Here is a 144,179-nt window from a genome sequence, read left to right as displayed (position 1 = left end):
TGGGGCTGAAACAGGGAGTCTCCAGGACTCACCATCCCTGAAGTTCACAGGTGGGGGCTTAGCTCTGCGGCCTCATTTCAAACTGAATTCCCCATCAGAGGGTGGTGGGTGACCTGTCAAGCCACCTGGCAACTCAGAGGGAAAGAGGCAAAACCAAACACAATGTGGGTGCTGCCAGGCCAGAGCCTAAGGTGACTACGACTGCAGGGTCCACAAAGCCCAAACTCCTGAAGCAGGGCGATGGAGCAGGCCACTGTGTGGTAGAGAGCCTGTGGGCTTGTGAAAGGGGCGGACTCCTGGCTCGTCAGAAAACCCAGGGAATGCCATTTCTTCCTTCTCCCGTGACCCTGATGAGAAGTGCTTTGCTTAGCGATATAGATATAGACGTTGAGATTGCATATGCAAAGCACCCAGCGTGGAGTCCGGCAGATATTAGGGATTCAATAAATATTAGTTCCCATCTCTATTAAAAGTAACACCCGCTACAATGTTTATGCCATCCGCTCGCCTTGATTACCACAGAGCACAGTAAGGAGTATGTGCATAATTAAATATGGACCACTATGGTAATTCTGTTTTTAAATTTTATTGATAACGTCATTATGCGCTTTATGTAAGCTCCGGGTTTTTCTGCTTATGCAGCATGCTTATCTGTGCCCAACTTTCCAAAAAAATCCACAGGAACATGAGAGGGAAAGGTGAAAACGCTGAACATCCTCTGGCCTGCCGTGTGAGCGTTCCCTGCCTTCACTGCCCTGCCTGTCCACACATGGCTGAACCCCTCACCCTGGGACTCCCTGAGAACCAGACACATGACACGGAGGGTTCGCCCCCTTGGTTGTGGTTCTTACCTGCCCCATGGCTTTACTGTTGTCGTTCATAGAGACTCGGTGCAGGCAGGGCACGCATCATAGTGTTAGATCCACAGGGCTTCCACTGGCTGAAGTTCAGAAATAGCTCACCAGACCTTTCTTCCTAGTCCAACTTACTCTGGAAGCCCTGCTGAAACATGTTCAGTGTGAGCACAACACACAAGCCACCGCTAACAGATGAATGGCAGCTGCACTGAGGTGCACTGGCCATGAGGTGCACTGGCCAGGGATCAAACCTGGATGTCCTGCATAAAAAATATTAAAAATAACTAAACTTACTGCCATTGACTTAATGCTGCTCATAGTCACCCTGTAGGACAGGGTAGAACTGCCACTGTGAGTTTCGGACACTGTAATTCCTGACAGGAGTACCAAGTAGTATCTTTCTCCCACACAGTGGGCTGGTGGTCTTGAACTGCTGACTTTGCCATCGACAGCTAATGGCTCCCCACTATGCTACCAGGGCTCCTGGAGGAAGGTGAGCAGTCTCCCACTGAACCACCCTGGGCCTCCCAGGTCCTTCCCTCATTGTGTGCTCTCAAGTCAATTCCCAATGACTGTGACCTGGAGGCCAGAGCTGCCCTGCCAATGGTTAAAGACTGAGTCTTCATAGAAGCGATTCTGTTCATACTCAGAGTGGCTGGTAGGTTGGAACCCCAATCTTTCATTAGCAGCCAAGTGCTTAACCATTGAGCCGCCAGGATTCCTTTGTTTGCTTATCCCTATTTAAAACTCAAAACGGAAAGTTCCACTTGTCACTGGCAGCTTTGCAGGAAGATGATCTTCCATCGGTTTTCTGGAAGCTTTGATTCACTTGGCTGTTCCGCCTTGCCTGGTAGGGTAGAGCACGTCACAGGAGCTGGCAATGTTTGCCAGAGCTGTGCTCACCAGACAGACCCCTCACCAGAACACGGGCTCTGATGGGAAGCAGCCCCACCCACATACCTGGCACTCCGAGGGAGTGTTCGCCTCAGACAGCTAAGAACAAGCCCAGGACTGAGGCTGGTGTCAAGGCGTGTTGAACACAATGGGAACCTTACAACATGGTCTGGATAAAAATGATTTTTTAAATAGAAGTCATTCTTCCCCCATCACCCCCAAAAATCTATGAAGCCCTTAGCATATTTAGAAAATCCTCAAAAGTATCTATCACTGCATGACGATGATCTTGATTCATACCAAACTTCAAGAACTGGCACTATCCATCAGAATGCATGTGATCAATCATTTAGTCGTCTGAACAACTTCAGCCCCCAAGTAAATCCTAAGGATCATGTTCGAGGTGCTCATCCCAGTTGGCCTGGTTTCCCAAGAGCATGCCCTGATAGTATTTAAAATGTTTAATAAAATAGGGTGCTGCTGAGCACGTGGCTGATATGCATGGCTGTGCACCTGGGTACACTGTGGCTCCCTGTAACCGTTAAGACCCAAGTTATATCAGAAGCAAATGACAGCACCTTAGCTATGAAGGGGATTTAAACAGGGCCATGGAAAAAATGGAATGGAAAGATCATGGAATTTTCCCACCAACTTTTTGAAGCCTTCTTCTGGCAACGCCAGCCATGCCCCACCCTTGGGCCACTTTCCACCATCCTCTTGTATCAGTTAGTTCCTCTGCCTTGTCTTACAATGAATGATCCTATCCGTGTCTTCTGGCTGGGTGAACTTTTTGCTGAGAGGACACAAGCCGTCACACTGACAAACATAAAACAGGAAGGGCAAAGGGACTCCAGGATTTGGTCATAATTTCCAGACTTGCAAACATGAATAACATTGGAGTTCCAGCACCCTTCCAAATGTTAACCTTTTGGAAAGAAAATGATTCTTAACTTTCACAAAGAACCATGTGGGCTAGGAATCTGTTATCAACCTAGGTGAATATTAAGAGCTCATTTTAGACATTGGCATTGAAATGAAACAAGAAGGTTGAACAGCAGGTGGGTAGAAAGGAGATTGAAGGGGGCAGTTGTGAGTACAAACCAATAGCATGAATCTGCCCTAAGAGGCAGTTTGGTAGAGTGGCCCCACAAACAATATAAAGCTTCTCACTGCCATCGAGTCGATTCTGACTTACAATGACCCTCTCGGACAGAGAAGAACTGTCCTGTGGGTTGCTGACACTATAATTCTTTCAGAATATTCTCAAATGGAGTAGCTGGTGGTTTCAAGTTGCTGGTCTTGTGGTCAGCAGCCGCCCAATGCGTTGTCACCCATGACGCCACCAGGGCTCCTTCATGTAGAGCATGTTCCCCAGAAAACAGCTGTTTCTATTCGCCGTGTGAAGCACAAGCCATTACTTTTTAAAAAATAGAGACAAATAAAATATCTATGAAAAGTAGTTATGAGAGGGAATCTCTGACCACCTGAAAAAAAATTCTTTATCTCCTAAGCACTCACCCTTATGTCCAGACACTCAGAAGACAAGCCGTTTCATTTACAGGGTGTGTTCTATTGTGTCTCCTTCCACGTTAGTATTACAAAATTCATCTCTGAATTTAGTTTCTAAGCCAGGCAGAGTTACAACACAGGCAGCTCATGATGTCACTGCCCTGTCTTCGAAAGTCCTGCTGTGTCAACTGGACCACCTGCAGCGCACCTGTTTAGTCACCAAAGCAAACTCAACCCACGACTGCCACCAAGTCCATTTCAACTCATAGCAACCACCCCTATGGTGTTTCCAAGACTAAATCTTCACAGGAGCAGACAGCCTCATCTTATTCCTCAGGATGAGCTGGGTGGATTTGAATCACCAACCTTGGGGCTAGCAGCGACACCAGGGCTCCTCACCTTATTAATAAAGGTGTTCAAAACTTTCCCAGAGCAGGGTGGGAAATGGGGGTTGACTCAGATAACATCTTGAAGTCATATCTCCCCATCTGCAGACCTTCAGGCCAGTTCCTCATGACATAGGTGCGATTGCCGCTGCTGCCGCCGCTGCTGTTGATAGGTGTACTTAATCTGTTCTGACTCATAGCAACCTTCTGTACAACAGACTACGATGGTGCCCGGTCCTGCACCATCCTCGAAATTGTTCTGATGTCCGAGCCCATTGTTGCAGGCACTGGGTTAATTCATCTCATTGAGAGCCTTCTTCTTTGCTGCCCCTCTACTTCCCCAAGTATGACTTCCTTTCCAGCGACTAACTGCTTCTGACAACACGTCCAAAGCATGTGAGCCTTGATCTCGCCCTCCTTGCCTCTAAGGAGCATCCTGTGTGTTCTTCTTCCAAGACCAATCTGTGTGTTCTTTTGGCAGTCCGGGTACTTTCAATACTCTTCACCAGCACGGAGGTGTGCCGAGATGGCAGATCCAATCACCATAGCAGTGAACTCCTGAGGTCTGCCGAGGACAGCCCATGCTTCATCCCAATGCCGAGGGGCACCTGGAGACAACTGACTGGACAGCAGCTAGCACCACCTCTCAGGTTTCCATCTGAGGAAACCAGCATTCCCTCAAGCTGACTTTAAGGAAGAAAGGGAAATTAGCATGTCACTAAAAAAATCACTGGCAGGAGGTTGAGTTCTGTCTCTTGAGGCTCCTCCTCTTTCCCGGCCCACCTGCCCCTCTTTTCCTTTGACTTCTGCACCCACCTCTGCAATCCCCAGCTTCACTGTGCAAGGAGCCTTCACCTTGAATCCGTGTCCACCCCATTCCATCCAAACAACTCTGACCTGAGAAAGGAGAGTCCTTTGTTATGAAGGGAGCTATGGGGGTGGAGGTCTCCCCTGAGGAGAAGGGAGCTATTATCCTACAAGGCAATGATCTGACCCTGATCTGACCCTCACCCTACTCCATGTCTGGCAGAGCACCCACAGAGAATCTACTTACGTCATGGTGTGTCTGCTGTGGCGGAGACATACTGCTCCCATAGCCACTGAGTTTTTCCTTGCCATCTACCACAAAGCATTATATTATTGGCAATTTTATTTGTATTCTTTCCGTAGAGCCCTGGTAGCATGGTGGGTTAAGAGTTGGGCTGTTACCAGAAAGGTCGGCAGTTCAAAACCATCAGCCATTCAGTGGGAGAAAGATAAGGCTTTCTGCTCCCCTAAAGAGTTATAGTCTTGGAAACCCACAGAGGCAGATCTACAATGTCTTAAAGGTTGCTATGCATCGAATCAACTCAACAACAGTCAAGTTTCTGGTGTGTGTGTGTGTGTGTGTGTGTGTGTGTGTGTGTGTGTGTACAGTCAAGTCAAGTTTTGGTGTGTGTGTGTGTGTATGTGTGTGTGTTTCAGCCGGGTTGACTAGAGAAATGAATGCAGGGATACTCATATGTATAAGGACAAGTTTTATATCAAAGAGTGATTGTAAATTAAGAAAACATCCCAACCCAGTCCAGATCAAGTCCATAAGTCCCATATTTGCTCAAAAGTTCAATACTAGTCCAAAAATCCTTCTTCAGACTCACACAGCACATGTAATGATGTAAAATTGCAAAGAGATCACAGGCCAGTGGGGACAAAAGCTTGTGGATCCCGTGGTGGTGGAAGCACCTCCAGGATTCTCACAGGTCTCAGCATGGCTCCATGTGGCTTGTCAACCAGAAGGAGAAAGTGGGGGAACAGGCTGGGGGTGGGGGCCTCCAGCAAGCCATTTATCTTGGTGGCCCCCCAATCATGCTGTGACCTCATCGACAGGCTAAACTCCACCCCTTCACTCTTAATACCTTCAACTTGAACCAAAATGATGTAACTACCACAGTTTTTAATTCTTTAAGTATACGGGGAAATTTGTCAGATAAAATTTTCCTTCCTCTCCTTTGGCAAACATGACACTTTCTGAACAGTCACAATGAAGAAGCATGTTCATGGTCTTCCCCTGGCCCACATGGAACTTCACAGCACATTACTAGCAGACTTCCATTTCCCACTGTCCACCAGTCATCGTGGGAAAACCACCCTGCTGGCCAAGGACTGACGTGAATACCTCAAGTAGTCAGAAAGATCCATTCCCCCAAAATATGAAGGAAAAGCCCCAAACAGTGACCATGGGTGGCTGACAGTGTAGATTTTTCACTGTAGGAAAGCCGTCGCTCCCACTTTGAGAAAGAGTGCAATTTGATGAAGCACCCGTGGGACCCAATGGTCCAGCTTCACACGCTGCACAGGTGAGCTGATCACATCCCTAGAGTAACACTGTCACTTCTGTGCATTGAAACAAAATCTCTGTGAGCATCAGAAGTGTCTGATGATTTGCCAATGAATACATGAATGGAGTCCACGCCTGCTTCTTCCCAAATCCAGGGCCTGGATTATTTCTCCTCCAGGAGCCCTGGTGACATGCACTGAGCTGCTAACCCTAAGGGCCAGGGTTCGATCCCACCAGCTGCTCCATAGGAGAAAGATGAGGCTGTCTGTCTACTCCCACAAGGATTTAAAATCTCAGAAACCCACAGGGGCAGTTTTATCCTGTCCTGCAGGATCACTCTGAGTCGGTGAGTTTGAGATTTTGAGTACTGATCAAAGCAAGATCTCAAGTAGATTCCAAATCACGGCACCTCCGTGTGCAGCAGACAACAACGAAGAGTTTTTCACGGCTGATGTTTTTAGAATCAAGGTTCCAGGTCTGTGTTCCGAGGCACTTCTGGTGGACTTGAGCCACTAACTGCTTGGTTTGCAGCCAAGCACATCAGTGGCTTGCATCAACAAGGGTGTCTGCACTAGAACTAACAGCTAATGTCTATGGAGTATGCACGGTGCTGCTCCCAGAGCCTCCCAGGAGTGTATGTGACTTGGAAAATAGATACTTGCAACCAGGTTCTGTTCTCTCCCCATCACAGATGGGAAAACAGAAGCCCAGGGGGTGAAGCACACCCCAGGTTCACACAGCCTGCAGGCCTCATGAGGTGAAACTGAGATTCGAACCCAGGCACCCAGATGAATGCCAACTGGTGCTTCTGTAGACCAGTGTCCCTTCTCAGGGATGACTCCCATGGCTGCGTTAATATGCCTCAACCGTATCTGTGAATGCAACCACGATTCCATCACAGATGGGGGTGTATGTCCTCCGTGCCTGGCTGGCCTTTTCTTTTCACGTGGTGAGCACAGAAAGGACCACTTGAGTAGCTAAAGTTCTCAAATCACTATCTCGTCTGAAAGTAGCTCTTTTGCCTTCCAGCACCTGCGTGGGGACTGGGCACGGAGGGTGCAGGGTGAGAGAGTGTCAACTCGCCTTCCCAAACTGTCTTCCGCTTCCTGCCCTCTCCTGCCAGTAGAGCTACTGGAGGCTGAGCTGTAATGGGCCCTACTATCTTTCTTCCCTGAATTCGAAGTTAAAAGACTTACCATTTCTAATCAGTGCGCCGCAACCAGCTGAGATAACGAACCGTCACCCACACCTCATACATCGTGTCCTAGGGGGCCACTTTCCTGTAAGCGGGCTTCAATTGCAGCAAGCTGGCCGTTGTCCACGACCCGTGGCAGCCCTGGTGGCCACTTATCATAAACTGTAGCTTGTGGGTGACGCTAATAAAGTTCCTCAAGAAGCCACTCTGCTGACTGCTGTGTCCCCTTAGAAATGTCTAAGACTGGCCTCTGTGTGCTTTATGAATCATCTGTCCCCCTGATTTCCGCAGGAGGTAACCCACTACCACTCACCCCACTGCCATGTACCGCTCTGTGACAGGGCACACCCAAACACACACACTCCACAGAGGCCACATACTGCTTCTGTGGTGACTGCTGCAGATTCACGGCTTCACATACAAACTGGTTAGGACAGCCACCAAGTTGGCCAAGCCTCCCTACAGCACCGCACTCTGGAAAGCAGGAGTCAATGTTTGTATCTGGTTCTCCAGAGGAAATGCCGTGATGGTTTCAAGTCAGGGGCAGGGGTGGCCAAGGTGACAGCCATTGGCCTGGCTGTGCTCCTCTGACAAGGCAGAGGCAGACGAGAAGCCTGCCCATGCCTGACTTAGCCCCTTGTCCTCCTTCAGTGGCTTGGGAAATAGATGAGCAAAACCCAACCCCCATGGATGAGAACAAGGATGCAAGTGCACACTTCACAATGTGTACACAATTATATTATTAATAAAATCGATGAGGCTGTCGCACGGCAGGTGGTCTGGCTGCTAGAGCAGCTGGAAGACAGCGAGTGAAAGCCCATCTCCTCTCCCCACCAAGCAGCTAGCATGGCCTAATGACACAGAGCTTGGTCTTGGATGTCACTCATGTGACCCCAGTGCCTAGCCCAGGTGTTTCCCTTTTAGAATCAAGCTCAGGAGGATGAATGCATGGGTGTGTATATTTTTCTTCCCAGTTGTCCTCAGGTCAGTCCTGACTCACCCCGCCTGTCTCAAACAGAAACTGGGCTCCTCAGAGTTTTCAATGGCTGATTTTTCTGAAGTAAATAGCCAGGCCTTTCTCCCCAATGCTTCTAGGACTAGGTAGACTTAAACTTCCAGCTTCCAGTTCATGGAAAAATTGAATGAAAGATAAAAGGACAAGTGCAGCATGAGTCCCCTGAGGAAAGGGAGAGAGGGACCAGAGTTCATCTGGGTGTGTCACACCTAGAGGGCAGCATGCCCGCACGGAGCAGCAAACTAACAGAGAAGACTGTAGGACTGGCCCCGATCCCAACTGTGTCGACCCCTCCCCCAGAAGATTGCAGTACAGAGGACAGCACTGAAGATACAGCCTGGAGAGAGGGGCAGGTCTGCCCAGACCATCACACAGGAGCAAACAGAGAGAGAGAGAGAGAGAGAGAGAGAGAGAGAGAGAGAGAGAGAGAGAGAGAGAGAGAGAGAGAGAGAGAGAGAGAGAGAGAGAGAGAGAGAACCACATCCTGGCCCACTAAGCCTCAAGGACATTTCTGCTTGGGGCAGTCAATGTACAGAGAGGACCATAGGGCCGGCCCCACCATGAGACATAGAATCCTCCGACTGACCCACAGCACTAGAGGGGATAGCTCTGGAGACAGTGCAGGAATTACACCTGGTCTGAAACCATCACTACCTCACCCACACATCCACACACACACAAAGGGGCGAAAACAAAGGGAGCGCAATAGAGCAGCAAGGGGAACAATGAAGTCTCTAGGGAATCGTTAAAACAGCACCTCAGCAGACCCAATCGGAAAACATGCCTAAGAGTCAGCACCCACAAAGCATACAAAATTCCTCTCGTTTTCAATGCTTCCTCTCCCCCACTATCATGACTCCAGTTCTACCTTACAAATATGACTAGACCAGAGCAAGTACACTGGTACAGATAAAAGCTTTAGACACATGGATGGAATCCAGAACAGATAAACCCCTCAGGAACAATAATGGGAATAGAGACACAGTGAGGGTAGGGGGACGAACAACAGAAACATGGGTGAATGGAGACAGTGGACAGTGTAAGATATGAAAATAATAATAACATAATTTACCAAGGGCTCAAGCAGAAAGAAAATACTTAGAAAATGATGATGGCAACATGTGTAATAATGTGCTTGATACAATTGGTTTACAGATTGATAGAAGAGCTATAAGAGCCCCCCAATGAAATGATTTATATTTTTTAAAGGGGGGGAATAATAGAACTTTCCCATGAATGTTTCAAAGTCCCCTTTATGGCTCCCAGCTCCCTGCATCCTTGTAAACTTAGTGAATCAAAGCCAGCAGCTCCTTATAGACACCTGTACCAGAAGTCTGTGCCAATCACAGAAGGGGGGTGGAGTGAAGATGCCCCAGGCTCATAGGCCTGTCCAGAACTGACTGATAAACCCTCTCATGGAGATGCCTGCAGGGAAACGTGCCACCGCATTTCCAAAGGAGTCGCTCTCACCTCGCCTCAGCGTGCTTGCCAAAGGTAGTCTTGGTCTTGGCTGCAGCCTACTGAAAACAATGTGATTACGTCCTTGGCTGCTCTTTACCAGCTCCAAGGAGAGCCCAGCGCTGGCCTGTCTCACCTGTCCATCCTCCCCTCAACCCCAAGGGCTGTCCATGCAGAGGTTCCAGTAGTGCCCCCGCCTAGAACCATGCAGACCGTACACCCCAGAATGGTCAGAGGCTGGGGGGAGGGAGCTTGACCTGGCAGGCGTGGGCATGATGAGGTCTCGTCTTATTCCCATGGACTCCATGACTGTCGTCTGCAATGCTGTATCGAATCTTACTTCCACACTATGTTGTCATTGGCCCCGAATGGTCTTGCTCCCCCATGCTCTCTGTTTCCCTTTTGGAGAGCAAAAAGGGAACAAGCAGCCTGAGCTGCATTTGTCCTGGCAACTGCTACCAAGCTCCCACTGAGGAGGCCCTGCCTGTGGGTGCGGAAGGGCGCACAGTCAGCCAGGGCTCGGACACAAGGGGGCGCTATCTTTTTCCGGGGCTAGTTGGCCATGTCTGGACATACTGGTGGAGATGCTGGCCCATTCATGTCTTCGTGGGAGAAAGAGAGAGAAAAGTCCCAGGAAAGAAGGGGAGAGTGGAGGGAGATCTAGTGGCACTGCACAGGCAGAGAAGGGGTGGAAACAGATGGGGCAGAGGAAGCAAGCTCTTGGGTCACAGGAACGTTGGACAGTCTGCTGATGATGGCACACTGATAGATCCAAGGGGGCCTTCAAACTTATCTTCCTGCCCATTTTCCCATGAACTTTTTAAAGCCCCTTCGTATGCAACAGGACTATGAAGTTAAAAGGTTACTGCCATGATTCTGAAATGGGACGCTGAGGAAAGTTCTGCTCAGTAGTTGGACTACATCAGGAGTCTCTCTCTCTCTCTCTCTCTCTCTCTCTCTCTCTCTCTCTCTCTCTCTCTCTCTCTCTCTCTTTTTCTTTCTCTCTCATTTCTCTAAGGCACAGCTGGCCATTCTCTCAGGCAAATGCAACTGTTAAGATGAAATACCACCGAGTAGCATTCTACAGCGTAATCCCCCAGAAACAAGTCTATAACTTTATTTAAAAACCAAAGCCCCAGTCAGAAGGTGAGAAGTGAATTCCATTAGTGAAAAAGAAGAAGCCATTTGTGAAAAGCCGCTGAGACAGCACTTCTCCTTGAAATGGGATGTGGGGGCTTTGAGAACAGTGGAAGGGGGTGTGGTGGGGACGGTAGCTTTTTCTTAATATTTGTCTTTATTCTCTGCTCATGAATGGGAGAAAAATATTGGTCCGTAAGGTCACGTTCAACTCCAGGGCAAAGCACATGGTTGTCCCTGCAGCTGGCAGCCTTCACCCGCCCCCAGCTCAGAGGTCTCTGCTGACCCTGGCTCAGCCCCCCCAGCACTGTCTATTAGGAGACAGAGTTTGGTCGGTGGCATACCAGCAAGGTCACTTCCTTTGGAGGATAAGTAATGTGGGCACGTTGACTTAAAATCTGGATTCCTTACTTCTCCTTGTCTGAAAGGGAAAGGGGGGGGGGCGGTTTAGGAATGACAGCTCCAGTAACAACATGTGTTCCCACCCCCTTCCATTATGGAGAGACCAACTCATTCAGTGGTGGGCCAAGAGGGAATGATCCCTTCTAGCCCTGTGACACTCCAGGTCCGGTGAAAAAAGGAAAAGTTGAAGATATACAATGTACTTGACAACTCTGCAGGGGTGGGGAGAGTGAGTTACTGTCCCCAGTGAAATTACCTCTTGTGGCAATTAAGAGTCCTCTGCTGGAGCGTGAGCGGCCTCCGGCAAGCTCCACACACCCCTCCCTGGCTGCCCGTGATGACAGATTTCTTAGGGAGTATTATTTAATTAACAGTCATTTGAGAGTGCAGCTCAACGGAGTGCCTGCTTTCTCTTACTGGAAGCGCAGCACACTGCGATTGGAAAGAGGCACACAGTTTCTCAGTCTGGATCTTGGGTTCTTGAAACACACAAGTAGCTAGTGGGGATTTGCCTCTCAACTCTTCCAGGTGGAGACTCACCTGTCTGAAGAACGTTAGCTCTTTCTGTACAAAGCTGCCAATGGTCCTTCTCAGTAGGCGTCTGTTATGAAATCCCCTGGGACCTCATATGTTTAAAGACAGAGTCCTTTGTCCTCCATGAGACAAGGGCAACAACGGCCAGCCCCCTTTCCTTGCATGCACCAGGCTCCCTCCCACGCTCATACATCATTGGCCACTAATCACCTCAACTTCAGTGAGGCCCTTTGTTCTCCCTGATTTCCCAAGTAGCCATTAGGTTGCATCAGCAACTCAGGGCTGGCTGGGTCCCACCTCCTCTGAGAGACGCCAGGCACTTGGAGGGAGAAAGAGCTGGGCCCAGGCTGATTTATCCCCTGTAAGTTATTGAATCAAATTCCACCCAGTGAAAGGCCGCTTTGGGAGTCGATTATAATTTAAAGTCCCCGTCCCAAGCTGGTAAAAGAAGCACCCCTTTCTGGTGTGTGACATGCAATGGGTACAGGCAGCGTGATGTGACCCTCGTGAAGCTAGAGAGAAAAAAGTAAGTTACACAACTGCTCATGCCAACTGTTCTTCCTGGGGCTGGATGTCCCCGGAGCATTTGAGATGGGTGCGTGGCCTTGAGAGGGGATCTTGGGAAAGGAGCTGTCCATTTGGTTCCTGTGGGAACCAGATGAACCTATCTGCGATGGAGATTTCAGATCCTCATGGGAGGGCTGCTAATTGCTGGCCGCAGTATTCATTAGAACCCCTGCCTTGGTTGACGAGGAGCTGCTGAGTGAACAGTCAAAATGTGGGACTTGGTGAAGAATTGAGTCAAATTTCAGTCTGTAGCTTCTGAAGAGGCTCATCTGAAATCCCAGCCATCTGGCCCATGTTTATAATTTGGGAGTAGATTATGATGGGGGTTGTATAAAACACTGGTTTCTGCAGCAGATTAAGATGGATTGCAGGCGCAAGTGATTGCTGTCTGTGATGCTTTTGAGTCCAAAGTAGCTTTCGATCAAATAATATCAAAGCGTCTGGTTAAACACAACTCCCAGCAGGATTTGCACGGGCAGGCTCTATTATATGTAATCAGATTAATATAATGTGGCATCAGTCCGTGGATGTCCTGTTTGAACCAACTTGTGGGCTTGATCTTTTATAGCTTTCTCTACTTCTAACTTGATGCTATAAACCAATTCTGTCATTTAAATTGGCTATGAAGACGGGGATCCGTCTGATTCCTCAGAATGCATTTCCCATTATTCAGCCTCTCTTTTTACCCTCTCTCTTCCACCTTCACTGACTTTGCTTACTCTGAAGGGAAATATTTGCAATCTCTGTTTCCTTAGCATGAGTCAAAGCATGTGGATTGGTTCCTGCTCCACGGTTCTCAGCCTTCAAGTCAAGAACGAAAATGTATATGGTTGCTATAGATTGTGCCCTTTACTATATAGGAAAGATGAAAAGGTTTGTAGAAGAGATAATAAATTTTGTAAAAGGTCCATGTGAGCCTATGTCACTCTGTGGCGAGACAGCATGTCTTGGCCACCATAGAAAGGAACAATCATGACTTTGAACTGCTAATGCTGTGTCCATCAGTAACACTTGGCCATCTTCATTGGTACCATGAAATGGCGTGTAAGTAGAAGGAAGGAAGAACAGGAGAGAGGAGGGGAGCAAGGGAGAGTGGAGGGGGGACAGGAGGAAATAAAAATGGGGGGTTGTTACAGCATCAAAACAGGGGAACCAGACAGCAATTCCCATACAGAAACCACTTTATTCCAGACAGAAGCGTTAACATTCCTGGTTTGCCACAAGTATTACCGGAGTTCAGTCAATAAGACATTAGAGAGAGAGAGAGAGAGAGAGAGAGAGAGAGAGAGAGAGAGAGAGAGAGAGAGAGAGAGATAGAAGAGAGACAGAGAGAGATTACTTTGGTGGACTGAAACTGTACAGAGCAGGGACAATGAATTATGAAAAGTAGGGAGACACCCGACCAGAAAACCTTCGTGCCAAGTCAAGGAGTTCTATTTCCCCAGCTAAGAAGCCACTGGAGCACTTGAAGTGGCTGAGTGGCCTGGTGTGATAAGAGCACTCTGGCAGATGGGAACTAGGACCAGAATGAGGACCACTGGTGACATAAGGGTTATGTATTGGGCTGTGGTCCCCAAAGTCAGCACCAGACCACCACAAACACTGCACGGGGGCAAGATGAGGCTTGCTACTCTTGTAAACAGTTACAATCTCACAAATCCATAGGGGCACTTCTATGCCCTCCTAGAGGGTGACTAAGAGTCGGAAAGGATTCAATGGCTGTGAGTTTCGTTTGGGTTGCGTGATACAGGGATGAAGTTTAAAAAGCCGAAACTGGGCGGAATCAATGGTTACCCTGCTGGACTGCTGACCAAAGTGCTGAACATTTGCGTCTATCCGGTGGTGCCTTGGCAGAAAGAGTGGGTCGTCTACTTCCCAGAAAAGCAGTCAATGGAAACGGTATGGAGCACTGTTCCTTTGGGATAATCAGGGGAAAGGAACAACTGGGCACCAACAGGTAACTGGTAAATCCAGGGAAGCAGGGATGAAGAGGGAAGATAGATTTGAGGAAGACTTTAAAGGTAGAATTAGTAGAACATGACAGATCAAAGTGAGCAAATATTAGAGGTAGAGAGCCAGACAGAATCTGACTTCTGGATTTTCTAGTTGATGGTGACAAGTGCCATTTTATCAGACTAGAGTAAGCCAGGCCAAGAGTTCACAAAGAGAAAATATTTTAAAAGGCAGGAGGCGGGGCAGGGGATCAGTCTGGGAGGAAGTGATATACACTATAACCCCTACTTCTCTCTTTGTCCAATGAGTTTCTCAATCCCAGATGTTACTAGATCCCACTTTATGTGTCGCCGCTTTGTTTGCTTCCCCTGTATCCAATTCATCAGCACCCAATGCCTAAAGCTAAGCAGTATGTTTCCCTCATGTAGCTGCTCCATGCCCCACTCACATAGACATTCAAGACTACTCATGACTGTAGAGAGTATCGGAATTAGGAATGAGTACATGCTGTCTCCAGAACTTACTCCCAGGTGATAGTTCTTGCACTAAAGTTGACACTTATCCACTGATAAGAGTTCCCAGTCACTCAGCAGGGAACAGGCAAAGCCGAACTTTCTCATTTGTTAAAAGCATCCTAGCACTCATATCAAAATGCTAGCGTGCAGAGATTACTACAACTGCCCTTCTCCCCCTGGCTTTAGAGGCACTGATCTCAGTCATGAAGTAAATGGAAATTAGATCAGTCTGACAAAACCAGTTCTGAATATGTCTCTTTCGATGAAAGAATACTTGCTTCACACCATCCCTTTCTAAATATAAGAAACTGCTTTTTCTCTGGGGACAGGAGCTGGCCCTTTGTTAGGGTGAGATTATAAAGGTACTCTGGCATTGGGTTGACCACCCTGGAAGTCCAGGTGAGGATTAGCTGGCTCCCTCTCCCCCCATGCCTCTCTAGGCCCTTCCCACCCTGCGGTCAGGAGATGGACTCTAGTTTCTTCCCCTGTGAGCGCGGGAGGCCATGGCACTTGGTCATGAGCTACAGAATGCTGCAGGAATCGTGCTACGGGGATTCTGAGGCCAGGGAGTGAACGGTGATGTGGCCTCTGTCCTGAGATGTACTAGAGCACTCTGGTACGGCCCCGAGCTGGCTGTCAGCATCCACTGCACTCCCAAAAGCCATCCTGCTGTAAAGAAGCCCAAAGGGATTGAATACAAGCATGGAACACAGAATGTCTGCTCAGCCAACATCAATAATCCATGGACCCACAAGGTTATAACAGAGCTCAGAAATCTCCCTCAAGAATTAGATATAATGAACTTCATAGCTTCCCACAAGCAACATGAGTATGCCCTGTCTCTTGTACACAACTCGATTACACTTTCAGGGTATCATGGTACAGCATACGTATAATGTAAAGGCATGTGTCCTGACAGTCATAGTGAATGCCTGTGTGGCTGGCTTAGACATGGACTGGACTGTGTCTTCTACCCAAAAGCTAACCAAACTTGTAGGTAGCAGCCTCCAATCTCATGTATCGGCTGTCTCATGAGAGTGGTCATATTATCTCTGTTTAATTTTCTTTCATAAATATTACTATGAAAGGCATCATGCTTCCCAAGTTTAGCAACACCAGTGCTTATGAGAGCAGCAGAAATGAGCCAAGAAGTGTCGATTTGGAAGGGAAACAAAGCTTCTCAAACAACGTGAAGGTGGTAAGTCAGCAAGGGTAAACCAGTGGATGCTATTGCATGATTTAGGCATGCCACACTTGACAACCACAAGGGTCCTCAAACACAAAGAAAAAACTCCCCCAGCTGTCAAAGGACCAGTGAGAAAATCACAGAATGTCTTACTCACAGAATGTCTGGTGGACCTTAAGTGAGGCATGACTGTAGATGAAGAAAGAGAGAGAGAGAGAGAGAGAGAGAGAGAGAGAGAGAGAGAGAGAGAGAGAGGCCCAGGCAGCCCCAGCTGTGTGCACAGACTCATGTTATTCTAACTCTAGTCACCATCTGTATTAGTCTGGGAACTTTAGAGAAACAAGCCCACAGGAACTCAGATATAAGGGAGAGTTTCATATAAAGGGTAAGTGCACATCAAGAAAACATCCCAACCCAGTGATGCCCAAGCCCACAAGTCCAACATGAACCCATATGACCGACACCAATCCACAAAGTTCTCCTCCATCTCACAAAACACACACTATGACGCCGACTGCAGGAGGAAAGCTGAATCAATGAATGTGTAAGCAGCTCAGCAATGGCAGGTGTCTCCACACGGCTGCTCCAGCACCCAGGGCTGCATCAGGGTAGGTCAATGTGGCTTCTCCTCAGGGATGTCTTGCAGGAAGTGAGCCTTGCCAGCGGAAGCAGGGAACTGTCTAAGGCAGCTGCACCCTGGTCCAACCATCACAAGAGAATTGAAAACTAGAAAGGTGAGGCTCACCAAGCCATGTATCCCTCCGCCCTTCAATTAACCCCACATGTGTTTATCGGCCAGGGTGGCACAATAAACTAACTACCTCACCATCTGATTGCAAATGCCTGAGCAGCCCAAGCCTGAACCACCCAGCCAAGATGCCTCAGAAGGCCTGGCCCACAGAAGCCAGGAGCTATCGTTAAATGATTGCGGCCTTAAGCTGCTGACTCTTGCGGTGATGTCTTCAATAGCAACAGACAGCCAGAGAAGTAGAGGGTAGGCCAAAATGACCCAGTAGTAGCTCAAGTGGGGAAGGAACTGCTGGTTGCATCAGCCACCCTTCACTGAGTAAAGTACGCTTTTGTCGCTGGATTCAGACCTCAGTCCACTTTGCGGCTTGATGTCAAAACCAAAGAGATCCTCAGGAGCCCAGGGACTGAGAAAGTGGACTCAGAACGGTTCTCATTCCTCAGGTGCACTGCTCACTACTGGGACCCAGGACAGTGCCACTTCATTGGAAGCATCTGGTTTGGGGTCATATTGTCTTGACAATTTGGGACACCTTTTCCCTCCCTGCACCCCCACCCCCAAATCCCTGTGCATAGAGTAGAACACCCCAAAGAAGAATGAAAACTAAAATATATGGTCCACAATTCTAAACCAAAACCCAAACTCATGACTGATACGTGAATTTCAACTCATGGCCTTACACAACAGAGAACTGCCCTCTGTGATTTTCAAGGCTATGAAGCAGACTGCCCCGACTTCCTCTTGAGGAGCAGCTGTTGGGGTTGAACCGCTGACCTTTTAGTGACAGCTGATCCCACCAGCATTCATTGGACAAAACAACTTTTTTTTTTAAGGACTGTGAGTAGAGATAGACTCTGTAATGCATCCAGAGCCCCAACAAAGATCCTCTTGCACATTGACTTGAAAGTTGCTTCCAGCTATTGAACTAAAGAATTGTACAGAAGAGCTATCTGATCATAAAAACAGCCTGGAAACAGACATTTATCCAAGGCTTGCCCCATGGAGATTATTGTGGGTAACTGCCACAAAGTCAGATCCAACTTGTGGTGAACCCCATGCACATGGCATGAAGCACTGCTGATGACCGAAGCTAACTCAGTCTGCAGCCTCTTCACCACCACTGCTCTGCTGGAGCCCCTTGTGGCAGCGACTATATGTGCTGGGTGTCTTCCAAACCAGTGCCTCATCCCCAGCTCTGCATCAGGCAGGGTTTGGTTGTGATCCACACGGTTTCCATTGGCTTATGTTCAGGAGTCCACCAGCAGGCCTGTCCTCCCAGTATGTCTGAGCCTTTAAGGAGCCACTGAAACCTGTCCACCAAAGAGTACCTGGCTGATATTTGAAATACTGGGACCAAAGCTTCCAGCTTCACAGCCACATGCCAGTCCCTCAGTATGACATGCTGACAGGAAGGCAGTGGTAAGGACAGAGCCGAGCAGTTACACAGTAGACCTTGAGAGCTTTAGGAATTCTAGATCTTAGAATTCTAGAACTTAGATGACCATAGCTCTATACCCAAACATCTCTATTTCCTTAACACTATACAATCACCACTGAAAAACATGCTAAGGTTATCTGAAATGTATATGTTAGAGGAAAATTCATACCCATAAGTCTTCTTATCCAGGATCATGGTAGTTCTTTTCTTATATTCAACTAAGACTTGACAGCTTGTGATTACACTCCAAAACACTCTGAACAACATAAAAGATGATTTGTGACTTGTGGCTGAATTTCAAAAAGCCAGGAAAGATTGATTTTAAAAAAATCATTTTATTGGGGGCTAATACAACTCCGATCAATATATACATCATCATTTGTATAAAGCGCATTTGTATAAAGCACATTTGTACATTCATCGCCCTCTTCATTCTCAAAACATTTGCTCTCCATGTAAGACCCTGGCATCAGCTCCTCACTGTTCCCCTCCCTCCCCACTTCCCCCTCCTTTATGAACCCTTGATAATTTGTAAGTTATTATTTTGTCATATCTTACAATGTCCAATGTCTCCTTTCACCCATTTTTATGTTTTCCGTCCCCCAGGGAGGAGGGTATATGTAGATCCTTGCAATAGGTTCGCCCTTTCTACCCCACCCTCCCTCTACCCTCCTGGTATCACCACTCTCACCACTGGTCCTGAAGGGATCATCTGTCCCGGATTCCTTGTGTTTCCAGTTCCTATCTGTACCAGTGTACATCTGGTCTAGCCAGATTTGTAAGGTAGAATTGGGATCATGATAGTGGGTAGGGAGGAAGCATTTATGAACTAGAGGAAAGTTACATGTTTCATCATTGATACACTGCACTCTGATTGCCTCATCTCTTCCCTGAGACCCTTCCATAAGGGGATGTCACTTACCTACAAATGGGCTTTGGGTCCCCACTTTGCACTCACCCTCATTCACAATGATATGATTTTTTGTTCTCTGATGCCTGATACCTGATTCCTTCAACACCTAGTGATCACACAGGCTGGTGTGCTTCTTCCATGTGGGCTTTGTTGCTTCTGAGCTAGATGGTCACTTGTTTATCTTCAAGTTTTAAGACCCCAGACGCTGTTTTTGATAGCAGGGCACCATTAACTTTCTTCACCACATTTGCTTATGCACTCATTTGTCTTCAGTGATCATATCGGGAGGTGAGCACACAATGATATGATTTTTTATTCTTTGATTCCTGATAACTGATCCCTTCAGCACCTTGTGATCACGCAGGCTGGTGTGTTTCTTCCATGTGGGCTTTGTTGTTTCTCAGATAGATGTCAGCTTGTTTACCTTCAAGCCTTTAAGACCCCAGATGCTGTATCTTTGGATAGCTGGGCTCCATCAGCTTTCTTCACCACATTTGCTTATGTACCTGCTTTGTCTTCGGTGATCGGGTCAGGAAGGTGAGCATCATGGAATGCCAGTTTAATAGAACAAAGTATTCTTGCATTGAAGGAGTACTTGAGTGGAGACCCAACCTATCTATCTATCTATCTATCTATCTATCTATCTATCTATCTCTCTACATAGATCTATTTCCCCATCCTCATATAAATATGTTTACATATTACATGCCTTTATTTAGACCTCTATAAAAGCCCTTTGTCTAAAGCCCTTTGTCTAGCTCTTTCCTCTATTACCTTTTACTTTCCTCTTATTTCACTATCATGCTCAGTCTTCATTTGGGTTACAGTAATTCCTCTTGGTTACATTACCCTGGATCATGCTCTCCCAGGCCTCCTACACCCTCCTCACCACTGATTTGGATTACTTATTGTTCCCTTCTCCCTGGGTTTGTTAACACCACTTCCTTTCCCCCATATCCCATTCTCCCATGTCCCCCTGGAACTGTCCGTCCATTGTTTTCTCCTCCAGATTGTTCATTTAGCCTATCTTATTTAGACAGACCTGCAGAGATAATAACGTGCACAAAAACAAGACAGAGCAAATCCAAGCAACAAAATAAAACAAATCAACAACAACAAAAAGTCAATCACAAAGCACAACACAACAACAATCAAAAAAGAAAAGCTCGTAGTTAGTTCTAGAACTGTTTGTTGGCCTTTAGGAGTACTTTCCGGTCGATTCTGATGGGTGCCAAGCCCTGGCCCCAAAGTTTATTTTTGCTATTTCCTGGGGACTTTGTTGCTCTGTTCCCCTTGCGGTTCTGTTACACACCCTTAGTGTTTTGCCTCGGTGTGGTGAGATCAGATCAGGCGGAATTCCCACACTATGTCTCCAGTGTTGTCCCCTGTAGGGCTATGGGTCAGTGAGGGATGTCCTGTCTCATAGTGGGACCGGCCATATGGTCTTCTCTGTGGATTGGCTGTTCTAAGCAGGAATATCGTCCTCAAGGCTTAGTGGGCCAGGATGTGTGCTCCACTCTCTCTTCCTCCCTCTTCATCTGCTCCCCTGTTCTCTAATCAGACATGTCCCTCTACCTGAGCTGCTGCTTCAGTGCTGTCCTCTGAAATAAATTCTTTTGGGGGGCGGGGCAGCTGTCCACATAGTTGGGATTGTGGGCGGCCCCTCAGACTGAAAGATTGCTTTTGAGAAATATTTAAACTTCTTTTTCCCCACCCCTTTAATTCAATTAGATCAAGCATCATTGTACAATTGCTCAACCATCATTTTCAAAATATTCCCTTTCTTCTTGAACTCTTTGATATCAGCTCCCCTTTATCCCCTCCCTCCCCCACCCTACCCACCAGAAACCCTTATTATATATTATTCCTTTTATAAAATTTTTTTCAGTGTCTTACCCCATCCAATGTTATCTGTTCACCTACAAATCGGTTATTTGTTCCCCTCGAGTGGGATTATACAGTCACCATTGCTATTGGTTACCCCACCCCTCTCTTCCCTTACACTCAGGGAATCCTTACTCCCATTCGTATTTCTGAAGGGTTTAGCTATCTTGGATTTCATGCATCAAACTATCTTAATTATACAACGTACGCATGTATGCAGGTCTATGAGGTAAAACGAAGACCATAATAGTCAGGGGACGAAATATTAAAGACCTAGAGGCTAGCTATGTGTTCTATCTGTGCTATTCTGAGCTCTGGATATATCATCCCTTCCATGAGGCCCTTCTGTGGGTAATGTCCAATTATCTTACAGGTCAGTTTGGGGTCTCCACTTTGTCCACACTCCACATCAATTTTATTGCTTATTTTTGGGATACCGATTCCTTCAAAATCACACAGGTTTGTGGGCTTTGTCCATGTGGGCTTTGTTGCTTCCCTGCTAGATGACCATTGTTTAACTACAAGCCTTGAAGACCCCAGACACTATATCCTTTAATAGCTGGGCACCATCAGCTTTTTTCACCATATTTGCTTATGTACCCCTTTTGTCTTCAGCAAATATGTCTAATGGGTGAGTATCTTACATTGCCACATTATTAGAACAAGCCATTCTTGTACTGAGGTAAGATTTAAGTAGAGGTCCAAAGTCCATCTGCTTCCTTGTTGTATTTAGTGGTATAAATATTATATATCATATATATAATTTTTACTATATATAACTATATACATAATTTTTACTTACTTCTACTTTCCTCTTTTTCTTTTTTCTTTCCTCCTGCTTCAGTATCATGTTTACCAATCATTCACCTTTCAGTAATTCCTCTCAAATAAATTTCAGGTGTTCAAACACAACCAGGAACGCTACACTCTCCTCACCATCAATTATAGATCCCTTGCTATTCCCCTGTCCCTGTTGTTTTGGGGTCATCGCTCCCCTCCCCCAACCTCCTCTTCACCCATACCACCCCAGAACTGTCTATCGTATTGCTGTCTCCTTAGGATTATTTATCCTGCCTATCTTGTATACATAGACAACAAAAGGAAAAAAGACAGACAGACAGAGAGAGAGAGAGAGAGAGACCACATAAGTGGTTCCAAGTCTAACTGCTGTCCTGATCCAGAGTAGATGATTATCCCTCTGTTAATAGCAAGCAGGCCCTCTTATAAACTATCAGTCCAATCCCCTTTTCTTTCAGGGATCCATAACCCAGGTCCCACTTACTGAATAGCACTTACAGCCTTTTAGTCCTCAGATTTTGTGTCTGAGGGGCACACCTTTTACAAGACCCCATTGCTGTTCCTTCCATCAAGGATGGAGTGGTCTAGTGCCCCACCACCCACCAGGTTACATCTGTAGAATTTCAGTGCGGCCCCTTGTGAATATGCCCCAACCAGTTCAGAGGAGGTGCCAAGCGCTGCCCCCTGAGTCAGAAGTCTCCAATCAGGATTCCTCAGGGACTTCCTGGCCTTGTTCTCATTACTGGTCTGTGGCACTCTCCTCTTGGTTTGCCCCATGTGAGCAGGTCAAACAGGCCTCATGCCAGAACTGTATCTTCAGTGCTGTCCTCTATAGCACTCTCGCCTAGGAGAGGATGTCCTGTCTCAGGCTGGGGCTGGCCCTGCAGACCTCTCTGTAAATGAGCTGCTCCGAGCAGGAACATTGCCCACAAGGCTTGGCACATTGGAATGAGATCTACTCTCTCTCTCCCTTTCCTGTGGCGATATAACCAACACCCTCGCCTTGGGTGGATCAGTGCCCTGCCCCTCTATTGCCATCATTTTACTTTCTTCCCCCACCCTTCTGTGGACCTTACAGACATAGGAGCGGGGAGAGGGGGACACGGGGAAGATGTCTTTCCACACAGGTGCTCTCTGCATCTTTTTTATATTTTTATTTTTGATGATGCATGCATCATAGGGTTTGGTCTGACTCCTGCCAGAGTATCTGGTCCTCAGCCCAGGAACTGTGCGTATGTACATTGGCCCCTATACCCATGCTGCTGTTTGAACTTCCCCCAGTGCACACATATTGTACTCATGCTTTTATGCTTGGCTAACTTTGCTCAGCATAATGTCCTCCAACAACTTCCATGAGACGAGGTGCTTCATCATTTTTTCACTGTTTTTTAGGGATGTGTAGTACTCCATTGTATGCATAGACCAGAGTTTCTAATCTAGTCATCTTTTGATGGAAATGTAGGCTGTTTCCAATTTTTTGCAATTGTGAAATATGCAGTGATGAACACTGGAGCACAGATGTCTGGTCATGGCCTCTTACTTCGTTTGGGTATATGCAGAGTAGTGGAATTGCTAGGTTATAAGGTAACTCAATTGCCATCTATGTTAGGTATCACCAAATCTCTTTCCACAGTGACTATCTGTATCTACAAGACCACCAGCAGTGAATGAGAGTTCCTATCTCCCCACCCCCTCCAACATTTGTTGCTTTCTGTTTTTTTGAATCGGGCTATCCTTGTGGGTGTCAGGTGGAATCTCATTATTGTTTTGATTTGCATTTCCCAGATGGCTAATGATTGGGGACATTTTCTTATATGTTTATGGGGCCATTCAGGTGTCCTCTTTTGTGAATCTTCTGTTCAAGATATTTGCCCACTTCCTCAGTGGGTTATTCATTTTTTTTTCTTATTTGAATGTTACAGAGTTCTTTAGATTTTAGTGATAAAACCTTTGTCTGATATGTCAGTAGTACTAAATATCTTTTCCCAGTCTGTGGGCTGTCTCAATACTCTGATGAAATCCTTCAATGCATGAGACTGTAACTCTTTATGGAAGTAGAAAGCCTGATGTTTGTCCCACGAGTACCTAGTAGTTATAACTGTTGTCCTTGCAGTTAGCATCTCAACATATAACCCACTATGCACTCAGGGACAGGAACCAGAAAAAAAGATATTCGCTTCCCCTCATGGGCCCTCGTCTTTCCTCATCCCTCCATCTCTTGCCTTGGCTTTGGAATGCATAGTATTTTTCTGAAACAATCCTTGGCTTCATCTCCTATAGGAGGACTTTCCTGACTCTATCCTCACCCATATTCTGGTCCAGGTGCCCCTCCTGGGTTCTTCATGGACTTACTGTTTAATCTTCCTTCCACTCAATGCAGTTGGGTGGTTACTAGTCCATCTCCCCCAAAGGACTATGAACTCGGGGAGGGCAATTAGTCCATTTTACTCCCAAAGGCATCATCATAATGCTGATCATCTATAATAATGCCCAGTAAAGTGTTTTTCAAAGGAACTAGTGAGTGAGTAAATGAATGAATGGATGAGAAACACAGGCAGGACCTCATGGGGAAGGAGAAGTTAAAGAAGGATATAGACCATAGTAAAAGCAGCCATCAGTATAATCAGATGGTGAAGTCTGAACAAATCAAGAAGCTGTAGGTTCAAGAATAAGGAGGTTGTCAAAGGAATGAATTCACAGAAAATACAACAATAGAAAGCAGGTGGGACTAACTTTGAAAAAAAATTAGAGAAAAGAGATAGTCTGATGTCAGCCCTTAAATGAAGGAGGTAGACATCTAAGCAATCTGATTGGCAGAGCCTTGTAACTAAGCAACTGAAAGAAATCTCCTAAGCTTAAACCACCGTAATGTTTCGAATCCCAATGTCCTCTTAAGGACTCCCAGCACTCCCGCCAAGAATTCTATGATTCTGCAATAGGCAAAGCCACAGGTCTCGAGTGTGTGTGACAGTCTAGGGTTTATTACACTTGCTATCCAAGAACAAAACAATTGTTCATTGAAAACTCACTGGTGTGTGTGCGTGCTGCTTTTACTTTCATGAACTTTATACTGACTTTTATTATATAGGCCTCTTAATATTATTTCTAATGTGCTGCTGGTAAGAACACATATTGAGGTTGGTATTGAAGAAATATTAATTAAATCAAATTAAAAGATTAAAGATAATAAAAATAATAACAGGCTTTTAAGTATCTTATAGGCTAAAAATAAAATGGCACTCAGTTAAAATTCACTCATTTGAAGTTCTTGGTGACCTAGTCCGTGTGCATAAGCTACTGGGACTTTCAAGTCTGTTCTTGTAAGGCACACAACATCCTTCATAGATCACACCAGAGGGCTCGATGTGGAAACCCTCTAATGGGCTCGACCGCAAACTCACTTGCAGCCTTTGCACTTAAGGCCAAAACCCTCTACTATATGAAGAAGAATCGCTAGCCTAAGGGCTTAGAACTGGGGAACATAGACTTTCCTCCTAATCTCGTGCCTTTGAGGATGTCCGATGACTGGTGTCCCAGAACTACCACACCCTTACTGCTTTAATGCCCTCCCTGCTTCCATATGACCAACAGCCATCTGCTCGGCATGGCTCTGCCATCATGAATGAACATTAATAAAAATGTTGCCCAAACTCCAACCCCCAATGTTTCATCTGTTACAAGTCAGCAACTCATGTATTGTGGTTCATCGCTGGCCTATATTTATATAATTTCCTTTTCTCAATCATGTTTTAAATTCTATACTATTTAGCTAAACTAATGACACTATCATGTGTAGTGGGCTGCTAAACACAAGATGAGCAGTTCAAAACCGCCAGCAGCTGTGAAGGAAAAAGACGGGTCTTTCTGCTCCTATAAATATGAACAGTCTCCGAAATTTGCAGGAGCAGCCCTCCTCTGTCCAGTAGGACCACTATGAGTCACCACTGACTTGATGGATGCCCCAGGCAAATGGTTGATAATGTTCTCTAAATAAATGACAGCAATGTCACAAAAACGAACCAGAGAGATATATGAGACATAGGTGCATTATCACATTTAAAGCTTGCACTTAATTCTAGCCCCAATCAAGGAATAATTGTTCTTATGACGTGGCTCTGCTTGATGCTTATCCTTAGGCAGAGATCGCTGAAGATCTACATAGATCCTATAGAAAAGTGTGGTGAAGAAACTCGATAATGTCTGGTTATTCTCTAGCCAGACAGAATAGTATCTAAGTGAGGCATCAACTAATAGTGTCTAAGTGAAGCATCAACTAAATAGTATCTAAGTGAGGCATCAACTAAATCCACGTGAAAGGAGAACACCAGTCTCTGTAACCCTAGAATTGTAAATAATAAAATTCCCATCTGAAGGAAGGAATGGTAACAGAGGTTAAGTAGTGAACACCTGGTTTGCAGAAAGCTACGGATGTCCGTGGACACCCAAAATCCATTTGCAGGGTCCCCACACGTATTATGCCTCAAGTGAATCCCCCTCGCCCTCCCCCACCACTCCCCCGATCATAGTTGAGGGATGTGAAGACCTTTTTACCAGACAGATGGCACTGTGAGGTTGATGGAAGCAGATGTAGCTAGGTTAAAATATCACTTAATATCACTTCAGCTCCTTTTTGACCCATTTTACAGTGGCTTCCATTTTGTTTTGTTCTTAAGGGTTAAAGGGGAACTCCACATGGGTGACGCCTCTGTCGAATCCCTTGGGGCCACGGACTGGGGTGTGAGGCCGTGACACCATGCACACTGCCCTGGGAAGTGGCTGATGGCAGATGCAGTGAGATTAAAATTCAACACCTTCTCATCTGTTCTCCCTTTAGATCCATTTTAAATTTGTTCTAGTTTTTGATATTTCCTGCTTTCTTTCCTTTGAGGTTTTCCTGTTTCACTTTGCTATTGTCGTTGGCTGTTGTGTTTCTATGGTTTTCTATACCTGACATCCAGGAGAGGGAAATCTATAGCAACAGTAACTGTGCTACTGATTCCTTGAGGTGATGGCGGGGAGGTGGGGTGGAAAGGGATAACTAATAACACTGTGTACAGGATGAAGACCATGCTCTCAACCAGACTGGGGAACTGCTTGCACAGCTTCTCTTGATGTGGCTCAGCTCTTGAATTGTGTGATATGTGAATTATACGCCAACAAAACTCTTTACGAATCCATTAAGCACCTTAGCAGGTGGCAAATAAAAAGGCCTGATTCAGAAGGGTAGTGGTTTGAACACACCTAGTGGATTCTCAGGGGAAAGGCATGGCCATCTGCTCCCATGGAGACGACAGCCTGGAAAATTCTCTCTGCAGATGCAGCCCAACAACAGAGTAGCTACTAAAATAAAGAATATCAGCCACAGGGTGGGGGGTAGGATCTTATTGGAAATCGGACTTAATTTAGAAATCAGATTTACTAGCACATTGACACTGGAGGAAACCTGAATGTATTGCTTAGAAACAAATTTTAAACCCTAAATAGCCCATGACGTCACCTTTACACTACACATACAACAAAACAAAACCTGCCATTGAGTCGCTGCCGACTTGCCACATCCCTCTAAGACAGGGGAGAACTTCCTCTGGGGTTTCTGAGACTAATTCTTTACCGGAGCAGAAAGCCTCGTCCAGGATCATTTGTAAATGGATTCTTTAAAGAAGGAATCTACCCCCACCCACCACACTTTTTTAATCATTTTATTGGGGGCTCATATAACTCTTATCATAATCCATACATACATCCATTGTATAAAGCACATTTGTACATTTGTTACCCCCTCGTCATTCTCAAAACATTTGCTCTCCACGTAAGCCCCTGGCATCAGCTCATCATTTTCCCCTCTCTCTGCTGCCCCCTCCCTCATGAACCCTTGATAATTTATAAATTATTACTTTGTCATATCTTACATGGTTCGACGTCTCCCTTCGCCCACTTTTCTGTTGTCCGTCGCCCAGGGAGGAGGTTATATGTAGATCCTGTAATCAGGTCCCCCTCTCTACCCCACCTTCCCTCCACCCTCCTGGTATCGCCACTCTCACCACTGGTCCTGAAGGGATCATCCGCCCTGGATTCCCTGTGTTTCCAATGCCTATCTGTACCAGTGTCCATCCTCTGGTCTAGCCAGAAGTGTAAAGTAGAATTGGGATCATGATAGTGGTGGGGAGGAACCATGTAGGAATCTACCCTTTTGAAGTTCAAAGGGGTTAAGTGAACAACCTGGAGTGGCAAGGCTAGAAGTGGTTTGAAACCAAAGCTTCCAATAGAAGGGGAGTTTGTCTTTACCTTCAACAGGGTGAATGATAAACACCCATGAGAGGTTTGTTTTGATTCACCATGGAATTCGAAGGCAGGGTGTTGTTTGGGTTTTCCTTGGCTTTGCCTTGAACAGATTACCTTGCGTTCTCTGTATGTGTGTCTAGAGGCAAAGCTCTCTCCATCCTAGTGGGAGGAGGAGGGTGGTGCAAAAGAAATAACACCTGAGAGCAGACAAGTTGAGAGTCCCTGGCTGGGCTGAAGTTCAAGGCTGAGTTTCAGAGTCTGCACAGAAAAGCCACTTAGCACAGGGGCCTCACTGGTGAGCCAGGCTGCTTTCGGCATGGTGCCCGCCGTACAAGGCCAGGAGTGCTGCCAGGGAGAGCGGCTCACATCCTTTTCCTTTATGCCCAAAGCTGCTTTGAAGTTTGGGACTACAAAGACCAGCAAGGTTCTTACCTCTTTAAATAATCAGGTGGGGAGCAATGAATTTTTTATCCCTAAGTTGAAAACCAAATTTATCACCCTGCCTCTAATACCTCCTCCCAACTCCCTGCCTTGTCCAAAGAGAAAAGCTTAAGTCCTCTTTGATTCATCTCTCCCTACCTTCTCCCCTGACTTCATCTCTAGGTTCATTAGCAGGTAGCAGAGAGCCTGCCTCCTCAATATTCCAGACAGCTCGGCTCTTCTCCTCCTCCAGCCCCTGGTAGGAGCTCTCCTGACCAGTTTTGCCTGAACTGGTGCAGTAGCCTCTCAAACGACTTGCTCGCAGACTTTCCATACCTCCCCAGCAACACTACAAAGGAAAATCGATCCCATCCCTTCTGCATGCTCAAAAGCCATGGGAATTACAGAATCCCTAACAGATCAGCCCAATAGCCAACGGTTTTCAAGTTTCTGCCTGTATGTCCTGCCTTGTCTCCCAGAATGCCTCTGAAAGGATCCCCCCCCACACACAAATAAATGAATGTGTTGTTCTTCCAGACAGGCCCTCATATTCTGAATTTGCTCCTTTACAACTGCATCATGTTGGGCTTGGAATGCCCGTCTCCTCAATCTTCAAAGTCTAGTCAATGTGTTTCTGTAAACACCTCACCCCATGGAGACATTGCTCCTTCCTCTGACCTTGCCCAGCAATTTGTTTTCACGGTTCTGTGGAGCCCTGGATGCCCATCTCTGGGGAAGGACCAGGACTCCCCAGATGCCTGATCCACATGCTCAGAAGTTCAAAACCACCAGCAGCTCCTTTGGAGAAAGACAGGGTTTCTATTCCCATAAACAGAGTCTCAGAAACTCACAGGGGTATTGTGTTGAGTCGGCATAGATCAGTGGCACTGAGTTTGGTGTGGGGTTTGATGGAGTCCTGGTCGTGTAGTGGTTTTGTGTTGGTCTGTGATCCGCGAGGTCAACAGTTGAAAACCACCAGCCGCTTCTCCCGCAAAAGATAGGACTTTCTACTCCTGTAAACTTTAACAGTCTCGAAAACTCCAGGGGACATCTTATAGTCTCAGAAACCCACAAAGGGAGTTCCATCCTGCCCTACAGGGAGTTCCATCCTTCCCTATAGGGTCACTAGGAGTCAGATGTGCAATGGTGTGGTCCACTCCTGAGGAGACTCCCAGCTCAGCCTCTGACTAGCTGGGTAGCTTCACCCTCTGAGCCTCTGTTCTGTTTGTTGATTTGTAGCAACGGGTTACTCCACTGCTTTTCTGGAGTGTGGGGGAGGGAAGTTCCCTAATTTGAAACGCCTGCCCATTCCCGTGCGACCAGGACTCAGACAGTGGCCAGGAAAGAGAGGTGCACAACTGGCCATTCTGAGAGTCTGCAGGAACTGACCCCCACCCCGCTACTGTTGATTTCTTTGCAAAATGGGAAAACAATCCCTTTGAGGGGTTCTTGGAGAGATTAAATGGTAAAGGAAATGTAAATTACTTAGCTGTCTAACACAAACACCACATGTGATTACCTTGCCACTGTTGCTTCCATGCCTCCTGCAGCTGTGTGACAGCTACTGCCATTGTTTGCCAATGAGACCTCTGGCTTAGGGCAGTTTAGGAGTAACAGAACAAAACCCTGCCTGGGCCGGCACTGAACTCATGGTCGTGTATCTGAGTCTGTTGAGGCTATTGTATGCACCCGTCTCACTGAACGTTGCCCTCATTCTACGAACCACCATGCCCTCCTAGTCGTTGCTCTTTCCTGCTGACCTGACCGCAGCAAGCAAGTGGGCGAAGTCGTGCCACACACGTCTGTCTATGGAAAGTCTGGTGGTGCTGTTGACGTGTTTGTTCCTCTACTGCGCTTGCTTTACGGCACTTCACAAGGATTGCTTTTTTTTCCCCCTCTTTTCTTTACTCTTTTTACAAATTGAAGTTTTGTGATCACCCTGCATCCCTTGGTGCCATTATCTCAGCAGTATGTGCTCACGTCATGTTTTGGTCATATTTTTGGTAATTCTCAAAACAGCTCAACATTTTTATAGCGCTATTATTGCACACACAACAGACTACAGTATGATATAAACATAACTTTTATACGCAGTCACAAAAACCAAACACTTAACACCATGCAGGAGATTCCAAGTAAAGGTGGCCTTAGAGGACCAGGTGGAGCTGCTCCTGGGGGTTGTGAGACTGTACCTCTCGGTGGGGGTACAAAGACCCATCTTTTCCCCAAAGAGCAGCTGGGGATTTCAAACTGTTGACCTTGTGGTTGGCAGCCCAACATTTGTCGAAACACTATACCACCAGGGTTCCTTGTACATGCAGTAGGAAACAACAACAGCAAATGTATATGAACTGCTTTATTGAGCTATTTGCTTTGCGGCAGTAGTCTGGGACAGAACCTGCAGTAGCTCAGAGGGCTGCCTGCATTCAGTCCTCTGCCCACCAGAGTGTGAAGCCATCGTTGCTTCTTCTGTCTTCTTTTCCCTTCTCTTTGCACATAAAGGTAATGGAAAGACCAGGGCTTGTATCAGATGCACCTTAGTCATTAAAGTGACACAACTCACACGAAAAAACCACTGATCCATTGAGTTGATCCTGATTCATAGTAATAGTAACCCTCTAGGACAGAGTACACTGCCTCTGTGGGTTTCTGAGACTGTAGCTCTTTGCAGCAATAGAAAGGCTCATCTTTCTCCTGAGGAGCAGCTGGTCATTCCGAACTGCTGATCTCAAGATTGGGAGCCAATGCACATCCACTACTCAAGCTACCAGGACTCCTGGTGGCACAACTATCAGTGGCATCACGCCTAGACCTGATCTAACTATTTCTATCACTCAGATTACTAGCTGGATCGCCCTACCTGGATGTAAATTCTTTGATGGAGAGAAAAGGAACAAACGCTTATTCATAACCTACTGTTTTTCAGACACAAGACTTTAATCATCTGCTCAACACCATGCGAAGAGCTCCATATGTATAGTTTTCAATTAATTCTCACAAAACAACCTTCTGAGGTAGGGTCCAAAATTATCCCTGGTTTGTAGAGAATAAACTGAGCCTGAATGAGTTTAAATCAATTCCCCAAGGTAGCAGAGATAGTAGATATGAGTACTGAAACTCAAAATCAATTTTGTTAGGCTGCAAAATCCATTCTTTGATTGTACATTTCTGATACTCAAATATTGATCAAACTAATAGATGAAGTCTTGATTTGAGAGCTCAAATGTAACATTTGCCAAAAACTCTTCATCCACAGGAATTTTACAAGACTAAGGTTTCTACAGGATTGTCCCACATTCCTAAGGTTCCCTGTTTTAAAAGAACAAGCACGAAATTTAGGCAATTATCAATGAGAAATTAGTGAGCAGGTGGGAAAACACTCACAAGTCAAAATTGATCATTTCGGTCTAACTGTGGTCAGACCACTTGCCCGTGGACTGAGCTGAGGTTTCATTAGTGTGATTAAAAGTGAAAACTGGAGGGAGGATAAGTAGGTCAAAAACATGCTAGCTCCTTTAGGATGGAAACATTTACTAGATACTAAAGGATGTGTGAGAAAGATCAGCAAGAATCTGTTTGCCAGCCACGGAGAATACAGAGAGACGGACAGAGCACCATCATCTAGAAAAATCCATTATAACAGACTGAAAAGCAAGGAGGAATCGAGCATGAACTGGAGAGAATGGATTTCTAAAGTGGAGATTCCTTTCTTCCCGCTGCTAGAAAATCTCTAGCCAGAGGGTCAGCATGGGCCCAGGAGATACAGAATGCTTTTTACAGCGGGGTTGACCTGGTTTTCCTTTTTTTTAAGTAAATCATTTATTTGGGGGCTCTTACAGCTCTTATGACAATCCATATATCAATTGTACCAAACATATTTGTACATATGCTGCCATCACCCTTTTCAAAACATTTTCTTTCTACTTGAGCCCTTGGTATCAGCTCCTCTTTTTTTCCTCCCCAAACCTCCCACTCTCATGGCCCCTTGATAAATTATAATAATAATTATTATTTTCATCTCTTACACCATCCACTGTCTCCCAGGATTGAGGCATAACCACCCCCCGAGGGGGATGAACAGCAGAAACATGGGTGATCTAGTTTTTCAGAGCCAACTTTTAATCAAAAGGATCTAACTGTCCATCATGCTTTCGTCCGCCCAAGACCATCAACATCCCGCTGTTCGTTAAGTGTCATTGAGTGAGTTCCGACTCATAGGGGCCCAATGTGTCACTTCTAATTCTATCAATGCTTTGGACACTCTCCCAACCTTGCATTACGAAGATAATTCAAAGAACACATGCAAAGGTTGCCCTAATTCCAGTCATGGATGGGAAATGTTGTATCTATGTAATTTTTTCCCTTATTCACACATATATGGGGAAGTTTTCCTCCCATGTGATACAAAGAGTTCACTGAAAATATTTTTTAAATCCTTAGTATTTTGGTTCATGACCAAGACATTTTACATATATATTCTCTCATTCATATAATTTTTAAAATGTGAAATTATTGTTGGTCAAATGTGTATTTTGAATTAAATTAAGATTTACAGAGTGGATAGTCAGTTTTACAATCAACAATTCATCCACATTTTGTCTCCTCTCACTGAGTGCAATGCCCTCAATGGAACGTCACTGATTCCATTTCCAATCTGGTTCCCTGTCCTCCTCCTTTCACTCCTTTATCCTTCTGAACTTTATCTCAGATGGCTAATTATTCTAAGGTGGATGTTCTACTTATAGACTTGCCCATTGTTTGGCTGCAAATGGAACCCTGGGGTGAGTTTAGTCCCCGACCTGCAGGCTGAGTCTTTGTAGTTCTACCAATCTCTCTCGGATCTCTAAGCCCAGTCATTTTTATTGTTTGAATTTCTACGTTTTTCTCCCATTTTATCCAGGCCTATATGAATGGGATCCTTTTTCAGAGCAGTTGATCGTGGTAGCCAGGAATCTGATCTGAGGGCTATGGAGACTGGTCCTCACGTGGTCCATGAGTGCAATGGAAGAACTGTTTGCATATGTCTTTGCTGTTCAACACTGTTATTTCCTGTGCACAGGGAGGAACCAATAGTGGCCTTGAGATGATCGTTGGTGTGCTTTGAAGTTCCCGGTTACTATTCACGAAAGGAAGATGTGGAAATTTGTCTTTGTGGTAAACATCATGCCAATTGATCTTGAGACTGAGACTAGGGTCCTGTGCCCCTAGGCCTAGTAACTCATCCCCCTCAAGGTGTTTAATTATCTCTCAAAGATTTTCAAAACTTGGCCCCTGTATGCTCATGTACAAAGATCCTCTGCCAAACCCACACCGGTTTAGCCTGAGAGTCTACCCAGGCATCTACTCCAAGAACCATTATTGCAGGTTTGTGTGGACAACAGGACTGACTTCTGTTCTGCTGAACTCTCGCATGCTGTCCAGTATCGTCCTGCTCCAGCACCACCACTCGCCATCATTTTCTTGGTCAGCTTCCTTTCTTACCGTGTGTTGCCTTTCACTAAACCGACCTGACTTCCTCTCCCTTTGAAAGTGATGTAACTGCACACATCCTTCCTTTACTTTTTAATTCTTCATTAAAAATTGAGCTCTCTGATTCCTTATTTTTAGTCACGTAGCTTTGTTTTACTTTGGATACTTTTATTTGGATTGACTCAACGGGGGTGTTGTCATGTACATTAATCTCAGGTTTTGTTTGATGAAGTTGGTTCCTGTCCAAAGAAACCTCTTTAGTATTTCTTATGAGGTCAGCCCAGTTTTACAAATTCTCTTAATTTCTGTTTACCTGGAAATGTCCTGATTGCACTGTCACATGTGAAGGGCAATGTGCTGGGACTGTGATTTTTGGTTGACATCATTTTTTCCTCCAGAGTTTTATACATGTGCCGCCCTGTGCCTTCTTGCCTGTAGAGTTTCTGCTGCAGAATTAGAGCTGAAACTGAAATCTTGTTGGTTCTCCTTCTAAGTAGCATTTCATTTGTCCCACATCATTCTCAGGCTTTCTTCGGAATTCTCATTCTTTGTACTAATTGTTCCCTAGCAGATTAATATTGAGAGATTTATCTCCAAGCTAATTTGCCCAACTTATTCAAGTCTACTCCTTTGCCCTTTCAATGTATTGTCTATTTCTGAAATCTTAATATTTAACTTATATGTTTCCATTTGCTGTTTTGGATCTTTACATTTATTTCATTCTTTTAGAGGCTTCATGAATGCTTCTAATATTTTGGTTGTTTTCCGTGATTTTTCTCTGCCACTTTCTCAATATTTCCCTCACTACCTTAAAAGTTCCAAAACATCATTCTTCTGAATTCCTTATCAGGCGATCATAATGCCATTTCACCCGCAGATAGGTCTTCTGGCTCTGTGCTTGAACCCTTATTTGTCTTGTTTCTTCCTGTGAACTAAAATTTTCTCCCTCTGCAGCACAGTGGTGCTGATGTTTGGTATTTAATTGATAATGGTATGCTGGTGTGTTCTTATGCATCCACCACCTGTCTTGTGGTGGGTGTTAGCGAATGTCGATGTGTACATAGTTTACCCTTTGCTGTTCCCATAGCACAGTTGAAGGTTGTTTGGGCTGGTGCTGACCAATATCTGTTGATGATCAGGTGGTACAAGTGTAGTTAGTAGCCTTCGCCCAGTGGGTGGGGCCACGGGAAGTGTGAGTGTGACTGGAGCACATGGGCATGGCTGCTGTATCTTGTCAGGCAAGGCAAAGTGGGGGCTTGGAAGACAAAAAGGAACAGCAAAAAGAAAGAAGAAAAGAAGAGGGAAAGTGGGTGAGAGGAGGCAAACAGCAGTAAGGAGAGGAGAATTTAATAACGTCCTCCTTGTAAGACACAGCTGTGCACTGTGTTGTCAGGACAGTGTTTCCGTTAACTGGTGGCCAACCAACAACTCACCCACTGGCCCTCTCTCACGACAGTCATTCAGCTTCTTCTAGCTGGTAGTCAATCCACTCTCTATCCTTCCCTAAAAGCTCCGGTTTCCAGGATTGTTATCAATATCTGTTTCATTCTGTCTCTCTGTCTTTCCTGTAACATTCCTACATTGTCATCCTTAGAGGAGCAGATCACCAGGAGGCCTGCAGAGCTGCCAGGCTTAGGTTAGCAGTTGACTGCTGAAGCAGTGTACCAGCAGAGCCCCTTTAAAAGACTTCAGTCAGACAGTGCTCTCATCTTTCAGCAAACAGAAGCACACTATGCACCCTTTGTACAAATGTCTCTGCAGGTTGGTAGTGCAGACAGACAGATTTACTTGGGAATGTTGAAAGTTTGTGCACAGAGGCACTGAGTCTTTATGGTGTTCCACAATGCAATTTATGAACCACAAATATCCAAACAGGTGACCATTGTATGAACACTTCTCTCCAGTTTATGCCCATGACTACCCGTGCCAGTCTCTGGACCTTCAGCGCTGCCCTTTTAGAGTTCTGACCACTCAAGTGGAAGGAATTTGCTCAGCTGTCTCAAGAGAGACTTGACTGGGAGGTGGAAATGTTGGTGACCTTGAGTTGGTTCTGATTTAATGTTGCGGTGCCATATGCTACACTGTCTTGTTTCGCCGTGAGATCTGGGATCTCAGTAGAGTTTTTATTGTTGTTGTTTTAAGTACATTTCTGAAGCTCTTTATATAAGTAAAAGTGATTCTTTAAAGAAGTGCACCTACCTAAACCTAAAAAGCCCACCATTATATTGAACTCTGAAAAGACACCAGGCCACATGAGAAAATTAAAATGGAAAATTAGGCCTCCAGATGCGGAGTTGCTGCCTTCCATGGAGATGCCATTCGAGCGCCTCTGTGTCGCACTTCCATTAAGGCTGAGAGGCTAAGTCAAAGGAACAGTGAGGAAGAAATAGGGGTGGGGTTGGTGGGGGAGAAACCATAAAAGCCCCGTTCATTGTAAGGCAAAATCAATAACCATGGCCTTCCCCCTGACATTTTAAATATCACAACAATTGTGAGTCACAATCATTCACTGAGCACACACAGTATGTGCAGTTGTCATTTCTTCCCACTGTTTTCATGACCGAGCTTTGGGCAGGATAGGCGTGGCGTGGGTGGGGAGGGGTGGGGTGGGGAGGGCGGCGGCAGGGGAGAACATTTTAAAGGAATCATTTCATGCAGAAGTCAATTTCCACTAATGTATTTTTAGAGTGTTTCAAAAACATATCTGTCTACCCAGATAGACATACATTAATGTCTCCCTTTATGAGAATGACAGCAATTAGTCCACCCCCAAATGCGCACTAGCTAGTCACATTTCATGGGGGAGAAATCATGACTGTGAGCAGTGTATCATTTATAATCATCATAAACTGGTTAACATGCCTGGTAGAACTGCTTTTCTCGGCCCTGTATAGAAACCGCTCTGGTTGAGAAGAGAAGAATGGCACGGTTGTATGACCAGGCTTTCCTTTCTGAAAAGTTCGGCAGGGATCGTTTTCTTTTTCTTTTTTTTTTCTTGCATCCAGCCCCAAGCAAGCAGGAGCAAAGTGCTTTCCATCAAGAGAAGCAATCGAGTTACTTAACACCGAAGGGGTGTGCAGATGCTGCTGGGCTTCCTCACTTCGGGGCCTGGGAGTGTGTGAGGGGCAGGCTGACCAGCAGCGTTCACAGAGATCACGGAGGGCTCCGCAGGTCCTTCCTAAAGGACCAGACGCCAGCTTTGTAGGTGTTGGCTGAAAGGAAAGAGAACGGGGGCGCAAGGGGTCACCTACGGAGCAGCCTACAAAATATTCATCATAAAGGCCCCAAACAACGCACTCATTCCCTGGGGCTCTACCCAACTCACTGCTAGAGAGTGGATTCTGACTCACAGTGATCCTGTGTGACAGGGTGGACCGCCGCTGTGGGTTTCTGAGATGGGATGTGCTCATGGGAGTGGAAAGACTCCTCTTTCCCCCATGGAGTTGCTCATGGGTTTGAACTATTGACTTAGCAGTTCGCACCCCGGTTCATGACCTACTACACCGCCAGGGAGTTTCCCTGACAGAAGCACATGCCTAGTTTGCAAGCCATGGGAGAAAATGAAGGAATGGAAAATACAAACAAACATGCTGACTCGATACTGGCTCAGAGTGACCCTCCGGGAGAGAGGAGAACCTCCCCACGGGGTTGCCTGTCTTTACAGAAGAAGAAGCCACCTCATTCTCCCACTGAGCAGCTGCCAGCCTGATGGACAAACCTTCTTGTAACTGCTGTGGAGCCAAAGATTCAGCAATCAAAGGGGCATTGCTTGGTGAAAGGTCTCAACAGTTCCACGGACCTTGGTCTGCAAAGAAAATGTGCCCAGTGTGACTAGCAGAAGGCCATCTGCATAGCCCACAGACAGGTGCGCATGCATCCAAGGCCAGATGTAAGAACTGTCAGAGAACAGAATAGACATTCGAGCGTAGAAAATACATGGGCCCCTGAGATGCATGCATGAAGGTGATATGTTACATAGAATAGATAGGGATTCTATCTTTAATCAATACAATCAATCCGAGAAAGAATTTTTCACTATACCAGAAGAGTTTTCTCATTGTTAGTCCTTAATTAAGTTTCCTCAGACAGAAAGAAATAATGTTTGGTTATTACAGAATTAGGGTGGGCCAGACTTTACTACCAGGGAATACCTCTGGCAAATAGAAAGAGCTGTCAGATGATACATGGCAGAGCTAGTGATACAGAAAATTTGGGTCCCCAAAGTGCCGATAAAGTGCATGCTTGGAGCTCAGCACCATCACTTTCACACATGACACAGGCCATGTCTCCTTAAACAGCTATTTAAATGCCAACTGGTGTCTTGCTTATTACAGAGCACTTTGCCTCCTGAGCTGTGGCCACGCTGCCGGAGAAGCGTTGGATTGCTAACCCCTAGGTCAAACCCACCAGTGGCTCTACAGAAGCATGAAGAGCAGGCTGCTCAAGTAATCGACAGCCTCGGAAAGCCTTCCTCGGTCAGAATCAACTCGAAGGCACTGGGTCTGGGTTGCATGTGTGATATCCTTTGGTACTCACACACGAGCCTTGTAAGCGCGGGGCAAGAGGAGCATTGTTCAGATGAGGAAATTGAAGTTCAGAAACTCTGAACAAGTCAGAGGTGATCAAGATGAGACCAGGTGCCAGAATATTTGACTCTCAATTTAGTACTCTTCAGGGACATACGGACAGGTAAACCCTTGACACCAAGCACAGCATGCGGCATCAGACTGCTTGCTTCCTTGTTTGTCCGGCAAGACCCTGAAACCACCCAGCTATCTCTCACCAGCCTTTGTCATCAATTCATCTCCTGGGCTAAGGCTCTTTCTTTCAGAATGCCTCCTCTTGTCAGGTATCAGAGAAGTGAGCATTGGGTTTCTGTCCACCACTCACCCAAAGAGAGAGGGACCTACTAATATTTGGTAAGCCACCTGCCAGCAGGACCATTGTTCTTTATTAACAAGCCTCTCGTCCTCTGAGGCACACCTGGCTTACTTTTTGTTACCAATCTGCCTTTAAAACTAGAACTACTGACAGGCACAGCTCGCCATTTTCTTACCCAAATCTAAAAAAAATAACATCTTTAGCGCCCTTTCCCAGCTTTTTATTCCTTTTTAATCAGTTGTCACCGAATGGGCTTCTTGGGCAGAAATTGAGTGGAATGTGGCACGAGTGGATGGGAAGGTGATCTTGTTCATTCCTTGGCTGTGGCAGTTGTGAAGATCGGTGAGGCAATCACAGCAGCCCGGTTTCGATGGTGGCGGGTGGAAGGTGGTCACCTAGGGAGCCTCAGTGCATTCGTTTGAAAGGAAGCATGTTCAGATGCTCGAGTCTGAAAGCCCACGTGCAGAAGTGGGAGACTGCAGGTCTCTAAATTAACAGAAGTGCTAAGCCCGCAGGAGTCACCTGGGCTGTTTGACAGCGGTTTGAGCGTCTTGTCACTGCACTAACGCCAGCCAAGGAAGGGAAGCAGAGGTTGGAGTGGCATGCCTAGGAGTGAGGCCACCTCTCATAAGACTCGGGGCAACAAAAAATGGATTGAGGCAAAGGTGTCCCCATGGTAGCATCATGTCCCTTTACCTAAAGCAGTCTGTCCCTCCGGGGCAGAATATGTTATTTAGACTCTCCAGCATGCTCACAGAGCCCTGGTGAGATAGTAGGGTTATGCATTTGGCTGCTAGCCGCAAGGTGAGCAGTTTGAAAGCACCATTTGCTTCATGGGAGGAAGATGAGGTTTTCTACTCCTTTCGATAATTACAGTCCTGAAACTCCTGGAGGGTTGTTATGAATCAGAACTGACTCGATATCAGTGAGTTTGGTTTGGAGCATGCCCACAGTGGGAAGTGACTCTTAGATCTTTCAAGTCTTCTGCGAATGACATCGTGCTTAACTGGCCAATCAAATCCTAGTGAGGTTGCCTGGGCAGCCCCTGTCCAGTTCTGAGAGGGACTCAGTAGGCTAGGAATCTTGAGTCCCACTGTCTGCTCAGAGAAGGATCAAAGTCAGGAAGGGTCTCTGGATGCTTGTACAGGAAGTCCAAGATGCCTAGGATCATCAGTTAAAAACCAAACATGCAAACCTGAAACCAAACACCTTGCCATGAAGTCCAGCCTGGTCCATCGCTACCCTGTAAGACAGGACAGAATTGCCCTAGGCGGTTTTCAAGGCTGTTATTCACCCAGGCAAAGTGCCACCTCTTTCTCCAATAGAGTAGTTCAGTGGTCCTCAACCTTCCTAATGCCACAACCCTTTCATACACTTCCTCATGCTGTAGTGACCCCCCCCAACCATAAAATTATTTTTGTTGCTACTTCATAGCTATCATTTTGCTACTGTTATGAATCAGATGACCCCTGTGAAAGGGTTGTTTGACCCCCAAAGGGGTCGAGACCCACAGGTTGAGAACTTCTGGAGTAGCTAGTGGATTTGAACCATGACCTTTCAGTTAGCAGCTGAGTGCTTAACAGCAGTGCCACCAGGGCTCCTGAGTAACAGAGTTAGACATAATTATGGATAGCAAACAGGATAACTTGATTTTTCTTTTGTTTTCTTTTAATGAGCCAAGAAAAGCATGTGGGCTAATGAAAATATTAGTTATTTGCTGTACATTTTGGAAATGAGTGTTCTTTTTAAAGTTCAGGAGGCTGTCTGAGCATAAATATTTCAAAGAGTACACCATTAGTTCAAGCCAATCAATAATACAGCATCATCCTGAAGCTAAGGTACCAAATGAGAAGAAATGTACTCCTTCTACTTATTAGTGCAGAAGTTCCTATCCAAAGAGTTTGGGATTGATTATGGCAAGATAAGTTATCTTCACGGTTTTTCAATCAAAATAGTTATTTCTCAAACATTTCTAAGGCACATTGAAAGCTCAAGCTCACTGCCATCGAGTCGATTCCGACTCTGAGAGACTCTGTGGGTTTCCCGAGACTGTAATCTTTACACGCGTTGAAAGCCTCGTCTTTCTCCTGCCAAGCAAGATGGTGGTTTCGAACCGCTGACCTTACCAGTTAGCAGCCCAGCTGACAACTGCAAGCTTACTGCCAGCCCACGGGAAAGAATGCGCCTTCTTTTCACTCTGTTTCCTTTCACTTGACAGGCAAGCCAACTGCACGCGGACACGGACGCGGACGGCTGTGAGGCAGGATCTCTTGCGCAGCGCACGGGCCCAAGAAGCTGCACCACTTTAACATTTAGAGAAGACTCGCATTCCAGCGCGGGCCATCCGGCGTTTTGCTTTCCAAAGCCCTGGTGATCCCATGCGGACCTCTGGTAGAATGAGCAATGCAAAGCGCTGGCTGGGACTTGGCATGTCCTTGTTTGCCTGGGGATTGATGAACCTGACGACCGCCACTCTCCTGGGGACACCAGCTTCAGGAGGCCAGCTAGGGGCACACCTGGCAGACGAGCTGCAGTCCCACCAGCGGGCAAAGAGGAGTTGGGTTTGGAACCAGTTCTTTGTCCTGGAAGAGTACACGGGGTCGGACCCTTTGTATGTCGGCAAGGTGAGAACCAGCCCAGAGAAAGATAAAAGGGTCCAGAGGGTACTGGATGTTCGGGAACGCTCACCCAGCCTGGCCTGTGTGGAATTTTCCCACGGTGGCAATGTTATATGACTGCTGGGGAAATCAAAGGTTTTGCTTTGTCAGACACCAGTCAGCAAGACAAGCTTACCTCTGTTCTGAGGGCGGGGGCAGGGGGGAGTAGGTTTGGGTTTGGGGAGGCGCCTCCTTCGATGCATCCAGAGCCCCGCAGTCTCCCAAGAGGTGGCGCCACTTCAGTCTTTGGGGAAAGTGATAGGGCGAGAAAGAAGCTGGGAGCCGCTGTGGGGCCAGGTTTGTGTTTGCTTTCTTCGTGGGGTGGTTGCTTTTCCCCAAAGCATTTCACAGGGATTGCCTGAGGCCCAAATGGAATGGGAGGGGGGAAAAAGGGAATAAAACATCCTTCATTTCAGAAGACGCTACCTCGCAGGTGTTTCAGGACAGCCAGAGACAAACAGGGAATATATTTATAAATGTCCCACGTGACTCCCCCTGATTTATCTCTCTTGGTTTCTTTTTGAATCCTGGCTTTATCCTGGGGTGGCTTCCCTGGGATGTTAATCAGAGGTCATTTTGTGAGAGCAATCAAAGGAGAGAAAATGGGAGGCAGGGAGCTAATTGGCAAATGAAACCTTCGTTCAGAACTTAAGAAACTTAGACCCTGGTGGGGCACAGGAGGGAAGCAGTTGGGGTTGAGTCAAGACAACTGTGGGCTCAACCTCTGACTTTGCAAGGTACTTTGAGTGACTTTGGAAGATCAGCAAGACCTCTGAAGTGCCGTTTTCTCTAACATCAAATGGGGGATTCGTTGCTGTTTTGTAGTCATTGACTCAATGCCGATTCATAGTGACCCTGTCCCATGGGCTGTCATCTTCATGGGAGCAGGTTGACAAGTCTCTGCTCCCTCGGAGCCAGTGACCTTTCAGTTAGCAGCCAAACACTCAATCTTTGGACCCTAGGGCTCCATCAAACTGGGGTGTAAGGTGCTATGAATATTTGTCCAGAGTTGTCTGTACACGGTGAACCCTCATTCACATTCCAATCACGTGACCTAACTTTTGCCCCCTCCCCCCACCCACCTCTGGACTGAAAACCTGCATCCATTGTCCCTCAAGACCTCCCTACCAACTAAACCCAGTGGTTTCCTCTTTCAGATCCTTTCAACAGCAGGCTTGGACACTTGTGACCAGTCCTGCCTTTCTCGCTTGATGGCCACTCCAGTGCCCTGACCTTCCGCGTCCCTTCTCAGCTTCTCTTGTGGTCATGCTCCTTCCAGGACCCCAGTCGCTGGTGGTCTTATATGCTTCACCGTGACCCTCATCTCTGCCCACACTTGTTCTCTGGGTGCAGTCGTCTGCCCTGTGATTGTAGTAACATCGCTATGCCAATGGCTCAAACCCAATGGCTTCCATCTTTGACTTAGACCAAACATCTAAGCTTCACTCAAAAATCTTACTGCCTGTGTGATAGTGCCATGTGTATAACTCGTTGACATCCCAGACATGGCATGGCCAGTAAGGGAATCTTGTTTCCACCCCCAAACCTGGTCTGGCACCAAGAGTGCTGGCTGACACCCAGCATGTCTTAAAATCAGAGCTCGGGGGGCTGTTCTCTCTTTTCCCAGTCACACACTTTCTCTCCACCTGTAAATTTTATTCATGCTACGGCAGGATAACTCCTGAGTCCGTTGCTGCTCTCCTCTCCACTTCCACCATTATCTCTCACTTGCCCAAATACTTGACGCTTCCACTGTCTCCTGTCCCCACTCTCCGCCCTCCCAACAAGATCTGTGCACGTGAGTCAGATCGTGTCTTGCCTCTGAAGCTCTTCAGCTGTTTCCCGTCGTGCTTTAGATCACCCAAGCTCCTCACCTCAGCTCACCAGCCTTTCGAGGCAGAGCCCAGCCACCTCCTCGGCTCCCACCACATCTCCAGTGACTCTTTGCTCTGCTCTCATGTTTCAGGGATGTGGCCTCGGGTCCTAGAATGTTCTGGCCCCCAAATGAAAGGATTTCCCCCTGGCTTGTGGGAGAAAGATGAAACGTCCTACTTCTGTACACGGCTGTAGCCTCAGAAATCTATCGGTCCATTCTACCACATTCTATAGGGTCACTATGAGTCAGAATCGCTTTGATGGCACCGAATTTGGTTTGGTTTTGGATCTCTCTCCCAGTGGTTGGACTCCATCCTTTAGGACACAGGTAACTATAGACCTCTCTGGGCAATTCTCTAAGGCAGCATCTCTGGTAAACACTACCACTACCATTATTTTCTTCACGTCTCCAATCACCACTAACAGTATTTATGTTCTTTATTTACATGTTTATTGTGTGAAGCCCTGACTAGATTGTAAACTCAGTGTGGGCAAGGACCTGGCTCTAATGTTAACACCTAAAGCATACTCCAGCACCTATCACACAAAAGATGCTCAAAAAGGGACTTCCTAGATAAGAAAGGAACAGCTCTCACTAGGTGCAAGCCTGTGTTCGACAACACAAACAGCGGTCCCACCCTGTGCCATGCTCACACTTGTGGTTATGTTTGAGCCCAGGATTGCAGCTACTGTGTCCACTGATCTCATCAAAGCACTTCCTCTTTCTGTCACTGACCTTCTTCACCAAGGTTGTTTGGCTGGATTGACTAGAGAAACAGACGCAGTGACATTCATGTGTGTGAGAGAGAGCTTTGTGTCAAGAAGAAGTAGTCATATATCAGGAAAACATCCCATCCCAGTCAAAATCAAGTCCCTCAGTCCAATACTAGTCCTTAAGTCTGATACTACTCCATAAATTCCTCACAGCCCCCAATAGTGATGGCAAATGCAGAAACATCACTGGCCGGTGGGTGCAAAGTCATGTGAATCCAATGGCAGTGGCTCTGGCAGCTCCTCAAGTGACTCCATAGCAGGAAGGTAAAGACAGAGAGGGAGGGGGAAAGTTCCCAGGACCCTCCTTCTGAGGAGGTCATGCCCACAAGGAGACACCACCAGGCTATGACCTGATTGACAGGCTAGACTCCACCCGACACTTCCAAGTTGACATGAAATTATGTAACTATTACACCAGCCATGATATCCTTTTCCAGGGACTGGACTCTCCTGATAACATGTCCACAGTAGATGAGACATAGTCTCTGTATCCTCATTTCTAAGACACATTCTGGCTATCCTTCTCCGAAGACAGATGTGTTCTTTTGGCAATCCATGGTACTTCCCATGTTTATCGCCAACACTATAGTTCAAATGCACCATTCTTCTCCAGTTTTCTTCCTTCATTATCCAACATTCACATGATTGAAAATACCATGGCGTGGGGCGGATTCATCTTGGTCTTCAAAGTGACAGCCCTGCTCTGGCACCTTAAAGATGTCTTGTAAGGAAGACCTGCCCTGAGCAGTATGTTGTCTGATGTCTTGACTGTTGTTTCCATGAGCATTGCTTTTTAGCCCAAGCAAGGTGAAATCCTTGACAATTTCAAACTCTTCTTCACTTATCACAGATATTTATTGATTCAGTTGTGAGGATTCCTGTTTCCTTCACATTGAGTTGTTATACATGCTGAACACTGTAGTCTTTGATTTTCATCAATAAGTAGTTGAAGACCTCCTTGGCTTTAGCGATCAAGATCGTGTCATCTGGTTATTGCAGGTTGCCTTCCCCCAGTCCTGATGGCATGTTCTCCAGCATCTCAGATTGACTCAGCAGACAGAGTGAAGAAGTCTGGTCAAAGGATACATCTCTGATGCACACCATCCTATTTGAAACCTTGTTCTTAGAGATCCACAGCCTCTTGGTTCATGTGCAAGCTCAGCATGAGGATAATAAAATGTTCTGGAATTCCCGTGCTTCGCAATGTTATCCTGAGTTTGCTATGCTCTACACAGTTTAATGTGATTGTGTTGCCAATGAAATGTAATATATTTTAATATCTTTCTAGTATTTAGTATTCTCTGCTTTCACCCAAGATCCATCTGATACCCAAGACCCCATCTTCTTCGGAATCTGACTTGAATGTTTGGGAGGTCCATGTACTATTACAGTGGATTTTTAATTACTGTCAGCAAAATCTTACTTGCATGTAATATTAATGATAATGTTTGATAATTTTTCCTATCACTTGGATCAGTACTCTTTTAAATGGGCACAAATATTAATCTTTAACAATAGGTTGGCCCTGTAGCTATCTTCTAAGTTTCTTGGGATAGACTGGTGAGTGCTTCCAGAGGTGCATCAGTATTTTGGAACATTTCAGTTGGTTTTCTGTCAAATCCTCAGACCTTGATACTCTTACTCCATTCAGTGCAGCTTGGAATTTTCCCTTCAGTATGATCTGTTCTTGATCATATGTTACCTCTTGAAATGGTTGTGTACAATGACTCTGTATTCCTTCTGTCATCTTTTGATGCTTCCTGCATTGTTCAATAGACTCAGCGTTGCCACTTTAGACTTGAATTTTTTCTTCAGTTATTCCAGCTCTTCCCTTGAAATTTTCTATCTCCAAAAGGTATATCTGCATCTTTTAAAGTTGCCCACTGAAATTTTTTGTTTAGCTCTTTGATGTCAACATTTCCCCCCCATTTGCGTTAACTATTCTAAATTCAAGAGCACTTTTGGTCTTTTCTGTCTCTTCAATGACCTTTTGCTTTCTTCATGTATGAAGTTCTTGATATTATTTCACAAATCAGTTAGAGTTCAATTAGTCAACCAGTTCTTAACATGGTCTCTAAATCAGGTGCGGTATACCAAAATCATATTTTGGCTCTGGTGGATTTGTTTTAATTTTTGTCAACTTCCACTTTAACTTATACATAATCAATTGATGTTCTGTTCTACAGTCCCTCCCGGTCCTTGTTTTGACTGATGATATTGGGCTTCCACATGAATTGGTAGTCAATTTGATTCCTGTGGATCAAAGTGAATATTTATTAAGCGTTCAGTACAGTACCTGGTCCACAATGAGTTCTTAATCACCATGACTCAGTCGTGAGTAGTAGCAGTCGTACTACTAGTAGTAGTGGTAGTGGTGGTAATAGTAGTAATACTGTAAACTCTCCAACCACAGAAACCTGGCAGAGAAGGAAAACTCAAATGTTTTCCAGTAAAGGAATAATTGAAAAGTAGTAAGACTCCACTGTCAAAGGATGAAAACTTTCAAGACCTGGGAAAACAAGGCAACCCCATTGAGTTCCCGCTTTCACAGGTTTCATTGTAATAGTAAGACTAGTATCAGCAGTTCATGCCAGGAATTTGCAACTCACGATCACAATACGTAACAGAGCTGCCCATCTGCCAGCCTCAAACCCTGCGATGGTTCTTTGGTTTCTCCCTTTCTCTCTTTTCCTTCCTCCTTTCCTCCCTCCCTCCCTTCCTTCCTCTTCCTGTACAAATCTGTTCGTCCTTCCTGTTAAGAACTCCTTGTCAATGTCTCTTAGCTTCATCTCTTCCTCTCCAGGCTCTCCATCATCCCCTTTGGTCTTCATAATTAGATGAGCCCAGCAGGACCTCCCTGCCCCCACTGCCATGGAGAGACAGCCCCCTCCATTCTCCCCCTCCCCAGGGTTCGTCATATGTATCTCCTTGGAACTCATTTCCATCATTAATGTCGCTGTTCTGATGAAGAAGGCACTCTAGCCCTTAAATGCTTATCAGCAGTTCTTGCATCAAGTTCAAGGTTTTCCAGCAGAAAAGCCCTCTTACCCAATCCCACAATCTCTCAAATCAGGTCCAGGCCCCAGCCATGCTGGTCTCCTGTTTGGCCCCCAACACACACCACATTTGTCCCTCCCACATTTGTCCCTCCCCTAGACATGCCAGGACGTGCTGTCTGCCCTCCTCTCTGTTAAAGCACATTCAAAGTCTCCATGCTCTCTGCTTAAAGGAGGAGGTCACCATGTTATTGTGAGGTGAGGAGAATGAACTGCTTGTATGAAATCAGCCTAGGGCACTAGGCTCACAGGGGCTATGTTCACTGCCCAAAATCACACAGAAGGTGGCGGGAAAAGCCAGGAGAGAAGCTTCCATCTTTTGGTCTCTGAAGCCAATGCTCTCTCCTTGCCGATGCCCTGTGTGTGCAGAAGCCTTAGGTTTTGCCCTGAGCCTGCACAGACCAATGGGTGAATGGTGGGAGCCTAGACTGACTGCATCCTGAGCCTGAGCCCGGGTCTCTCTGAGCACCCTCTCTCACTCACGGTTAGCTATCCCAGCCCAGGGTGCTGGCCGCCCAGGCTTCTCAACAGCCATGACACTGGCACCCAGTGTCTGTCTTGAGCCTGCACTGAGTGTGTGACCACCCATGAAGATGACAATTATACAAGTGCCGAAGCACACACACACAAATACACTCTCTTTTGAAGGAGACTCAATGCCCTCTCATTCCCTTTATCCGTGGGGTCTTCAGCTTGTCCCAGTGGGTTCCCGGAGATGGCTGTTTGGAGAGGCGGCCCAAGTATTTGCTTATTACAGAAAGGAGTTTGGCAACAGTGCTGAGCTGTAATTGGTGTGGCCTTATACAATCCACACTGGGCTTCCCAGGGACAAGGTAGTGTCAAGTCGCTCAAGATTCTATTGACAGATGCAAGGGGGTGGGGGTGGGCATGCTGAGAGGATGTGCTGCTGCTGGCAGCTGCACTGCCAACCCCGACCGAAGGTAGGACCACACAGGAGTCTCCTGACCATAAGCTGTGGGCACTTAACTGCATGCTCAGAACGATGGGAGGCGTGGTGACAAAAAGAGTGAAAATCACCATTGTTTGCAACTTCCTAAAACAACAGGGTGTCTCACAATCAGCTTGTCCTTTGCCATCCTTTGCTGCTCATGAGGCTACAGATAGTAAAACAAAAGAATGATTAGGACAAGAAGGATTTTCTGCTAGGTCCTAGTCTGTCTCGGAGATAGGGCCAGGTTTGGGGTGGGGTGTTTTCCCAAGACTGTGCATAACGATGTTCTGGCAACTCCACTCCACAGGCCCCTGACCTTTCTCAGAACAGCCGATGCCCAGCCTGTGTTTGTGAAGTTAAATATGGGTCAGTGTGTGTGACACATTTTGATCACCCTGCCCATTTGCTGGTTGATCTCTAGCAAGGCTGCTAGTGTCCCTTCCTTGCCGCCTTCTCGGCCAAATGCCTGCTCTGGGCCTGGCAGCCCCTGAGACTGAATGCACGCGGTTGTGCTGGTTGAGACTGGTGACTCAGCTCTGGATCCACCTTTTCACACTCTGATTTGTGGCCCCGTGGCTGGGACTCACCAAACCACAATTGCTCCTTTGCCCAGCCAGCTTCCCATTTGGATCTGCCAGGAGGATGCATTAGAAAGAGACCAAGATGCTCCTCTCACTCTGCCAGCAGTTGGTTCCATGTTTTCTCCCACAGCCAACCTCATTACAAGCCCTCAGAAATAACAGCCCCCACCAGTCTGACAGACCCCTCCTCAGTGGGTAAGGTAGAAGAGATTATCTGCTTTAAGCTCTCGAAGCACCAGCCCAGGTGGGCAGCACCCTGTCCTCAGAAGACTCAGCGCTAACCTTAAAGTCCCCTTTTAAAAATTGTTAGGTTCCAAATGCTCCAACCTCTTCCTCTGTTCCCTTGGCTAGAGGGATCATAGCAGTATTCCTGAGTCAGCATCTGATACCTGGGTGCTCCCATGTAGCCTGTTCAATCCTCCATATTCAACTCTGGCTCCCTGATTGAATTGACACAATGATGCTCCTCTGAAGCCAGGCCCCTTCAAAGCTGGTTATGCTGTTGTCTCCCAAGTCCCCCTGCCTTTCTGTGGGCGGTCTCTTCCTCCTACCCTAGTGGCAAGTTCATCGGACGAGGAGAATCCACCAACATTGGGAGGTCCCTTGCTAAAATCCTCAGGTGCTCTGGTGGTATAATGTCATACGCATTGAGATGCTAGCTACCAGGTTGGTGGTTCAAACCCACCGGCTGCTCCACAAGAAGAAAATGAAGCTTTCTGTTCCCCTAAAGAATGACATCCTCAGAAACTCATAGGAGTAATCTTACCTTGTCCTGTGGGATTGGACAAAATCAACTCAATGGCAGCGAAGATTTTGCGGGGTTTTGTTTTGCTTTTGGCTAAAATTGTATGGCCAACCCAATGTTCAATGTCCAAACGTGCCACAAGAAGTTATAGATTTGCACTAGTAGAAAAGTTTTACAGACAGAGGATGCTCTCCCCTCAAAATAAACAACTCACCGGCACTGAGTCATTTCCAACCCAGGACGACCCTGTAGGATGAAGCAGAACTGCCCGTGGGCTTTATGAGAGCACCAAGAAACAACGGTGCCAGAGCTCTTGGAAGACACCAGCCTTCTCCAGCCCAGCTGCTTCGGGGTTCCCGATTACTTCCCCGGCTCACCGACACGCCTATGTCCTGCTGGCATTTCCAGGACAGACATGCTCTTTAAAAGTAATGGGGCTCTTCCTAGATTTCACTGGGAAAGCTCATCGATGTGCGGTTAGAGGAACAACTGAAGTGTGTTGGTGATCGATGCCCCTTATTCAATTTGAATTAACAGTGGCCCCATGTACCAGACCAGAACTGCCCCTTAGGATTTCCTGGGTCCGAATCAAAAGCCTTGGGCTTTGAGTTTAATCTTTACAGGCACAGATTGCCAGATCTTCTGCAGAGATCAAACCACCAACCTTTACAAGGGGGAGGCCCATATGAACAGAAGCAGAACCTAGAAATTATACACACATGCGCGCGCGCACACACACACACATACACACTAACATGAAGAGGAAATCAAATTGTTGTTAGGTGTCACCGAGTTGGTTTTGACCCATGACAACCCTATGCACAACAGAATAAAATTATAGTACACCAAAAAAGCCACGATCAGGTATTAGCTAAGATCCCCATTCCCTTTACACATGATAGCATTTCTAGGGAACTGAAGTCCGCCAGCTTCTCTGAAACAGTCATTTTCATCTGGTGAGATGAACTTTGCTAGATGGCCAGGGGGCTGTTCTCAAAAGTCAAGCAAGGGATTGATCTGCGTCCAAGTCAGTGAGAAATTGACACGGGGGACCAGCTACTCCTCCTAAGTCTCACCTGCATGTGACAACGCTCAGGCTCAGGATGAAGTGGAGAGAGGGAGCCTAATCTAGAAGCACAGGGTCTACGTGGCACAGGATGCAGCCACATCAGGTAGGTGGTTATACCCAAGTGAGTGATGGCACAGGGAATGCGGACATGTGGGGTATCTTCCAAGACAAAGGCCTGCTCCTGCAGCCGTGACCTGCACCATCTCTCAGGAATGCCCATGGTGGCCGAGCTTCCTATTCTTGATAGTCAGGGACATGGCTGAGAAGGAGAAATTCCAAACTATGAGAGCTCAGAGTTAGATTGCCTTTGGTGACTTAAATGGCTATCTGTTTCTGGAGGCCAGGTTATCCTGGTGAGGGAGGAATCTGTAAAGTGGAACTGAGGGAAGAAAGGAGAGGTGGGAGACAGTGTGTATGGGAAATGGAGATGTAGGACATTGGAGATGCTTGGTCACGGCCTTTTTGGGGGTCCTTAGGAGAATAATGGCTACCATCGAAAGCCATGCCCAGAGTTGGGAACAGAACCTGGTAGAGCAGGTGCTGTGTGACAGGCTGATGCCCACCCAGCACCTCCAAGGAATAAGGCCCTAAAGAGCTGGCTCCGTAAAGATGACCATCAAGAAACTCCAACAGGCGGTTCTAGTCTCTCGTACAGAATCACCCTGAGTTGGAGGCCACCACACAGGCTGTGTCTGTATTGAGAACAGAGGGGGCGTGTGGGGCCAGTGGGAACCCACCGAGTCTTGGCCTGTGTGTGAGAGGTGAGTCTGGCCTCAGGAAGACCAGGATGAGGTGGTGGGCAGTTCCTTCATGACTCACCATATCATGCCACTTGGCAAGGGGCAGGGGGAGAGATGGGCAGGTAGGAGGGCAATGAACTAAGGAGATACACGCGTACGTTGTTAGGACCTGATGGATGTGGGTCCAACCCAAGCCCAGCAAAGAGTGCCCCACGGCCTGGGCTGAAGGGACTCAGGAATGTTTGGTGCTCAGCAACCAGGCACATGGTACCCCATCCCTGCTACCAAGAAAGAGCCTTGCCCACAGTACAGGGAGAAGTGGGGAAGGGAGTAGAGGGGAGGAGATGCTCCTCTAGGGAAACGAGGAGCAAGAACTGACTGCGCCTCCTGACTTCCAAGAGCAGGCCCATGCTGCCTCAACAAGCTGTGGCTCCTGCTGGCCCCTGGCCTCTCTCCACGGGAGCCAACTGCAGACCAGGGCCATGTGAGCAGTCTCTCTGGCTGTCTGAGTTCCTGCTGGACCTTTCTCCCCTTCTCTCATCTTTTCTCTTTCTATCTCCCTCCCTCCCTCCCTCCCTCCCTCCCTCAGCAGCTTTGCCAAGTTGCTTCCCAGCTCCCTAAGATGAAAGGGACATGATGTCACAGAGGGTTTGGGCCCTACCCCTGCTCCATCCCTGCAGTGCTATTTCCTTGAGCTCTTACTATAAGGTCCCTATCTCTCTGTCACCACTAGTCTAGAAAGTTCTTCAAATTCTTCTGCCAAGACAGATGACAACAAAGTCTGCTGATGGGAAATCCTACCCAGCCCCTCTGACATCACTGGGGGGGGGAGGGGGTCACTCAGACTCCAGGGTCTTCCCAGCAGCCCGATTTCTACCTTCCTGTCGGTCACCCGATCATGCTGCCGTGGTCATGCTTTAAGCAGCAATCCATATGGTCAGCAATTCTAAGCCACCAGCCGCTCCTAAGGAGAAAGACAGGGCTTTCTACTCCCATAAAGATTTGGTCTCCAAAACCCCCAGGGGCAGTTCTCCTCTGTCCCATAGGGCCGCTGTGCATCAGCACCCACTTGACGGCAGTGAGGGAGCTGAGGGGTGTGTGGAGCCGCGTGGCGCAACAGTGAAGTGCTCCTCTGCTAACCCAAACATCAGCAGCTGGAACCTGCCAGCGACCCCGAGAGAGCAAGCTGTGGCAGTGTGTGTCTGCAGAGGCGGCGATCTCTGAAGCCCTGGGGGACAGGTCTACTCTGCCCCTCGGGGTCACTGTGACTCTAAGTCAAATGGACAGCAGTGACTGTGTTGTCTTTTGTTTGTTTGCTTCCCTGGCCTGCTTAACACTCACCCAGGGCAGGGCTTATACTGCCCTCTGAGGATCCCAGTAGGCTCACAAAACAGTTGAGTTGATAAATGCCATGTTCACTGTGTGCGTGCTCCAGAGTGTCCGAGCCTGTAAATCCCCATGAGAGCAGACATCCTCATTTGTCTTGCATGGAGGGATTGTTGGCTTGGAACCAATGACCTTGTGGTTAATAAAAAATGCTTCAAACTCACTGCCATTGAGTTAATTCTCACTCATACTGACCAGTAGAACAGGCTAGAAGGCCTGCGGCGAGTTTCTGAGACTGTAACTCTTTACAGGAATAGACAGCCAGTCTTTCTCCTGCAGGGTAGCTGGTGGTTTAAAACTGGTGACCCCAAGGTTAGCAGCCCAATGTGTAACCACTAAGCCACCAGGGTTCCCTTAACACAGTGGTTCTCAACCTTCCTAATGCTGCCACCCTTTCATACAGTTCCTCGTGTTATGGTGACCCCCCCAACCATAAAATTGTTTTCATTTTTATAACTGTCATTTTGCTACTGTTATGAATTGGGCGACTCCTGTGAAAGGGTCGTTTGACCCCCAGATGGGTTGCGACCCACAGGTTGAGATCCGCTGCTGTAATAGCTTGCTGCTTACACTACATACATACATACATACATACATACATATATACACATACCTATTGGTTAACTTTCCACAGACTTGTATAAACTGCATACATACGAATACATACATACATATTATGTTTTCATTAAAAATCCTTTGGATCCCTGTGCACCTCTGCCTGAGAACCTGCTTCCGAATGGAATGGGTTTGCATGGCCTGCAGGTAGACCTAAGGGGAACGGCTTTCTGTTCTGCAAACCACCAGCCGGACACCTCCGCTTGCTTAACACAGAACAGCAAAATTGAATTGTGGAAGAAAAAAGAATAATACTGTGCATGGAATGAAGAAATTCAGATTCTAAAAAGAAGTGGGAAGGGGAGGCGTGGACACAGGGCTATTTTTTGTCAGTTTTTTCCTCACAATTCCTGGCTCCGAGAAGCGCACAGCTCAGTTTCTCCCGGCAGCCAACACGCTGCTGCGTGATTTGGCCAAGAGTCGCGTGAGGTCACCTCCTGAATCAGTCACTACCTGCACAGCCAGCCTGGGGCAGGCATCCTGGGACTATAGCTCCTGGTGTCCTCTTGGGGTCCTTGGTACCTGATCCCCATACCGTACTGCCAGCAATGCCTGGGGCCACCTTCTGTAGCTTCTGCCTTTGGACAATACACAGCCAATAGCCCATGGGTTGCTGTGCCTCCTCTGCTGGAAGCGTGAGGGAGCAGAGACAATCTGGTGGGTTAATACCCTCTTGCCTATGCACACCCATCAGCGTCGAAATGGGCCCTGTTTACAGAGCTCCTATTATGGGAAAGACACTGGGCTAGGTGCTTAGCATACATTAATCTCTAATGACCACAAGAGCCCCCCCAAAGACAAGTGTGCACCCTGTGCTCCTCGGGGATAAGAGGAGGAAATTGAGGGCTATAAACGGTAAAGAACTTGTCAAGGGCACTCAGTTTGTAACTGGTGCTGGGGGCGGGGTGGGTTAAGCTTCGGGCTATTAACCACAAGGTCAGAAGTTCAAACCCACCAACCTCTCATCAGGAGATTTACAGTGTTAGACATCCACAGGGGTAGTCTGCCCTGCGCCCGAGGGCCGCCATGAGTCCAAATGGACTTGACCGTGGTGAGTGTGTCTTTGTTTTGAATTTATAGACAGTGCTACTAGGCAGATGAATTTGTTTTCTGGGCTCATGTTGGTTGTTGTTTTTTTTTTATAAACTTATCTCATGATCTTAGTCCCTGAACTACACGAAGTCCTAACTACCCTAGCAACGACTGAGTTAGTGGGGGCTAGCTAGCTTCATTTAGCTATTTTGTTGTTGTCCCTTGAGAGAAAGAGAGAGAAACTGTGATCCTGTTGTTGTTATTCAGTCCTCCCTAGTCAGTTCCAACTCATAAGGACTGGAGTACCATAGATTGAAACACTCCTCAGGTCTGTGCCATCCTCACAATTGCTGTTCTGCTTGAGTCCACTGTGGCAGCCACTGTGTCAGTCCATCCCGTTGAGGGGCTTCCTCTTTGTGGCTGACCCTCGAAGCTTCCCCAGGCATCCTGTCCTTCTGCAGGGACCGGTCCCTCCCGACAACATGGAGAGAACACGACATGATGGGTTTGTTAGCTCCACCATGGATGGGAAGAACACAAGAACAAACTTGCCTCAGAAGGAGCACAGCCAGAATGTCCCTCGGGAGCACGCGTTCTCCTGCCAAGAGAGGTTTGTCCTTCATTCTAGCCAACCCCAGGGATGTCCAAAGAACCCACAGGCAAACACACCCATCTTCTTTCCATCCGTATACACTGTCGGCAAATCCAGATCCAGAAACGCATGGGTGGATTTAGCCTAAAAATATCATCCCTGGACTTCTTTCTAGTCATTACCAAGTGGTCTGGGAAGGACAGTCTTGGGCTGGGCATGCACGCCTGGCTGGATAGAGCATGTCCCCAACTCTGCTTCCATGTTTAGCTCTGGGTGGCTTGATGATGAGCCCGAAACTCCCCCCACCAGGGTAAGCAACGATGGTGACAAAGAATTATAGTCAGGAGTTAAATTCCTTTGACGTCTGAAAGATTCCTAGGATCACAACCAGGGAGCGAGTGCTACAGAAATCCCCAGAGGTCCCTTAGCATCTCTGGGATAATGGCCGTAACCACATCTGAGCTATTTCAGTTTTCCAACCAACCTGAGTCTTCAAGACGTTTTTGAAACTTCAGAACCTATTTCACAACAAATATCCTTAAAATTGCTTGGTGTCTAGGCTTAGCCCTTTTGCCTTTTTCCGGGTATGACACATCTGGTCAGCAGAAACGCTGATAAGGAAAGATTGGCTCCTCCTGACCAGATAGGCTCCTGCCCACAGGCCCCCTCACTGGGGCCAGCATTCTCCAGGAACCCCATTTCTCAGACTTTCTAGCACAGCAGTGAATGTAGGGTGCTGGACATCCCTTGGTTAGAGCATCCACCTGCTAACTGAAGGCTGGTGGTTCGAGCGAGCCCACCAGCCGCTCTACAGGAGAAAGATGCGACAGTCTGCTTCTGTAGACATCGACCGTCTCAGAAGACCTAGGAAGCAGTTCTACTCCATTTTCTAGTTCAGCGGTTCTCAACCTGTGGGTTGTGACCCCTTTGGGGGTTGAATGACCCTTTCACAGGGGTCAACCTGTGGGTTGTGACCCCTTTGGGGGTTGAATGACCCTTTCACAGGGGTTGCTGGATTCATAACAGAAGCAAAATGACAGTGATGACATAGCAACGAAAATGAATGTATGGTTTGGGGTCACCACCATATGAGGAACTGTATGAAAGGGTCACGGCATCAGGAAGGTTGAGAACCACTGTTCTAGGCAGAGGTGGGAAACCTTTTTTCTGCCAAGGGACATTTGCCTCTGTATAGTATCAGGCCTGTGATGGCTGAGACGGCTTCTCTTTGGTGAGGTGTGTGATAGGCGCTGGTATGGATGATTCCGTGGGCCTCATATGGCCGGCAGACCAGAGGCTCTTCGACCCTATTCTAGGCTTGGCTCTGAGTTGAATCCGCTCAGTAACGGTGAGTTTGTGTGTTTCTTTGTCTATTCTTCAACTTGTATTTTTTGAAACAATCAAGTCCAATGCTTGTCAGTTCTTTGCAGACAGACTTTGTAAACTTTGGAGTGTGTGGGGGATTCTTCCTTGAATGAATCTATGAGTATGTTTGAGCTGTACATATTACACACGCCAATTTTTTTTCATTTTTTTCCTGCTTTTTTTTCACGTCAATTTTTTTAAATGAAAAAAAAAAACCCCAACATTCTTTCAATTTGAAGGGCGGTCTTAAGTTCGGCACCACACCGATGTCCCTAGCCTGTTCCTCCCCAAATGCGACTCTGGTGCTCTCTCCCCAGCTTCACTCGGACATGGACAGGGGGGATGGGTCCATCAAGTACATCCTGTCTGGAGAGGGCGCAGGCATCGTGTTCACCATTGACGACACCACAGGGGACATCCACGCCATCCAGAGGCTGGACCGTGAGGAGAGGGCCCAGTACACCCTGCGAGCCCAGGCCTTGGACCGGCGGACAGGCCGGCCCATGGAGCCCGAGTCTGAGTTCATCATCAAAATCCAAGACATCAACGACAACGAGCCCAAGTTCCTCGATGGGCCGTACGTGGCGGCTGTCCCAGAGATGTCTCCAGTAGGTAGGTGGCGATGTACCGAGCCTCACAAGCAACCACTGCAGATGGGGTGCATCCACGAGGGTATCAGCACATGTGCAGAGGGGCACTTGTGTAGGGGACCAGCCTCCCCACCACAGAAGGGGTCCAGAGGATGGTTGTGTGATTGAGGGGTGAGATAAAGAGACAGCAGACAAGGGCGCACCTTCTTCCACGATGGCCGGAACCAGAAGGAGACCACCCTTTACTGACCCACAGACTTAGATAATCTCAGGTAAACTCATACGTCACAGGAAGGGGTGTATTAAAAGCATATGCATAACATGAGGGGATGAGCTAGGGTTATACACACTATAGGAATGGGTTGTCCTAGAGCAGCGGTTCTCAACCTGTGCATTGCAACCCCTTTGGTGGTAGAACAACCCTTTCACAGGGGTCACCTAAGACTTTCAGAAAACGCTTATTTCCCACGTCTTTTTGGTTTTTTAAGCATACTATCGCAAAATAGCAATGTAGTTTACCGTTGTTATATTAAGACCATTACCCATGCTACACCATGCTTCAAGGCAAAATTTCATTTAATTTTAATTAAAAATAAATATTTCAATGTATAATTACATATTATTTTTTGATGAATCACTATGCTTTAATTATGTTCAATTTGTAATAATGAAAATACATCTTGCCTATCAGATATTTACATTACAATCCATAACAGTAGCAAACTTACAGTTATGAAGTAGCAACAAAAATAATGTTATGGTTGGGGGCACCACAACATGAGGACTGTACTAAAGAGTCACAGCATTAGGAGAGTTGAGAACCACTGTGCTGGAGGCATACATGTGACAGGAAGGCACAAGGTAACAAGGGCAGGCTCTAGAGTCAAGTTGGCAGCCTAACCTTATTCTCCTGAGTTGGCTTGACCTTAGGTGTCTTTGAGCTCTTCCCCAGGGGAACAATCTAGGATCCTTAGCAGAAATGAGTGGGCCCTACTTGAGTGGGACAGACAGTAGGGTCTGATTGCTTTTGATGGCAGACAACCTTCAGGAGGATAGCCTTTAAGCAACCTTAAACTTATAGTAAGCAACCATGTGTTTGCAAACAGCACCTTAAAGTTGGCATTATGATAGGGAGACACTGTGAGGAATAACTTAGGAGACTATGACTGGAGCGCATGTCCAATCCATGAACAAGAAGGTTCCCTTCATAGGAGCCTCGACCTCCCAGACTCCTTCACGCCTTAGTGTTGAGTTTGTCTGCATACACTCTCTTCCTGGTTCTGTTTCCCACACACTCCCAGTGCTGCGAAAGGAGCCCAGAGCTGACCCAGAGGGGTAGCCAAGCCCTCCATCGAATGTACACACTGGACTCAGCCAGAATCCAAAAATGAGCCAACTGTTGTTATCGTTTCCACATCTTTTTATTAAGGTAGATAAGTAAGTAGGTAGATATATGACAGGTATTTGATTCCTAAGATTTTTTTATTCATAAAATGTTTGATTTATTTTGGTCATTATCAAGAGGGCCCTCATGAGCCAAAGGCTGTGTTGTGCTCACTGGTTACTAAGAACTGACCAGACAAATAACTCACGTGTGTGTGTGTGTGTGTGTGTGTGTGTGTGTGTGTGTGTGTGTGTGTGTGAAACGAACTTGTACATCACCAAAGAATCAAAGTCCACTTCCATTTTACTTTTCTTCCTCAACGGAACCACTCATCCCAATGGTGAGATCTGAGGGGTTAGGAATCAGGAGGGTGTTGAAGGCTGTGATCAGTTCTGAGTCTTCAAAAGTGCAACCAAACAAAATAAAAATATAGATGCTAGAGAGAATGGTTGCTTGGGCAGGTAGATAAATAAGTAGGTAGGTAGGGTAGGTAGGTAGGTGGACACAAGACAGGCAGAAGTGCTTACATCCTAAAATGTTTGCTTCATTTTTATCGTCATCAAAAGAGCTATGACAAGCCAAAGGCTGTGGTGCCCAGGCAAATAACCCCCACAACACAGGGGCATGCTGGGAACTTGGAACCCAGCTTAGACAAGGGGTTCTCCCACGGACACCTGACCACACACTCATCATTAATGTCAGGCTGCCTCTGCAGGGCTGAATCTGGCCACTAGCAGGTCGACTCCAGCAGGTTTCTCTGTCTCTCTTTCTCAGGGACCTCTGTTATCCAGGTGACGGCCACTGATGCGGACGACCCAACCTACGGCAACAGTGCCCGGGTGGTGTACAGCATCCTGCAGGGCCAGCCGTACTTCTCGGTGGATTCCAGAACAGGTACCAGCCCCAGCAGCCCCAGGACTGCTTTGCCTCCTGATCATTCATAGCAATTTTGTGAGAAGGGCCGTGGGCCTCCTGCCCAATGACCTTCCATGGAGCTCCTGACCTGAGAAGGTGCTAGAAGCTTTGAGCCTGCCCCGTGAGTCAGCGCAGGCTATGCAAAGATGGCGCATCATGTCTGACAGAGAAGCCAAAAGACCGCCTGCCCAACAGCCTCCTCTCACTGACCTCCCAAATCCGGTGGTGCTATTTCTTCCCTGACAAGCTCTCAGAAAACCTGAGGGGATTAACTCGCTAACCTGGACCTGTGACAGCACTAGAATCATGGGTTTTGAAACAAGAAAGGACTTTGGGGGAACTTGAGAGCTAACAAGGTTCATCTCATGGTGGGTGAGCCCCCAGACACATGGTCAGACATGCTTTCCATGGAAACTGCCCTGCACTAAGCAGAGGGCAAAGCCCGAGCGGATGGTTGCTGGGCAGGTTTGGATGAGGGAACACAGAGTGCTGACCACTGGACATTGCCTCCGAGCAGGCCCTGGGTCGGCAGCTTTAACAAGGAGTCCAGACAGTGGGCTGGGTCTTCCTGTCCAGGAGGGAACAAACCAAGAGAACTTCCTTCACATTTACCCAGGAACATGGGCTAATGGAGCCCTGGTGGCATAGTGATTACGCAGTGGCCTACTAACTGCAAGGTCAGCAGTTCAAAACCTCCAGTTGCTCCACAAGATAAAGATGAGGCTTTCCACTGCCATGGAGCTACAGTCTCAGAACCTTCCAGGTCCAGTGTGTCAGTCTGAGTAAATTAGGGAAACAAAGCCACAGGAACTCACATATGTATAAGAAAGAATTTTCTACAAAGGGCGAGCTTACCTTCAGAAAGCATCCCAACTTTGTCCAGTCCAAGCCCATAAGTCTTTCTTAGCCCATATGTCCGACATGATCTAGAAAGTCTTCCTCAAACTCACAAAACACATACAATGATGCTGAATGCAGGAGGATCACAGGCCAGTGGGTAGAAAGTCTTTGAATCCAGAAGTGGTGCCAGCATCTCAGCGCTGGCACAGGTATACACGCGGCTTCTCCAGCACCCAGGGCTGCATCAGGGGAGGACCATGTGGCTTCTCCTCAGGGATGTCTCACAGCAAGTTAACCTTGCCAGCTAAAGCAGAGAACTGGCTAAGACAGCAGCACCCTGGTCCGACATTCACAAAGCAAGAGACAAGTGAACTAGAACAAATGGCGAGGTTCACTGAGCCATTTCTCTCTCTGCCCTTCAGTTAAGCTGCCCTTCAATTAATCCTGTATGTGTTTCTCAGCCAGGTTGGCACAATAAACCTTAACTAGCATGGCCAGTTCCACCCTATTCCTAGAGGGTTGCTATGGGTGAGGATTGGCTCGAGGACAGCGAGTGGATACAGGGACGAAAGGGGTTGTTTGTTTGTTTGTTTGTTTGTTTGTTTGTTTGTTTTCTGGAGGTCCAGGGTGGGACAAAGGGTGAGCAAACTCAGTTGCCTACCCCAAAGGCATGCTGGTTGGGTCTGCCCAGAACTACTGGGGAAGAAATTCCTCTCAATCTACTTCTGAGAAACCACAGAATTGAAAACCCCGGAGAGACCATCTCTCCTGGCCACGTGGAGTGCCTGTGAGTCAGAGGACTCGATGGCAGCGGGTTCTGAGACAGTCTCTCTGAAGGGTCGCGAGCCTTTTGGAGGGGGGCAGCATCATTCCTGTATCACCATCTTCGGGCACCCCCACCAGGCCATCTCCCTTTTCAATGTACATTCTTGAACATCAATCCACTTGATCCAACCATCTGGTGAACTTGGGGATTCGAAACAAACTCCCACTGCCATTGAGTGGATTCCCACGCACAGCAACCATACAGGACAAGCCTGCTCCTAGGGCTTCCGAAGCTGTGGATCCTTCCTGGCGCAGAGGGCCTCCTCTTTCTCCCAGGGAGCGGCTGGTGGGTTCCATCCCCGGACCTGGGGTTCTCGACCTCGTGCATCTGTGACCCAGGGTGCCACCAGGAGAGAGAAAAGAGAGGCTGCCCACACATTTCCATTTGTAACTGACCGGTAGGACTGATCATGATGATCATTTCCCATTAGTCCAAAGGGAACCTGGGCATCCAGAGAATCCCATCATAAAAGCAGGAAGCGCGGAGTATAAATTAGGAGGAGGGAAGAAACAGGGCCTTCTAGAGGACAGTAACTTTCCCAAGCTCACCAGGTGGGAAGAGGGCAACGTGCCGCTCGTCTCCTGAGAAGGGTCTTACATGACAATGACAACTCCCAAGGTCAGCTATTGTGCTAAGGCCAAAGATTCATGGAACAAGGGTGACGCTGCGTGCCCGTGCGGCCCGGTCAAAAAGCGAACGCTGCACATTTCATCTCCGCACGGTTTTGCTATATATAATATAATCTGTGCATAAAAGGGGCTGAGTTCAGGGAGGCAGTGCTCCCAGCCCCTTCTCTTTTCAAGCAGAAGGTCTTCTTGGCCAAGCATCCTGCTGTAAAGTTGAAGTAAATGAGCCCTGAATCCTTGCCTGGGGTTGCACACACAGCCCAATTCCTCTAAGTCAAAGGCTAAATGGGAGTCCATATCTCCATCCCCAGCAGGATCAAAACAACGTGTTGAAGTGGATTTTCATTTTAGACCCCCTCCAGGCTAGCAGTAGGAGCCTTGTGGTGGACAGCCAGCAGTGTGAACCCACCGGCGCTCCTCAGAAGAAAGACCGGGCGGTCTGTTCCCATAAAGAGTGACAGACTCGGAAACCCATCGGCGCAGTTCTTGTCCTTCCAATAGGTCTCTGTGAGTCAAAATTGACTCGATGGCTGTGCGTTTGGGTTCTGGAACAGATGGGCTGCTAACGACAAGGTCAGAGGTTCAAACCCACAGGTGCTGCAATGGAGAAAGTTGGTACCGGCCCCATGAAGAGTTACAGCCTCAAAGCCCCACATGGGTAGTTCTCCTCTGTCCTGAGAGTCGCCAGGAGTGGGCATCCACTTGGTGGCAGTGAGTTTGGTTGGTTGTTCATCACCCTGCATGGTGACACATCTGCCCTGGGGAAGTTCAGGCCTGATGCATATAACACACAGGGCACCTGCCTCTTCGGGGAATTCGGGAGCACAGAGGTAGGCAGAAGGTAACCCAACGGAAGGCAAAGCTAACTAAAGGGACATCGGATCAGAACTCCACCCTTACTTGCAGGTGTCTGGGAGGCAAAGGAGGAAAAGCCACCTAGGAAAATGAGTTTCCTAAAGAAAAGGCATTCACACTGTTAGGGCTTTCGAGGTCTGAGGAAAGAAAGGACGGAAAGGGATCCTACGAATCCCAGATTTACAGACGCACAAGGCCTTGTTTTCAGGGCACGAAGCCCGGTTTTCTGGGGTGAATCCGAGCAGCCCACATCCGCGGGGGGGGGGAGGGGGGGGACCAGGTCCATCCGAGGGGCGCTGCTGCCACCTGCTGCTCCACTCCGGTACTGCAGCCCGCGGAGCCCGCCGGGGTGGGGGGGTGGGGGGGGCCGCAGCAGACCTGTGCGGGATTCGCCTCGTTGCAGAGGCGATTCTGACCTTGTGCAAGTTTAGCACAACATGTGAGACGTGCATTTCGGCTTTAGATGTAAAGAAGCATAGATGCAGTCGTTTGAAAACGAGTGCGTGGGTGTGGGTTGGTTTGCAAAACCAAAGGCCCTTGTGTCCTTCAGGTGTCATCAGGACGGCGCTGATGAACATGGACAGGGAAGCCAAGGAGTACTATGAAGTCATTATCCAGGCCAAGGACATGGGCGGGCAGCTGGGAGGCCTGGCTGGGACCACAACTGTCAACATCACCCTCTCGGACGTTAATGACAACCCTCCACGCTTCCCGCAGAGTGAGTACCTGGCCTGTAAGCTCTACTCCCGCCAGGGGCGCTGCTGAGGCCCAGTTAACTGGAAAGGCCTCTGGACCCTGCTTATGTCCCATGATGCCTGCACTCCTTCCCTGTCACCTAACCATCGCCCTTTGGCGCCCCAATTCCCCACAGCACCCCAACTGTGGTTCTCGGAAGACCACCTCCTCTAGGAGCTGTTTGAGTATTACCTGAATAAGACAGGGGGTAACACATTCACTCACCTGCTAACCAAAAGGCTGGGGGTTCAAGGCCACCCAGAGATGCCTCAGAAGAGAGACCTGAGGATCTACTTCTGAAAGCCATCGGAAACCCTAGGTCACACAGTCCTGCCCTGTCCCACATGGTGGAGTGGCCGTGGGTCTGGCTCAAACTCATGGACGCAAGTGTCAGAGGGTCATTTTAAACATCTGTTCCAAATCATCGTCACCACCACCACCCACACATTACAAACTAAGGAATGATGGGGAGTACAGTAGACATCACACCATCACAAACCAATGGAATAGCTTAGCTTTTTCTCACTCCCTCCCAGACAAATTGTTGCCCTCTAGGGCGAAATCTCCCCGCCCTTTGGTCATGCATGTCAGACCAGCATGGTGGTACCGTGTTAATGCATGGGGCTGCTAACTGCGAGGTCAGCAGTTTGAAGCCCCCCACAACTCCGCAGAAGAAAGACAAGGCTTTCTGTGTCCATAAAGATGTAGTCTCAGAAATCCACACGGGCAGTTCTAACCTGACCAACAGGGTAGCCATGAGTCGGAATTGACTCAGTGGCAGTGAGTTTGGTGACTGGAGCTGGACAATGCATAAGTTGAAATGAAGCCAAAGCTGTAGACACACCAACCCAGATGGCAGCCATAAGTCGTCATATCCCAGGTGTGCACTGAGCATCTGCTATGTAATCACACAAGAGGTGGGGGTGGGGTTAGAGGAGAGGCTGGAACTCCAGTGCCTGCTCCTATAAAGCATAGCTCCCACCTGGGGAGCAGAGGTGCTAGACCCGCACAAGGCAGACCAGTGCCACCTGAGCTGTTCAGAGTGGTGATTCACAATGAGCAGAGCTGCATGAGGGCCTCGGAGAAAGATTCAGACTGTAAAAGAAAAGGGATTTAAACAGCCAGGAAGGAAAACAGCCCAGGATGGGCTACCTGTGCATTCAAAAGAAATGGGCACTAGCCATCAACCCAGGCATGGGACAGGGAGTGGCATAAAAACTCACTGTCATCAAGTCAATGTTGACGCATATCAACCCTATGGGACAGAATAGAACTTCCCCGTAAGGGTCTGAGACTGTCATTCTGTATGGGAGCATAAAATCCCATCTTAGACCCTTGGAGCAATCGGTGGATTTGAACTTTGGACCTTACAGTTAGCAGCCTAATGCTTAACCACTCTGCCACAAGGGCTTCTCAAGACAGATAAAATCCCTGCTGCCCTAGAGTTCATCTAAACAGAAAGCTGGAAGTCAGAACAAATACACACACACACACACACGGTACAGGGAAAGCAGTATGTTTATAACAAAGATGCAAAGGATTCGGCAGAAATAAAGTGATGTTCAAAGAGACCCTCCTAAAATCTCAGCCTGCGCTGCAGTGTTCCAAAGTTGCTCTCTTTCTCAGGCTACCCACTGGAAACATTTGAGCGGTGGAGGGCTGTAAAGAAGACAAGTTTGGTAGCTGTGCACAGCACGGGTTGCCAAGGATGAGGGACTAGAAGCAGGGGAGCCAGTTGGAAGGCTGATGGTGTGGAGGAGTTTGCGTTGGTGAGGACTGAAGGCAGGACTGCGGAGCAGAGGGTCTTTTTGACTTCTTGAGGGACGGTATGGAGGGCGAAAGTGGAGCCAAAGATGGCAAAGATGTTTCAAGCCTGGTTGACAGGGAGCAAGATTTCACTGCCGATAGCAATGGAAGAGGCATGATGGAACCAGCAGCGGGTAAGGAGGAAGATCACTTCCTATTTGAAGATGAAGGGGCAGCAGGACTCTCGGATGGAATGTCCTAAAGGGGAAAAGTCAGAGCCTTGACTGTGGAGTGGGGTGCAGGAATAGACTTTGGAAGCAAATGCCTAAAGAGAGCAGCTGAGAACTGAGCATGGAAGAAGACTCTCAGCTAAGGCCCTTGCCCCGGAAGCCAGGATACAGCATGCATGTTCTAGAAACAGCAGTGGACAAGCCAGACCCTCTGAAGAATAACTGTATTTTGAGCCAGTCAGTCCAGGTGAACCTAGTGCCATCACTAAGGTGGCACATGGGGTGGGGATCACACCAGGTCACCCTGTCAGAATGTGACACAGAAATGATAGGCAATGAATCTTTGTGCGGTGTCACAGTAGCAATGTCCGCACCGCTATAATTCCAACAAAATCATTTCCCATTAGCCCAGTTTGCCTTCATTGACATACCTGTCAGGCTAACATTCTAAGCTAGTCTACTTTTTGAACTTTCTAATCCTTTCTAGAGGAGCCCTGGTGAGGTAGTGGTTACATATTAGGCTGCCAGTCGCAAGGTCACAGTTGGAAACCACCAGACAGTCCAGGGAGAAGAAGCCTTCTACTCCCACATGTAGTTTCTGCCTGGGAAGCCCACAGGAGGAGTTCGGTCCTGTCCCATGGACGGGCCCCTGTGAGTAGGGATTGACTTGATGTTGAGTTTGAGTCCACTCTGTCCAGAGCGGCCATTATTATCCCATCACGACGACGGTTCAGATCACATGGTCTTGTTTGCAGCTGCTACAAGCACACGCTGTTGATTTTGCTGCTGCCAGTGTTTCGTTGTTTTGTTTTGGTTGGAGGGGGGGTGTTATAATGGTTTGCAAACACTTTATTAAACACATGTGAACCTTTGCTTAAGAGTGAAAATGAATTTGGATAAAACCAAATCTATGCTGGTCATTTCCTGCTGTGTGCAGAAGCACAAAAAAGTCTTAAAAGCAAAGTGTCTCACTAGAGATTTCAAGTATCTCAAAGAACACATCCATTTCTAAACACACGAAGATCGTGCAGCTCAGTCAGTATTCCTGGGAAGGTTGGAGATTAGTCTGTCTGTGGCAAAGGATCTGTCTCCTTGGTTGTTTCTGGAGCTCTTCCTACTTCTGAGGATTCGCCATCATTTTCCAGTGTTTGCTGAAATTTGTGGATGGTTCTAAGAAGAGCATAAAACTGTTTATGCCTCCATGCCAGCGTATCACCAAGACTCTCTTTCATAGGTGAAAGATGCTGCTAGTGCCTTTAATGGTCATGCCTGTTTGGTTGATGCTGGCTGGCTTTTGTTAGCTCATCATCATCTTGGCAATCGTGGTGCATTCATTTTGCTTGAAGAATTTGCTTTTGACCCTCAGCCAAGTTTTTCGCGGGCTCCAATGATGCTACATGTTCATTCTTTGTACATTTTTTCATAAATTTCCATTTCTCTGAGATTCGTATCCTGTACCAACAAAGTTTTTCCCACTGAACATTCACATTGTGAGCTGTGCTCAGCATACATGGGTGCTGGCTCCATCCCTCCTCCTGAGAGCCAGAGCTGTGCCACATACTGGAACCCCTCACAAGCAGATTAATTCGATCACTCCAGCACTGTCTCTGTCAATTAGGAGATGCCTCTTGAACCGCACGGGCTGCTGTCACGTTTTCATTGGGGCTGGCTTTGTCAACTTTTCCGATTTTAGCTACAATATTGTGGTGATTTTTATTTATGGACATAGATCCATTGCTATTTTTAGAATGAAGTTCAAAAGAATGGGAGAAGATTTTTTTTTAATTACAGGCTTCCACTCCATTACTGATCATGTTGTAACTCAGAATGTTGAAATCCAATGTGGAAAGATTTTTTTTTAAGTTTTGTTAGTTTTCATATAATACTAGAAATCTAACATTTGAGCAACTTACAAGTATATCATCACACATTGTTCTATGGTGCAAATCGACAATAAACATTCTAAGGATTCTATATGATCCGGTATGGAAAGAGTCCCGCCCTTGGGGGGAACTGTCAACCTTAGTGACAACACCGAGTGAATCATCTGTCACATCCATGTAAGTACATAAAAAGCTCAAATGCTTCATGCAACTAGTGTGCATATACAGGAACCCTGATAGTAGAGTGGGTTACTTTTGGGGCTGCTCATTGCAAAAGAGAGACGAAGCTTTCTAATCCCGTAAAGAGTTATAGTCTGGGAAACCCACAGGGGCAGTTCTGCCCTGTCCTAGAGGATTGCTGAGTCGCTGTGGACTCAATGGCAGTGAGTGTGGTTTGTGTGAGTGTACATAAATAGGAGCCCTGGTGGCACTATTGGGTGAGTGTTGGACTACTAGCTGCAAGGTTGGTGGTTCAAACCCACCAGCGGGAGATATCTGGCCTGTGAAAATATGATCAAGGAAACCCAATATGGGCTTTCCATGAGCCAAAACAAGGTCTTGACAGGAGGGATTTTTGTTTATTGTCCACAAAGTTCCTAGGAGTTCATGAAACAAAAAGGCAAGAGACTAAATGAGCATTTCAAAATGATACTAGGTGCCTACACCAGTGATGGGTCCTGCAGGCTCAAGACTAGCCCACTGGACTGCGTCAGCCAAACCAGGAAGACTAGTGTAGCCTGCGCAGCCCTGCGCCATCCTCACAAACGTCCCCTGTGCCTGAGCCCATTGTTGCAACCACAGCGTCAATCTGTCCAGTTGAGGGCCTTCCTCTTTTACACTGCCTCTCCCTTGACCACGTTATTACTGTGTTGTGCTCACTACAGACTACCTTGTCTAACATCCTTCAACTGCCCTCAGGGACCCTGGTGGCATCATGAGCTGCTAAGCGGCGTAAACCCTCTGTAAAGACTTGAAGTCTTAGAAACCCACAAAGCATTTCACCTCTGCCCCAGAGAGTCAGAATCAACTCCATGGTAGTGAGTTTGGTTGAGCATTTTTGCTTCTGGTGAACAGAGTTTGCTTTTCAAATGTGACACTAAGCAAAGGGGGCTTAGGGGACACATGTCCTGAGTTACTGTGTGGGTCCTAACGATACCCATTTGGACATAAGATAGGAAAGCCAGGTCACACAAAACATTACAGCTTCACAAAGGCAGAAAACAGCATGATGACAGTAGGGGCTTTAGATCTGACCACCCAACCCAACTTGGAACAGTGCTTACAACATACAACCTGTGTATTGAGTTGTTGCTTTCTCAAATAGATTGATAATGGGAACATAAAATGGAGTGCAGGTATGGGCCATACTGCACGGAAGACAAAATGGCAATGTATAAAATTTACATCTGTGTCTCCAAACATTCTTGGCACTTTATCTTTACTTCCTCTAAAACTGTCATTAGTTTGGATTTTTTTTTAATTTGCTTTACCGTTAAATAGTTCACATCTACTTGTTAAAATTATATTTTTATGCAGATAATTCATACTGTCTTCTCCTGAGAGCACCAGATTTTTGTAAGCACCACTAGGCAGAATTTGTTTTACTTGACTATTTGAAAATTAGCTTGGCATGTTTATGGTTAGAACACAGCAAATTTCAATGATATCTCGTTGCTAACATCAGAGCTGTGATAAGATCTTCTGCCTATGAATTTTCTAACTCTTCATTCGAATGTTGACCAGGAATTTCATTTTCCTTCTTTTACAATGTGTCACTCTAACCGCTTACAAGAGGGCCTGACAAAATGACACTCCTACTATTGTGCATTAAGGAGCTCATTCACTTGTAACTGGGTCAAATACAATGGCATATCAAAATCTCAATCTAGCTGTTTCAAACATGAAATATAATACATAGAAGTCATCTGCACATATTTACATCTACAAGACTTACCTTACAGTGACAGAGAAATATATGAAGGATCTTTAAAAAGCTGGTGGAAAATTGAACTGAGAGATAATGGCATTTTCCACGAACTTTTTGAAGCCCCCTGTGTAGGGGTAGATACTTGTTTGCTTCTCTCCAAAATTCTGCAGTAGCCATGCTGAATCCGTCTGATCCTTTAGAGATGGATGGGCAGAGACCAGGAAGTTTAAGTGCCTCCTGGCATCTTATAGGCATCTGAGCTTCCCTGGACCACACGTGCAAAGAAGAGGCTTCATTTCTTCTGTGTGTGTGGTAGATACTGTGAGCTGCCTGCTCCACCTCTCTGTGGTACCCAAACCCTCAAACCCCAGGTTTCCCAATAGCTTGGAAGGCATGTTCAAGTAAGAAGCCATGAGCAGAAAGAAGTCACTCACTCAGAAAGGGTGAATGCAGGATTTTGTTAGTTACATTACGATTGACAAAATAATAATGAACATCAATAAATTGAACCCCAAAACTCAACCCACTGCCATTGAGCTGATTCTGATTCATAACAACCCTATGGATCTGGGTAGAACTGGTCCTGCAGGTTTCCAAGACTGTAGCTCTTTATAGGAGTAGACAGCCTTGTTTTTCTCGCTAGGAGCAGCCAGTGGGTTTGAATTGCTGACCTTGTGGAACTCAGCATGCCACTAGCAAAGATAACAAGTTCACGGGGGTGGAGATGGGGTGCATTTAACTGCAGGTGGGATGTTCACATCAGAAAGGAGGCCTTCGCAATGCTGAGCGCTTGCATCAAGTGAGGACCTGTTAGCTGTGACACAGGGGGAGGGGGAGCCGCTGCCTCAGAGTCTGTCCGTGGAAATGAAACCGTGCCCAGCCCTACAAGAAAAGGCAGCCAACACTCTGCAGCTGTGCCTCCTGATAAGTCTCTGGTCATCGTGAGCTTTGAGCAAGTGGACTGAGAGGTGCACACTCAGCCAGGTCGGAAGGAAAGTGTAGGTATTTGAATGGTGAACAGAATGCAGGTACCTGGGACCACAAAGTTCTGGTCTCTTTCTCAGAAGGAACTGGCATGCGGGGAAACCCTTCTGTTCAGTGGTGATGCCAAATGCCTGCACGGTGAGGCACTTCCTTCCTGCCACTCCGAAGCTGGATCCCTGCTCTTGGGCTTCGCCTGAGCTGTTTGGGCTCTTCTTATGGAACAGCCAGGGCAAGGCTAAGTCCTCTGAGCTCTGGGTATCACGTTTCCATCTGTAACATTGAACTTGAAGTGTTAGGGTTGGACAAGAGAAAAGAGGTTCTTCAGAGTATACCTGATAGGATATGGATGATACATGGCGTGTTTTCTCTGGGAGGTTTACCGAGCACACATGTTTCCTTTCTTCACAGAGCATTACCAGATGAGCGTGTTGGAATCTGCTCCCATTAGCTCCACTGTGGGGAGAGTGTTCGCCAAGGACTTAGATGAAGGCGTCAATGCAGAAATGAAGTACACGATTGTGGATGGAGACGGTATAGACACCTTTGACATTAACACGGACCCCAATTTCCAAGTCGGCATCATAACAGTGAAGAAGGTAGCCCAACTACTCCCTTATTAGGTCACTTCAAGATGCTGTGAATGTGCATGAGTGCCAGGATAGGCTGCTGAAATGTGTGTGTCCTATTATTTTTCAATTTTGTTTACATTGAAACACCAGCTGTGCTATCTTGTATAGTAAGGGTACCCAGTAATGATGAAAAGATGTTCTAAAGGTGGTATCTCATCCAGTTCACTGTGTAGCTACTTAAAACATGGCTGTGACTTACTTCTAATAATGTTAATGGCTTGTTTGATCTTTTCATTTGAATAACTCCCATCTTTTACTGTCATGTCCCATAAGTAAAAAGCAAAGCAAGCCATCATACTGTTTCTGAATCAAGCAATAACATTCGGGAGCCGCCGGGCCTTCACTGCTCCTTGAAGATCCATACACATTCACTGGGCTGCTGCTTTCACTGGAAACCTGGATTCACAGGGTGCCAAGCTTCCTGAACATAAGCGAGCAGCTCAATATGACCCATGGAACTCGCCTGGCTAGACTCAACCTGGAATGATTGTTTTTCAAATGGAAGCTTATCAGTCTCTCCAAACCAAACTCACTGCCATCGAGTCCATGCTGACTCACAGAGATCCCGCTGTGGGTTTCCCAGAGTGTAACTCTTTCCAGGAGTAGAAAGCCCAATGTCTCTCCCTCAGAAGTGCTGGTCGTTTCGAATTGCCAACCCTGCGGATCACAGCCCAATGTGTAATCACTCCCCCACCAGGGCTCCTTTGAACAGCCCAGTAAATAGCGATCTGATGAACTGTGTGGTTATTGTTGTCAGGTGTCAACGAGCCAGTCGTGACTCCTAGCAAACATATGGACAACAGAATGAAGCACCATCCTCAGAACTGTTCTTATGTTTGAGAAATGCATTCCCATAATTGTCCTGCTCTTCTATTTCACACACAGAGAGTATGTAGAAGAGTCAAAGTCTCTTCTGGGGCTGATCTTCTAAGGAGGGGAAGGTGATGATCTAAACCACCAGCCAGTGAAGTGGCATACGATGAGGTGGTCAGGACTCCAGGAAAGAGCTCTGGTGGTAGAATGGGTTACCCATATCAGACTGCTAACCATGAGGTCAGCAGTTCAAACACAGGAGAAAGATGAGGCTTTCTACTCCTGTAAACAGTTATAGTCTTGGAAAGCCACAGGGGCAGTTCTAGAATGCCCTGCACGGTCATGACAAGCCAGAATCAATTTGATGGCTTTGAGTTGACTAAAAGGATTACAAGGGTCAAACAGAAGGAAAACGTACATCCAAAGAGCCAAAATGTGTCAGACTTAAATTGGGTGGTTGGCGTGGCATTATAGAGAACTGCCATTTATGCAAAGTCTTAAAGGGACTGAGAAGAACCACGGCTTGGAGATGGCAGGGTTGGCAATCCACAGCCCTCAGAGGTGCCCTGTAAGTGACTTGGGGGGTTGGGGGGAGGATCTATGTGTACATTCTTTCACTGCAGTTTGGGTGACATTTTAGAGAGTACATCTGTTTCCCATTCAGTGTTCTACACACTTTGCTTCATGGCAACCGTTGCACTCCCTCAGCGTGAAGGCTGTCTTCTCCCTTGCTCCTGGATTTCCGTTTTCATTCATCCTTCCTCCCAGAAGTCTCTTTATGCCTTCTCGGATATGTTCGGGGCAAACTTCTTTAAATAACTGATGAGAAGAACTGTGTGTGGCTGCCTGGAGATGTGGGCATGGACCATGGAGAGATTGTGGGAAGCGTTTCAGGTGATGGGGGTAGCCGTGCCAATGCCCTGAGGTAGAACAGAGTTTCAAGAACATTAAGGAAGTTTAGGAGACCGAGGGGAGCAGAGACCAGTCGGAGAGGAGATCATAAAACTAAGAAGGGGGCAGATCGTGTGGGCCCTTATAGGCTGATGTAGGAGCATTGGCTTTTACTCTGAGCAAAGGAAGGAAACACCGAGGATATTTTTTTGCAGATGTGTACCATGAGCAGGCTTCCACTTCACAGTAATTATTACTCTGTAGGCGATGTTGAGAAAAGGCTATGTGGGGATAAGGATGGAGCAGTACAGTGAATCACTTAATGTGACTCTCCCAGCCATGGACTTTATAACTCTCACTGAATGACTTCGTCCCGATGAGTCTGGGGAAGAGAAGGTGGAGGAAGATGCTCACGGGATTACAGTAGTCAGTTCTGAGGGACTGCGAAACAGGGTTCACTGGGATTATCAAAACTCTTCACAAGGCCATCCTGCTGGTGTAAAATGCCATGTCAGAGCATAAAAAGGGGCATCTCACTGCCATCAAGAAAGTCTTTGTCTTCCTTCTCTGGGAGTGCAGTGCTTCCTTTGGACCCCGAGGTCCTTGTGCACTGAAGCTTCTCAGTGGGTCCAGGGACAAAAAGCTGGAGGCACAGGTGAGGAGCAGCAGTAGAACCAAGAGCCAGAGCACAAGCAGAGCGCTGGGCTTTCTGGCCTAACAAGTGAATAAAGGCAGGAGGCTCACTTGTGAAGTGGGGTACCTCCATATAGCTAATTGGGGAGCTATCACCAATCAGAGTAGAGTGGAGTGTCTTTGGGTAGGTATTAACAGAATTGAAAGAGCTTTGTATCATTTCTCAAGCAAGGAAGAGGCCAGGCCAAGGGGTCAACTGTCAAGAGGGAGGCCTGGCAGTGGACAACACAGAGGTGGGGCTTCATCACTTAAGAACTCTATCCTGAGCCTCTCTGATCCTCAATTGAAACCTGGTTTCGTGATCCATGATCGTAAGTGCTGCCCATGAGTTGTGGAGCCATTGCAATGAACTATCAGGCCCTGTTGATACAGAGAGCGTTGTGGGGGGATGGCCAGCAGCAGACCTGGTAAAGAAGGGCAGAGGATGGAGGCGTGTCTGACCTTCCCCTTATTAGAAGCAGCCTTCCACAGATGAGGCTGATGCTGGAAATCTCCCCCACCCCCACCCTCATAATCTTATAGGTCAGATGTGGTTTCATGGATGGAAACCAGCGACCATACAGAAGCTTTCCCAATAATCCAGACAGAGATGTTGGTTCTGTTGCCATGGCTGAGGCAATGGAGTTAGTGAGAAATGCCTGGCATCTGGATATATCATGAAAACAGCACCAATGAGCTCTTCTAAAGGACTGGATCAGGATGTGAAAGAAAGATGGGAGTCTACAAAGACACAAGGCCTGGAAGTACCATTAACCGAGATGGGAAAGACCACAAGTCAAACAGGGAGAGGGTGGCAAACATTGGTATTCAGCTCTAGACTTGTTAGTTGATAGGTGCCACCGAGTTGGTTCCAACCCATAGCGACCTTGTGTACAATAACACTAAACACTGTTCAGTATTGCACCATCCTCACAAATGTCCCTGTGCTTGATACCATGACTGCAGCCACAGTGTCAATCTAGCTCCTTGAGGGCCTTTCTGGTTTTTGCTGCCCCTCTACTTTATCAGACATGAGACCCTGATCTCTGCTGACAAGATGTCCAAAGTATGTAAGACAAAGTCTCGCCATCCTTGCCTCTGAGGCGCACTATAGCTGTACTTCTTCTAAGACAGATCAGTTTGTCCTTTTAGTAGTCCACAATGTTTTCAATTTTCTCCTCCGCCATCAATTCTTCTAGACAGATGGTGTTTCCAGTATTTACTAGACTCCCAAGTGGTGATGGGTAATGGTAGTTGCATACATGATTCTGAAGTCTGGACAAGAGCTCTGGGTCGGACATGTCAATGTGTAATGAGCACTTGCTATTCTAATAAGCATTTTGATGCTTATTAAAAAACTGAATGGGACACAAAAGGCAGTGCCTACACAAAGAAGTAAACAGTTAAATGAGCCCCGAGGCGCCTTGCCACTGAGAGGTCAGGAGAAGGGCCAGGCCAAGCAGGCGGACGGAAGGGAGAGCAGAGAGGCAGGAGAAAACCAAGAGAAGGAGGGATCCTGGAAGCCATGAAGAAAGGGTTCCCAAAAGAAGGAGGTGGTCGCCGTGATGAAGGCAGCTGGAGGGTGGAGCACTAGAAATGGACCTTCCTTGGATTTTAGTTCATTCGTGAACTGGCTAGAACCATCCTGGCCATCGATGGGAGGGTGGCGCTCATTGGAGTGTGTTTCAAAGGAGAAGGGAAGGAGACTTCACGTGTTTTCCTGGATTTGTGTGAAGCGGGATTAAATACAGTGGAAGAAGAGATTCATTCAATGTCCCACCAACCAGAAATCTCTGCAGCCAGCACACATCCAGCCAGAAACAGGGCACTATGCTGACATTGACCGCTGAATTTTTTATCTGTAACTTAAATATTGAAATTTCTTAATTTACTCTTCTTCTCTGAAAATCACACGTGTTAGGGTCATAAAAAACAAAAAATATCAATTTGGTATATGGCACAGATTTAAAAACACTTGTCTACTATGTGGCATGCCTCACAAGTTAATAATAAATAATACATCGCTTACCTGTAACTGTAAATCAGGGAAATACCTGCAGTTGTAGATAACTAATATTGCTTCTATGCAAATAATAATCCTATTAGAAAGTTATAAAAAGTTAACGCCCCCTGCAAAAAATTCAATGCCATCAACTCAATGCTGACTCATAGCGACCCCAGTGGGTTTCTGAGACTGAAACTATTTGTGGGAGTAGAAAGCCCTATCTTTCTCCAGCAGAGCTGCCGGTGGTTTATAACTGCTGACCATGCAGATTGAAGCCCAATGCTTAACCACTACACCACCAGGCTCCATTTAAAAATTAAGCCATCAGAAAAAGAGCTATTTTAAAGTATAAAATAAAATGTATAAACTGGGAAGTATATACATTTTATTTTATACTTTAAAATATTTTGTTAGATAAATCATTGAAGTAAGATAGCAATGTAAGTCAAATTACGAGACAGCTTATGCCATCTGAGAAGGGGCCTTGGGGGTACGGTGGGTTAAAACATGTCTTCTCTCCATTCAGCTCCCTCACCTAGAAAGAGAATCAAACCATTATTAAAATTATACCCGAATTTATTAAAACGTCAATTTTGCCATGGGCATTTTGAAAATGGGATTAAGAAGGCAATGAATTAAGTAAATGAACAAGACATATCTAATGAGTATATTTATAGGCTGAGGACTAGTGGCGTAGTGGTTACTCATTGATCTGTGAACCGAAAGGTCAGCCATTCGAAAGAGATATCCATGCTCTGGAGAAAGATGAGGCTTTCCACTCCCATAATGACTGACTGCCTCGGAGACTCACACGTGTGGTTCTACCGTGTCCAATAGTGTCGACACACGTTAGTATTGACTCCGTGGAAGTGAGACTGTGTATATATATATTATATATTACATACATACACATATATATGCATATATATTGAAAAAGTTTCTATTTAGCATTGGCTAGTTGGGCTCACTTTAGATGATTCCAATTTTGTTGGCAACACATAAAGCGTCATAGTCAGGAGTCAGTCGAACATACGCCTTCTTCTCACCATCAGGTCTAATCAAGGTGTTGACCTTTGCTACGTCAATGTCATAGAGCTTCCTCACAGCCTGTTTGATGTGGTGTTTGTTGGCTTTGACATCCACACTGAACACACGTGTGTTGTTCTCTTCGATCTTCTTCATGGCAGACTCTGTGGTCAAGGGGAACTTGATGATGGCATAATGGTCCAGCTTATTTCTCCTGGGGGCACTCTTCCGAGGGTATTTGGGCTGCCTTCTTAGTCTCAAGGTCTTGAGCCACCAGAAGGTGCGGATCTTCTTTTTCTTTTGTGGCTGTGGATGCCTTTCAGCATGGCCTTCTTGGCTTTTAAAGCCTTTGCTTTGGCTTCCGTTTTTGGAGGGGCAGGAGCTTCCTTCTTCGCCTTCGGCACCATCTTCTTGAGATTGGCTTTGATGTTGACTGCTCAGTCTGTACCTTTGGAACAATAGTCACCCGGATGCCTGATCCACAACTATCTTCCTAGTTGGTCCTTAATCACAGCAAATAAAATGGACATGCAGAAGTTCTGCTTTCCCTTGATCTCCCTAAGCCTACTATTTGTCTGAAAAAGCACACACTACTTCAAAACGAAAGACTGTGAACTGTTAGAATGAGGTCTTCGTAAGACCACATTGATGATTATCTAGTACCTTGGGTAATTGGGGGCCTTTTAAGGAATCAATCAGTTGATTTTCAGCCTTGTAATTTGAATGCTGGAACTAAACATTGAAACATATGGCTCAGAACGGTCTTTATGATTGGAAGGAGGGGGCGTTTTCATCCTCCAGTCAGTCTTGCCATGGACAATAAGCAACTCTTCAAAGGCCGTTTACCCCTTCAGCAGAGCAGACACCACGAGCAAAGATTCTGTCCTCCAGCACTTCTAAAATGCCATGAATTGTAATATTTGTCTTCGTAAAAAAATGTATTATGCACCAGTTAAAAAAAAGCTAGCCAACTTAAATGTTGACATGCTTTCTTAGTTCTTTGTTTTTGAAAGCGCTCTTGTAGGCAAAGCTGGGGCATATTTGCTTCACTAATATTAGATGCGCTCCCTGGTGCTGTTTCCAATCTGTTCTGCCCACACAACAACTTTTGTTTCAATGCCAAATCATAGTACAATGTTTTTGAAGACAGTTTGGAATTCAACACATGCAGAAGTCAATGGCAGTTGTACAATACAACAGTTTTGACCAAGTGCGGCTTGCTCAGGCAGTGACAGTGATGTCCCCTCTCCTGCTGGGTGTGCAACAATTAGAAGGTGCCATTAATCAGAGAAGCAGCTCTATTAACAAATGTCTAAGAATGAGGGAGAAAGTGTGCCCCTTAGAATCAATATCCCATGATAACATAAAGCCTATGGACATCGCCCTTCAGCCACTGCGTGTCTGTATTCACATGGAAAACTCTTTAAACTGTTCCTGTTACTGATTAAAACTATGGGTCCTCTTGTTCTTTTTATAGTCTTTTATACTGTTGTGTTAACAACCCTCTTGGTGACTGGGGAATAGAAATCCAAGCCATATCTTTGTTCTTGAGTTGGATGAGGAGGATCGACCCAGAAGGAAACTATTGTAATTCAAAATGTAAACACTCTCATGCATATATGTCTAGATTCTATGGGAAGGGAGGAGAAACTCTCTCTACTTGGGTCTTCAAGGATATGCTGGATTTTTTTTTTTTTTCGGTGCTCCAAACTCGAGAAAATCTCTAGAATTTGGGAGTTAGGTTCTCAGGTATTACTGCCTTTTTATCTTACTACTGTGTACATGAAAATAAATGGCCTTCACAATGAATAAGTTAACAGAATCACCCAAAAAGGAAAAGCCAAACTCATGTATAAAATATGGGTAACTAAAAAGAAGGGCCCACCCGTGTTTTCCTTCAAATTTAAGAACAAACATGTGGGAGATCATTTAAAAATCTGAAGTGATTTACTTAAAAAGAAATCTCTGTAGTAATTAAAAAGTCTCATCTTTTCAGCAGATGGTACTGAAAAAAATTGGCATGTGTATAAAATGAGCTTCACCTCACAAGAATAAACTCATAATGGATAATGCATCTAAATGTAAAAACTAAAACTTTAAGATCTGTAGACGAAACTATCAGGAAAAAATATTCAAGACCATCGTCATTGTAGTCGTCGTCATTGCCGCTGTGTGCCATCCGGGCACTTCTGACCCACGGTGACCCTGAGAACACGGACTAAAACACTTCCTGGTCCTGCCCCAGCCTCACAACTTTTCTCTGCCCAAGCTCCTGCTTGCAGCCACTGTGTCAATTCATCTTGTCTGATCAGGAGAGAAGAAACGTTGAACATGATTTCAAATACTCATAGGTCCCAGACTTTCTGGAGTCTTGGAGGTTGGATGAACCTTGAAGCAATTGGCCTGAGATCATTCTTAAACCTTAAACCAAAAATATTCCCTGACATCTTAAAACCTTAGTTTGGCTTAACTAGTAAAGCGCTCCTTGAGGAACAGACACACACACACAAATGGACCACAGCAACTGCGAAGACGAGATGTGAACCCCAGGGGCCCTGAACTTACATAAATGGAGACTATTGTACAACAGAGAATATAGTCCACGTCACTGAACCAGACATGGATTGGTGTATGTTTGCTATGTATGTGTTCACACAACCATGAAATAACAATTTCTAAAAGGAGAGAGGTTCCTACATAAAATTTTCCCAAAGAGTTGTCTAGATTTAGAAAACAAGTATAGGAAAATGGTAGCTTATTCCTTCAATCATATAATCTGAGTGACATTTCCGTGTGTGAAAATGTGGCCGGTGGAAATGGGTCTGAAGGAGCGCATGGCTTGGGCTTGAAGTCTGTCTGTCACCATGCCAGCAGCAGCCCCCAAATATGAAGCTCACCTGCAAGCTCGGTGTGAGGGTGGCTTGCTCTAACTAAGCGTGGCCATTCGAAAGCATCACCAATCTCGCCAGTCTTCTCCAGGTCAGGGCATTTCTGGTAGCCGAAGCAAGCTTGTTAATGTTAGAAGCAACCAATTTTGCGCCAGGCGAACCTGGAACTGACTTATGGCTCCATTACTTACTACCTATGTGACCTTAAATAAATGAATCGTTTTCCTCACGGCCTTTACAAAGATAAATAAAATGGCAGAAATAAAACCTGCAGCACAAGGCCCAGCACTAAATAAATGCTGGACAGGGGAAGCCAAGTAACAAAAGCATTCAAAAGGACTTGGTTAACATTTTAGCACATTAAATTTAGTTCAAGCAATACCGACTTCAGTTTATTTCTCAAAAGCAAAGCCGTTGCTCTCATGGACATAGGCTTGTTTCTAACATAAAATTCAGCGCGTGGCATGAAAAACGACTGCGTGAATGTCCACCTGGAAAAATAACTGTCAGCAATGTGTTCACACAGGACTTTTAAGCTTTAGTAAAATTGCTCTGCTGTCCACTGTAAGCATTTTACAGACTTAATTTCTTTCTTTATTGCTGACAATGCTTTGAAATTACTGTATAAAACATTTTAAAATATTTTTGTCAGCTTCAAGATAGCAGATTATCATTTAGAAACAGCACTTAATGCTCGCTTTCTCCCTGAAGTGCTATATTTATCTTGAAATAAAACATTCTGAATGGGAAAGAGAGGTCAAAAAAGGGAATTGCCAAAACTGTACTTTATGATGGAATTGTAGACCAAGTTGAAGTCTTGGCAAAGAGTTCTGGATAAGGCACTAAATCATTTAAACCAGTATTCCAGCACACACACAGAGGCGCCATGGAAGCTCACTCAAGTCTTCTGGGGAGCGGAGGGCTCTGTTTGTTCAACTGGACAATGAGATGTTGAAACAAAACCATCACTGAGGTACTTAAACAATGGGAAAGATCGCTCTGCCCCAGTATCCTGTGAACCCAAACAGAGAGCTATGATAATTCTTAAGCTCCTGCCTTTGTCCTGGATAAGAAACCAGTAAAGGGGGAAACTAATGAAAACTTACACCTAAGTAGCCTGGCAGGCCAGATGCTGAAACAAAGAACTCAAAGAAAGAGAAGGCCCTTTGCGAATGGGATGGAAGAAGCAGTTACTTTTCCCCTTTAAGTCCTGGGAAAGGTGAATGGATATTCAGGAACAGAAAGGAGACAGCGGACAGTGTAAGATATGAAAACAATAATAATTTATAATTTATCACTAGGGTGGTGAGGGAGGGAGGAAGGGGAAAAGGAGGAACTGATACTAAGGGCGCAAATAGAGAGAAAATGTTTTGAAAATGATCGTGGCAACTTATGTACAAACATGCTTGATGTATGGGTTGTTATAAAAGCTGTAAGAGCCCCCAACAAAAAATGATGTACTAAAAATAATAGATTTGTCATGATGTTGGGTGCTGGCAAGAAAGTGCCAACTCGGTGTGAGACAGAATGAAATGCTGCCAGGTCCTGTGCCATCCCCACAACCGTCACTGTGGATGAGGTGATTGCTACCCTCTCTGTGCCGCTCCATCTCGCTGAGCTTCTTCCTCTTCATTGCTGTCCTCCTCCAAGGACTAGGCCCTCCTGAAAATGTGGTTCAAAGAAGGTGAGACAGTTTCCACATCCTTGCTTCTAAGGAGCATTTTGGCTGAACTCCTCAGATAAAAGTGTTCATTCTTCCGGCGGGCCGTGGCATATTTCCATCCAAGGCCATGATTCAAAGGCATCCATTCTTCTGTGGTCGTCGTTAAGACACTGCAGCTTTCACTGCAGGGGCGGTGGCCAACAGTGCCGTGGCTGGGTCAGGTGCCCCTTCACCCTCAAAGTGACTCCTTTGCTCTTTGAACAGTTCCAAGAGGTTTTTCTTGCAGCCAATGTATCCGATTCATCATTTGATATCTCGACTGCTGCTTCCATGGATGCTGACTGTAGATGCCAGTAAGATGGAATTCTTGACAACTCCAGCCTTTTCTCCACGGAGCATGTCCATGTGTTGGCATGTTTGCAGTATGTTGAGGTGTCATGCTTCCCAGGGGCTGCAGTGTTGGATCTTTATCAATAAATGCTTCAAGCCCTTTTCACTTGCCGTACCCAAGATTGTGCCATCTGCCTACTGCAGTTTGTTACTGAGTCTTAGATCTTAATGCTACATGTTTCTTTAGATGTGCCAGCATCTTAGACTACAGCTCAGTATACACACTGAATAAGTCTGATGGAAGGAGATAACCCTGACACACACCTTCCCTGATGCTACACCACACAGTGTTCCCTGATTCTGTTCTCGATACGGGTTCTGTGGGACCACAATTGAGTGTTCTGGGACTCCCATTTTCCCCAGTGTTATCCATAATTTATAATGATCCACTTAGAATGCTTTCCCTAGTTTTAAAAAAAACCCACAGGTAAACATTTTTCTAGTATTCTCTGATTTTAGCCAAGATCCATCTGAAGTCAGTGGCGATAGCCCTATGCCACATCTTCCAAATCCAGCTTCAATTTTTGGCAGTTCCCTGTTGACGTATTCAGTTTTGTTTTATCTTCATTTTACTTGCATGTGATAGCAATGATGTTGTTTGATAATTTCCACATTCCATTAGATCACCTTTCTTTGAAAAGGGGATGAACATAGATCTTTTTCAGTTTTCCAAACTTTTTGGCATAGAGGAGGTGGGGGTTTCCAGCCCTTTATCCATTTCTTGAAACATAGTTTTTCATCAATGCTTTCAGGACAGCTCAGACTTCTTCCGCCAGGATCCCCAGTTCCTGGTCATATGCCACTTCCTTAAATGGATGAACATCAATTATTCTTGGTACACTGTCTCTGTGCATTCCTTCCATCTATCTTCCTCTGATATTTCCAGCATCATTTACTATCTTGCCCACTGAATCTTTCCATATTTCAACTCAAGGTTTCAGGTCTTCTCCGCAGTTCTTAGTTTGAGAAATCCTGAGCATGTTCTTTCTTTTTGGTTTTCTAGCTCCAGGTCCTTATATATTTCAGTATTAGGCAGTGTCTTCTGGAGCCACTCTTTGAAATATTCTGTTCAGTTCTTTCACATCAGCCTTTCTACCACTCACTTTAGCTTCTACTATGTTGAAGAGCAAGTTTCAGAACCTCTCCTGATAGCCACTCGGGTCTTTCTCTCCTGTCTTTTAAATGCCCTCTGGTGTCTTTAGTTGTTTGTTTTTTTTTCATGATGTGTGCTTTTTCTATGTGGTGAATATATGCCATCATATCTTTTTATTGGAAGCTTTCTGGCTCTGAGTCGACAATCTAATTCAAATTATGTCCAGTGTATGGTGTGAGGAAGGGGTTCAGATAATGTTGTCCTTAATGTTATCCCACAACTTGTCAGTTACTAGTGTTAGAAGTGAGATGGTCTTTAAAATTCAAGTGGAATAATTATCGTGACATCTTTTCAAATGACTAAGCATTTCTAAAGATTACATTGCCAGTCACCCTAGTTGAATAGCTTTTGCAAGACATAAGACTTTCAACTTTCAGACAGACAATCCAGGATCTGGAGTGAGGGCATTCATGGGACCTTATCTAAAAGTCATGTTGATTCAAGACTAAACACATTAAAGCCAAGTTAACCAGAGTACAATGGCTTTGACAACCACCAAAATGGATTTCTTAACTAACGCCTCTAACATCTTCTTTACCCTCTTTTCCCAAGGTGTTGAACCTGACATTAATAGTAAAAGCGATAGAACAAGAGAAAAATTCCCCTGACCTCTTTTCTAGCATTTTAATGAATTCAGGAATCAGCCTGACATATATGCTGGCATTTTATCCATTTTCCTTCATTTCTTCTCAGCCCCTGAGCTTCGAAAGCAAGAAAAGCTATACCTTAAAAGTGGAGGGCGCCAACTCTCACCTGGAGATGCGTTTTCTGAACCTGGGCCCATTTCAGGACACTACAACAGTGCACATCAGCGTGGAAGACGTGGACGAGCCCCCCATATTTGAGCCTGCCTTTTATTTTGTGGAGGTACCTGAGGATGTGGCCATTGGCACAACCATCCAGATCATTTCGGCCAAAGACCCAGATGTGACCAACAATTCTATCAGGTCTGTACAGAGATCTCACCTTTTCCCTATATTGCTCAGGGTTGCCTTGTGTATGCGGGAGGAAAGCAGCCTCCTTTTCCCTTCCCATCTTCCTTTCCTATCCCATCTGTGGAGACACTCCCAAGTTGTCTTCTGAGGTCCTTCTGTAGTTCTCGACCACAGTATGGCGGACATGTTGGGCTGGGAACTGAGAAGTGTGTCTTCGCAGGGCTGCCCTGTGCATTGCAGGATGCTCTGCGGCACCGTCCGCTTCTACTCATTCAATATCGCTAACTCTCCCTGAGTTGTAACAGGTAAAATGCTTCCAGATATTGCCACACATATTCCTGGGAGGTCACTAAAATTGCCCCTGGTCGAGACCCACCATTTTAATGAATGCATAAGCACACCCACAAATGTTGAACCAGAATTGTTGATTCCTAGTGGTGAATATAAAGGTGATTGTTGTGTCTTCTTTCAACTTTTACGAACCTTTGACACTGTCTGCTTAAAAAGGAAAAAAAAACCGGGAATAGGGTGGGACGGTAAACCAGCATGACGACATACAACAGAAAGAACCTAGACACTCCTGCTGATGTCAATGGTTTGGATTCCCTGTAGACTGGCCAGAGAGGGCTCTGCATCATAAACCCTGGTGTATCTACCTCCAAAATATGTGCTGAACTGAGAGCCCAACCAAGATGCTTCTCCCACAAGAGAAGAGGGGAGAGGGAAACTGCTCTCCCAGTCAGGGCCATTTTCCATCAACTCTGGACCCGAAGTGCGAACAGCTGGTGGACAGGTTGATACCTCCACCTTCCCGAGCAGCTACCAAGCCTCTGAAGCTTGACACAAAAGAGCAGGCGTCCAAGACTGTTTGAGACCATCTGTCACAATAATTGTTGAAAGCCTCACAGTGAAATGAGGCTGGGGTTTTAGTGCACATGACACATTTAAACACACCCTGGTTCATCCAATGCTTTTTTTCTGTCCACTGGCTACTTTCCTCGCTTAGTGCTGTTTTGAATTTAATGAAAACGGAATTTTGCCGTTGAGCAAGGCGGCAGCTCTCCAGAGAACACTGGTGCTCTTGGGAAATCTGTCTCCTTGGACCAACCAGGAAGCATTTTACATTTCCAGGCATTAAACGGTTGACGTGATTTTGTGGGGTTAATCTTTCCGTTATGAAAGTTTCTGAAGTAGAGCATGGGGTGGGAAGCAGAAACCCGAAAGCGACCACAGCAACAAAGACGCAGAGGAGATTGCAAATGCCTGTGTTCAGTCACCAAGACATGCGGGTCTTGTGATCACCTTCATTTAGTCACATCAGCACAGAAGCTACGGGGGAACTTGAGGGGAAACCTTTAAGGGAGAAAGCTCTTTGAAAGAAGACAAACCCATGCTTAGAAGGTATCAGCATGTGTTTTTCTGATGCCCCTGAGCCACATGGATGCTCCCACATCTTCCTTCCAGAGTCTGACCGCGGACTCTGGAAGGGGCATCACTGTTAATAACGTGCACTGAGGAGTTACACGGCTGAAGGACAAACAATCGGACGGGCGGAACAGTCAGGATACACGCACATGCACACAGGACTGGGAGTAGTCAAGATGGAGGTTCTCATCTCAACCTGAAGAGTCTGTCTAAGAATGAGATAGGAAACCAGCTGGCCCACATCCACCACCTACAGGATCAAAGTGAGGAAATCCTTTGGGCCATCACTTGTTCTTTTTTTTCAACACAAAAGGGTTTCTTCTTATCGAGGCTTGATCTGTAGGACTTTAAGATCAGCTGGAACCTGCAGCCACAAGCGATTAAGAACAGAAGACAGAGAGACTGACTCTCCACAACCAAGGTCCCACTACAGTAGAGTACCCCTGAGGAGGAAGAGGAGGAGGAAAGTCTTCAAGAAGAGCATCCTCACTCCTGCCCCAGTCTCCAACGGGAGGAACCAGCTGAAGTCCAGGACATTCCCTAAGCCAGGTCAAGATTAAGTCCCTCAGTCCATGCCTCACAGGACTCGTTCATTCAACATGGCGCCAGGCGCTTCCTGCTCCCTGAGCACCAGCTAACTGTCCACCTTCAGCCCACTGCTAGGATGGCAGGCCCGGGACGCAGTTCTCTTCCACGGGGAGAACTCTGAACTATCACCTAATCGGATCCCAGGGAAGCTGGGTGCCGAACCAGCTGAATCAGGCTCCTTCTCCCTGAGTCCACTAATTGGTGATCTGCCAGCACAGTTTCTTGCCTTTGGCACAGATCACACTCATTCACTTGCTGCCCTGGAGTGGATGCTGACTCTTAGCGACTTTCCAGGACAGGGTAGTAGTGCCCTGTGAGTTTCTGAGACTGTAACTCTTTACAGGAGTAGAACACCCCCCAAGGGCTTTCTCCCACCAAGGGCTCCTGGTTTTGAACCGCTGACATTGTAGATCGCAGCCCAGCTCTCAACCACTATGCTGCCAGGATACTCCTAGCACAGGACAAAGTGGCCCTTGAATCCAGGCCTAGGAGAGGCAGCAGAGGAGGGGCCAGATGACAACCTTAGTTGCCCAGTCCAACTGGAGCATTAGGACAGAGTAGCCCATGTGGGTTTCCCAAGACTGTAGCTCTTCATGGAGTAGAAAGCTCTTCTTTCTTCCAGAGTGGCTGCTGGCTTCAAGCTACTGTCACCTTGTGGTTAGCAGCCTAGCATATAACTTACTAGGATGCCACCTAATCAGGAGCAATCGAGAGTGATCGGGCAGAGCACACTGGGCTCATTCTGGGCCCAGGCTCTCTGCCCTGCGAGAGGAACTGGCAAGAGCAAAATGGCAGTGCTAGCTGGAGGGAAGAGGGACTCGGGCAGGGGCACAATATGCAACTCCAACTGTCCACAATACACACTCCTCCACATTTCATGACCAAAAAGGGGGCCTGCACATCGCTAGGGAGCCCTGCCACTTTGTACTGGTTCCAAGGCACCACAAACAGAGCATTTCACAGATCAAAAGTCTTTTAACATTAAAAAAGAACACAAGGGCTTTTAAAATGTTCCTTGAAAGGTGATGGCATGTGTGTTCAGCATATGAACAAGGCACCAACCACTGGTACATACCTAAATCTCTAAAAGTAATTATGTGGTGGTATAGTGGTTATGCATTGGACTGTGATCTGCATGGCCGGCAGTTCAAAACCACCAGCAGCAAAAAGAGAGAAAACTGGGCTTTCGACTCCCATAAACAGTCTCAGAAATCCATAGTGGGTCACCAGGAGTCAGCATTGACTCAATGGCAGTGGGTTTGGTTTTTATATGGAAAGCACATTCCCTGCCTAAGGAATTTCTGGCAACAGGAGCCTGAACTATTTGGGCCCTGAGCTCGGCTCTTCATGGTTAAGTGTGGAGTTAGCGTGCCTGCTGAGAAACCCTGCCTCCAAATCGTTCAGAATCCTGGAATGTCTTCAACCAAGCAAACACAGGGAGCCCCCAGTCGCCGGTGGGGCTCACCACAGACAGTCTCGTCGGCGTGTGTGATGCCAGGTCTGCTCAGAGGAGGTGAGGACCCTAAGTGTGAGGACAGGAAAACCACCTATGGAATTCACTAACGTGTCCTGCATTCCTCTGTTTTCCATCTTTCATTCCTTCTGACCCCTGACCCTGGTCCCCGACTTCCATTCAGCACAGTGACAGAGGTGACTCTTCCTTGGACTCAGGGTCACCAGGCAGCACTGGCACAGGTTTTGGCACTTGGCTATTTCTAGCCTCCATATCCCACACCATCTGCGTCATTCACGGTGGAGAGCAAGTTCATCCTGGGCCCTGGGCCTGCCGTTTGGAGAGTTTCCATCAGCTTAAGGCCCCGTGAACCACTTGGTGGGGGCTTTGTTGTGTGAGGGGCCCTAGCTGAAATAAAGTCGTCAGGGCCAATTGGCATTTTTTCTTTTTTTTTTCCCGACTAGAAAACTCAACTTGTTTTCTTTTTTTTTCTTTTTTTTTAAATCTTTTTATTGGGGCTCATAAGGCTCTTATCACAATCTGTACATACATCAATTGAGCAAAGCACCCTTATACATTCGTTGCACTCGCCATTCTCATAATTCACCTTCCACTTGGGTTCCTGTAATCAGCTCGGTTTGCAACTTGTTTTCTTATGGTGATGAGAAATATGTAACAAAACATTTCAGCCACTTTTGTGTGTATGATCTAGTGGGTAACAATCACCACTATCCAATTCCTAATGTTTTCATCACTTGGAATAGGGACTCTGTACTGCTTAGCAGGTACTCCCATTTTCCCTCCCTAGATAAATTTTTGGGTCTCTGTGCATTTGGGTCAGCAGTTCTAAACCACCAGCCACTCCACAGCTCCAAGAGAGGAAGAGAAGGCTTTCTGCTCCCATAAAAGTGAGTCTCAGAAACCCACAGGGGCAGGTCTACCCTGTCCTTTGGGGTCGCTGTGAGTCAGCATCAACTCATGGGCACTGAGTTTGAGTTTTGATGTATTTGCCTAGAGAAAATTCACTTCTTAAAAGAGTCTGTACATTTAAAACCAAATCACTAATCATGCCTAGAAAAGAAAATAATATTCGGTTAATTTTAAGTGAACTTTGTCCACCTAAGTGTGTTCTATAAAAAGTTAACGATTGAATAGCATCCGATAACTTATCCTTAGGAAAGAGGAATGTATTTATTTTGTTCTTTAAAGAACTTCACACATCTCAGGGGTCCGCAAGGCAGCTTGACATGGTTGGTAGAAGCAGGAAGCTGAAGCCCGATGGCTTTGGCTTCTTCCACCCCCACAAGGGTGCCCTGCACCCCATTTAGACACCTGGCAAACTATCCAATCCCCTCGGTGGCCAGAAGGACCTCACATTGGTATAGTTCTTCTGTCATTTGATAGGAGTTACAGAGATGACGGGGCCCTGGTAGGACAAGGGGTTACATGTTGTGTTGCTAACCACAAACCTACCAGCCCCACCGGGGAGAAAGATGAGCTTGTCTTTTCCTATAGAGATTTACATCTTGGCAACCTTAAAGAACAGTTGAGTTTCACTCTGTCCTATAAGGTCGCTAGGACTAGGAATCAACTTGATGGCAGTGGATAGCTACAAAGACTAACGCTAGAAGGGCCATATGAAGTCACTCACTGCACCACACACCTCCCTTCCAGAGAGCTGGTAAGGATTTAAGGAGCTAGGTGTGCAGCACATGGTGAGTGCCTGGTGGTCAGTAAATGACAGGGCTTGTGATGCTCACCGATTACCGAGGTGGCCACGGGCTCTCAGCCATGGTTCTCACCATGACTATCTATCAGATTCCCTTGTGGAGCGCTAAAACATGCAGATGCCTGAGCACCCCTCTGTAACCACTGAATCTTCCAAGGGCAAAGGGTGAGCTAACCCATAGCGTTAGCTCAGATTGAGCAGGAATTACAGATCCTACCCAGGACAAGTGCACTAAGGACTCAGAGGCTGCACTCCTAGGAGAGTTCTTCTGCACCTGTCAGGCTCAGGTGTTTGTCCAGTATCCATCTCATCCAGCATCAGGGTCCAGACTGAACAAGAGAGGGAGCAGGTGGTGACCGAAGTGCACTGCCTGAACAGAAGAAGCCACTTTGCCTGTGGAAGATCTCCTTCTTATGCTCCATTCATAAGAGAGCATGTTTTTCCCAGCAAGCTCTGCCCACCTCGACAGATGTAGTCCACCTCCTGAAAGCACTCCAGACATAAGGGCTCACCTCCTGGCAGATATCACTTCTGCATCTGCCAGGCGACCAAGCATGCTCACACAGGGCCGATGCTCACCTAGCCATCCCTTCCCAACAGGTGATGATGCTCCTCTACCCTTCCCCAAACGGGGACATTATTTTCAAGGTGCAGAGTCCCTGGGCAGCACAAACAGCTAAACATGTACCTTAACACCCAAAGGGTTGAATCCATCCAGAGGCGCCTCAGAAGAAAGTCCTGACAAGATCACAGCTGCCGCCCTCGGAAACCCACTGCAGCACAGTCCGACTCTCACACACACGGTCGCAGCAGGAGTCAGAACAGACTCAAAGCAATGGGTACTGATGGGCACCACTGAATGACACGTCTGCCCGTTGCCTTTGCTGGGTCTAGTTAACGTTTAAGGATTCATTAGAATAAACCCTTTTTGATCAAAGTATACTTTTACGCTTTAACTAGTTTTAAATAACTTGTTAAATAGCTTTCATGTCTTTAAATAACTGCGCAGGAGGTGGTTTTGTTTGTTTTGTTTGCTTTGCGCTCTGTTGAGCTCATTTTATGAATCAGAAAAGTGAGAGCAGTGAGTGTATTTTGGCTTTCGGATATGACCAAATAACAAACACAGGTGCCCAGCACCCAACACTCAGCACTGGCCGGGCTGAGTTTTTCACGCAAGGTACCCTCACTTCTCTGGCATGGGGCGTGGTAGAGTGGGGTCCACACGTGTGCACACAGTGTACTATTGAACCCATGTGTTTGCAGATACTCCATTGACAGAAGCAGTGACCCCGGAAGGTTCTTCTATGTTGACATCACTACAGGTGCCCTAATGACCGCGAGGCCTCTGGACCGGGAAGAATTTTCATGGCACAACATCACTATCCTTGCCATGGAGATGAGTAAGTGCCACGGGGGCCCGGGCGATAAGATGCAAATGTGCCTGCAACTGTCCAAATTGTGTTGGATCAGCAATCATGTTCTTCGGTGGAGGGCATGGAAGTCAGGGGTTACCTTACCTGACTCAGTGAGCATCTCCTGGAGCCCAGTGCTAGCGATAGAAGCAGACAAGCTGGAGAAAGCAGTGGTACCCAGGGAGTTCGACTTTCCTACGAGGGAAGTGGTAGAAGGGGATTCCTGAGACGTGTAGGAGGTATCAATATGACTGGTACGAATCATGTAACGATATTCTTGGACAAAATAAAGCACTTACAACCTATGACCCTTAGCATATGCACATAGACATCCAGAATTCGAAACATCTTACAATGAAAGGCAGATTTATTAACATAATCAGCTCACAAATGAAATGGAAAATGAACTAAACTCAGCCAAATTTGAGATAGCGCTGTCATTTTTCCATAAGACCTAGTGATGGTAAATGTATAGGAGGAAATGGCCAACAAATTAACCTATTGATAGCTATTTGAGAGTAATTTGGCAATGTGTATTAATATTGTCCAAAATATTCACGTGACTTTTCTCACTAATTCTGCTAGTAATTGTATTCAAGAGATAATTATACATATCAGCAAAGATTTATGTACCAAAATGCCCACTGCACTGTTATTTAATTATAGGGGGGAATGGGAATTACCTAAATGCTCCATAAGAATTACATAAATTATAGTGTAGCCATGTAATACCTAAGCTTTCCAAGTATATTCGATGACACAGGATAATAGTGACAGCTTTGTATTTTGCTTAACTGTGTGTGTCTCCATGTTTTGTTTTGTTTTAGACTCTTATAAGTTTTGTTAAACGTAACAGCTCTGGTGATGGTGTGATACATCATAATGACTCACTAATGTTTCTCTGGACTTTCCATGATTCCTTCCGTCAACAAACAGTATTCTTTAATCATTTTATTGAGGGCTCGTACAACTCTTATCACAATCCATATATCGACTGAATCAGGCATCAAACATCATTGTTATAGTGAAGGGGGAAACATTTAAATTACCGGTATGCTGACACTCTGATAGCTAAATAGAAGCCTTTAGGGGTAAATAAACTATTTTTGAGAAAGAAAAATGAACCATCCTGTGAACTAGTACAATTACCTATGAAGAACAATTGGTACATCTTGGAATTCCGTGTTTGTCTTTGGGGCGTGATGGTGACCAAAACACACTAGCGGGGCTATGGAACTGTCTCCTTGTGACGGGGGTGAGTAAGGACTTGGACCCCAAAGCCAAAATTCCCCAAGTGACAAAGAATGCCTGTGCTGCCCCTGCCAGAGTCCAGGGAGTGGTGGGGCAGGATCCTGTAATATCCCCTATCCCCTCCACCCTATAACATCCCCAAGCAAAAGGGAATATATGGTGTTATCTGTATTCCAGTGACTAGCCTGAAACCTTTTGAAATAGAATTCAAAGAAGAATGGATTACTTCACAGCAATAACGTCGCGTAGAGCCACACAGGGTATGCATCAGATTACAAATGGGCTGATCTCCAGCCCAGAAGACAGCCTTTCATTCTACAGCCTGAGTGTGAGCCCAGCGACAGATTCTGAATCCCTCTGGAAGATTCATTTGGGGGGTGGCTTTCTTCCCCAGCCTCCACTGTCCCCTCACACGCCTGGTACCACTCTCTCCCCAGCCCAGAAGCCTCACTGCCCAGGCTGCGGACATTCAGGCCACGCGCTGAGCAGGCGACGTCTGGATCCTTGCTGTATTCACCCTGCCAAGTCCTTTCAAGAAAGTGTGGCTCTGCCCGCAGGCCTGAACCCTCACTCTGCTTGTCATGTGCTCTCTTTAGACAATCCCTCCCAGGTTGGAAGTGTTCCCGTCACCATCAGAGTCTTAGATGTGAATGACAATGCTCCGGAGTTCCCCAGATTCTATGAAGCTTTTGTCTGTGAAAATGCCAAAGCTGGGCAGGTAAGGCACGTGTGGGACGGTCACCTTGTCAAGCCCAGCATGCGGTGGCAGCTCACCGCGTGTAGCATCCCTGAAATGGTAGCTGCCCACCAGTTGTTAAGACTACTGGCAGCCTCGAAGGCTTTGTCCAGTCCAAACAAGACATGCACAGGGCTGCATCCGCTCACTCCTCGCCTTGTCGCCAACTCTATGGTGCCAACTGTAACATGCCCCGCCCACCCCCATGTGCTCTGGTGTCTAAAGGGAAGGACCAAGGAGAGAGGGGGGAGCAGGAAGAGTCCTCTTTTTCCCAGAGCTGAGCGTCAATCCCAGAGGACACTTTGCAGTACGAACCAAAAACTGCCCTCGCTGCCATCCAGTTGATCCTGACTCTTGCAACTCCATTGGGCGGAGTGGACCTGCTTCTGGGGTTTCCGAGACTGCTGATCATTACGGGAGCAGGAACCCTCATCTTTCTCCCAAAGAGCCCCTGGTGGTTTTGAACTGTTGATCTAGTGGTTAGCAGTCCAGCATACAATCCAATATGCTGCCAGGGTTCCTTACACTTTCACTAATTTTGTGCTTCTTTGTACTTCTCTTTGCTTCTGCCAGCAAGCATCTTGCTTGGGAATGGCCTGTCTCAGACACTTGGGAATTCCCTACTCTCTCTCTCATTCCTTTTCACCTAAAACACTCAGTTCTTAGTGTTGTTCAAACAAACAAATTTTTAAAAACCTCCCTGCCATTGAGCCCATTCCCACTCACAGCGACCCTACAGGACAGGGCGGAACTGCCCATGTGGGCTTCCAAGACGGTAACTCTTGATGGGAGCAGACGCCTCATCTTCCTTCTGTGGAGCAGCTGGTGGTTTCAAACTGCTGACCTTGTGGATTAGTAACCCAATGCATAACCCTACGTGCCACCAGGGTGCCAGGTGGTTCCGTTTGGGGAGGGAATTAACCTGAAGGAACAAATTCCTACTTGTTGGAAATAATTTTAGTCCCACCATCTTGTCAAATTTGTGTTTAAGTAAGAGCCTCATGGATTGAATTGTGTCCCCCATCTGAGTTGTAATTTCTAACCCCACACCTGTGGACCTAACCCTGCTGGGTGAGTGGGTCTTCTTCATTATGACTATGTGACAGTACTACTGCAGGGTGTGTCGGACACCAACCTTTCTTGAGGGAGAAAAAGAACAGAGTGGCTAAGTCTTGAGGTAAACAGAGATGGGGATAGAAGGCACATGAGATAACAGAGAGAGAACCCCCACCCATCCACCCTAGAGTCAACAGTGCGAGAGCGAGCCTTTCCTAAGGAGCGATCCCTGAATGTGGACTGCTAGTCTCCTAACTTGGGAGAACCTCTATGTCTTTTGCAAAAGCCGCCCGCATGTGGCATTTCTGGTGTGATGGCCTTAGAGCTCTAAGAGTGGGCCTGGAAACCTAAATGGACATTTCACTGAGAAGACTTCAAGTTACTGAGAAACACAGGGACTCTGGCATGGCCATGTGGTGATGTGTGTTTTAGGCCAGGCTGTCCACTGTATCATGCCTCCTTCCACACCTCAGGCCACAGGCCAGCTCCTGCTTCTGTAAGGCACTTCTCTCCTCTTCGCAATCCCCCCCAACACTCAACATAGGCCTCATTTTTTCCCCAGAGAAAAGCCTATGATCCTGGGGACCAGTGGCCATGGTGAAATGGGCCAAGGACATTTCAATGCTATAGGGTCCTCTTTGAATTAAGGGCTGGTGAGAAGAAATGAGCTCAGACCTTGGTAAGCTGGGCCTCCCAAAGCAAATGGGATGCTTGCTTTCAGTTTCCATTCCACCACCACCACCACCCCCCCTCACCCACCACACACACACACATCACCATCCCCACCCCCACCCCACCACTACTATCAGCTCCAGCGTCCCACAGCTCGGAGAGTACATCTGCCTGCAAGCCAGAAGGAAACTCTCTTCCCAAATCATGGAACTCTGCCATGATGCCTCTTTCTCTTCCCTGTCTAAGTCAGAAGCTTGGTCCATCCTGCAGAGAAAGAGCGTCCACAGAGCTTCCGTCCATCCCAGCCGCTCGTCGCTCATCGCAGTGGCCCACTGCGTGCCTGAAATGTACTTTCAACCACTTTGGAAGATCTGACTTCTACTTCTGTTTCTAGTCTGGAAAGACCTGAAATACTGTGTAGCTAATAAAAATTACAGTGGAGGCTTTCCAGACTAGGAAATGGTTATAAGATGTAAATATGGAAAGAATTAGAGCTGCAGGTGTCCGTTTACCACCATGCATAGTTAGGTCTGGGTGTAAACAGAGATTTAAGCACTCGGGGTGGGGGAGCAGGGGGATGCAAAAAAGCATCCGTTCCTATGCAAAGGCAATTGAGTTTTGAGCACAAGGATTTGAGCCTTTCTTTGCCTTCATACGTTCTGGGTTATATTATGCCAAAACCAGAAAACCAAACCCATGTCATCAAGTCGATGCTGACTCACAGCAACCCTAAAGGACAGGACAGAACTTCCCCTGTGCGCTTCTGAGACTGTAACTCTTTACGGCTGTAGAAAGCCCTGGGTTTTTTTCCTAAAATGTGACCGAAGGGATTTTTAATCTATACTATAGAGGACAATAAATAAGAATGTACGTTAAACCACTCCCCTAATCCCAAACATAAGCCACTTCAGATCTCGTGAAGGCGTCAGGAGTGGGGCTTTGGTTGCCTTCTGTGAGGCTGGCTGTAACCACCGCTCATTTCTAGGGTCCCACCCTGACAGCTGCCATTTCTAAATCCATCTTTTCATGATCTCTTACACAGTGCTTTGAAGCAGAGCTTACCCGTGACTTAAAGTAGAGTTCGTGGCATGAGCCACAAATCTGTCACATTTGTCATCTTTAGCCCAAGAGAATGAAAATCCAACGCTTTGATTCAGTCTGGGAAATGTGTTCAAGCCTTTTCAGCATCCCCCAGCTGAATCAGTAGCGCAGCAGCTTATAGCCGACGAGGCATCCTCGTGGTAGTGTGCCAGCTACTGTCCTCAGTTTTGTGTCGGCACCAGTCACAGGGCACGGCACTGTCCTCTCAGGGAGCAGCTGCCCAGAAACCTCAGAAAGAAGCTGGACAGTAAACTTGGTGGAGGCTGATGGCCCCGTGAACCTGCAGAGGAGGAAATGAGACCATGCCTGGAGTGTGACTGGGGGCGCCTCACCCAGCAGGACAACTTTGCTCCATCATACCAACCAGCCTGACCACTCACCCCCACCTCACCATGACACACAGTCACAAGTCTCTACCTTGGTCAATGGGAGAGAGGACACACTTCAAGGAGCCATGGGGTGGGTGGGAGTGAGGGGAATGTCAGCTGAAGAGGCAATGGCACCGTGAGCTACCCCATTGGGTAGCACCAACCCCGGTGACAGTGCTGTACCAGCCCACCAACAGCCTTAGCAGGTTTCACAGAGCATTCTGGAACTAGCTTTTATCCAGAGTCATGATGGAATGCCAGCCTTTAGACTATGGCATCAATCAGTTAGTCAATGCGGTGATCTGGGGAAGGTGGCTGTCTGCAACTGAGGGGACCCCTTCACTGAAGGGGGGTGTGAGCAACTTTTACCATAGCCGACACAGGCCCCCCTGCTTTCCGCGTGCCGTGAATGTAGCACTACCTCCCTACTGTACAGATGGGAGACATGGAGAAAAAGCAAGCTCAGCTTCAAGGCAACCATGAGGTCTACAGTCTCTCCCTTTGCAGAAGCACAGTCAGACCTCAAAAGCAGAAGTATCTCTGCCTTTCAGATGAGGTCCTGGAGGGTCTGTGCTTGTGGGTGGAGATCCAGGCACTCAGGAAGGAGGCCGCTTCTCAGCCTTTTCTCCATCTACTAATGTTCCACTGCCTGTTTCCCATGACTTTCTCTAATTGCTTTCTTATCCCCATTTCCTCAATAATATAGCAACTTATTTGTGGAAAGGGTGGATTTTTGGCTCAAGACCTCAAAAGGTCACCACCCACTTCTTGCTGCTTCCTGTCCTCAACTCTGCTCTGACTCTCGCCTGGCCATGTGCCCCCAAACCTTCTTGAACTCCCCCTCCCACCAACAAAATGTGCCTGCCCCGTGGCCTATTCCCTGGGGGTTCTTATCTCTGCGTTTCACACAGCCAATGGCCAAGTGTCTCCTGGGCAGAGACAGCAGTCTAATCCTAAAAAATGAGCCCAAATAAGAAGGTTAAGTAGGCCAGGGTGGGAGGAGAAATATATTGGAGACAGGCCTGACCATGTGGTACCCATGGTCTAAGGAAAGTCTCTGGTCTGACCTTGGTATGTGAATACAAGTTATGCTGATCTCTAATATCAGAGGTACTGGCTATGTGCCTATTAAGGTCATCAAAGACCCTTGGTGGCATGGTGGTTAAGCACTCAGCTGGCTAACAGAAAGGTCAGTGGTTCGAACTCACCACCTGATTTGCAAGAGAAAGATGGGCAGGTGACTTATAAAGTTGACAACCTTGGAAACCCTATCGGCAGGTCTCCAGTGTCGCAGAGGGTTGCTCTAGGATGGAAGTCACCCAACAACCATGGATTGTGTATCGGGGCCTCAGATTGAACCATAAACCGAAATGAAATCCTGAGTTGTGTGGTGGTATCAGAACTTCCTAGTGAGTTTCATGGTGTCCTTGTCACTCGAGAAACAATCTGCTGTTAAACTTTGGGGTTTGGGGTTTCACTGGATCCTGAACTTTAATCCTTTGGCTCTCACTCACCTGATACCATGTCCCCTCCGTCAGCTGATCCAGACGGTGAGTGCTGTCGACCAAGATGAACCGCGCCATGGCCAGCACTTCTACTATAGCCTGGCTCCCGAGGCCGCTAACAACCCCAACTTCACCGTGAGGGACAATCAAGGTAAGCAGGTGGACAGATGGCTTTCCATGCTTTTCTAGGGTTTGGGCTGGATGTTGGCCAGTACACCGTGCCTTGATCAAAAAGTGGAATGCACAAAATATGAGGCTAAGAAAACTGAAATTTGTCAAAAACAAAACGGAATGTGTAAAGGTCAGTATCCTAGGCATTGGTGGACTGAACGAACGGGGACTGGCCTGTTTGAATCAGATAATCGCACGGTTCATAGCCAGGAATGGACAATTGAAGAGGAAGTTCATTGTCATTGTCAAAAAGAACATTTCCAGATTTATCCTGAAGTGCAATCCTGTCAAGGGATACTATCCAGATGCCTGCAGAAACACCAGGTAAGACAGCTATGTTCATCTAAGTAAGTGCTGAGCATGTTATGTCCTTCCCTCTAGTTTTGGCAATTCCAGGTCTTTGCGTACTGCACTGTAATACTGTCCGTTGTCTTCTGGGATTCCCCTGGAAGCCTTATGCCCAGCCTACAAGAAGCACCAGGTAAGACAACTATTAATCGTGTCTACAAACCAAAGATGAAGAAACTGAAACGTTCTATCAACTGTTGCAGTCTGAAACTCATCAAATGGGCAGTCACTGATCATTGTGGTGACTGGAATGCAAGTATTGGAAACAAAGAAGAAGGGTCAGTAGTTATAAAACATGACCCTGGTAAAGAAACAATACCTCAAACCACATGATATAGTTTTACAAAACCAGTAACTTACTCATTTCAAACACATTTCTTTCAAAAACATACACAGTAACTATGCAGAGACTTCACTGAACAGGATAGGACCTCACCAGATAACCTATATCGGATCAAATCACCTACATCTGTCATTGGTCATAACAAGGCCAATGGCTGACTCCAAAACAGACCGACAATTGCTCCTGTGCCAAGTTCAAACTGAAGAAACTAAAAACAATTCATCATGACTGTCAGTCTACACCACCTGAATTTAGAGACATTCTCAAGAATAAATTTAATTCACTGAATATGAATAAGCTAAAATCAGACAAGTGGTGAGAAGACATCAAGGACAACACACATAAAGAAATCGGAAGATTAATCGAAAGATAGGAATGAAAGAAACAACCAAAATTATGTTGGAGGATAAAATGAAAGGGGCGTATTGATAAAGTGAAAGAGCTGGGAACAAGGCTTTAGGGGAAGTCCAGAAGATGACAAACAGTATTACAATGCAGTACGCAAAGACCTGGAATTGCCAAACCCAAAGGGAAGAACACGCTCACAATTTATTTAGATGAAAAAAAAATAACAAAAACATTTCAGACCTCAAGATGCCATGATGAAGAACTCGATAGTCAAATATCAAATGATCCAAGAAGCATCCACAAAAGATAGAATGGATACAAAGAGTCACTGTGCCAGAAATAAATTCTGGTGATTGGAGCGCAGAAGTAGGAACCATTTCAGGAGCTTATTCAGCATCTGGTTAATAACCAATGGTATTGCACTGAAAACATTGGCAAAACAAGGCTCTGAGAACTGGCATAGTACTGGCTGAGATGTTTCCACCAACAGATGCAATGCTGGACATGTTCACTGTCCTACGGCAAGAAATTCCGAACACACTGCATGGCCGTCTCTGTGCCCATTCCAAAGAAAGAGGTGCAGCAGAGTGCAGAAATTCCCTACCAGTATCATCAATGCCACATGCAAGTAAAGTTCTGCTGCAGCTCATCTAAAAACCGAGTAGTACATAAATAGAGAGCTACCAGAAATTCAAGCTTGCTTTAGAAGAGGATATGGAACAAAATATATCACTGTTGATTTCAGATTAATCTTGGCTGGAAGCAAAGAACACCAGAGAGATGTTTACTTATTTTTCTAGACTATATAAAGGCATTCAACTATGAGAAGTATACAAATTATGGATAACATTGAGAACGATGGGAATCCCAGAGCACAATGTAGAACCTATAAAATGACCCAAGAAGTAATCATCATTCAAATAGAATAAGATACTGCATGGTTTAAAAGTGGGAAAGGTGTGCATCAGTGTCATATGCTTTCAACATACGTATTCCTTTTCTGTGCTGCTCAGATCACCATCTGAAGAACAACGCAGCATAAGGCTTGAAGAAAGAGTCATTGAGCACCTGCGATATGCAAATGACACAACCCTGTTTGCTGAAAGCAAAGAGGACTTGAAGCGCTTGCTGACAAAGATCAAAGATCACCACCCTCACTATGGATGACACCACAACATGATGAAAACACAAATCCTTACCACTGGACAAATAAGTAACCTCAGGATAAATGGAGAAAAGCTTGAACTTGTCGGGAATCTCGTTTTACTTGGCTCTCCATCAGCACCCATGGAAGCAGCAGTAAGGAAGGCATACGGCTGATTGCATGAAGGCCTTTTCCAAGTGTTAAAAAGCCAAACTGTCCCTTGGAGGATGAAGGTGTGCCGGACCTAAGCCGGGACCTTTTCAATCGCCTCCTGCATATCCCAGCTAGACAGTGAATAAGGAAGACTACAGAGGAATGGATGCCTTTGAACTGTGCTGCTGGTGGAGAGTATTGAATACACCATGGGTTTCCCAAAGAAAGAACAAATCTGCCTAACTCAAAGTAGAGCTGGCTTGCTCTTGACAAGCAGGGCTGGGATACCTCATCTCATGTACTTCAGACATGTTATCAGGAGGAAGCAGGCCTTGGCTAAGGACATCAGCTTGGTAAAATAGACCATCAACGGAAAGAAGACGCTCCTCAACTGGATGGATTGGCGCAGTGTCTCCCAACAGTGCGCTCCAACATGGGAGCGATGATGAGGGTGTGCCGGAACTGGGTCTTCTTTTCCTTATGCTGGGCATAGAGCTGATGAGTCGAAGTTGACAGGACCACAGCCACTAACAATCGCCACCACGTGTAAAGCATATCCAAGATCGCCTGTCAGAGCGCAGGGAGGACATTAATGTGGCTCCAAGTGTTCCGTTTGCGAGCATCCAAGGAGGGCTGCCCTCTGCTGACTCGCCAGCTCCCCTGGGGCAGTCAGTCTTTGGTGAAGGGTGCTCACAGGGTGCATGCTCTGGACCAAACACTGTACAGTGAGGCCTGAGATGCCAAAGCGCCCTCCATTCCAAGATGTTCTGTAACTGTGGGAGGAATCGAGGAGAGGCCCAAGAAAGTGGCCAAAGGGCAAGGTAAAAACAGTGATCGATCGATCAAAAATCATACAGAACAAAAGGAAGACAAAAGATGGCTAAGTAGAAGAGGGAAAACCCCTGGCTCTCCCATTCAGTGACGCCTTCGGGCAGAGTGGAACTGTCCCACAGGGTTTACAGACGCAGCCTGGCCCATCTTTCTCACATCGATGTTTCATCGCGCAGCTGGGCACTTTAACCAGTGTCCTACAGTAAGCAAATGGACAAACCGCCCAGCTCCAGCACTGGAAGAACTTGATTTCTTTAGCATCGTTTAGATCTGGAACTAGCTGCCTACTGCAGCTTTGGGGCGAGACTCCTAGGTCCGTCTCCTCTCGCCCTCACTCCCAGCCACCCACAGGGTTGATAGGCCTAGAGCACTTCTTTGGACTTTGATGGACAAAGGAGGGACTTTTGTTCTCTAGCCAGAAAGAGACCTTCAAAACAGGTCGCAGCACCTGGAAAACCATTTGACTCTATGGAGAGAACCCCTTAGGCAGCTAAGTCAGCTACCTAAGCACTTGCTGACTCGGTGGAGGCCATCACGTCCCTGGGCTACCAGCTCATTTTCTTTCCAACGTTGAAATGTTAGGGAGCCCTGGTGGTGTAGTGGTTATGTGTTGGGCTATGATCCTCAAGGTCACCAGTTTGAAACCACCAGCCGCTCCAAGGAAAAAAGATGGAGCTTTCTACTCCCGTAAATAATTACATTCTTGGAAAACTCACAGGGGCAGTTCTGCTCTGCCCTATAGGGTCACTATGAATCAGCATCTACTCAATGGCAGGGAGTTTTTTGGTTTGTTTGGTTTTGAAAATGTTAATTGTCACTTTAATCCAAGCTAAATGAAGGGTAACCCAAGTCATGAGGAAGCTTTCCTGATCTTACTCTCAGACATCAATTTATTGTAGACTTACTTCAAAAGCAATTGAGCGGCCTCCCATCCCCATACCACTGTCTTCTCCGGTAAAACTTGAGAATCCTAAAACAGTTTCCTTCTAACTGGTAAGGTTCTACCAAAGCCGTCCCTTTAATCCCCTTGCCAAAAAAGCAAACAAAATGAAACAAACCAAAAAATAACCCCGAAAACCAAAATCCCAAGCCAACCCACCGCTGTTGAGTTGATTGGCGTAGACATGCCCCAAAAGGGTTTCCAGGGCCACCCTCTTTGAGGAAGCACACTGCCGAATCTGTCTCCCTCAGAGCAGCTGGTGGGCAGGCAAGGGCTTTAGCCACGACACACTTGTAACCCTCTTCAAGTTATCCTAAAATCAAGGTGAGACTTCTGGAAGGAAGGACAATCTAAATTATAAAACAAACACCCTAGTCCCATGTCCTGAGATGCCCAGCAGGCCACAGTACCTAGCTCAGCCTCTCTCCGCTTCCAGCGAAGCCCTGCCTGCACCCCAGGGAACATACTTTCTATGTTTCTTCAGGTTGTCAGCTACCTGGCATTCTCTGCCTTCACTCTGGCTTCAGAATCAACTGAGAGAGCACCGGCAGCCACATGCTGCCCATTTCTTGGAGATGGTTTGGGGTGCCAGTGCATGGGCCCAAACCTTAAAAGGATGGTCCGGTAGAACAGGGCCATCACAGACAAGAAGGACTGGTCTCTTGGAAGCTTCCTGTAACACAGGGCAGGACATCTTCACCCAGAAGTCTATCCTCCTGAATCTTCTTGTGGCCTTATCACTCAGGACTCGTCACTGAAGTTCTGACCGGGTAGATCTACTGGCCAGACCTGCGCCCAACACGCGGCGTCCTGTGATGAACACAGCAGGGCTATCTCCAGAAAAGCTTTTGGCTTTTGACTTTGTGGCCCTAAAGCCTTATGAGGACCACGTGGACTGAACCCACGGCTGCTTCCAAAGCACGCCCCCACAGTTTGTCTTATTTGACACTTAGAACTGATGATCATTAAGGTTCTTTGATCTGGCTCAGAGAAGTCTTTGAAGCTCTAGACTCCGCTTATGAGAATGAGGCACACCCAGGGAGGTTTCTGTGTTCACTTTGAAAGTCATGATAGTGGGCTAATATCATGACCTGGGATTTTTAATGATTTTTGCCCTGAATTTTCATATGTGGTTCCGGATTCGACAGCTGATTTTGCATGTCCCATCCCTTCTCTGTTGGCAGAAGGCCAGAATATTCCTTAGAGGCAAGGATGGCAAGACTTTGTCTTACAATCCTTGGACATGTCAGGAGAGAGCAGTCCCTGGAGAGGGGCATCATGCTTGGTCCAGTGGAGGGGCAGCAAAGGAGGGACGGCCTTCCAGGAGAAGGACACCGTGGTGGCCTCAGTGGGATCGAGCGCGGGAACCGTGGTGAGGACGCGCAGGGCCATGCTCTTCTTTCACTCTGCAGTGCATAGGGTCACTAGGGTCGGGGCTCAGACTCGATGGCACCGCACAACAGTAGTGACCTTTCTCGCAGTCCTTTCCTCTGCTGCAGATAATCTGAGGCTTGTAGTATCTGTCGTCTGTGGAATGCAGACCTCCTCTAAGGCAGGTGAGAAGTGAGAACACAGGGCAAAAATGACTTTTAAAATTTCCTAATTCCAATTCTTTCTTGTTGTGCTTTGTTTTGATTTTTGTCATTGGCTTGTTGTTTTGTTTTATTTTGTTGCTTGGGTTTGTGCTCTCTAGGTTTGGGGCATGTTATTATCTCCGCAGGTCTGTCTAAATAAGATGGGCTGGATGAACATCTGGAGGAGAAAACAACGGGACCGACAGTTCTTTGGGGGGACATGGGAGAGGGGGAGGTGGGGGGGGGAGGAAATGGTGTTAACAAGTCCAGGAACAAGAGATCCAAATCAGTGGTGAGGAGGGTATAGGAGGCCTAGTAGGGTGTCACCAAGGGTAATGTAACCAAGAGGAATTACTGAAACCCAAATGAAGGCTGAGCATTATAGTAGGACAAGAGGAAGGTAAAAGGAAATAGAGAAAAGACCTAGGAAGCAAAGAGCATATACAGAGGTCTAAATAAAGGCATGTACATATATAAATGTATATATGAGAATGTAGAAATAAATCTATGTGCATATATGTATAAGTTTAGTATTAAGGTAGCAGGTGCACATTGGGCCTCCACTCAAGTACTCCCTCAATGCAAGTATACTTTGTTCTATTAAACTGGCATTCCATGATGCTCACCTTCCCAACACAATCGCTGAAGACAAAGTGGGCGCATAAGCAAATGTGGTGAAGAAAGCTGATGGTGCCTGGCTATCAAAAAATATAGCGTCTGGGGTCTTAAAGGCTTGAAGGTAAACAAGAGGCCATCTATCTCAGGAACAAAACCCACATGGAAGAAGCACACCAGCCTGCATGATCACGAGATGTCGAAGGGATCAGGTATCAGGCACATCAGAACAAAAAACCATATCATTGTGAATGGGGGGGAGTGCTTAGTGAAGACCCAAAGCCCATCTGTGGGCAATGGACATCCCCTTATGGAAGGGTCACGGGGAAGAGACCAGCCAGTCAGGGTGCAGTGTAGCAATAATGAAACATACAAGATTTCTCTAGTTCCTAAATGCTTCCTCCCCACCCCCCACTATCATAATCCCAATTCTACCTTACAAATGTGGCTAGACCAGAGGATGTACACTGGTACAGATAGGAACTGGAAACACAGGGAATCCAGGGCAAGTGATCCCTTCAGGGCCAGTGGTGAAGGTGGCGATACCAGAAGGGTGGAGGGAGGGTGGGATGGAAAGGGGAAACCGATTACAGGGATATACACATAACCTCCTCCCTGGGGGAAGGACAGCAGGAATGTGGGTGAAGGGGGATGTCGGACAGTGTAAGATATGACAAAATAATAATTTATAAATTATCAAGGGTTCATGAGGGAGGGGGAACAGGGATGGAGGGGGGAAATGAGGAGCTGATGCCAGGGGCTTATGTGGAAAGCAAATGTTTTGAGAATGATGAGGGCAATGAATGTACAAATGTGCTTTACACAATTGTTGTATGTATGGATTGTGACGAGTTGTATATGTCCCTAATAAAATTATTTTAAAATTTTTTAAAAGCTCCAGATTATGACACTCTCACTGCCATCCAGTCAATGGTGACTCATAACAAACCAGGACAGGGTAGAACTGTCCCTGTGAGTTTGAGACTGAAACTATTAATAGGACTTGAAAGCCCCATATTTTTCCCTTGGAGGAACTGGGGGTTTCAAACATCTGACCTTGTGGATTGCAGGCCAATGCGTAACCACCATGCCACCAGGGCTCCCAGATCATGATATTAGCTTAATATATTACATATTAGCTTTATAGAAACACAGTCCTGGAGAAGGCCATCGTGCTTGGTAAAGTGGAGGGGCAGCGAAAAAGAGGAAGCCCCTCATGGAGAGGGACGGACGCCGTGGCTGCAGCGATGGGCTGAGGCACAGGAACAGTTGTGGGGATGACGCAGGATCGGGCAGTGTTTCCGACCGTTGTGCATGGGGTTCAACCACACCTAACAGTTTGGATAATCCCCCTGTAAGACTGGTGAGAGGGCAGTGGGGGCAGAGGAAGTGAGTGTTCCTGATCAAGTAGGGAGTCTCACCGAGTTCATTTAATGCTTACACTCAGCCCACCAAGAAGAAGGAACAACAGGGCATGTCGTGTGACTGGGGGCTTTCAAAATGCTCTGCCGCCAATGTGAACCTGTGTGAGGTTCTTCAAAGAGCACAGGAGGACCTGGTGACTCATTGCAGAGGCATAAAAGGATATGGAGAGAAGCCCAGCCAAGGCGGAGAGTGGCAAAGACAAGCTACCTACCACCAGCAGCAGGGGGTCTGGGCACAGAGCAGCAGCAGGGCCTTGGGAGCTGCTGACCAGGATCAAAGGGCCCACGAGTCACCCGCGATTGCTCATTTCTGTCAAACATTCCTGGGGACATTTGAGTTGGATCTGAAGTCTGACAGCTCGCCCTAGGCACTTTTGTGTCCCAAGGGTAAGGCAGGCAAAGGGGGGAAAGGTTTCTTGCTGTGGCCTCTGGGCTCTGCCTAGAAGCAAATAAAGACCAGGGCTTTTAAATGCAAATGCAAGCCCAGGCCGGGCCTGAGGTGGCTGCACTGAAAGATTGCCCCTCCTCTGTCCACACACCACTCTGACCCTCAATTCCCCCCACCCCACCCCCGGAGAAATCAGTTCACTGATTGGGTCTTTCATTTTTCCTCCCCTTTCCATTTTTCTCTCCCTCCTTCCCGCCCTGGACCCCTGACCTCCTCAGACAACACCGCCCGGATTCTGACCAGGAGGTCCGGCTTCCGGCAGCAGGAGCAGAGCATCTTCTACCTGCCCATCCAGATCTTGGACAATGGACAGCCGGCTCTGAGCAGCACGGGCACGCTCACCGTCCAGGTGTGCAGCTGTGACGATGGCGGCCACGTCATGTCCTGCAGCCCCGAGGCCTACATGCTTCCAGTCAGCCTGAGCCGGGGCGCCCTCATTGCCATCCTGGCCTGCATCTTTGTGCTGCTGGGTGAGTATGTGGCCACTGGCGCTGAGCTTCTGGAAAGTTGAGATGGGGAGGGGGAAAGGCAGAGACCAGCACAGCACCCGTTCTTACCGGGCCTATGCCTTGTAAGGCCGCAGTCAGCAAGCACCAACTATGTGCTGGGGGCCTGGCGCAGTGCTGAGAGTCATAGGACAGACACGTCTGTGTCAGCCCTCTCAGGAGTGACTTCAGCACAGAAGCAGAAACTCGGTGCTACTTTGGACAGGGCAGGACCTCTTCTTCCAGACCTCGGGTGGGACAACAGTGGCTTTTGAGCCACAGGTGACTCTTTCAGGACAGACATGTGGCTTCGAAGTAGCTGAAAATTTGGAGGCATATTATTCAGATAATGGTGATTTCATTTGTTTGCAAACATCTATTTTTATGAATGATTTTTAAATGGGTGTGAGGGACAGGATGGGATCTTCCTTCTCAAAAATTTGCCGACTCCTGGGTCAGCCCCTTCAGTTCAGATAAGTAGTAGTTACGCACACAGGGATCAGTGAAGGAACTCAGAGACAGAGCAAGCCTGATACACGCAGCCCCACCCCAAGACCCTGGTGCCCTCCCCTGATCATCCCCAAGTGCAGGACTCGGGAGCCTCAGACCAGGACAACAGCAGCAGCCCTAGCCTGCACAGCCTCGCCTACTTAAGGCACCCTGCCCGACCACCCCTGCCTCGCCCCTTATAAAGCCTGTGAACTAGCCGCCAGGAGTCAAGAAGTAGCACCGGCTTGTTTTCAGGTTTGGGAGCAGAAAGCAGGCCCCCACACTCATGCACCCGTTGAGCTGGTCCAATCAGGGTGTTTACACCTACATCCCGGGGTGGAAAGGAATTGGAATCATAGCTGGCTGTGCTCCATGTTCAACTGGCCGTACTGCATACTAGACCCTGAAAGCAAATACCCTCTCAACCTGCAGCAAACGTGGCTCAGAGATGGAAAACCCCTTGCTAAATGGCTGGGCCAGGCCTCAGACCAAAGCCGCAACTGATCTCACCCAGAAAAACCTTCCATGTCTCCAGTATAAGTAGCCTTGGTGGCATAGTGGTTACATGTTGGGCTGCTAACCACAAGGTCCAGGTTCGAAACTACCAGGTGCTCCTTGAGAGAAAGATAGTACTTTCCCCTCAAAACTCACAGTGGAAGTTCTACCCTGCCCCAAAGGGTTGATTTGAGTCGAGTCCTCTTACAGCAGTGAGTTTGGTTTGGAGTTGGGGTCTCCAGCCTACTGTTCCCAAGCTGATTCTACTTACAGGGCAGCTAAAATTGGGCTCTGCAGCTTTTGATGCCTCCTACTTGCCCTGGGTTCCTGTTCAGGTTTTGCAGGGGCAGAGGCCTCTGCTGTGTCACCCTGGTGCCACAAGCTGCTACCCTCTCACATCAGGGCAATGTGGGTCTCCCTTTCCTGGGGCTCATGGTCCAGGAGCAGTACATCCAGGGACACGCTTCAAGTGAGAGTGCTGAAGGGACCAGCTTAAGGGAACTTTAAATTGGCCAATTAACAGAACAAAACTTGCACAAAAACATAAGTTTGAATTCTGGCAGCCCCCCCCCCTCCTCTCAGAGCTCTGCTCCCCTTCATGAGTGGCTTTTCTCCCCACCTCCATCCACCATCCTGGGCTTTGATGCCCCTTTTAAGGTTGCTGACTGGGGCCAATTCGACCTTAGCTGTGTCCTAGCCTGTCCTTTCCACCCTGGGAGAACGATGAGGCTTCCCCATAAAATGTATAGTCTTGGAAATCTACAGGGCTACTGCTCTGTCCTTTACAGTAGCTGAGTCAGAATTGACTTGATGGCAGTGAGTTTGGTTTTTCCAGTTGTGTCCAAACACCTATTCTCCAAAACCACTCACTTAACAAGTTGATGCTGAGCACCTGTTACAGGGGAGGCACTGCTTCAGATACTAGAGGAAGTAGTGAACCTATTAAGATCCCTACTATCAAGGGATTTGCATTGTCATTCAGAGTACATCTAAGTGAATATGCACAAAACTGCTATGGTATATCAGGTGGCACGCGTTACAGTGAAGGACGGGGGCAGAGTGTCCCGAGACGCAGGGAGGATGGGTGCTCCAGAAAGACTTCCCTGAGGACCCATACTCCCTGGAGTAGATCAGACAGATAAGATGGATTTCTTGGGGAATAAGTTGTCTGAGGCAAGCACTGTGGCAATCTACCAATGAGCAGAGACTAAACCGAGCCTAGGATATTTCTTTTAGTGGAAGAGCAGGAGCCATGAAGGCACCGCGAGTTAGGCGTTAGGCTGCTAACTACAAAGTTGGTAGTTCAAACCTACCAGTTGCCCCGAGGGAGAACATTAAGGCCATCTGTCCCCAGGCATCTGTTACAACCTAGAAACCTAGAGGCAGTTCTACTCTGTCATACAGGGTTGCTAAGAGTCAGCAGCAACTGGATGGAAGTACGGTTTGTTTAAGCATAAATCACTGTGAGGCAGCCACCCATCCCTTGTGCTTAAGACCATATGACCGACCAGCTGTTAGCTAACTCCACACCCCTCACCAAAAAAATAGTAACATAAATGCCTGGACCCACTCTTGAGACCAGGGAAACGGCTACATGCATTTCAACTCTTCTCGCTGAATCTACCCATAGCTAATGTACCTTGCTTAGAGAAAGGGGGACTTCATGAATGGCTATATTATCCAACGCAGAAGAAATCTTCACTTCCCATTAGGGAAAACAGCAAGGCACTTGCATTTTTTAGAACAGACGTGCAGATGTCCAGAGGCCTCATCCTTGAACTCTACATTCACCTTTACACCAAGAGATATGGACAGACCAATGGCAGACGTTCCTGAGAGAGCCAAGAGCTAGCACTTGAAGAATTGTTTATGTGGGCCTTTAGCATAAGAGATGTGGTTCAATTACATGAAAGGAGTGTAATATAAATAACCTTCTAAGTTCTTTAAAAAAATTAAAACTCCCTGCCATCGAGTCCTTGCTGACTCATAGTAACGCCCTGTGGAGCCCTGGTATTAGAGCAAATTAAGATTTCTGATTCCCAGCTACGACAAGCAGCATCTTTCTGCAGTTCTGTGAGTGTCCACCAGGTGGCACTCGGTACCCTTGAATGAAGAACAGTAAAGCCTTTAAAAATTCCAGCTCCGAGGAGAAATTTCAGGACAGGTTGCCTTTCCTCTGTCTTTGCAAACTGCCTAAGTTCTAACTTCACCGTGGCCCCATGTAAGGGGACATCATTACTAACAGACTACTGTACAACTGTTAGCAGTGGAGGTTGTGCAAGGGACAGTGAGTTCATCACTCCCAAGCCCATAGAGAACCCTGGGTGGAGCTATCGCATAAGCACTGGGCTGTTAGCCACAAGGTTGGCAGATCAAACCTACGACTGGCTACACAGGAGGAACTTGCAGCTATCTGCTCTGGTAAAGGTTTGCAGGCGCGGAGTCAGACTCTTGTTGCCCTGTCTTTTGAAATGCACTACGTATACACAAAGTGTTCAGGAGCTAAATTGAGAGGAGCTGCTGTTAAATCCTCATGGATTCAAGCACAAGTATTTTTAGGCTCCACCCACAACTAAGCCAGCATGCCCTTCGTGCGACTCAGGGTGACCGGAGGCATGAATGGCAGTTGAGTTGTTAACAAAGCACCACACATTTTGTAGGAAAGGAAACATATTTAATTCTGGCCTTGTGAAGGCAAGTAGGTTTCCATCTCAAATGTGCATCTACTTTCTGGAAGGTCTCCTAGGCCCTTCCACACTATGCCTACACCAAAGCAACCCCACTATCATCCTGTCGATTCAGAATCAAAGTAGGACCTAAAATGCAAACACCCATAGAATCCATAATTTTCTGCCACTGAAATCTTTCAAGTGACTGGTGCTATTTTCCCCAAAAATTTTACTTTCAGGGTGTTGTGCAGCCACTTTTTATTTAAATCAAATTACCTCAAAATTAAGACACATATTATCTATATTTTTCAAGAGATGGGCCTGTACTCACCCCCACCCCACCCCACCCCAATAAGGGTCTTATTGTGAGAGTTAACAGGTTACCACAAGTCAGAATCCGCAAACAATAATGATATAGCCATTGCTCCACAGCAATACTTCCCTCAGCCAGCAGCCAAGGCTTTCTTTGGTCCTCAACCTTTCAGTCACATGATCTCTTAACCTGTGCCTCGCGGACAAAGAAGTCCACCTGCCACTCTTTCTCACAATGTCTGGGGCCAGAGGAGGAGGAGGTATCCCATTGTCTCCGTACTGCTCCTGAGTCTCCATGCCAGTCTCTGTTGCCTCTGGCTCCCACCACTTCAGTCAGCAATCTTGAACAGTTCTGGGAACTCCATTTACCATTAGAATTCTCGCCAGCACACACACACGTTTCTGATTTTGAGTCCTAATGTTTTCCTACTACCCTAAAGTCCCACATCATCTTGGAGACCCCTTTCTAGCCTGCCGTGTTCGGCCCCTCCCGCTTGCCCTGGCAAAATTCACAGACCTGCCGCTGTACTCTTTTGGCAACACGTGTAGCTCAAAGAATTCTTGGTGGAACCGTACTTAAGCTAACTGAATGGTTGATGTTTCAGACCTCCCGGCTGTCACTAGGGAGAAAGTCCACATCTGTGAAGATCACAGCTTCCGAAGCCCAATGACGCACTTCTGTCTTATCCCGTTGCTCTGAGTCAGAATCAACTTGAAGACAATGGGTTTGGGATTTTTACTTGCAGCTCTGATAGCCCTTTTCATTTCTGGCTGATATTACCGGTACTGTAAGTCTACAATCTGCTTAGATGGCAAGGCAATGAGAGAAGAAACCATGATCATATTTAACCCTGTAAACTCCCACTGTGCATAAAGACTAGTTAGGTTTAGTCAGTGTTTACTGGGTCTCACAATGGCAGCACCTCACATCCCAATACTCCAACCTACCCCCCCACCCATCAGCTCCAACCATCCAGATCCAGTTCAAGCCGCCCCCCTTAAACCCCTATTGGTTTCCTTTCTGAAACCCCACAGCGCTTACAGACCGCACCTATTTTTGCACATAAAGAAGATATAAAGGAGTTCATCATTATTTCCTGTGTACACATCCAGTCTCCCAAACTATTAGGGACAATATTCAGTATTAACAGCGTTAATTGCGATTTACAAAAGTCTCACTCTCCATTCAAATATTTCCCCAAAGCCCTTTTGTGAAGTTTAGGGGCTGATCCTGAATCTGTTGCGGCACAGATGGCTGCACTCGCTAGTCTGGTTCCCCCCGGGATAAACTGGGGTCTTATTTTGCAGTGTTGTCAAGCCGTCACTGTCCACTGGCTGTAACCAAGCACGCCAGAGAGAAAACAATCAATAGCGGCTCTACAGCTCAAACCTCCACCCACTTCCTGGAAAACGTGTTCAGTCAGAGAGAAACAGCTCACTGGAATGATCGCTCTCCCCCCTGAACCCCAGTGGGCACAGCCTAGGGGTAAAAAATGCATTCGTCAGAATAAAAATGTTCACCAGACCTGCGCGGGCACATCGCACAGCATGGTGTTTCTTCGATAATGTGATGAATCATATCAAATAGGGCTGCTCTAGTCCCTTCCTTGCTCGGGGGCCAGGAAGTCACACCCCCCACCCCACCCCCTGTGATTTGGAAGGTTTTTCCAGGGGAATCAAGTTACCGGAGAGGGGTCACTTGATGCTCCCTCTTGTTTATTAGAGAAGGTATAAGAAAGACCATGCCGTTGGCTCATATTTAGCATGTGCCTCTATATGCATCTATCTTGACAAGCATTAGCATATTATATTTATAGAATAGAATCCAATTGTGATGCTAATGTAATAAGGCAGATTGCACCTACCTAATAAGATTTCCACATTATAACAGGAAAGCTGTCTACTCGCGATGACTCAGAGGGCAAGATCTGATCCTTAGCACGTCTCCAAAGCACATGAGTCAATGCCCAGGGCCACTCAGGCGACCGTAAAGGGCAGGGTCGAGCTGCCCCCGGGGTGTTCGGAGACTGGAACTCTACGAGAGTAGACAACCTCCTCCTCCAGTAGAGTGGCTGGTGGGTTTGAACTGCCGACCTTGTACTCAGCCCCTGGGCCACCAGGGCCCTGTGACCAGATGCAGAGCATGGTCCCGGGGACGTGCCACCGGTAGCCGGCCGTACCCACAGTGGCAGTGAGGGCAGCTTGGAGTGGAGGCCCTTCCAGAATCGCTGGCTCCAGCGCCCACAGACCACCCCACCCTGTCCCTCGGCGCAGTTATCGGGTTTCTCTGTTGCTTAGGTTTGGGGTCACACACCCCAGTAACCGCCTGTCCGTCCCCTTGCCCCGCAGTGCTGGTGCTGCTCATCCTGTCCATGCGGCGGCACCGGAAGCAGCCCTACGTCATCGACGACGACGAGAACATCCACGAGAACATCGTCCGCTACGACGACGAGGGCGGCGGCGAGGAGGACACGGAGGCCTTCGACATCGCCGCCCTGTGGAACCCCCGGGAGGCGCAGCCGGGCGCCGCCAAGACGCGGCAGGACATGCTGCCCGAGATCGAGAGCCTGTCCCGCTACGTGCCCCAGACGTGCGCCGTGAGCAGCACCGTGCACAGCTACGTGCTGGCCAAGCTCTACGAGGCCGACATGGACCTGTGGGCGCCGCCCTTCGACTCGCTGCAGACCTACATGTTCGAGGGCGACGGCTCCCTGGCCGGCTCCCTGAGCTCCCTGCAGTCGGCCACCTCGGACTCGGAGCAGAGCTTCGACTTCCTCACGGACTGGGGGCCCCGCTTCCGGAAGCTGGCGGAGCTCTACGGGGCGGCGGAGGGGCCCTTGCCGCGGTGGTGACGGAAGCCGGGAGGGGACGCGCCGAGGCGGCACGTGCTCCGCACGCGCTTCGGGGACTCGGAGAGCGAGCGAGACTCCGGGCAGGGCGCTCTCGGGATCAGCTTTACTCGGTTAGGAGAACCTACAGATCCAAACGGAACCGCAGAGAGGAGGACCACAGCCACCCAGCTCGCTCCTTCCTTTTTTCTTTCATTGTTGCGTTCAAGATCGCGCGCTCAAAAGCTTCGTCTTACCGAGGTGTTAGGGCACGCTTGGGTTGGTTGGGTTTGATTTGGGGTTTTGTTTTGTTTTATTCTTTATTTTTTTTTGTTGTTGTTGCTTGCCAGTCACCAAGGCCTTTGTGCCTTGGCCACCACAAAGAGGTTCGGCCCTTAAATTCAGAGGTGGAAAATTGAAAGCATCTAGAAAGTTCCATGGTCATCTTACCTATTTTCTACCTTCCACTAGTCACCTCCTAAGCGTTCCACTGGCTCGTGACCCCACAGAATGCAACCCCCACAAAAGGACACGGAGGAAATCGTTCCTCGGGTGAGATTACCCGAGATGTTCCAGGACGGAGGGAATCCGCTTTGCATGGGGGAGGGGAGGGAAGGGAGGGTGGGAGAAGGAAGAGGCACAGACCTCGTGCTCAAGGTAGCCTAATGGCTGAAGCCAAGGGTTGTTGGCATGGCAGCCGGGGCTACTCCAACTGCGTGTGCTCTCGTTCTCCCCTCAGCGCTTTGAACTGTGTCCCCGTCACGTGGTTCCGAAGGAAAGCAGAGCGTCTGCTCCTTCTGCACGGTCGGAGTCTCTTCCATGTGCCAAATGTGAAGATCAGATGCTACAAACGGAAGCCAAATAAAAAGAAGTATCTGATGAAAGCATGGGTTAGAGGGTTTTCCTAATCTGTGTGAGGTCAAACCCAAGGGATGTTTACAGACTGTAGATAACCTACTTGAACAAAAAATCAGTATTATACAGAATAAAATGGATGTAAGAAAATTACATGTATAAGTTTTGTATATTTGTTAATAATTTTGGTAATAAATATGATGCATTGCATCTCAGTACCTTAGCACTTCTTTTAATAAAAGTCCAATAGAAGGGAAGTCTGGCGAATTTGTTTACTGGCTGAACAGGTAAAGGATGACCTTTTCAGACCGTGATCTAGCCTTGCGTTCCTGGGTGGGCTGATTCATACGGTGAAAAAATAGGAGGGGTGGGCATCCTTTTTCAGTCCCCAGCCAGGTGAATGTTGCGGCTCAAACTAGTGACCTTCCGATGATCACCCTCCATCATCCCAGCTCCAAAAAAGATGAAGGATGCAGTAAAACATCAATGATTCTGTGGCGAATTTAATCTGGGTTTTTCATTTTGTGAGAGGGCAGGAGCCACAGCCATCAAGGAGGCAGACTGGATCCCCGCACTGTGGCAAACCGTGGGTGTGCCCTTCATCGGCTTCAGATGTGCTCGGAGAAGGGTGAGGTCATATTTTTTCCCCACCTTTCCTTTCCCCACAGTGGTTGGAATCGTCCTTTACATATAGGAAGGGCTTAATAACAATTTAGTGACCAAAAGATGGACTCGACCTCTCTTCGACATCCTATTACTAAAGGATGGGATGATTCACAAAATGAGGACAAACTAGGAATAACATACTTGATATATAGCAATTGAGCAATGCTGCTCAAATTTTAATGTGTCTCAGAATCACTTGGAGGACTTGTTAAACTACAGCTTCCTGGGCCTTCCTCACCACCACCACCACCACCACCACCACCAAGGGTCTGATTGAGTGGATCTGGACAGGTTTGTATTTCTGACAATGCTCCTTAGACGTGAGGATGGCTAGACTTGGGACATGGTATCCTGAGAGGCCATTTTTCTGGGAAAGGACACCCTTTGGGGTTGTGTTAGTCTGGGTACATTAAAGAAACATGACAGAAACTCATGCATAAGAGAAAGTTTTATGTAAAGATTAAGTGCACATCAAGAAAACATCTCAACTCAGTGCTGCCCAAGCCCACAAGTCCAACATTAACCCATATGTCAAACACCAATCAACAAACTCCTCCATCTCACAAAATACACTCTATGACGCCGACTGCAGAAGGAAAGCCGAGTCAGTGAATGTGTAAGCATCTTTTAAGCTGGCAGGGGTCTCCACATGGCTGCTCCAGTACCCAGGGCTGCATCGGGGTAGGTCCATGCAGCTTCTCATTGGGGATGTCTTCCAGGAAGTGAGCCTTGCCAGCTGAAGCAGGGAACTGGCTAAGGCAGCTGCACCCTGGTCTGACCATCAGAAAGCAGGAGACCCAAGAACCTAAAAGGCGAGACTCACTGAGTTATTTATCCCTCTGCCTTTCAATTAACCCCACGTGTGTTTATCAGCCAGGTTGGCACAATAAACTTGCACTCAGGGTAAAGTAGAAGGTTAGAGAAAAACCAAAGTAGAGATGGATGGACACACCGGCTGCAACAATGGGCTCAAACATAACCGAGGCAAGGGTGGTGCAGGGCCAGGCCGTGCTTCCTGCCATGCCAAATATGGTGGCGAGGAGCCGAAGCACCAAAACAGCAAGGTCCCCGGGGCTGCTCGTGTTGCTGGTTCCTGGAGTCCACCTGGAGATCTCTGAGTAGTCAACCACAGTGTCTGTCTGTCCCTCTCTCTGTCTGACCCATACACACGCAGATTTGTTAGACCACTTGCTTGCATCCAGGCTCACAAACAGTTTCCTCCCCTGAGAAGCGGCTCTCATCTCTACTTTGAAGGTACAGTGTGATCTAAAAATAATCAGCAGGGCCAAAGTAAAACCAAACGCGGCTTTATAATGTGCCCATTATGTGACTCTCACTTGCTTCCTCTCTGCCACGAGCACTGCGGCAAGTGTGGCTGTTTCACTCGGTGCTGCATGTATTACAGCTGGGAACAGCTGTTCCACTAACCACGGAGGGGCTTATCACGCACCACATCCTGCAAACATTGTCCCGGAGATACTGGGCAGGAAGTGATTAAACAGTATCTCCTGGAGCTTCGGGTCCCTGGGAGGATGTTTAATGGTGTAATACAGGAAGTGGGAATGAGGCCCAGACAAGCCGATCCATTTTCAGCTCACATACCCTCAAACTGAAAGAGGCTCCCTCCGCCAAGTGAGGCTTAAAATTCACTCTCAGTTGCTGAAGTTTGCAAGAAATGCTGGTCCCGCAGGAAGAAATAACAAAAAAAACTACACCATCAGACAATGTGTGTGCTGTGGTGAGATACGTCCAAGAGCCTTAAATTTTCTAGCAATTTTTGTTAACAGATGAAGCTGCTGGTCTATAATTTACATGTTGGAAGGCAACCGACACATCCACAGAAACCACATGACAAGACTCCACCTGGAACGGTGTTTCAAGCGGCATACAGGTAAAGATGAAAAGGTGCAATGCGTTTTCTGAATCAAGGAAGCAGAAGAGCCCCAAAGAGTCTTTCAAAGGAGGGTGGTTCGTGCTATAAAAAATCTATAAATCCTGACAGCATAAATCATACAAGTCAAAATCGGCGGAGGCACAGTGGGGATGCCGAACTAGACCTGATGTCAAACCGTCACAGTTTGTCCTTGATGGTGATGAAACCACGTGAGCACAGGCACATTCTACACGTTGTTCTCCCTAGACCAGCTCCATTCTTAACAAATTCATTTGTCATCTTCCTGCAAGAGTGAAAGAAAGGTATAAATAGCGGGCTTAAATGCCCTCTGCTTAGTTGTTAAGAATCCAGGAGTAGCAAAATGAGGCCAAGAGGCCTGCTTTTAAGAGTGCTGCCTACATAGGGTTTGTAGCTGCCTCTTGCTGAAACCACCCCCCCCCCACACACACACAAACAAAACTACCTTGAGTAGTAATTTATATGAAGTATAATTAACTATGACATCAACCCAACAGATATTTTTCCTCAATGAATTCACTGAGACAAGAAACTGGTAAATCCTATTCCATCTCTGTGACCACACCCTTGATTTTGTAAGGATGGCTGATGATAGACTTGTCTGCGTGTCTATTTTTCAGCGCCTGTGAAGAAAAGACGAGGTTTTCCACTCCTATAAAGAGTTACAGTCTCAGAAACCCCCAGGGGCAGTTCTACCCCATCCTCTAGAGTCTGTGAGTCAGAATCAGTACGATGGCAGTGTGCGTATGTGTGTTGTTGTTGTGTGTGAGTGTGTGTGTGTGTGTGTGTGTGTGTGAGAGAGAGAGAGAGAGGGGGGGGGGAGGGAGATCTTCCCATGATGCAGATGCCAAAGACTACCTTGCATCCAGGAAAACTTGCACCATTCCCTAGGAGTGGACACTCTCAGGAATCAGTAAACAACCAATAGACCCTTTTCTCGGTCTTCAGATGGACTGGTTCATAGTTCTTTCTTTCAGCATTTCCAGTTCTTCCTTTAAGATTCTGCTCTGCAATGCCTACTGCCTCCCCTGGGAAGTCTTCAAGGCTGATTGTGATTCACCAACTGAGAAGCAGACTTTAAAGGCTTGCCTGCTCACATGCCTGGTATTTAATGTTAGCTATCAACTAGGATCAGATGGGCGTGGCAGCCAGAACCTCTCTGGGGGACCTCTTCCCATGGCTGCTTGGACTTTGTCACACATGGAGCTGGGTTCCAAGAATGGACATTACAGGAAAACCAGGCCAAAAAGCGAACTTATTTTACATGACTTGGCTTCAGAAAGGACATATCCCCAAGCTCTGTCTGAAGTGGCCTCCCACACAAGACACTGTGACACAGAGACTCAAGTAAAGTAATGTTGAGACTGTGGGGTACCTTCTCCTCATCTGGCCAGAGATTGTGTTACTGTGGGACACAGTGACAGACAGGCAGGCATCATGATCCATGGAGGTAAAGACCAAGGGACCATGTGGCTGACAGACCAAGAACTGGAGAGAGATTCGGCTGCCACCAGCTGAGGTTCAGTGCTGTGTGAATAAACAACTGTAGCCTTCCTGGTTGCTGATCCTGATCTGTGATAAGCGATTAACTTCCCTAATAACCTCCTTAAATCACGAGTATTGTCTGTGAGTTCTGTTTATCCATTGCAACAAATTCTAGAACCCAGCATAGAAGTAGAATGCCAAAGGAGGAATGGTTGGTGTCGGGTAGAAGATGTGTAAGGAACGATGTCTGTCCCCTGCCTCATGGCCACAGAGAAGCCAGAGGAGGTCAGATTTGTCCACCACCATCTCCATTGACCTCAGACACCATGGAGCAGCTCAATATCATCCACCCCAAAATAAGGCCAGGGGATGACTATGGAGCAGAAAAGCAACTAGTCATTTGTAAGTTCAGGTTGAAGCTGAAGAAAATTAAAACAAGCCTGTGAGTGCCAAAGCACAGCTTTGAGTTTACCCCACCTGAAGTCAGAGCCACGCAGTGTCACGCTGGTGCACTGATGACAAGCCCAGCGCTCTTAAGAAAAACGCACACACTGACAAGGACACACCCATATTTAAACAGATGAGGAGATACTCCCCCTAGGTGGTTTTTTTCAAAGCTATGTATTTAAATGTATTTAAGTTTTTTTTGTTTTTTTTTTACAAAATAACTTAATCACACTCTATTACACTCAAAACATTTGTCAAATCTGCAAAATTCCACTCTTGGAAACATTTACCAAACTCATCTGTTTGGATAGTTGATAGCATCTCACTCATTTCTTCTTCACCTCTTCTATGTCATCAAATCGCTGTCCTTTCATATCACTCTTCATTCACAGAAAAAAAGAGAAGTCATACAGAACAAGGTCAGGTGAGTCAGGTGCGTGGGGCAAGAGAGGGATGCTGATTTTTGCCAAAACCTGGTGCACTGAGATGGCTGTGTGAGCAGATGCGTTGTCATGGTGGCAAAACCAGTCCTCCATCTGCCACAAACCAGACCTTTTTTGTTGCACACTGTTATGCCATCTTCTCATAATATCTCAATAGAAATCTTGATGAACAGATCAACCTGGTGGAATGAATTCCAAATGCACTATCCCAGATCAGCGGAATATATATATACTCATTCATTGACACGCATGGTGCACATAAAAGACATGAACACAGATACAAACACACACACGCATGCCCATTACATTTTAGAACACATTTGACACATTCAAAACTAATGACCAAAGACCAGCTGAGTGGTGAGATGACATTCAGAAAGTCATACAGGAAGAAAGCAAAAGGCCATCGAAAAGACAGGAGAGATCAAAGTGGATGTCAGAAGAGACTCTTTGAAACTTCCTTGTGAACGTGTAGTCAAAACAGCCATGGGAGAGATGATCATGCAAATGAGCTGAATGGAAAATTTCAAAGAACAGCTCCAGAAGACAAAAGAAAGCATCAGAGTAAAATGTGTAAAGACCAGGAATTAGAACATCAAAGAGGACAAACACTCTCAGCAAATCTCAAGAAATTAAACGATCCATATAGAAAGACTCTGGGGTAATAATTTGGCAGGAAGGACCAAACTAAGATGGAAGAAATTCACAGATTCATGGTGACAAAAAGAAATAGTCAACAACTGAACGTTGCAAGAGATAATATCTGCTCAAGAAACGAGGGTATTAAAGGAAGAAGTCCAAGCTGTGCCGAAGGCATTAGTCAGAAGCAAGGCTCCTGGAATGGACAGAAAATCAACTGAAATGTTTCCAAAAAGTCATGCAGCACTGGAAATATTCCTAGTCTGCTAAAAAAAAATTGATGACAACTACCTGACCAATTAACTAAGAGAATTCGAGGCTATCTAATGATATCATTAATATCTCATGCAAGTTTACTTTGCTGAAGATCATTCAACAATGGTTGAGGGTGTACATGGACAGGCAGTGGCCGCAAACTCAAACTACATCCAGAAGAAGACATGAAACCAATTATATCATTGCTGTTGTCAGATGAAGCTTGGCTAAAATCAGAGATTACCAGAAACACATTTACTTATGTTCAATTTGTTTGTGTTCATTGCAAAATCATTCAACCATAGAAGAATAGAAATTCGAGAACACTCATTATGTTCCTGTGGAACCTGTCCACAGACCAAGAGGCAGTGGTTCTAGCAGAAAAAGGGAATCTTGCACAGTTTAAAATCAGCAAAGGTGTCAGTCAAGGTTGTATCTTTTTACCATATTTAATCAGCCTACATTCTAAGTAAATTAGATGCAAATAACCCAAGAAGCTGAACTATCCGAGTTCGAATGATGAAGAACTTGGCATCAGGATTGGAGGAAGGCTTACCAACAACCTGAGATTTGCAAGTGATATCGCCTTGTTTGCTGAAAACCAATCACTTCCTAACGAAGATAGAAAGCTGCAGCCTTCAGTGGGGATTACACCTCAACACTAAAAAAAGGGGGGAGGGATCCTCACAACTGGGCATTAGACAACATCATGATAAACGGAGCAAGAAAGGGAGTTTTTGAGGATTTCATTTTACTTGGATCCACAATCAATGTTTATAGAAGCAACAGCCAATAAGCCAAATGACGTACATTGGGAAATGCATTGGAAAAGTCTGCCCAGGACCTCTTTAAAGTATTAAAGAGCAAAGGCAGGAACTTTGAGAACTCAAATGGGTCTGGCTCAAGCCATGGTATTTTCAGTCACCTCGGATACATGTGAAAGCTAGAAAATAAGTAAAGACCAGGGACGCACTGGGGCATTGGAATTACGGTCTTAGTGAGAAATCTTGAAAGTACCATAGACTGACAGAAGAACACAGTGTCTTTGAGCAAATGAACCAGAATGCTCCTTAAAGGCAAGGGGAGTGAGACTTTATCTCAAGGACTAAAAAAGGAGCTCCCCTTTGGCAAAGTCACAAGTCCATGAAAAGGTGGGACACTCTCAATACGATGACCTCAAGCGCAGGAACCGCTGTGAAGGCCGAGCAGTGCTCCCTTCTGTGGTACCCACTGGGGCCATGAACCAGAACCAACCGGACTGCCATGAACAGCAGAGCCACAGAGCTCGCAGAAAGGAAAGCTCCTGGTGGCATAGTGGAGAGGCACTGGGCTGCCAGCCTCGTGATTGGCAATTCAAAAACCACCAGTGGCGGCTCCTCGGGAGAGAAGACAGGGCTTTCTCCTGCTGTCGACAGTTCCTGTCTTGGCAACCCACCGAGGGTCGCACGCTAGGAGTCAGCAGTGACTTGGTGGCAGTGAGTTTGGTTTGGTTAGGGATTTTCAGAAGTAAATGACCATTTCTTGAAAATATTCCTGCTAGGAAAATGTCCAGCGGGTCTATAATATCTCTTGTTCAGTTATAATTTACTTATAATAAATTCCACATACTTAAAGTATACAATTTGATAAACTCCGATAGTTGGCTGCACCCATTACAACTCAAGGTAAAGAAGACCCAAAAAGTCCTCACAAAGGGACCGATAATAACTGTAGAAGAGATTGAAGTGGTCAAGGACTTTGTCTTGCTCAGATTCACAATCAACGCTCGTGGAAGCAGCAGTCAAGAAGCCAAAAGATGCATCTCACTGGGTAAATCTGTACGTCTTTCGAGTGTTGAAAAGCAAGGGTGTTGTTACTTTGAGGATGAAGGGGTGCCTGACCCAAGCCATAGTATTTTCAATTCCCTCATATGCCTGTGAAAGTTGGATATCGAGTAAGGAAGCTCAAAGAAGAATCAGTGCATCTACATTGTGGTGCTGGTGAGGAGTATTGAAATATCGTGGACTGTCAAAAGAACGAACAGATCTGCCTTGGAAGATGGACTGCCGGGGTACTCCTGAGAGCAGCGGTTCTCAACCTGTGGGTCTCGACCCTTTTAGGGGTCGAACGGCCCTTTCACAGTGGTCACCTGATTCATAACAGTAGCAAAATGACAGTTATGAAGTAGCAACAAAAATAATTTTATGGGTGGAGGGTCACCACCACATGAGGAACTGTCTGAAAGGGTCGCGGCATGAGGATGGTTGAGAACCACTGCCTTAGAGGCAAAGATGGTAAGGTTTCAGTCAGGTACTTTGGACATGTTGTCAGGAGAGAGCAGTCCCTGGAGAAGGACACCATGCTTGGGAAAGCAGAGGGACCGTGAAAAAGAGGAGCGTCCTATATGAGAGGCATTGACACAGCGGCTGCAACAATGGGCTCAAGTACAGGAACAATTGTGAGGGTGGGACAGGACCAGGCAGTGTTCTGTTCTGTTGTGCACAAGGTCAGTACAGGTTGGAACCAACTGGATGGGACCTAACACCACCACCAATAAAGATAATTTCCACATCTATAATGTTTATAAAGTGTTCTCATCCTTCTTCATAAATAATGCCTCCATCCCACGCACCCCCTACTTTCCTTTCCTCCCCCAAGCATCCAAAGTGTTCTATTGCTATAAATTAATTTGCATATTTTAGCTTTATGTACTTTTGAGGAGGTCTGGCTTCTTTTGTTAAGCATACTTACTGTGAGAGTCATCAATATATCAAGTTCATTCCTTTTTATTGCTGTGAAGTAGTCCCATTGTATAGATTTATTGTAATTTGTTTATTCATTCACTATTGGTGGACATTGTGTGGTCCACCGTTTGGGGCTATTAAAAGTAAAGTTTCTGTGAACACTCATGCTTGAAGTTTTTGTATACAAGCTATTTTTTCTTGTGGGAAGATGCCTGGAATGGAATGACTGGATCACGTGGTAGATATTTTTTGTTTATGAAACCGGTACATTGTTTTCCAAAGTGCTTTCATCATCTCACATTCCATCACCAGTTCTGGATCCTTCATATCCTCTCCAACACTCGGTCTAGTCCGTCTTTGTCACGTTAGCCCTTATCATAAAAGTATATTCGTTTTCCACTGAGGTTTCCATTTGTATCTCCTTAATGACAAACGAAAGGAGGCCTGGTACTTTAGTGGGTTGTGTGTTGGACTGCTAACTGCAAAGTCAGGAGTTCGAACCTACAGCTGCTCCTGGGGAGCAAGATGAGGTTTTCTGCTTCCGAAAAGATTTACAGTCTCAGAAACCCAAAGAGGCACATCGACTTTGCCCTGCTGGGTGGCTATGAGTCAGATTCTACTCCATGCCAGTGGGTTTAATTGGGATAATGGCTAATTATGGGAAGCAGCTTTTCATGCTATCTGTTTATGCCTATGTTTGTTGGCATATCCAGATTCTTCACCCATTTTTAAATGGGGTCACTTATTTTCTTATCATTGAGTTTGGAAAGCTTTTATGGTTTTCTCCAAAGATTTTCCCCCAGCCTGTGAGTTATCATCTGTGACAATTGTCTTTGGAAGAGTGGGTTTGTGTTGTGTTTTATGAGGCCCATTTTCCCCATTTGTTGTGTGGGTCGTACGTGTGATTTCCTAGCTAACAAATATTCACTGAATCCCAAGGTCACAAGACTTTTTCTCATCTCTTCTTACAAAGTTTTATACGTTTGATTTTTATAGCTAGGTATATCATCCACTCAAGGTTTATTTTTACATAAATTTTGATATATGAATCAGATATATATTTTTAATTTTTCTTGTTTTTTTCCCAGCTGTTTCCCACACCATTTGTTGTGCAAAAGTTATTCTTTCTTCACTTCACTATCCACTTTTACAATATTTTCCCAAAGATCTATTTTAACGTAAATGAGGACTGGGTATGACTCACTGGCATGCCCCTGCTAATGTGGATGACTCTAGAGCCCACCGCGCACTTACCGTGCACATTAGTTAACCTCATAGTGAACTAGCTAATGTGTCCATTTCCATGTGATTCTATTTCTATTTCAGCTTCTTGCACATGGCTTGGGTACATGATGGCGACATCTGAAGCTGCCACTAGCCTGGCAGTAGCCACCCTCCCAGAATGACTTGGCATGGTGTGAGCAGCATTCTCCCCAGGGGCAGGCAGGGGACAGGGGGAGAATGAATCACCAGATGGCTGCACAGAGACACTTGCATGCATGTGACTCCATAGGCGTGGGCCAGTGCAGAGAGGGCTCAGGGAAGGCAGTGGGGGGGGGGGGGAGGGAATGGGAGAGGCATGTGTGGAGACGACAACACAGAGCAGCCGGGAGTTCTCAGACACCAAGACAAAAGGACAGGGTGCAGAAAGAAGCTCCACCCTCTACTCTGATTGGAGCATATGGACATGGCATAAGAAAGTCCCCCCCCCCCCCCCCCCCGTAGCCTTGTCTCTGCAGGGGCAGAGCTGCGCTGTGAAGTGAGAGGATGGACCTTCCCAGAGCAGGTCGGGAGCTCCCTCTGCCTTCGTACTTGGCATGCCCTGCTGCCCCGGAGCCCCAGGCATGCTTCTGTGTATCCCCTTCCCTGCGGAGCCCATATGTAGTGAAATCTCAAAGTCCAAACCATCATTCTTCACCGGCCGACTAGGAAGCATCAGCTCCATACTTTACATCCTCAGCCTCAGATTCTGACATTTGTAAATGATTTTGGCCATCACTAGGACTGGGACTGATGGATAATATGTTCGGTACTAGATGGATTTCCCCAGTGAGAGACTTTAGCAGAATATGAACCTGAACGACACCCAAGACAAGGCCTCTGCAACGTGCTCCAGGCCAACACCACAACTGAGCCAGAGAGATCAGGACCAGGAACATTCAACCACAAAGCACACACTGCATGCAGGTCTCATGCTAGCTGGCCTTCACACACAGGTCACAGCATAAGACGGTCACCCTTCGGCTAAACACCCTTTGGCCTGCAAAGTGAACAATAACACAGGCAGGAAAAACATACTCCCAAGAAGCAGCAACCATGAGAGACCAGAAGAACAGCATTTGCCCAAGAACAAAATTCAGAAGGCTGGAAGGGAACAGAGAGATGGACCAAAGGAATCGGGGAACCCAGGAGAAAAGTGGGAAGAGAGCTGTTACATTGAGAAGATCGCTGCTCATGTTATGAGACAAAATGTGAGCCGATTATTGATAGAAAACTAAGCTGCTTGTAAAATGTCACCCAAACCATAAGAAAAGGAGATGGAATTCAACAGATCATGGGTACTCACCCTCATGAAGGAAACACAGAAGATATGGGCGCTATAGCAAAGTGTGGTGAAGAAATTAGATGGTGCCCGGCTATCACAAAGAACTGCATCTGGGGTCTTAAAGGCTTGTTTGCAAACAAACAGCTATGATGTCTAAGTGAGACATCAACCGCATGGAAGAAGCACACCAGCATCTGTGATCCAAGGATTGTAAATGACATCATCCAAATCGGAAGGAGGGGATAGTATTAGAATCTAGATTGTGAGATTCTGGTGTTCAGAAGGCTATGGATGACAGTGGAAGCCCAAAATACATTTGCAGGATCAACACAGGGAATAAGCCTCCAGTGATTTCCCTCTAATTTTAGGTGAGGGATGGGAATAACCTCGTAATCAGACAGAGGATTGGAGAGATGATGGTAGTAGATCACAATGATAAATCTGATATGGATGGTTAAAACCTTGTCCTTTGAGCTCCCTTCTGAAACACTATGTGCATGAAGTGGTTTTCATATTTTCTGTGGTTTTCCTCATTTTTCATATTGGGGTTTGTCTCTGTTTATTTTGTCGTTGTCACGAGCCTTCTTGACGTTCTGTTGAGTGTTCTCCTAGGTCTTTTGGTGTATGAAACCGGGACAGGTGAATCTACGGAGACAACGAGAATAAGAGTTGCTGGTGGGGCCTGGCAGGGGGGGGGGGTCACTGCGGGTGGGGGCGTGGGGTCAGGGGGACCAGATAGCGAGGAGATCCAGAAGGAAGACAATAGGTGGGAACTGATCACACGAGAAATTGCAATGGAAGGGTCTGCTATCTGGATGAGCTCCTGAGAAACTGGTTTGGAATGAATGAATACACAAACAGGAAAAGTAATTCTGGGGAGGGGGGAATGGCATCTCGTGGGAAAGAAACCCGCAGAGCTGTGGGAATCCTCTAACCTGCCACTCAGCCCACACGTGGCAAACCCTCCTGTTACTCGTTTACAAATACAATAATGAAAGGATCATAGAACGGAGGCACGATCTTTTTCAAGCCCCCTTGAGTGTGTGTGTGTGTGTGTGCGTGTGCATGTGCGTGCGTGCGTGTGCGTGTGTGTGTTTGCGCGCGTGTGTGTGCATGTGTATGTGCGTGCGTGTGTGTGTGCGTGTGTGTGCGTGTGTGTGCATGTGTGTGCATGTGTGTGTGTGTGTGACAGTCACCTTGGGTGTTGATGCCAAGAACTCCTCTAGAAGCCCCAGCACCTATCATGAGTTCTGGAACCTTATCGGCCACTGACTGCTGATGTCCTTCTGCATCATATGCCCCAGAGAACTCAAGACTGGCCTTGCAAGTGGGCAGCAAAGAAAGGTGAAGGGACCTGTCATGAGGCATCGGAGAAACCATGAGTGGTCATACTTGCGAAGCTGCAGGCTTACGTTCTATCCTAATGCCATGGTCTCTCTAGATGACGAGGCAAGGATTAAAAAGAAGAAGAGAGATGTCATTGGATGGGACCTCATTCTCAGGGACCTCGTGCAGCCCAGGTAAATCTGCCCTGGAAAGAGCAGGGGACCTTTTCCGGAGGACGCTGGCACGCTGCCATCCTTGTGGTGTGTCCTGTGCTTACAAACTGGATACAAATCCCTGCAAACTCAAGGCCACTTACCACCTTCCGAATCCCACATGGATCTCAACATATGCCGCGAACATCTCGTGCACTTTTGGCAAATGGATTATTTATGGGACTTGGCAGAGAAGTCTTTATCAAGGCTTTTAGTCACAGGTCCTGTGGCAGCACCCACTGCGACAGTGAGCAGGTAAAGTAAGTAATCATACATGCATGCTGGAAGGTCAACTTCGGCTCATCTTTCTAATTGTTAAGTACCCCGTGAGGACCGCCTCGATGCTCCGTGTCCTACCGGGAAGCAGTCTGTTCAGAATGTACACTGGCTCTTTCGTGGCACTCATGCAGCAGCACCTGTAGAAAGTCTACTGCTATGATTCACTAAAGCATCCCTTTGGGGAAGACTGAAAACAAAAGGAAAGGTTTCTTGGTTTGGGGCAACATTCCAGGGCCTTCACCGCTGTTGGAATTCACTGGCAAATCCCTTAAAATGTACCGTGGTTTGAGATCACCCTCTGGTATCCCTTTCATCGGTTTCTTTCCCTCTGACTGACTACATAACTTTCAGGGAGGAAGAAAGGATGGGAATGCCCAATTTGATCTAAAAGAGAAAAAACAAAAATAAATGTGTGGTTGCAGGAATAGGAACCTACAGCAGAAAAGAAAAAAGATGACTCTCTAGATCAGGGGTGTGAAGCTCGATGAAAACACGGGCCATTGGGTGCAACAGGCAAGATTCACATGGGCCACATCACACTTACAAATTTTGTGAAATTTATATTTTGAAGTGAGGATTCAGGAATATGGATAGGATAATTAAATAATTGCTTTTATTTAAAAATCTATTTTATTTATTGTATTTATAAAACAAAAATTATTCTTTTTTACCCAAAATTTGCCAGTGCTTTCCTCCTCCTAGTTTTCACTTATGTTGTGACCAAAAAAATATAACAAAGTAACTAATAAAAACCCAAAATGTTGGACAGCTGACAAACGTGATGCGCAATCGTAACCAGCACTGACTGTCGCTAGGTGTGATTCATGATAGCACAACCCAGCATGCTCTTTTTAACCTTTTCGCTATTGGGATCTGTTTACATTACGTGACACTGAATGTGGCAGACACATCCCTTCCAAACATCACTGGGACTCAGCTAGTGCGTTTAGACATGTCCACAGGCCCCCAGGAAAGGCACTGGGCCACCTGTAAACTTGTCTTCGGTAGTTAAAGGGTTAATGAGGGAATTGTGTGTGCAGTGCCTCGATCTCCCCTAAGCACTCTTTTTTTCATAACAATTTCTTCCATTTTCATTGTATTTTAGAGCATCACGGACCACAAAAAAAATCACCTCAGGGGCTGCATGGGGCCCACGGGCCACTGGGTTGACACCCCTGCTCTAGGGTTTCTCCAGACTTAAAACACAGGAGAAAGGTGCTCAGCTGAACAAGGTTTGCTCACATCAATTGTATCGCTTGGCTGGCCTTGGCCGAGTTTTTGTAATAAAGGCTAAATCAATAAGATGAATAAATATGGAGCTCAACGTAGATAAAATGCTTTGGTGTCCTCTTTATTAGGATGATGAGACTTTATCTCCCGTGCTTTATGTATGTTATCAGAAAGGGCACAGTGCCTTGGGTCTTGGAAAAGGCCTCTTTAAAGTGTTAAAAAGCAAAGACGTCATTGTGGCGATAAGACATACCTCCCTGAGCCACGGTCTTTTCAATCACCGTATGCACGTGGGAAAGCCAGGCAGCGGAGGAGAACTGAGGCCTCTGCCTGATGGTGGGCCAAGCAGAGTGACTATGTTGTGCATTACCCAAAGACCCAGCAAATCTATCTTGAAAGGACAGCCAGACGGAAATAAAACACATCCTTTCAAAACAAGGGTGGCGAGACTTTGTCCCATGTGCTTGGGACACACTATCGGAAGCTAACAGTCTGCAGAGAAGGACGTGATGCTTGGCCAGCTAGAGACCACTGGGGCAGAGGAAGCCCTTCCACACGAGAGACTGACACGGAGGTTGCCGCAGTGGCTCACCCGTAGCAAAGGTCGTGAGGATAGTGCAGGGGTGGACAGGGTTTCCTGTTCCACACGGGGTCCCTGTGAGTCGGAACAATATGACAGCACCTACCAACGGCAACCAGTACCAGAGAATGTCCTAACAAAGACAGCAAGACGCCAAAACAAAAACTAAACCAAACCAGAAATCCTCTTCAAAAGAGAAACTCCCTAATCTAAATAGACTGCTGGCTACTGATGCCTCCACAGAAATACATGCTCTTCGGTTGTTTGCTTCCATGCCCAAGAATGCTTTCACTGGGTCAATTTACCTTCTCCCGTTTCTCCTTGAAATTGTCAGCATGCATGTTTGAAATAATAGGTAAGGATTGTCGGTGGCCCCTCCCCCATCTCATTAAGCCTCCTGACCCAAGGACGCCCATACTTCTGAGCTCTGACAGATGGAGGTCGTATCTCTCTTGACACTAAGCATCGTCACAGCCTGTGTTGGTACGTGTGTGTTTTGTCAGTCCGGGTAGACTAGAGAAACAAATCCATGGGCATGCATGTGTGTACAAGAAAGAGCTTCATATCAAAGAGCAGTTGAACGTTGAGAAAACATGCCAGCCCAGTCCAGATCAAGTCCATAGTCTGATATCAGCCGGTATGTCTGATACCACTCTATAAAGTCCTCGTCAGACTCACGAAACACACGCAATGATGCCGAATGCAGGAAGATCACAGGCCAGCAGGTGGAAAGCCTTATGGATCCAGTGGCGGTGTTAGCCTCTCAGCGCTGGCAGGGGTCTCCACGTATCTTCTCTGGCTCCAGAGGTCACAGGCTATATCAGCATAGCGTCAAGTGTCTTGTCAGTTGAGCGTCTCTCAGGGACTGAGCCGAGAGAGTATGTCTTCCGCCTCCAAGGAGGAAATACAGGACTTCCCAGAATCCTCAGGAGAAAGCCATGCCCACACAGAGCCTCGTTGGCTATATTCTGATTGGAAAGCTAGACTCCACCCCTACACTCATTATCCTTAAATTGACACCAGATTACATAACTACCCCAGATGCCTGTGGACTCCTGCACACATGACACTTTCAAGGGTTCTAGAAACACCGGGGAGGAGCAACCCCCACACATTATTATTGCAGTAGAAAGGTCTGGCCAGGTTTTCGGAGTCCTCTCGCATCCAGTGAGCTAATCTCGAGTCCTTAGAGTGGAACTAGGAACTGTCTGAATTTCTCACCTCAACTGCACAGTGATCTAGAATAAGTGAATTACTAGGTCTGCTAGTGTTGGCTCCCTCCATGACAGGTTACCAAACCAAAAACTGGGCCACGTTCGTGAGTAGTCCATCTGCATCAGTTGGTCCAAATAAGGGTGCCCGCAATTCCCTGGCCCATTCAGGCCATTCCCTTCGATAATCATATCACGTCAACCAAAGGAACAGCCAATCTCCAGAGTCAGGCTTGGGGACTGGAAGCCACAGAACATCATTAGTCATCCCAGGCAGAGTGAGAAACCCCAAACCTAAGAGGCACAAGTAAAAGCTAAAAGGGCCCTCCTCCCCTGAAAGAGTCAGGCTCCATGTGGACTCAGCCGGGTTCTCCAGGACTCCACGTGTGCGCAGACCACATCCCTCAACACACCTGAATGAGCTGGCTTTCAGGTGGCTTCCACTGGCTTCCATATGTACTTCCTTTCCAAGCACCAGCCAAAGCCAATGTTCTCATGTGGGCTGGGAAAAGGTCCGAATTACCTAAGAACCAGCACACTGAATCCCAGGGAGACTCAGTTTCTCTGCATTGGAACACAACCCCAACACAGATCTGTGTCTCCGGGCACAGAGAGAATGCCAGTTACGGCCTTCCCCAAACCACTTACTGTCTGGAATCACCGGTGCCAGTCAAACAAGCGGCCCTTACAAGCTTCCTTTGCACCCGCCATTCAGCTCCCTAATTTGTGGTGTTTGGACATGTTTTCGTTAGCTAGCTAGTTTTTCATTCCTTGAAGAGCTCAGGCTATCTACTTGCCTCTTTGGGGTCTCAGGACATCAGCCCTCCTCCCGGGAGGTGGCCTGAAGATCTAGACTTGCTTCCAACGAGCTATTGCTTTTGGAGACAAGCCAGTAAATCTCTCTAGTTCCTTTCCAGGGCTAATGATTAAATGTTGGAGGTCCTGGCTTATTCCAGGTACCCAAATCCACTGTAATTCTGAAATGAAAGGAAGTCCCTGTACTCATTTCCGGATTGAATATTCATGAAGAGAGAGTAGCTGGCTATCTATGATGGGCCCCTCAGAGTCACATAACCATCCAGCATGACCCACGGAGGTTTCCACTGCAGCGATGGCCAGGGCACTGCAGTGAGGACACTTTTGATAGCACCACGAACAGGGCTCTGATGATCAAGAAGAATACTGACAGTGGGTTAACCCATTCGTGGCCCATGAGACATAGTGTCCGGAAAGCTGCTTTCTTGAAGTGTGTGCTGATGAAATACAGTAAATTACTTAACATGGCCCTTCTAGCCATAATCCCTTATATAACACATTATAAATTCTAGCCTCTATGCTGTAATCACATTATATACTTATTTTACAGGGAGTTTCCCTGTATGCTAATAGGCAGGATGAAAGGGGGAGGCATTCTGAGTCTCCGTCTTACTAGAAGGCATGAACCAAGTCACTACCCTTTGCTTCCTTGTGGGTGTAACCTGCTGAAAGGTAAACACCACACCTCCATCAGTGCCAGGCCTCTGTGTGTAAGAGCCATCTCGGAAGCACACAGAAGTCCCAAGACCATAAAGGAAGGAGAGTCGCCAGTGGAGCATGTCCAAGGTCTCTGTGTAAAGTGGTGGAGACAGCACAGAGACCTTGGGACAGAGCAAAAGAGCCAGGCTGAGACCAGAGGCTGAGGCAAGGAGAGCGTGAGCCTGAACCGAGGAGCGCTGCCGAGATGAAGACGGTGAGGCCCAGCAGTAAACTGACTTCTGGGTCCACAAAGACAAAGGCCACGGCACCATGCAGCTGGGGGGCTGAGGGCTAGAGACAGACGACTTGGCTGCTGGCTGAAGAGCCCTGGGGATGTAGACCAATGACCATGCCTTTGTTTCTGGCTTCTCACTTGTGGTAGCCTGTTAACTCCCCTTAATCATGAGGATTGTCTTTGAGTTCTGTGTAACGATTGCAAGGGACTCTTGAATCCAATAGGGAAGTAGCGTGTCATGGGAGGAAGGGTTAGTGTCAGAATAGGTGAAGCAAGATGGAAGGTGGAGACCTGTCTGATCGCTGCCTTATGGTGATTGGCATTGAGTCAGTGTGTATTCCCTTGGGTAGCCAGAGGAGGCCTCTCTGCTGTTTGTGAAGCTCCCGTCTGATGGAGGCCTTGTATAACTGCATGAATCTGAAGAAATGGCTTCTTTCAACCCAGCAACGTGTGTGTCTCACTAATTGTATTAAAAAAGCGTTATAACCCCAAGACCTTGTTTGTTTCCTTCCTTTCATTCAAAATGTCCCCCATTACTACAGATACATGGTTTTGATTTTTTAAAAAAGCAGAAAACTATTCCATCTTGAAAGGGTTAAGTGAAGAGCTCATTTACTCACAAACCAGAACTCTGAGGCTGCTTCAGGGACGCCATGGCGTCAAGAAGAACTTGGCTTCACTTTGCTTTCTTGTCACAAGATGGGAAGAACAGCTCCACGCATCAGACACCCACAGGCGGGAAGCAGTGACTGGCTGGGCAAAGAGGTGCCCTTGTGGGTCCTCATCTTGACTAGGGAGGAGAAACCTTTCCTTTAGGGTCCCAACATACATTCTTGTTGACGAGAACTCTACCGCATGCTCATCTTGGATCCCAGCTGACTCCGACCCAAAGCAGGTTACCCTGGCTCCTTCCTCTGCGCACATTAGATGGGAACAGTGACCGTCATGGGCAGAGCAGCACCATCAAGACCAGAACAGCCCGAGAGGGAGACAGGTAGGGCTGCCAGCTCAAGGGAGAGTGTGGTCCCAAGTGGGCCTAGGCTCCAATTTTAGAAGCAAGCACTGGCTTTCGCAGAGGACCCAGTGAGACTGTTAAGAAATTATAACTAGACGGAGAGATTCTCCTAAGCCTTTCATCCCAGAAGCTCAGGGCACTTCCCCTGCACTGTCTCATTAATCTTCCCAACACTGTTCAAGGCAGCAGCATCTATTATCATCTCTATTTTCAGGATGAAGGAGCCGAGATGTGGCTACAGGTTAATGGCTTGCCCGGTGTCACACACTCGGCGAGTCACCAGCCCGCTGGAGGCTGAGTCCACAACTGAGAGAGGACAGTAGTCCCTCCAGTGCACTGAAGAGCCTGGGGAAGTATGGGAGGTCATCTACTTCCCCACAAAGCGTGATACCAGATGGAATACCAGAGCTCTGAAAATTTCTAAGGAACAGGGTGCACGCTGTGTGTGATTCACTAGCCAGGAAACTGTGGGCAAGTCGCTCACCCTTTGCAAACACTTCACTTATTTGAAAAACACAGAGAAAACTCTGTTGGATCTAACTGACTCAGCTCTCTCAAAGACAAAAGAAATGCTTCATAGGAAGCCAAGTGAGCTGGAACATTGTGTAAAGTCGAAGTCAACATAAGAAACATTGAAATGCAGTCTGCAGTCCTTGGCTCATGATGACAGTTCTAAACTGCAACTAGCAAGCTCACAAGATTCTTCCCAGGTAATCAAGAAGCTCATTTTCGCTGTTCAATGTCAATAGCTTTGAATATCCACTATACAGTGGAGCATGGGGTCTATATAACTAGCTATATATATAACTGTATAACTAGTATGTGGTCCCATCCCCATGTGTTAGTGTGTCCTGCTGGGGCAGCTTCCACGTTCCAATGTTGCTGGAAGCCATGCCACCAGTATTTCAACCACCATCAGGATCCCCCATGGTAGGAAGGCTTCAGCTGAGCCTCCAGTCTAAGAGAGATGAGGAAGAAAGGTCTAGCGAACCTGCCTCCCAACAAATGAGCCAATGAAAACGCTCTGGACAAAGTGGGAAGAATGGTGTTTGTGCATTGTGGGTGGTTGCAAGCAATGTCACAAATAAATTGGGTATGAACAGTTGAATGGAAAGCTAGTCTTCTCTGTAAATTAACTTTTGACTGAGATTTTTTAAAAGCTTTAAAAATGCAAACCCTATAGAGGACAATAGAACATTGCTTACGGATGATAGGAAGATGGCCCAGGATTGGGCCGCATTTGATTCGGGAATGGTTCCCACCTCCTTGGTGAAGGCCTCCCTTATGAGGAGTCCTACAAAGTAACCGCTCCACGCTGCTCTAAAAGCAAATCAAGACAGGGAGGCCAAATGAGGGGATCCAAAGGAAGTGGAGGTCAACTCATTGGGCTTCCCTTCCAGGGAAGTGTTCAAGATGTCCTAAAGAATGGTGTAACAAGACAAGAGGCCTGAGGGGTAAAGCTCTCACAAGAGGGGCTGCCTGAGAGACCGGGATAGCTGGGGGAAAGGCTCTCGGAAGACTGGCTACAGTGAGCTGGAGTTGTGCAGCAGGATACTGAGTAGGATTTTGTCTTCTTTCTGTTGTCGCTGAATTGCGGTTCAGGCCAACAGCTAAAGGCAAAGAGGACTCTAATTCCCCCATGATGTTTCAAGTTCAAAGAACTCCCTGTAGGGAGGAGAATTCTAAGCGAGTTCAACCCATCTTGCCCTGCCCCAGGAGCCTAAGGGAGAGAGGGTGGTGGTGGACTTGCAGTTGGTCAGTTCGCTCAGTATGCTGCTAACCCCCAGGTTGGAGATGCAAGTCCATATAGAGACTCCTCGGAAGAAAGGCCTGGGGGCCAACTTGAGAAAAGTTAGCATTGGAATTCCCATGAAGAGCGCTCTACTCAGATACACAGGCGGCTCCCATGGGTCAGGTGGACCCCACTGCAAGCAGTTCTTTAATGTTCAGGAGGAAAGTCTCCTCCCTCCCGGAGGAAAGCCACTCTTCACCTCAATCTGAGGCTGGGGATGGTGCCGCCCACAAGAGAAAGCGATCATCTTCGTTGTCACCGGGCTGCTTGAGCACTACTGAACCCTGACTGTCATGCCAAGAAGACTCTTGGAGAATGTGCTGGAAGCCAGGCAGTGCAGCGTGTCATCCTTGTCATGGGAGAAGGAAGACAAGGAGGGGAGAGGCTCCTAAATATTTGTCACTGACACGTACGGGTATCTTTAAAGGGCCTCATGTTCACTGTGGGTCTAAGAGATGACATGCTGTAAGGAAACATGTTGGCAGGACCCATGTCCTGAGCAGTCCCTGAGCCAGGTGAGAGGACTCCCAACCAGAAGAGACCCAGATGTGTACCCCAAAGAGGACACATCAAAAGATGGCTGTGCCTCGGAGGTTCTCAGCTGAGCTCCAACGGAACACAACCCCAATCACCACAAACGCCATTGGTGCAGAAACATGGCTCTCTCAGACATCCGCAGTGTCAGAGGGACCAGCATGAAACAGGGCAGGGTTGGGGACAAGCATATTTCCACAACAAACCTATAGCAGGGAGTCACTTGAGCCCCCTCTCCCTCCATTTGTCCCTTCCCCTCTGCTCTACTCCATCTTCTGCTGGTCCCCAAACAGGAGGGCCTTTCTTAGTTCCTGTGAACATAACCAGCAGTCCATGAGCTTTTGCTTAAATAAATAACTTTTATGTTGCAGCACAACACACAAGTAGAACAAATATTTTAATGAAATTGTTTTTATTATAAGAAATATCCTCTGCATTTTTTATTTCATTCTATTAAAAAAATTCCAGATACCACTTTCTAAATGGATTGTATGCTCTAGTAATGATGGGGATTTAAGTATGTTATCCAAGGACACACAGAGAGAGAGAGGTGTGGAGAGATAGGGAGAGAGAGAGAGAGAGAGAGAGAGAGAGAGAGAGAGACTCCTAACTTCAGCTCCAACTGAGGTGGAAAGATAAACTTTGAAACACCATTTTGAAAATGAAGAGGTCTGACACAAAACTGCTCTAAAACATAAAATAACAGTCAAGTCAGTTGCGCCATTGCCAAGGTGTCTTTAGAGATTGGCTGCCCAGTGAGATGTGCAGTTGAGTTCTTGGGAGGGGAGGGGCTCCCAGTGGGATGTGCAGTTGAGCTCATGGGAGGGGTGGGGCTTTCCCTGTGTGCCCCCACAACACAGAGAGTCCTGAATGAACTGGACACTGCTGGGAGATGGCGCTGTGTACATCACACTGAGGAGCAGCACTGCAGACAGAACCACAGACAGCTTGGAGGAATGGAAGTCACGTGATCAGACCATGTGCAAGAAGCTGTGGACATTATACGTGTTATGGCCTTCTGATCAGAAATGGACGGTTCCCCTAGGACAGGCAGCTTCTTCAGGTGAGTGCCCATCTATGGGGACCTGGGTTAGGCAGTATTATAAAAGCAGAAACAGGAGAACCCCCTAACTCCTCTTTCCCTTCCCCCAGCATGCATCTCTCTCCCCTCGGGGAGAAGGTGGGAGAGCAGCAGTGGTTAAAGTCTGGGGGTGGCTTGTTTACATTTAAGCATCAAGGTTTGTAGAGAAAATATTGCCTCGCCCACCTGGGCAGTCCCTCTCTGGGCAGGCAGCCTTGCTTTCCACACCACAGGAGGGCATGCCTCCTCCTCCCGAGCCTGCACATGCCTCCCAGCTTCCCAGCTGCATGTACCAGGTGTCCTGGCTCCAAGCCCTGTGCCCTGGAAGCCCTGCACCAGCAGCAGGGGGACAGGAGGCTCAGGATGTATGAGGAACACACCCCGTTTCCAAGTGGCAGCAAAGTGTGATAACACATCGCAAGAAATGGAAATTCGGGAGCATTTCATTGTGCTCATGGGGAACCTGGACACAGACCAGGTGACAGGTGTTCAAAGAGAACAAGAGGACACCCTGTGGCTTAAAGTCAGGAAAGGTGTGCATCGGAGCTGTATCTTTTCACTATCTCTATCCAGTTTGAATGCTGAGCAAGTAAGCCAGGAAGATGAAATACATGGCAAACGTGGGACCCAGGTTGCAAAAAGACTCATTGACAACCTATGTTCCTCAGGTCACACAACCTTGCTAGCTGAAAGCTGAGAGGGGTGGACGTACTTGCTGAGGAAGATCAAAGACCGTAGCCTTCCGTACAGATCACATACCAACATAAAGACCACAAAAATCCTCACAACAGAACAAGGCAATCTCATGATAAATGGAGAAAAAAGTGGGCATCGTCAAGGACTTTATTTTACTTGGATCCACTGTCGGTACCCACAGGAGCAGCAGGGAAAAGACGAAGGACCTCTGCCACTGGGTCAATCTACTTCCTGCCAAAGACCTGTCTGCCAGATTCCAACGCTAAGACATCACTTTGACAACACTTTGATCTGTCTTGATGTTTCCATTCACCTCATGGGCATGCAAAAGCTAAACAAGGGCTTAAGAAAGACCGGAAGAGAATTTGAATGGCCTTGAATGAGGGCGTTGGTGGAAATATTGAATATGCCATGGCCTACCAGAAAAATGAACAAATCGCCAAGGGCTCAAGTAGCAAGCTAATGTTTTGAGAATGATGGCAACAAACGTACAAATGTGCTTGACACAATGGATGTCCGTATGGATTGTGTTAAGAGTTGTATGAGCCCCCAATAAAATATTTTTAAAAAAATGAACCAATCTCTCTTGGAAGAAGTACAGGCAGAAGACTCCTTAGAAACCAGATGGCATAACTAAGTCCCACATCCTTTGGACATGGAATTCATAGGGACTACCAGGTAAAGGGCAGCATGATTGGTACAGTAGAAGACTGGAGACAAAGACCCTCGAGAGATGGCTGGAGGTAGTAGCGGCAACAACAAAGCAAATGAACAGAGCCAAACTGGACAGTGTTTCATTCTTTTGAATATAGGGTCAGAACCAACCCAGTAGCACCTAACAACAATGTTTCACCAAATCCTTAGAAGTTGCAGGAATCACTCTTCCAAGGCTGGGTTGTAGGGAGCCTCTCGGATACAGGAAGAAGTGGAAATAGCATGTCTGACATGTCTGGCAGCGGTCCCAGTCCCAGGCTTCAAAAAGGGGCAGCAACCCATGCACTGTGAGGATGGTGCTGCATTGACCCACATTCCGTCCGGTTGTCCACGGGCACACTGTGAGTCAGAACCCAATGGGTCGCCCCTAACAACACTGGCAACAACCAGGTGATATTGCTGGACACCTGTTTTTCCCCCACGGACTTCCAGAGTGGGGCCAAAGAAGTCCAAAACTGAAGAGGACCCGAGGGGCTTCAGCCAGGACTGCAGTTTCCAAATCGGAGGGATTAGCTGTGAGGAGAGCGGCACCTTTGATTTGTGTTTTATTTTCCCAGCTGGCTGTTAAGATCACTGCACGGAGTAACCTGTGCAGGTTGGCTTTGCACACAAGGCCAGGATTCCTAAACTGCATAACTTGGCTACTCCCCAAAGACCTTTTGTTCTCTCCACACCCTCTTATAAACATACTTACCCACTATCACCCTGTATTATTTGTCTCCAATAAATTAGAAAGAATGTTTCAAGATAAGGCGAGCTGAAACTCTATAGCAAATCAGGAGCCTTTCCACACAACACTCCTCCTCAGAATTATTTCTGTTCTTCCTGGGAGTCACAGATTCCCCTAATATTGGTTTAGCAACTGGGTCCCGGTGGCTTTGGGACATAGAAAGAACCCAAAATAATGTTTCCTAAACTCTAAAATGAACCAGATCCCTGAGGATGCATGGAAACAAAAATCACCAGGCTGTTAAAAATTATCTCCCTCCCATAGAGAGGAAGGCCCATCTCCAAAGATCATGCACAAGATGGGTTAGAGAAGTCTGAGATATAATTGAGCTAAAAACCCCATAAATGTGTCAGAGCCAAACTACACAGCAAAAACACACCGCAAATATTCCTTGGGGTCGTGTGACAAGTGGTTGATCCCCATGGGGTGGGCGATCAGTTGACCAGGCAAGAGACTGTATTAGTCTATAGTTAGAGATTTCTTACCCTAGACTTTCCCTTTTATGGGTTCCAATACTGGGGATAGTTTCTGGAGCATGGACTGCTCCGAATGTTACTGCAGACAAAGAATACCTTTGCCCACAGCTCGTCCCCCACAGAACCCTATGCATCGCACCTGCAGCAAAGAGCGTACATGTAACACCTTCCTCGTCTATGAAAGGAGGCCGCGTCCAGCTGCCTCCAAGGATCCCACAGCCAGAGTTAACAGGTGTCTCTGTAAACACCCCACCTCCACCCACTCCGAAGGAATCTGAAGTTAGAAGCATCGAGGAGAAGTCCAAGGGATAAATATAACAGTGGAGCCTATTTTCTTATTATTAAGATGTTTTCTAAATTTAAAGAAAGGACATGAGAAGCCCAGCATCATCTTCTTGGTGGTATTGGCAGCTCAGTAGACTTCTCACCTGCCCTGAGGGAGACCCGGCCTTTCTTCCTGGCCAGTGTACTCCATGGGCAGCCACCACCTTTCCGCAGAGGTTTTTGTGTCGCTCTGGTGCTTAGCAGGTTTCCACGAAGCTTCCAGACTATGCTGAACTAGGAAGAAATGCCTGGTGATAGACTTTCAAAAGTCAGCAAATGAAAACCCTATGAATTGTACATAGCCAATGGCCTCCATAAACAACAGCCTGCTTCACCATGAGATCAGAACTGGATGGTGCCTCACTACCATTTCTTAATGTTTTGATCAAAGACGCTGGAGAAAAATCCTGATCAAAATGGGGGAAATGCAGAACAGAATTTTAAAATTGAATGGACTTTCTGGAACCATTTGAGGCTGGATGAACCCAAAAATACTGCCCTGAGAAAAATCTTTAAGCAAACCAAAATACACCCTGAAGCACTCTGTAAAATAAACCATGGTTTAGCATACTTAGTAAAGGACGCCTGATTTACTTTTCTCAAAATTTGTGAATGTAAAAATTAGTTGGCATCATCCATCAACAGCACAAATATGTCTTCCCTTTGACTCGACTATCATCCTTCTAGAACGTCACTCTCTCTTACACTTGCCCACGTATAAGATTTTGTTATTTGTAATTGCAATAATTGGAAACAATATAAATATCAGTAGAGAATAGCTTAAATGAAAATTGGCAATTTGTATAAAATAGAATAATTCAGAGCTATTAAAGAAATGAAGCCAACCCTCTTTGCAGTTAAGTGAAATGATCTCTAAATTGTATGTTAAATGAAAAGAGCAAGATGGAGAACAATGATTATTGTCTGCTACCATTTGTATTATAAAGAGAAACAGACGAACTCAACATACACCGGGATAGAGACAGACTAATCATATTGCTGTCAAAAAAATGAAAATAGAACTCAAACTCACGGCCACAGAGTCAATGTCAACCCACAGTGAGTCCATAGGGCAGTGTAAAACTGCCCTGTGAGCTGCCGATACTGTAACTGTTTACAGGAGTAGAAAGCCTCATCTTTCTCTCAAAAAGTGGCTGGTGGTTTTGAACTGCCTACCTTGCAGATTGCAGCCCAACTCATAACCACTAAAACACCAGGATTACCGCAGTTGCTGTCGAGCAGGTCTCAAATTCACAGCAAACCTGAGAGGTTGCATAAGATTCCAGGAACTGTAAGTACATTTGGAGAAGCCCCCATGGTACAGTGGTTACATGCTCAACTGCTAACTGGAAGGTCAGAGGTTCCAACCTGCCAGCTGCTCCACGGGAGAGAGATGTGACCTCCGCCATCAGAGAGATTACAGGGAGTCCCCATTTTACAGCAGGGTCTCATTCAAATGGCTCCATTGCAAGTTGTTTCTGCCATAAATCAGATGCCTTATTTTTCTTGTTTCAGCTTTCACTGTTACTGCCTTTTATTGTCAGTTATCTTTATAAATTGACTATTTTTGTTTGAGAGTTGGAAATATCACATAAAAACTTACAGATATATTTCAACACACTCATCCCGAAACGAAACCCAACCCACTGCTCTAGAGTTGAGTCCAGCTCACGGCAACCCTATGTCTTTTTGTTAGGTGTCCTAGAGCCAGTTCTGACTCGTAGTGACCACATGCACAACAGAATGAAACACCGCCCACCCTCTCAGTTGTTCTTATAGTTAAGGCCATTGTTGCAGCCAGTGTGTTAATCCATCGTGTTGGGGGCCTTTTCTACTGCCCTTCTACTTTACCAAGCATGATGTCCTTCTCCAGGGACTGACCTTTCCCAATAGTGTGTCCCAAGTCCAAGAGGCAAAATCTCCCATCTTTGCTTCGAAGGAGCATTCTGACTACTTCTCCCAAGCCAGATTTGTTTGTCCCATTGGAAGTCCATGGTACTTTCAATATTTTTTCACCGGCACCATAATCCAAATGCATAGCAATCCTATAGAGAGAGCAAACCTGTCTCAGAAGGTTTCCAAGTCTACAATATTTAGAGTGTAGATGATTACAGCTTTTTTTTAAATCATTTTATTTGGGGCTCATACAACTCTTATCACAATCCATTCATACAACAATTGTATAAAGCACACTTATACATTTGTTGCACTCATCATTCTCAAAATTCGCCTTCTGCTTGGGTTCCTGGAATCAGCTCATTTTCCATTTTTCCCTCCCCTTCCCTCCCCCGCTCCCCGCTCCCTTATCACCGCTTTCTTATGTGAAGCACTGGTCAGTTCAAACCACTGACTTTTTGGTGGGAAGCCCCAAAATGCTTTAAATGCTATATGATCGGTGTAGATCTATTTTGCTGTTGTCTTTTCATTGTCTTTCCATCATCATAGGTTTTATTAGGCTTCATCTTTACATCCATGTCTAGAGTCTCTCTCACCTTCTGTGGGGATTAGAATTTACGGTGGTATGACTTCCTATTGCTAGACATATCATAGGGAACAGAAGGAATGCAGAATGGCAGAGAAGCGTGAACAACTTGGTACACAATGCTGAGTAAGATAGCACTGCTGTGTCTACAGTGAGCTCAGTGCCAGTTTTGTAACTATGAAGTCAGAGTCAAAAGTCATCTTGGGTGTGTCCGGTACGTCTTTAGGGTTGACTATTGTCCAACCTTGCATCCATTACAATTCCCAACACCTACATCGACCAGGCTTCACTGTAGACCAGGCCATAGCCTGCTAGACGGTAGTGTTCTGATCAGTAAATGGATGTTGCCAATGATAAGATGTAACAAAAACACTCCAACAGACAGTTGTAGGTGCAGCTCATCTTTCCTCAAATCCCTAAGTCGGGAGCTACCTGTGTGGCCATGGAAACGCCCTGAGGCAGATCTACTCAGCTCTGTGGCGTCACTGTGACTTGGAATAGACTGGATAGCAAGTGTTTCTTTGTTGTTTTGTTCTTACAGTTTTTTGTTTTTGAAACAAACATAAGTCACAAAAGAATCCCAGTCAGACTTAAGTTTACTTTTCTTCCTTTTATGGCCATTCAATGGCAATGGGTTTTCTTTTTCGGTTTTTAAATCATTTTATCGAAGGCTCGTACAACTCTTTTAATAATCCATACAACCATCCATGGTGTCAAGCACATTTGTACATTTGATGCCCTCATCATTTCCAAAACATTTTCTTTCTACTGGAACCCTTGGTATCAGCCTCTCACATTTCCCCCTCCCTCCGCCTCCTCCCTCCCTCCCTCATGGCAATGGGTTTTGATGGGTGGTTATACTGGGAGAACAACAGGACTTTGAAAATACTTGTCAGAATTTTTCTTAATAGTTTTAATATATGAATATATGCCAATTTCCTTTTAAATTAATACACTTACAGGGAAAATAAAGCTATTACAAATACTCTTCTGCATTGCTATAATGGAAGTACTTTTTAGGCTAAATTACTGAAGTTATGTCTGGGATAAATGATAATTAATGATCAGGTATTAAACAATGATTTGGTACATTGGTTCTCATTTCCCTTGAAAATGAGTCTTTTATCTTTTTTCTGAGCAGGTACAGGGGGTAGAGTGATAGAGTTGCCACTTGGGGTGGGGAGTGGGGAGAACGTTCCCTGAGGAAACCTCTTGAGTAGTGATTTGAAGGAAGGAAAGGAGCTATGTCAGTACCTGGTAAGTAACTGGGAGAAGAGCTTTGTAGGCAGAGGAAAGAGGAGCTGCAAAGACCCTGACGTGGAAATGTTCTTGGGAAGTTGAAGGCCAAAGATGGAGAAAAGAAACAGAACAAAGCACTTGCCATGAAACCATCTTGATGTGCATAATTTATTTGTTCAACAGAGTGAATCACTGCCCGGTCCTCTGCCACCTTCACAACTGTTGCCTGCTTGAGTCCAACGTTGCAGCCCTTGGGTGGATCAATCCATCTCACTGAGGAGTGTGCTCATTTTCACTGACCTTCTGGGACTGCTTCTCTGGATACCATGTCCAACGGACCTGAGACACAGTCCTGCCATCTTTGCTTCTAAGGGGCCCTCCGGCTGTACTTCCTCCAGGACAAATGTGTTTGTTCTTATGGCCGTTCAGGATCGATTCCTTATTCTTTCCCAACACTGTCATTCTAGGACATCCATTCTTCCTTGGCTTTCCTTATTCATCGTCCAGCTTCCGCATGCCCAGGAGGTGATTGAAATACCATGGCTTGGTTCAGGCCCTCTTAATGCTCAAAGGGATATCTTTGCTTCTGAACACTTTAAAGGAGTCTTGTGCAGATTTGCCCAATGCACATGTCATTTGATTTTTTTGACTACTGCTTTCATGGGTGTTGATTGCAGATTCAAGTGAAATAAAATTCTTGACAACTCCAGTCTAATCTCCATTTATCATGATACTGTCTCTTGGTTCAGTTGGGAGGATTTTTATTTCTGTATATTGAGGCATAACCCATATTGAAGGCTTTGTTCCCGGATTTTCATCAGTAAACGCTTCAAGTCCTTTGACTTTCTTTCATCAGGCAAGTGTGTGTCATCTGCACATTGCAGGTTGTTCATGAGTCTTCAGCCAATCCTGATGCCCTGTTCTTCTTCCATATTGTCTTGCTTCTTGGCTTATGTGCTCAGTGTAGAAGCTGAGTAAATATAGCGAGAGGATACAACACCAATGCACACCTTTTCTGATTTTAAATCAAGTAGGATCTGCTTGCTCTGCTTGAACGACTGCCTTCTGGACCACATATAGGTTCCACAGGAGCACAAATATAAATATCCTGGAATTCCCATCTTCTCAATGCTATCCATAATTTGCATGATCCACACAATCAAAAGCCTCTGCATAGTCAATAAAACACACTTATCCGTACAATTTGGTAGCATTAATTGCATTTCCCATGTTGCACAACCATTATCACATCTTTTTCCATTGAAAATAAATCGACCTTAACAGACACTCAGTACCCTTTAAGAAATCACTACTCACATCCTCTCTCTCCCACCCACCCCGAGCCTTGATAATAAACTTCAGTCTCTACGCATTTATGGGGAATGCATTTTAAGGTGAACTTCAAATCATTAAATGCCTTGGAAAGAGCATGCATGCATTTGGAGTCATACCAAGGTAAAGATGACTCTTCACTGACACTGTCATGAGGAGTGGAGGCCTTCTGAATTCAGGGGAGACCAGGCTGTGAACAAAATTCCGTGAGAGCTAGCAGCCCCAAATCAAACTCCCGTTGCTGGCCTATTTTATCCCAGACAAGAGCTGAACAGAAATATGCTTTCTCCCTAGAGGGAGGAGCGGCATTTCTGTGAAGCTACCATCGCTTGTTAGAAATATCCCTTAGGGACATACAATTTCCCGTGAAGTCTAATTATATACATGAGTGTAGGTATCTGGGCCGTACCCAGGAGGGGAATGCTATTTGCAGAACCAGGTGTTCACATGTGGTAAAGTAATAAACTGACTCTGTTTTGATGAAACTCTAACTCTCATGATGTTTTCAAGGCTGGTAGAGTCAAAGACCCGTATCTGAAATAACCTAATGAACAGATGGATGTGGTTCTTGACTTCAAACAGCTTGTCCCTTTGTTAACTCTCACCATTCTAAAATCTCTCTGGCTGGATGATTAGGAACTATTTTCTAGGCTGTAGGCTAGAAAGGAAGAATCCTCCCCCCCCCCCCCCCCGCAGTAACAAACCAATGAGGTTGAGCATGTACTCTGTACCAGGTACAGAGCTTCTAGGAAATGAAAGAACCTTCCCTTCTCCCCAAGAGGCTACCCATGGCCAGAAATTAGACAGGTGGGACCAAGACCCCAAAAGCTGAGTTAATGCCCACATTGAAGATCCCCCAACTACCTAATGTACTATCGCCAAGAAATAGCCATTTAGACTGTAGGATACGGGCAGGTCTCGGGCAGCCTTGTTGGTTGGCTGTGGAGGGGTTGGGCTGCTCATCGTATGTACGGTGAGCATCCAAACCCACCAGCTGATTCAATGCAGAAAGATGAAGCTTTTTGCTCTTTAGGGGCTCACAGCCCGGGAAACCTTAGGGAGCCATCTTCCTCTGCCTGAGAGAGTTGCCCTGAGTCAGAACTCATGGGTTCAACTCAGTGTAAAACTTCGCCTAACCATTCCAAGTCCCCCCCCCCCGCACCCTCCAGGCTTCTTGCTTACAGACTCTCTCCACCACCACCCCACCTTTCCTCGAGTGCCAACAGTCTCCCCAGGTGCGTCATCAGCCAGGTCATCCCCTTCTTTCGAATTTGCCAATCAGGGGACTACACGGTGCTCTCCCAACCCCAGTCACAAATCTCCGAGGGTATGTATGTCCTTGCCTGCCTTCGTGTCAGGGCTACTCCTGCCATCCTCCCAGGAGACGGCAGGCTGCGCTTCCCAAGAGAGCCTGTCACTTGATACCCGCGAAGAACCTGCTTGTTGGCAGCGGATTGGGTTTGGTTTAGGTTTGGTAGGTCTGGAGGAGT

General features: G+C 46.8%; 1 protein-coding gene and 2 pseudogenes across 1 annotated transcript; 1 reads left to right on the top strand and 2 right to left on the bottom strand.

Annotated features, from left to right (window-relative positions):
- Nucleotides 1-41,136: 41,136 nt before the first annotated feature.
- CDH20 (cadherin 20) lies at nt 41,137-111,740 on the top strand. Its single transcript, XM_075532721.1, has 11 exons — nt 41,137-41,382; nt 56,515-56,809; nt 58,946-59,065; nt 62,784-62,951; nt 70,147-70,334; nt 82,562-82,815; nt 89,262-89,398; nt 91,258-91,379; nt 96,133-96,250; nt 104,657-104,908; nt 111,238-111,740. Exons 1-11 carry the CDS (start codon nt 41,137-41,139, stop codon nt 111,738-111,740), a joined length of 2,403 nt encoding a protein of 800 aa, XP_075388836.1.
- LOC142428027 (THO complex subunit 7 homolog) lies at nt 66,006-66,875 on the bottom strand (annotated as a pseudogene).
- LOC142427970 (large ribosomal subunit protein uL23-like) lies at nt 75,718-76,181 on the bottom strand (annotated as a pseudogene).
- Nucleotides 111,741-144,179: the final 32,439 nt, after the last annotated feature.

Source organism: Tenrec ecaudatus, chromosome 15, assembly GCF_050624435.1.
Source record: "Tenrec ecaudatus isolate mTenEca1 chromosome 15, mTenEca1.hap1, whole genome shotgun sequence".
NCBI classification, from domain to species: Eukaryota; Metazoa; Chordata; class Mammalia; order Afrosoricida; family Tenrecidae; genus Tenrec; species Tenrec ecaudatus.
Note: the sequence above shows the minus strand (reverse complement) of the source record. Positions and strands in the feature narration are given on the sequence as shown.

What these genes read in the sequence shown, in the direction of transcription:
- CDH20 (XM_075532721.1), top strand. Translation starts at nt 41,137, where the DNA reads ATGCGGACCTCTGGTAGAATGAGCAATGCAAAGCGCTGGCTGGGACTT. An exon ending in ACCCTTTGTATGTCGGCAAG is followed by an intron (nt 41,383 to 56,514) that starts GTGAGAACCAGC and finishes CTCTCTCCCCAG; the next exon opens with CTTCACTCGGACATGGACAG. An exon ending in CTCGGTGGATTCCAGAACAG is followed by an intron (nt 59,066 to 62,783) that starts GTACCAGCCCCA and finishes TGTGTCCTTCAG; the next exon opens with GTGTCATCAGGACGGCGCTG.